General features: G+C 34.7%; 4 protein-coding genes and 1 long non-coding RNA gene across 11 annotated transcripts; 2 read left to right on the top strand and 3 right to left on the bottom strand.

Moving 5' to 3' along the window:
• Nucleotides 1-45431: 45431 nt before the first annotated feature.
• LOC121244239 lies at nt 45432-45857 on the bottom strand. The gene has a single exon (XM_041142258.1). The coding sequence runs from the start codon at nt 45855-45857 to the stop codon at nt 45432-45434; it is 426 nt and encodes a 141-aa protein (XP_040998192.1).
• Nucleotides 45858-75473: 29616 nt separating this feature from the next.
• LOC121245047 (WD repeat and HMG-box DNA-binding protein 1-like) lies at nt 75474-81293 on the bottom strand. The gene is given in 14 exon segments (XM_041143324.1): nt 75474-76330; nt 76409-76539; nt 76680-76806; nt 76992-77108; nt 77182-77281; nt 77385-77440; nt 77527-77612; nt 77615-77660; nt 77941-78045; nt 78774-78865; nt 78868-78886; nt 79036-79212; nt 79355-80460; nt 80902-81293. Coding segments are annotated over 14 exon segments (2883 nt in total). The 5' UTR covers nt 81185-81293; the 3' UTR covers nt 75474-75892.
• A 7432-nt stretch (nt 81294-88725) lies between these two features.
• LOC121245046 lies at nt 88726-112610 on the top strand. Its single transcript, XR_005936530.1, has 3 exons — nt 88726-88855; nt 104202-104212; nt 112599-112610. It is a non-coding gene; the product is annotated as an uncharacterized LOC121245046 (long non-coding RNA).
• A 4150-nt stretch (nt 112611-116760) lies between these two features.
• Nucleotides 116761-126396, top strand: LOC121245044 (transcription factor BIM1-like). 6 transcript variants are annotated; one of them, XM_041143321.1, is made up of 13 exons: nt 116761-116961; nt 117115-117510; nt 117646-117723; nt 119398-119784; nt 121489-121591; nt 121688-121830; nt 122015-122123; nt 123878-123947; nt 124074-124169; nt 124398-124445; nt 124581-124855; nt 125722-125839; nt 125975-126396. In XM_041143321.1, exons 2-13 carry the CDS (start codon nt 117474-117476, stop codon nt 126077-126079), a joined length of 1569 nt encoding a protein of 522 aa, XP_040999255.1. In that variant the 5' UTR covers nt 116761-116961; nt 117115-117473; the 3' UTR covers nt 126080-126396. The 6 variants fall into 6 exon arrangements, with proteins under 6 accessions (XP_040999255.1, XP_040999253.1, XP_040999254.1 ...); XM_041143322.1 differs by having other exon boundaries at nt 116762-116961; nt 124401-124445; XM_041143319.1 differs by having other exon boundaries at nt 117213-117510; nt 124398-124855.
• A 5814-nt stretch (nt 126397-132210) lies between these two features.
• LOC121245042 (rhamnogalacturonan I rhamnosyltransferase 1-like) lies at nt 132211-136129 on the bottom strand. 2 transcript variants are annotated; one of them, XM_041143317.1, is made up of 9 exons: nt 135678-136129; nt 135131-135571; nt 134700-134767; nt 134484-134572; nt 134229-134394; nt 133650-133939; nt 133340-133544; nt 133088-133245; nt 132211-132777 (listed from the first exon to the last, which is right to left on the bottom strand). In XM_041143317.1, the coding sequence occupies exons 2-9, from the start codon at nt 135474-135476 to the stop codon at nt 132531-132533; spliced, it is 1569 nt and encodes a 522-aa protein (XP_040999251.1). In that variant the 5' UTR covers nt 135477-135571; nt 135678-136129; the 3' UTR covers nt 132211-132530. The 2 variants fall into 2 exon arrangements, with proteins under 2 accessions (XP_040999251.1, XP_040999250.1); XM_041143316.1 differs by having other exon boundaries at nt 135683-136128.
• Nucleotides 136130-144179: the final 8050 nt, after the last annotated feature.

The following is a 144179-nucleotide window of genomic DNA, read 5'->3' as shown; positions in this document are numbered from 1 at the left end:
AGATGCACACCGTAATATTCTACTTGTTGCCCAAGTTGGGAAGCACAAGGCATTCAGGCCTAAGCGCAAGCAACATAGGAGATATGCTAGACCGGCAAATACTCTTGGGCCACGGGATGGAAAAGTAGCAAAGCACCATAGAGGCAAACGTTCTGGCAAGGACAAGTCCAAAATGAAGTGCTATAACTGTGAAAAAGTGAGACACTTTGCTCGTGAGTGAATTGAGGCAAACAAGGTATCATCTAAACACAACTCTCTCATTACTTATGTTTGTTCACATATTTTTGTTGCTCATTCAATCCCTGAATGGATTGTAGATACAGGAGCAACCAAACATGTAGCTCAAGATCGAGTTGGGTTCATAGATTATAGAAGAATACTAGTTGGCAGATAGTACATTATATTGGGTAACGGAACTCGGGAGGAAGTGCTTGGAGTTGGCACCTACCAACTCAAGATTCGTCTGGGGCGCTTATTACTTATTCATGATTTGCTACATGCACCTAGTGTTCAATGTAATCTATTTTCAGTTATTTCTATGTTGGAACTTGGTTTTACTTTTCATTTCGATGACCCTCAATTGGACTTTTATTTGGATAGGGCTTTGTATGGACATGGATTTCTTTCGAATGGTTTCTTTATGTTGAATTTAGATAATTCCTCATTTTCTTTTATGGCTTCAAATGATGATGATATTGTTTCTAATTCATTGAAATGGCATGCTAGACTAGGCCACATAGGAAAAGATAGAATGGCTAGATTAGCTAGAGAATGTCTATTGGGGTCTCTCACTAATGTCAGCCTACTTGTGTGTGAGCCTTGTTTAGCTGGTAAGGCTTGTAGGAAGCCTTTTGGAAAGGCTCCTAGAGCATCTTATCCTTTAGAGCTAGTCCATTCTGATATTTGTGGACCTATGAATGTGAAGGCACGCCATGGCGCCTCTTATTTTCTCACAGTTATAGATGACTACTTACATTTCAGTTATGTCTATTTGATCTCTCATCGCTTTAAAACATTAGATTGTTTTAAGCGCTTTGTGGCTATGGTTGAGAATAAAAAAGAAAGAAATTTAAAAATTCTACGAACTGATCATGGTCGAAAGCACTTGTCTAAAGAGTTTCAAGGACTATGTGAGTAAAAAGGGATGCGCAGGCAATTAACGATTCCTGGCACACTACAACAAAATGGTGTTGCAGAAAATTGAAATCGTACCTTATTAGACATGGTTCGATCAATGATGGCGCAAACTAACTTGCCAATATCTTTTTGGGGGGATGCCCTTCTAACTGCTGCCTACATTTTGAATCGTGTGCCTTCTAAATCCGTTCCTTCAACCCTATATGAATTATGGAGTGGCGCAAAACCAATTTTGGAACATTTGCGGCCTTGGTGTTCTGCAGGTTATGTTCACACCACTTCCTGTAAATATGGAAAACTTGGCCCTAGAGCAAATAAACATATCTTCATAAGATATTCAGAGACCTCGAAGGGCTATGTAATGTTTGGTGAACATCCTAATGGAGGGATGACAGAAATAGAGTCACGTGATGTCACATTTATCGATAATATTTTTTCAATATTGGTGAAGCAAAGAATGATCTTGAACTTTTTAAGTTGCAAGAACTTGAGAGAGTTACACAATCTTTAGGCGAGGGTGGAGAATTATCACATCCTTGAATCGCAAAAGATAGTGGGAGTGACTTGCCTCCTAGTGGGAGTATACCACTAAAATGTAACTCACAAGAGTCTTAGTTTCGTAGAAGTGAACGTGGAAACATTCCTCATCGTCGTTTTGAGATTAAAGGGGAATCTTTCATATGTGTTCTACGTGACTTTGATGAACCTTCTTCTTATGAGGAAGCACTAAGTTCACCTGCTTCAAATAAACGGCTGGCTGCTATGAGAGATGAGATGAGTTCTATGGCAAAGAATCAAGTTTGGGAGTTAGTTGATCTTCCACCTCGATGCAAATTTATTGGAAACAAATAGGTTTTAAAAATTAAGCATCAGGTAGATGGATCAATTGACAAGTATAATGCCTGACTCGTGGCAAATGGCTATACTCAAAGAGAGGGTATAGATTATGAAGAAACATTCTCCCCTGTGGTGAGATTTGCTTCCATTCGCCTTATTCTAACTATAGTTGCACATCTAGATTTAGAACTTTTTCAAATAGATGTGAAAACTACATTTCTCAATGGAGAACTAGACGAGGAGATCTATATGGATCAACCTGTTGGTTTTGAGGTTGAGGGACAAAAGCGCAAAGTATGCCAGCTAAAACGTTCTATTTATGGCCTTAAATAATCGTCTAGACAATGGTACTTCAAATTTCATGAGGCCATTACTTCAATTGACTTTGAAATGCTAGAAGAAGATCATTGTGTGTATGTCAAACGTACATGAAAATGTTTTTTAATTTTGTCTTTGTACGTAGATGACATCTTATTAGCTGGAAATGATATGGAGATAATTGTTGCCACAAAAGAGTGGTTGTCCTATACTTTTGAGATGAAGGACATGAGTGAAGCAAATTATGTGTTGGGAGTTAAAATTTCAAGGGATCGATCTAGGAAGTTTCTTAGTTTGTCTCAAGAGACTTACATTAAGAAAATTCTAGAACGATTTCGTACACACAACTCCAAACTCCAATTGAAAAGGGTTATACTTTGAGCCTAGAACATTGTCCTAAGAATAATGATGAAAAGAAAGGAATGACCAGAGTTCCTTATGCAAGTGCAATTGGAAGTCTGATGTATGTTATGTTGTGTACACGACCTGATATTTTCTTTACGGTTGGATTGGTTAGTCGTTATCAAAGTAACCCAGGACCTGTTCATTGGCAAGCAGTTAAGAGTATTTTTTGATATCTTCGTGGGACAAAAGACCTTGTTCTTTGTTACCAGGGTGGAGACATGAGATTGAAGGGTTATAGTGATGCTGATTGGGCTAGTAATAAAGATGGGCGAAAATCTACGACGGGTTACGCATTTATGCTTAGTGGAGGAGCTATTTCTTGGTGTAGCAAGAAACAATCATGCATTGCTTTGTCCACGATGGAGTCAGAGTACGGTGCTTGTTCAGCAGCTGTACAAGAGGCTGTTTGGTTGAGGAGATTTTTCCAGCGCCTAGAGGTTACGACTCTTGCAGGTGAAGCTATTAAGATATACAGTGATAGTATGGCAACTTTGGCATATGCCAAGGATCCCAAATACCATGGCAGAACCAAACACATAGATATTCGTTTTCATTACATTCGAGATGTTGTTGCACGTGGTGAGGTGATCCTACAACATATCTCTACTAGCAAAATGGTAGTTGATCCTCTTGCTAAGGCTACTAGTATAAATGTTTTCCAAACTCATGTTAGGAGTTTGAGACTTCATCGGATTTGATATATGTTGTATTAAAGATATCTTAGATTTTATTGTATATTTAACACTGTTAGTATCTATTGCAATGAGATTATGGTATTTATCTCATATTATTAATAATTGATACTAAGTGAAAAGCACACATTATAAAGAAGTCACCAGGCAAAGATCAATCCACTCACATGGATGATCACATTGGCGCTTGAGTAGCGAGAAAGATGAGACAAGTTGATTACTTTGGCGCTTGGAAAGCAAGCTAGTAAATATTTTAATGCTTTGGAGTATTTAAGATAAATTTAAAAAATGTTGCCTTAGCTTGGCTAATATGAGACTTACAAGAGTCGTATATGAAATATTTGCACAAATTCATTAAGCCTGATTAAAGCGGAATATGAGATCTTAGACAAGCGCTAGATGAGTGACTGTGCTAAAAAACTCAAATTAGAGCGCATTTGTAGCGATTAGACTAAGATCCCTACGGCGTTTGATGTGACAAGCCCAATTAAGTGGGAGTTTCATCGTAACATACATTTCATATTGTATGTGCTGTAGACGACCATATGAGGGAGTGATTAGATGGGTCCCTGCTCCATCACTATGTGAGCCCTAATGGATCATTAAATGATCTATTTATATGCCCTTGAATCTGGAACTATGTCATGAAATGAAAACTTGATGTTGCTACTTTAGCATGTTTTCTTAGGGCCACGAATAATACGGTCTCGCGGAACAGGTCTAGGAAAGCAATCAAGTCTAATTGAATTGACATGAGTGTCTAGGGAAGATTGTTTAGATTCTTACTTGTTATTTTATATCTCATAGCCCGGGCGATTGTGTCGTTTTGACTCGATATAATCATGAGCATATTATATATGTGAGATCAATAATTGCTTTGAGTTATAAACTTGTGAGGGATTAAGGACACTTGATCTAGTGGGATCAAATAATCTAGGACATAGACAAGATATAATGAGTGATGTACTATATTAGTATGATGGTGACTTAATATAGTACTCCTATCCTTTGTCTTCTCGTAAGGTCGCACGCTTCATTTTCTGTATGAGGGATAATTGATTGAGAGAACATGAGGAGATTGTTAATGGACATAGCATCCGTAGTGGACAAGTGGGATATGTTGGTAATGGGTAAATCACATGACCAAGTGGTGTCCACATGGGTGGGGAAATTATTTGTTAATTCCCCACCACTATCACAACTCAAGGGAAGTTATTTAACTTCCACATATTTAGGGAAGTTAATTTACTTCTACGCATGTCTCTTTTAAGATAAGAGGACGTACATCATTTGTGTAAGGTGTGAAAAAAAGAATCCTACAAGAAGACAAAAAACTCTTCTCCCTCTCTCTTCATTTTTTCTAGAAAAACCATCTAGATCTCTTGATCTTGAAGCGTGGAATTTTCTAGGAGACTCTAGTAGCCTCCTAAACGACGTAAAAGTGCAAACAATAAAGTGACGTGGGCTGTAAGATGAGCAAAAAATCAGACTTTGTGGAAATTCCGCTACTTGAGGTAATTCAATTTAACCTTATTTAACACCACTCTTATTAGAAATTTACAAGGGAGCCATTGCTTTTAATGCTTTAGTCTTAGGTTTTTTTATTTTTATAATGAATACGTTAGCCCCAACTAAACATATGTTGCCCCCTATTAAATCTGTGTTTGGATGTTGAGGTGATCTCAAATTATTTGAATTGATCTGTAAATAGTAATGTTTTTATGGGTCCTATTGAGACGTGTTTGAATGTAAATAGATTGAGATATGTGTTTAAATATATAAAATATGTTGAAATGAATTTAACTTTTTTATAGAAATTTAAAAATGTAGTAGGTCACATCAATAATTGGTTTGAGATTAATTGAATTGATTTCAACAACCAAACATACCATCTGCATAGCATAATTTGATTGGTAAAATTTAAATTTTAAAATTTATCTTCCAAATCAAATTATTATACGAGGCTAGTGTGTGGTGTAAATATTTTCAAATAGAATAATTTATTGCATTCAATACCGCGCATGTAATTAAAAGCAAATAAACAATTATTGGAGGAAAAAACATAAGTCTGGATCTATGTTTCTTAGTTTAATCGAGGAAATGACCACCAAAAGATAGGTTTTTTTTTTTTAATGTAAGACCACGAAGGGTTTGCAATTCTAAAATTGAGACTTGTAATGGATAATATTGCACTTTGATGGAGTCAAGTTTTTTAGAATAATGCTAGAAATACAGTCGTAGGTTATGGAAGCGTCGTGAACTTCTTTTGACAAAAAATGGGTCTTATTATTAAAAATTAATTTTTTCATGTGAATCTTATATTTATTCATTTTTTTTAAATGAGTGCGCAGTGCTTACACACTGTATGACTGCAAATATAATTTATCAGTTTTTTATTTGGCTTTATCTCTAACATCGTTTGGATAATAAAATGAAATGAGGTGAGATGGTATTTTTTTTTTATGCAAACAGACTCATTTCATTCAATGAACCAAAGTTACAGCCGTGACTTATCAATATAGGAAAAACTCATACTACAAGTCAAACTATACATCTGCTTTGGGGCACCTCCGCACACAAATTCCTTTGTAGCAGACATTGTCTTAACTTCTGTAAAACTATCTCCTAACAAAGAGAGCGCTCTGTAAAAACATAACTAAATGACCCCTCTTCCAAAGAAGAGAAGCACTGGCCCCCTCCGTCCTCCCAGAGAGGAGGAGTACGAGATTCTGCTGCTATAGACACCAAGTCCAATAACCTATTTTTTTTTTTTTATTAATAACTAAAAACAAAAACTGCAAATAGAAATAGAAAACACATTAAAAAAAATACAAAAAAGCACATAAAAAAGTGGGGACTTAGGGTTTCATCTCTTCCTAGCCTGCCGCCACCCCCACTTCTACTTTCTTTATTCTTTTTTTCTTTTTCTTTTTCTTTTACTTTCTTCTTCTTCTCCTTCATATCCTTCTTCGATGTCACCCTTTGCCACTCTCTCCCTAGCCCAACCCCCACTTCGCTACCGCCACCCGCCACGAGCATCGACATGAGCCCAGACGGCGCGCCGACCGCAAGCATTGGCTTCTCGAGCCAAACAACATGAGCACCCAACTCGCATGGACACCTACCTCCACTGCACAGAAGACCCTCTTACGCTCGAGCACTGTCGCAGTGACCACTGGCCATAACATCGCCTGCTCCTCTCGACCAGCTCTTGCCCCAGGTTGCATCCATTCTAGGCGGCTTGACACCTCACTTGGGGCAAAAAGAAAAAGATGAAAAATAGAGGTTTATTCAGAAAGTGAAGTACATAGACTTGAAGAGCTAGAGTAGTTGGCCAGAAACTTACCATTCTGCGCCGCAACCCCTCTTCTCTCTTCTCTCGTATTTTTTTCTTTTTTTTTTCTTCTTTCTTCTACCTTCTGTTCTTCCCGTGACCCCTCCCTTCTTCTGATTTTTCTTCGTCCGGTGAGATATTTTAGATGAGTTGAATAAAATATTGTTAGAATATTATTTTTTAATATTATTATTATTTTGATATTTGAAAAAATTGAATTATTTATTATATTTTGTATAGAAATTTAGAAAAGTTGTAATGATAAAATGAGATGGGTTAAGAGTATTTTTGTATCCAAACGGACCTGAATTGAATTTGAACTTTTTCTCTCTCTCTCTCTCTCTTTTTTTTTTTTAATTTTTTTTTTTTTTTTTTTTTTTTTTGGCAGCCAACTATGGACTTAACCTTTCAACAATAATCCAAGCTGAGAAAAGGGCCAAACCTATGGGCAAAAAGATGCTATTGATATTTGAACAAGGATAATGATATATACAAGTTGAAATGTACAAGGTTTGTGCAGACATTTTATAAAACAAAGTAGACTCCATTATGAAAAAATGTAGGCATTGGATTCACCTTTTACTTAAATCTGAAGCTTTTAGCTACAGTAAAGTCCCATTTATCTTCAAACTTGGTGAACTACTATTCAACATCTATCGGGTTATTTTATTACGAAAATACTCTTTCGCACGCAAAGCAGTTCTTTCTTCCCTCTCTTTCTCTGCTTTCTTCTCTACCCCAAAATCCATAAATCCATTTTTGATTCTTCCTCTCCCTTTCTTCCCAATTCCCAGATTTTTTTTCCTCTCCCATTTTTGTCTTTAGAATTATAAACTCTCTCCGAGTCTTCGTCGTCGTCTCTTCCTCACACGCATTCTGCATTCAGTCATGGTGGTTGCAAATGAAGAGCTGGTGGAGATATTCAAGGCGAGGACTGACAAGAGGGAGTATAGAAGGACCGTCCTCAAGAACTCCCTTGAGGTCCTACTCATCAGCGATCCTGATACCGATAAGGCAATCCGGTCTTTCTTTTTTTCTTCTTTTTTTTTTCTCGGTGTTGTTTACGATCATATTATATCATGTTTTAGATTTAATTCTCTTTCTGATTTTATAGTCTCAGTTATAATCTTTAAGGCTCATCTCTTGTGTTCGTCAGCTGGTTTTCATTTTCATCTTTCTTTAATAGTGTGCTGCTACCATGGATGTCAGGGTAGGCTACTTCAGCCACCCCGAAGGCATTCCTGGCCTCGCCCATTTTCTCGGTAAGTTTTTCTTTTTTTGAGATATTATTATATATAATTATAGTTTTATGCATTCTATATTCAATTGCATATATTTGTCTGTTTTACTGTTAGTTTCGGTGCTACTTGCTTTACTGTAAATTTGCAATGTGGCTCTATAAATTTTTTCCATGGCCTTGTTCTTTAAATAAATACCCACAGATATTTTTTGTATAGTTGAAAGCTGTTCAACGAATGCTCATAGCTTCTGATGTGAAATTGAAGATAATGAACTCGAACAACATGTGCACATTGCTCTGTTTTGGGTATATGTCACTTACTATAGAAGGATTTTGTTTATATACGGATTAACTTAGCAAACATTGAAATTTTGAAGTTGGGTTAGATGCAAATAAGCTTTTTTCTGTCTCTTTTTTTTTTTTTTTTTTTTATTTGCAGAGCATATGTTGTTTTATGCTAGTGAGAAATACCTATTGGAAGATAGTTACTCCAAGTACATTGCAGAGGTACTTACCACTCATAATTTGGAGGGATACCTATGCCTTCTTCAAACTTATTACTGCCATGACTCCTGATTTTCTTTCTTCTATTTTCCATTTTCGATTCAATGTCATTGTAGATTGCCAACTCATATGGGTTTTCACATTCTCTATTTGGTTGATTTTCTTTATGTATAGCATGGTGGCAACACAAATGCTTTTACATCTTTAGAGCAAACCAATTATCATTTTGACATTAACACTGATTGTTTTGAAGAAGCTTTGGACAGGTAGATGCTTTCCTTCCTTTTTTTGCTGGCTGTTATAATCATCAGTTTCCTCCGAATTGTGATCACCCCAGAACGTCTGTGTTTGTTGCTCAGGTTTGCTCAGTTCTTTATTAAACCTTTGATGTCATCTGATGCTACTACGAGGGAAATCAAAGCTGTTGATTCTGGTAAGTGTTATTTTCTGAATCTTGGCTAACACCTTTATACGGTTGTCTGTGTTTGTTGCTCAGGTTTGCTCAGTTCTTTATTAAACCTTTGATGTCATCTGATGCTACTACGAGGGAAATCAAAGCTGTTGATTCTGGTAAGTGTTATTTTCTGAATCTTGGCTAACACCTTTATGCGGTTCATCTTAGACTTTTATGTCTCTCTATCTCTGTCTCTGTCTCTTTCTCTTAGAGAATCAGAAGAACTTATTGTCAGATGTTTGGAGAATGAACCAGGTATTGGTTACTGTCCTTTCTATGCATCTTTTATAAGTGCAATACGCTCAATGTACTAATCTTACTTGCTCTCCTCGATCCGATTTGTTGTCTATTAAAGAATTGTTGTTTTTGTGCTTATTAGAGTGATTGAGGAAATGGTAGTAGATCCTAACTTAAGTGGGGCCTTCTATCTAATCTGATGAGCTATGTAAATTCATGCTTAATATATTGGCATAATATGTTTGTTGGATGAAAGAATTGTAAATGTATTTGTTAGTTTAATAATTCTATATATGATTGTTGGGTAGAAGAAGGATTGTCAAAATGTGTTTGTTGGATAATTAGGTTGAAGAAAAAAATTAATTGAGAAACAATCATTTAAGTATCAAATTAAATTATTAATTAATATATAGTTAGTGTAATTGCAAAATATGAAAGAAAAAAGAAAAAATATTATTATTAAAAAATAATATTATATTATTATTTTGATGAATCCAATGGTTAATCCAATGTGGAGTTATGGATAAAGAGGTTTTAGATATATGGAAAACATGTACTTTTCATCAAAATTTGAAGATGAATCTGATGAATCCAATGTTAGTGCTCTAATGGGCCTTTTGAAAATAGTAGGGCTAAAATTAGACCAAATTGGGTTGTAATGTGCCAACTATGGGCCAGAACTAAGCCTTTGAAAACAATAGGCCCAAAATAGATGGGTACTGAAACCGAAAGCTTGCAGTCACGCTTGTTGAGTCTAAATGAATCCATGACTATGAAGATTATTTTCCACTTCCAAATTTTAAGAAAGGAAGCTTGTTGACTATGCTTGTTTGATGTCAGGTAGAAGAAAACACAAACACACACACACACACACACATATACATACATGCATATATATATATATATATATATGCATAGGAGAGGAGAAAGCAGGAAGAACACACCGCAGATGCAGAAATCTGTCGAAGAGATAGATTTGGGCTTGTTACATCATTTTGGGTTATTTATTTGGGATGGTTCCCATTTTTCAAAAGCCATTCACTTGGAAGATTTAGACACACACAGTTTAGGTGATGGTTAGGCATATGACCAAGAGGGTATGGTTTTGGAGGTGATTTTGACAAAACGATGAAAGGAATGTTGTGTTGTGGATGGTGATGATGGATTATTGTCTAATTCAAGAGGATTAGGTTGATGGCGGGGCTAATAAAGGTGGTGGAAGGGCATATGGCGGTGATTGATTTCTATGTTTCGGATTATAATGTGGGTGTGTTTAGCCATGCAAAGGAGAGCGGCTACAGTGTCATTTGGATAGTGAACTGAGATGAGATAAGATAAGTTGAGATAAAAATTGAAAGTTGAATAAAATATTATTAGAATATGTTTTTTAATATTATTATTGTTTTGAAATTTGAAAAAGTTAAATTGTTTATTATATTTTATGTGAAAATTTAAAAAAACTATAATGATGAAATGAGATGAAACACTTTTACAGTCCAAACTTGATTTTTATTCAATTTTGGAATGCCAAAGCCCCAAGCTTGTTAGTTGTTCCGCCCTTGCCAACAATTCAGCAAAGCATTAGCCAAAATTAAATATCAAATAATAACTATCAATATATGACTTCCATATCAATATATTAAGATTAGGGTATTATAACTAGCATCATAGCATGTGAAAGTTGACAACAAATAAATCTTTTAATTGAAATATAGTGTCTAAAATTCATATACTAAAAACTATTTTAGCCGCAACACATTTTATAAAAATAAATTCATAAATTTACATAACTTGAAATGATACGTTAAATTGTAAAATTACTTTAATCATAAAATAGATCTAGCAAATTATATAAAATCATATCAATTTATAAATTTTATTTCATGTGATGCATCTATAACACTACTATTTCAGAGAGAGAGGGAGGATGCGCTAGACAAAAGCCGTTAAAATAGACGGAGACGACGTTAACATTGAAACGGAAGAAGATTGTAAAGTGTAAAGAAGAAAGAAGCGGAAAGCGTGAGGATAGGTGTGTCCACACCGCACGTGAGCCGGTAGGCAAGTAGGGCCCAGTGAGGGGTAGATCGTAGATGAACGGTAGGGGATGGATCATGGGAGGCAAAATGATCTGGAGTCAAGCAGATCATTCAACATATATACGCTTATAAAAATAAAATAATAATAAGCAGATTCAATACATGGAAGACAAAAGAGAATGTCCAAAGTCAAACAACTCCATTATTAAACTTTTAAGTACAAGAAAAAAGGAAATGACATCCTCCAACCGTACATGACATAATGACATAATGTAATTCCATGCATGGCGACGAACGGAAATCAACGTAAATAAAGGCAAGCATAACACAAACATTTTTTATAGAGTAATGATATAGACAACGGTCACAACACCGTCAATATCAGAGAGAGAGAGAGGACTGGTTCAGATCGATTCCCACGCCTCTTGAACCAGGCCTCTCGCTGGAGAAGAAGTGGAATCCTCAGCAGCCGAGGGCGCAGGCTCATCACCCTTAGTTCCATCCACGCCACCTGCAAACTCTTTTATAATCCATTTTGCAATCAACTAAAGCTAACACGTACGCCATTTCAATAAAAATAAAATTTAACTTTACAAAACTGTTCTTAATTTAATATGAGGTTGCAAGAGTTGTATGTTAACCATTTTCCATATAGAAAACTACCAAAACTTAACAACATGAGTCTGAGTTGCATTGGTCATAGTATTTACGAATAGAAAAGAAAATATAATCATATATAATATATACCACCAACGAGTTACTTCAACATTTTTTGGGAGATTCACGTGCGAACAAAAAATAAATGTAAATTCAAAGGTTTTTATTAGTGTGATCATACCGTATTTTCTTCTAATACATGGCGAACATCTTCATAAGACCACAATCTACTACGTTCGCCATCTTCTTTACGCGATTCTTGTCGAACAATTTCTTTGCCCGTATCTCGAAGCAAGTCATGCATCCCCACATAATGATAACCAATATTGACCAGACACTTTTCTTATAAATAAGTTTACCAACATTATTATAAGAAAATTACTTATTTATGATCAATTATTTCCAGTAGAAATGATTATTTCCTATCAAAATGAGTCTTTTTTTATTAAAAATAATCTGATACAAATACTTATTTTTCTTACAGTATATGCAAGTTTGGTGCAGTATTTTTCTTTTCCTTTTTCTTTTTTAAACAGTGGGACTTATTATAAAATAAATAAACTATTTTGGGTTGATCTCAACTTTTATAATGAGTTTCATTTAATTTATTTTTCAAAAGAGGTACAAATAATTTTCCTTTCCAATATGTCTCTATTTATTTTTGTTTTCTGATTGTTTTTCTGAAAGTAGAAAATTAAAGAGAATTAAATTATGGTAGCGTTCTAAATCTTGTTTTGTTGGCGTCAAATCAGTATGTAGATATTTAATTTAGGAGGATGCGCGTCGTTTGTTTTGAGATGAATTGAGTTGAGATAAAAGTTAAAAATTGAATAAAATATTGTTAAAATATATTTTTTTAATATTATTTTTATTTTGAGATTTGAAAATTTTGAATTATTTGTTTTATTTTATGTGAGAATTCAAAAAATTATAATTATTAGATAAAACAAGATGAGATGAGATAAAAATAATTGTGAAAACAAATAAAGCGAGTTTTGAGTTTTTGGTTCGATCGATCTCGTCATTACACTACAACAGAAAGGGTCTTTTGGGATGAAAATTTTCGTCCCAAAAGACCCCAATTTCGTCCCAAAAAAATTTTTGGGACGAAAAAAATTCGTCCCAAAGTCGTTCCAATATCACTGTGCCAAAAGGTATTTTGGGACGAAAATCACCATTTCGTCCCAAAAAATTTCTTTTGGGACGAAATTGAAGGAAACCGTTCGAACACGTTCGAACGAAAATTTTTTTTGTCACGGTTTAAATTCGTCCTAGAAAATGGTTCGAACGGAAAAAATTTTAAGTTCGAACAGTAGTGACGTGTTTGAACGATTTCGAAATATGTTCGAACACACATGAATTCGTTCGAACGTTATGAATTGTCTTTGTGTTCGAACGTTAAATGGTCAGGTCGAACGGTATATGGGTTCGAACGGTATAGGCTATGTTCGAACACGACTGAAATTATTTACGTTCGAACGTTGTGTGATCGTTCGAACTCTACGAACATAAATTTCGTTCGAACATTACGTTTACGTTCGAACGCTATTGTCATTACATAGAGTTCGAACGTTTTACGTTCGTTCGAACGATATCTCTTTAATTTAAATCAATAATAGAAAACCAAATAGACATTCATACTATTTGAAAAAATACATTAGAAACTGTTTAACACTCACAAAAGTGTTAAAATAAGCGCAAATTAAATAAATAACAGTCGAGACGGGCATTGTTCGTACATAAATAGATAATCCCAAAATCCATCAGTTGCTTAGAGGCCTGTACTGTTGCATAAGCTGCTGCATTTGGAGTTGCATCTGTCTTCTGAACTCTTCTTGTTGTTCTTCATGTTGTTTGAGGCGCATCTCCATATCTGCTTGTTTTGCCAATTGAACCTCTAACTCATGCTGTCTTGCAGTCAATTCTTCGATTCTGAAATTCGCATTCTCTAGCGCTATAGAAGTCATAGATGCATTCCCAGAAGAAGAGGAAGAGGGACTAGGCTTTACACAACGACCCAAACCCCTCAAATATCCTGAACGTTGACCCAGGACTTGTGTAAAAATCTCAATATCACTTGTTGAGGAATTTTGATCTGACGCAGATTCAGCACGTAGGGCAATCATTTTATCCTAGCCATATATATGATAAAGAATTAATATCGTCATAAATATTCTAATATATTTAATTAAAACAGGTTATAAAACTTACATAATTTTCATGGACATCAGGATGAGTCCACTCTCCATTACGATCAGTGTGCGATGCAGCATATAATTTTGTCAGATCATAATTAGTATCTGAATCTTACTACAATAAATGTGTTAAGATATAAAGTCATTATGATTCATCCAAATAATTAACTATATCTAATAAAAAAAATAGCAATACCAATTTCTTAGAAAGGCGATGAAAAGATCTTGAGCCTGCATGATGATTAATCTTCAATTTTGATCTATTTGTTTTGTTTATAGAACTTCACTCCTGCAAAGAAATTGAAAATATGATGAAGCGAAATGCCAGATAGGACAAGTAAAATAATTAAATTTCATTATACCTGATATGATGGATCCTCAAACATGTCACAAAGTTTTTCCCACTCAGAAGGTCGGACATCCTGGAAAGGATGTTGGCGTGCATCTTCCTTCTTCTCAAACTTATTATAATACTCATGACACCTCGCCTTATATTTATGGAATGCATTACCCATAAGCTCTTCCACAGTCTTACGCTCCTCTCTCCGACCAAAATTTAATTCGAAATCATCCTTAAAAAATTAGTCACAAACACATTATCATTTATAATATTCTAAATTTAAGTAAAATATAGAAATTTATTCTACTAAATCAATGTTTTAAACATTACCAAACAACGCCTCTTGATAAGCTCTTTAACATCTTGGGGGACTTTCTTCCATGAAGTCGTTGCCAAAGGTGCGTAAGTTCGTGTAAGAGCACCCACATGTGATGCAAGCCAAGCTGCTGGTTGTCCTTCGCCCCCAGTATGTTCGTCAGGAATGTTAACCTTGATCTTACCCACCTTCCGATATTTTTCCAACGTCACCCCTCTAGTGGTGCCTCGACCTTGACGAGCTTGTACTGTAGATTCTATAAAATATAACATTGTAATCAATTTCATTTATATCTCTATTATAGGACCTTAATTAATAACTTTTATGAGTATTAGATTTTTACCTTGTTCTGTAAAATCAATCTCTAATGGTGACAATGAAGGAGAGCTAGGAACAGGTGGAGATGGGTTGCGAACTTCCTTCCTCTTTGGCGGCATAATTTCAAACTACTGATACATTCAATAAGTAAAATATTTGTCATCAAGTGTAATGTTAACACATAATTGGTCAATCAGAATCTGTATCAGTTTCATTTGACAATTCGCTCTCATCATCTGTAGATACTTCAGATGATTCAACATTTTCCTCAACTGTCGCATCAACAATTTCAGCCTCAATATCTTCTCTATTTAATGGAATCATCTCATACTGGCTCAAATCCACAAACAAATTTAAGGCGGGTTGACTCTCTTGGTATGCTTCTTGAGTAGAAGAGTCATCTTCTTCTTCATCTTATCTTTCCGCCTGAGGGATAACATCATATATATTTCTTGGAGAATATTTTTGAACTACTCGCCATTGATTTCCTAACTTCGGGTCATCTAAGTAGAATACTTGAGATGCTTGAGAAGCCAAAATAAAAGGATCATCTTCATACCATTTTTTTGATGTATTAACACTCAAAAAATATTCATCATCACGGACTCCAGTACAAGGATTGCTTAAATCCCACCAATCACACTTAAACAGATACACCGCAAGCTCTCCCAAATATTTCATTCCAATTATATCGACAATAACCCCATAGAAATCAATATTTTCTCCATTATGACTTCCTTCGACTAGGACACCACTATTTTGGGTTTTCCTATAACAATCTCGATCCAGTATGTGATACCTACTTCCCCGAGAAATACATGCAAAAAATCGAGCAGCGCGTCTCGATGGGCCACGCGCCAATGCATACAGTTGATCAGATATATCATTTGGATTATTCGCATGCAATTGTACAACCTACATATTGAGTAAAGCGTATACTATATCAAAGTTGAAATTAATAATTTTTCATTTGTTATTGAGTAACGCATATGTAATTTCATTACCCGTTCTTCAAACCATCTTGGGAACTCCTCTTCATGTTTTTGGTTTATATCATTTACTCCTAGTTCCTTGAGCACGTTAATATGATCACTGAAATTGATGATTACCACAAATATTTTATATTTTGTATTTTTTTAAAATTAATGAGGCAATTTAAATTAAGAAAAAGTTATAACTTACTTCAAGTAGTTCTCTATCTCAGGGCAATTGTTCAGCACGTACCACTGAGCTTTCTCGAACTCTCTTCCACACAAGTCATAACCACGCACTGCACCAATTGGACGAACTTGTTGGGAAAACACAGAAAATATATTCTGTTGTCTTGCTCGGTCAACGTCAAAGTTTCTTTCTGGCCGATCAAACCGAGTGTCAACTCCATGGAAATATTTGGAACAGAAGGTATGCCACTCATCGTCAATATATGCTTCTGCAATTGATCCTTCTAGATGGGCCTTGTTACCCACTGTACGTTTCAACTTTCCAAGAAATCGTTCAATGGGATACATCCATCTATATTGAACTGGTCCTGCAAGTCAAGCCTCACGTGGCAAATGAACGGCTAGGTGAACCATGACATCGAAGAATGACAGTGGATAAATATTTTCTAGCTTACACAATATTATGACAATTTCTCGTTCCATTCGATCCAAAGCTTCTACATTCAACGTCCTAGCACATAAGTCTTTAAAAAATGCACCCAACTCAGTCAAAGCCACACGCACATCTCTGGTCAAGTACCCACGGATACCAATAGGCAAGATATGCTGTAAGAAAACATGACAATCATGACTTTTTAATCCAGTTATTTTCCAATCATTTGTTCTCACACACCTTGTTAGATTCGAGGCATAACCGTCCGGTAATTTGATCTTCATTAGCCACTCACAAAATGTAACCCTTTCATTCGTTGACAATGTATACCACCCAATCGGCATGTAGACAGACGAACCATTTTCTTGCAACTGCATTTCTCGTCTTATTCCCAACCGCTTCAAATCCTTCCTTGAGTTTATTGTATCCTTTGTTTTTCCTTCAATTGACATCAATGTTCCCAATACGGATTCGTAAATATTTTTTTCAATATACATAACATCAAGGCTATGTCGCAATTTTAACTTCGACCAGTACGGGAGTTCGAAAAATATACTCTTCTTTGTCCAATTCAACTCATTCGTAGCTCGTTTTCTCTTTCGTTGTTTTTTACCAAATTCATTACAATCAACATTTATAAATTGTGCAAGTACATCTTCGCCAGACAAATATGGTGGAGGTTGGCCCCATTCAACAGTTCCATCAAACATTCTAGAATTTTCATGCTATCTATGGTCACCAGGTAAAAATCGACGATGACCCATGAAACATAATTTCCTCCCGTACGTAAGCCATTCAGATTTGGTATATTTGTTACAAGTTGGACATGCCATTTTCCCCTTAGTACTCCAACCTGACAAATTCCCATAAGCTGAAAAATCATTTATTGTCCACAACACCGCAGCATGCATCTTGAACGACTTGCCTGTTGACGAATCAAATGTGACAACCCCATTCTCCCACAAATCTTTCAATTCTGCAATCAATGGCTGTAAGTGTATGTCTATATCATTTCCCGGTGACCTCGGACCTGGGATGAGCAAACTCATCATGAAATATGGATCTTTCATACACTTCCACGGTGATAGATTATACGGCATAAGTACAACTGGCCAAGTACTATGACTAGTGCTCATGTTCCCAAAAGGATTAAATCCATCTGTTGCCAACCCAAGTTTTACGTTACGCGGTTCTTCAGCAAACCATGGGTGTTCTTGATCAAATTCCTTCCACACCTGGGAGTCAGCAGGATGTGACAAAATATTATTGTTCCTTACTCTGTCTGATGAGTGCCATGTCATATCTACAGCCGTTGCGCGTGACATAAATAATCGTTGTAATCTAGGTATCAATAGAAAGTGGCGTATGACCTTGTGCGGAACATTTGCCTTGTCCGATGTCCATCTTGACTCGTGGCATATAGGACACTCGTTCAACTGCTCATTCTCTCGCCAAAATAATATGCAGTCATTCTTACATGCATGTATTACGTTGTAATCAAATCCGAGTCCTCGTTTCAACTTTTTTGCTTCATAGAAGTTACGAGGTAAAGTATTGTCTGTCGGCAGTGCCTCTTTAAACAGCTCAAGTAACATATTGACTGCCTTAATAGATAATCGACACATTGATTTTATGTGAAGCAATCTTACGGTAAACGACAACTTACTATGTCTTCTGCATCCTGGATATAGCTCACGCTGTGAATCATTCCACAAGCGTGCAAAAGTGTTATGGCCCCCATCATTTGAGCTTGATGTGTCCGTGTCACCTTCATTCATAAACATTCCCGCACCGATGTCACCTAACATTTCCTCCATATCCTCATCGTAATCATCTCCAACAATCTCTGGTTGTACATATTCATCGATCTCTTCTTCTTCATGTGGAGCTTCAAATGAAGTTGGATATGGTTCACCGTGTAAGACCCAATCAGTATAACCCTTATCAATACCTTTGACAAACAGATGCTCTCTCACCAAGTCTATCTTATGAGAACGCAAATTCCTGCATTCTCTGCATGGGCATCTGATACGCCCATCACTATCACATGTACCCAATGCAAACTCCAAGAATTTTTTAACACCTTCAGCATATACATTGTAATTCTGACCCAATCGATCGCTAACTCTCATCCAACTCTTATCCATGCCTAACTATATTCATTACAAACAATATTGTAATGCATCAGCAAACAACTATGTATCATGTACCAATTAATGAGTATGCCACCTTTTACCGGGTAGTTGGTCCTATCCCGTTCGGTATTGTAAGATCATAGTCGCCAACCTATGATCTATTATCTGTCACGTCCAACAAAATTTTGGCAGCATCTCCCCATAGTTCTCCAAATATGCTCGTTTGGTTGTGTGCACTGACGATTAACACGTCGTTGCACCATCACCGAAACTGCATATCCAGAGAACAATGGATGAATCTACCAAAATCATAATGTTGGACGACAACAGATATAAGTTTGCGAGAATGATCTTACAATCCCAAACTGTCCACTCTGGACAATTCAAGAGTTATCAATCAAGCATTCATCCGGATTGATAATTCTCGAACGGGTCTAAGGTTTATTTTGATGAACAAACAATGCAAAATATGCTAATATATGTCAAACAATAACAACATATTATTTATACAACAATACAACAAAAACTTAATTAGTAGGTATTATTAAATCTTAACTATTTATATTTTAATTTAAAGATTTAGTAGTATTTTAATTTGAATATTAATTTTATTAATTTATATTTAAGTATTTAAGTATTATTAAATCTTAATTATTTATATTTTAATTTAAAGATTTAGTAGTATTTTAATTTGAATATTAATTTTATTAATTTATCTTTAAGTATTTAAGTATTATTAAATCTTAACTATTTCTATTTTAATTTAAAGATTTAGTAGTATTTTAATTTGAATATTAATTTTATTAATTTATCTTTAAGTATTTAAGTATTATTAAATCTTAACTATTTCTATTTTAATTTAAAGATTTAGTAGTATTTTAATTTGAATATTAAACTTATTAATTTATCTTTAAGTATTTAAGTATTATTAAATCTTAACTATTTCTATTTTAATTTAAAGATTTAGTAGTATTTTAATTTGAATATTAATTTTATTAATTTATCTTTAAGTATTTAAGTATTATTAAATCTTAACTATTTCTATTTTAATTTAAAGATTTAGTAGTATTTTAATTTGAATATTAATTTTATTTATTTAGAATTAACAATATTAAATGGTAGTTGGTCCTAATTATTTGTGATTTAGTAGTACATATAATTTATAACCATACCAAACCTAACGTATTCTGTATACGTTATTGATGTAATGTCATTATCCGTTCGAACTATGAGAACCTATGTTCGAACAAAATGAATACGTTCGAACGGTAATCCGAACCCGTTCGAACGTATTCATTCCAGATTCCAGTCGTCTTCAACAACGCCGAAAACTCCATTAATCCCAAACTCTAACAAACACAAACAACAATCTCAAAGCATACAACTTTCTAACATTGCAAAATATAAAGTTCAAACCATACATTTATATTTTAAAAGAAATACCTGAATTTTTGAAGATGAAAAGGAAATAATCCGAGAATAATCCGAGAATAATCACAAACTATCCTACAAGTAATAATCCGAGAATAATGGAGTGAGATGAACAATTTTTTTGAGCTTAAGGGCTAGTTTGAGAAAGAATACCTCTGATATGCGAAGGGGTAATCTTCGGGCGACCACACGGAGCGACAGCAGGAGGAGAGAAACAGAATTGTGAGGTTCTGTCGTGTTTTTGAAGAACATTTCATGTTCGAACGGTTATTTACTAACCGTTCGAACGTGAAAATATTAAGCGGGAGAAAATTCCCTCCTAATTTTCACGTTCGAACGTTAACATATGTGTTCGAACGTTATTGATTTATTACCGCTCGAAAATTAACCGTTCGAACTTTAATTTCTAACTGTTCAAACGGTATTGTAAATGTTTATTTATATTTTTTTTTCATTACACCTTTTGAATAAAAGAACAACATTAATATATATAGACATATTAGATGATACTATAGTTTAATTGGCGGGATATTTTCCCACCACTGCAATAATCCGTTCGAACTATAACAAATTACGTTCGAACGGTAATCCAGCTGTCTTATTTTTTGGCGGGATGTTTTCCCGCCATTTGCCTTGTCCGTTCGAATGTTTTTTTACGTTCAAACGTTAACATATGTGTTCGAACGGTTTACGAGTACCGTTCGAACACATATCCTTTATGTTTAAATATAACTTTTTTCATCATTAAATGAAAAGTACTATAACATCATATGTATTAGTTATATATACTATCATATATAATGTAATATATACTATCATATATATAGTAATCTATACCAAATATATAGTATATATATATATAGTAATATATATTATCATATATGTAGTGACCTATACTATCATATATATTATTAAGATCATATGTATTAGTAATATATACTCACATATATATAGCCTCAAATATACTAAGGTCACATAATAAAGTGTAGAGAAATTTATAAGATGATAGTATATTAGTAAGCTATACTCTATATATATATATGTTGTATAATGTCATATATAACTTTAGTAGGTAAAGTATAATGGAATATATAATATGACATATATTAGTTAAGTATAAACTCATACCATATAGCACTACATGCTATTATGTGGTACTATATACATATTAATATCTCATATATAACACTTTGATAGTAAAGTATTATGATATATTACTATTATACTATAAAAAAATATTTTATAAGTTATTATGCTTTCATTTAAAGTATTCTACTATCATAATATATATTATAATATTACATATATATTACAGTATATATAATCTACTATAATAGTATATATATTATAACAATTTATAGGAATATAAATATAGTATACATTTAATATATTTTTTAATAAACTTACAAAACTTCTGTTCGAACGTGAAATAGTAACGGTCGAACGGTTTTATATTAACGTTCGAACGTTACATATTAACGTTCGAACGGTTATGCACGTATAAGTTATCGCAGGCAGCTCCTTCTCTCACGCCGCCGTCCCCACCGTTTGAAAAAACGAGAAAACGTTTGAACGCACTACATTCACCGCCGTCTGCCGTCGTGATCAGCACATACATCAATCACTTTTCCTCCCAAGTAAAGGTATGTATTTTCAAACTCGTTTTACCGTTTATTTTATAATTTTATGGTTTTATTTGTTTTTTTTTTAAATTGCATTTTTTCATCAATAATTACCGTAGAACATCATAAATCTATCGTAGGATGTTTAGAAATGAAGAGTACTTTGTTTTTAGTCGAAGAAACCACGGAATCGATTAATTTTTGAGTATTTTCATGGCCACTGAGTTGACTCAGCCATGGCCGAGTTAGATCTGTTTTACGTTCGAACGGTATTAACCAGTCCGTTCGAACGGTAAACCTGTACGTTCGAACTTGATCGACACGTTCGAACGTTATTAATTGTCCGTTCGACCATATATTTAGACGTTCAAACGCTAATTATTAAATTCATTCCATTAACATTTTATTAGCTTATTAAATTGTTTTCATCGTTTAATTGATTATATGTTCTATCAATTAATTTATTAAATTGCTATTAGTATATAATTTTGTAAATCTTTTAGTCGTAATTAGATTTTATCACTAATCTTGAATGTATATTTTATTTTTAAAATTTCAGGATCATAATAATGTCTTATCGGGGCCGTAAACGTGGTAGATCAGGAGAACCTTCCATCCAAACAGTTCGAGAGCGGACCGTTTTACTTGAGCGACAGGTAAAACTGTCTGATTTTGTCGCTCTTATATGGGAGGGTCATTCCCTCCCATCAATATTCAATGATCGTGGTTGGGCACCAATCTTAGATCAGCGAGAAGTAGGAATGGAGCTCGTTTCCTTCATTGAGATCGTTACTGAGTTCTATAAAGAGCTCGGTGCTGCTAGCCCAGACGATGGAGGGGCATATAGGATCTATGTCCGAGGAGCTCCTGTTATATTTTCAGCAGACGGACTCGCTGTATATCTGGGTATTCCTAGGCTTCTTGATGCCTATTCAAACCTGCCGCCTAGAGAGTCTGGTCCTTCAGGTGATGCAGCTATGTCTCAGGACGAGGGACTAGATTACACAGATGAGATCAATACACTTGCTGATCACGAGATCAGAGACTTGATTGTTGGTCCAGATGCTCCAGTGTACGATGGCTCCAAGAGTATTAGGCAGGCAGATTTATCTTCATTCTTCAAGATTATGAATTTGATCATTGCCAATAATATTGACCCACGGCAGCACAAGACGGAGGTCGGCATGGATCGAGCGAGATTTATGATACGGGTCGCTCGTGGCATCCCGATCGACCTCGTTGGTTATATATTTGAGAGAATCCGATCAGAGGCACGGTTCATTACGACAGATATACTTCCGTTTGGGATCCTCATCACTCGATTTTTGCTACATGCCGGGGTTGTGTCCGAACCTGCCGAGCGTTCCCGATTTCCGATGGCACCGATCAACAGCACCACCCTATCACGGAGCACGGGACACTCTAGATTTCGTTTTCGTGGGGCTGTTCCTGACAGGGCTGAGATTCAGAGAGATGCGCAGCCGGGAGATACTGGAGTATCGGCTGGTGAGACATCTACACAGGCTGAGACATCACGCACATATATTCGCGAGGAGATGGCTGACATATTGCGTGCTGAGATCAGCGTACACACATCAGCAGTGATTGATGCAGTGCATACTGCCATGTCTGAGTTGCGTACAGAGATTATGGCTACCGTCTCTGGGTTACGTACAGAGGTTAATGAGTTACGTACAGTGATTAATGCCAATAATGCAACTCAGGTCACAGTTAGTACTCGACTGACACAGGTAGAGACACAATTAGCTGCAGTCGAGGATGTGTGTAGAGACCTCGCATCACAATAGTTTTTATCTTTTATTTATATTTTCTTTTGTTGTAATTATGAACAATATATATGGCATTTTGATAATTTGCTTTATTTGGTTGATTAATATATATGTGGTTGATAATATTTATTTAACTAAAAATCTTATTTAACGTAAAAGAAATTATTAAAATATTTTAAAATTAATTACATAAAATTAATTAATGAATTTGTATATATGATATATATTTTTTATATTTTGAGTTTCGTACCGAGATTAATATTATACCTTCGAATGTATAAATGTGGTGCTTGAATATGTTCTAACTAAATATATTCCGTTCGAACGGTTTAGAAACCTTCCCGCCAGGATTTACCACCAAATATTTTCAGTTCGAACACAACAAATTGTCGTTCGAACGTTTTTGAACTTTTCCCGCCATAATAAAGTAATTATCCGCCAAATTTTACTGTTCGAACGTATTTTTTCACTTTCGAACGGTTATTTTGACGTTCGAACGATTTTCTAAATTCATCGATTTTTTGAGACGAAATTTAAATTTTGTCTCAAAAAATGACTTTTAGGGATAAAAAAATTTTGTCTGTAAATAATTTCGTCCCAAAATCTCAAATTTGTTGTAGTGTTAAAATGTTCACAAGCGAGAGTACGTGTTTGACTTTGAACAACAGGTTTGCTTGCTGCGTGATTCAAAAGGCATGATGATCAGGAAGATCACGTGCATGTAGATCAAATACTATTAATTATTCTCAATTCTGTTTAGAAACATAATTGTTATTGAAGGAATACTGGACCCATGCTGTCTTGCAGTATCGAAGGAATCCTCGAGTCTTGACAACGATTCCCTATTTCTACTACTTCAGCGTCAAAGCCGTGGTCAATGATTCTCTGGCTCTCTTCCCACCTGCTAGGACAGTACTGGGGCTGGTGCCCGCCCCGCCTCCCACATGCGGGTAATTTGTTTGATATCAATAGGGCTTATTTCATGTCATTTCAATATTTTTTATAATTTTATTTTTAAACATCCATCAAATAAAAAATATTTCTTAATTTTAAATATTTAATATTTTCATCTAATTATTATAATTTTTTTAAATTTTTAAACAAAAATTAAAAAAAATACAAATGTTTCAAATTTCAAGATAAAAATTGTATTCAAATAATTTTTTTAACTTTATAATTTTTTTATTTATATTTTTTTTTATTTCATTTCTCAAAACTCAATAAAACATGTTAATTCAAATTATTTAATTATTATTCACAAATTATTTTACTATTATTACAAAATTATAATCTCATCTTATTATTCAAACATGTCTTAATCTATGCTGGAAGAAAAGATCTCTTCGTAAGTAATTTATTTATTGAAAATACTCTAAAAAAATATTTATGTTTTGGTTTCTTTCATAATTAGAATGACCAGTCTCGTAATAAGAGGCGTTGAAGTTCGGGGACAACGGCTGGAGTCAAGCAGATCATTCAACATATATACGCTTATAAAAATAAAATAATAATAAGCAGATTCAATATATGGAAGACAAAAGAGAATGTCCAAAGTCAAACAACTCCATTATTAAACTTTTAAGTACAAGAAAAAAGGAAATGACATCCTCCAACCGTACATGACATAATGACATAATGTAATTCCATGCATGGCGACGCACGGAAATTAACGTAAATAAAGGCAAGCATAACACAAGCATTTTTTTATAGAGTAATGATATAGACTCGTCAATATCAGAGAGAGAGAGAGAGAGAGGACTTAAGAAGACGACGACGACGACGTCGCGCGATATTGAAGTGCCTCCCACAGACGACGCAGTATTGTAAATGATAAATTTCATTTTTAGTCTAAGTTGTAAATTCCTGTTTAGTCCTCCTATATAGTTTAGTTACTTTCTGTTATAGTTTAGGTACTTTCTGTTTTAGTCTTTTTTACTATGAGTTAGTTAACTCATTGTATATAAATAGATGGTAATCTGATGTACAGTGTTATATTGAATAAAATCAGAAGTATTCTGCTTCTTTCTTCTTCGATCTTTACCCTTTCTTAATTGAAGTTGCATCATGGTACCAGAGCAATAATCTTAGGATTTTGCTTCGGATTCACTACAAGATCCGTTTTTCCGCTGCAAGAATGGCTAGCTCTTCTAGTTCTTCCTCTGTTTCAGAGGATTCTTCCAGCCCATTTCATCTCCAAAATGGAGATTCTCCTGGCTCGATTTTGGTCTCGAATCTCCTTACGGGAGACAACTACAATAGTTGGTGTAGATCAATGGAAATGGCTTTAAAGGCCAAGAACAAGATAGGCTTCATCAATGGTGCGATTCCCCAACCAGTTGAAGCAAATTCTTCATATCCTAAATGGGATCGGTGTAACAGCATGGTTTTATCATGGATTCTCAATTCAGTGTCAAGAGATATTGGAGAAACCGTTATCTATGCGAAAACTGCTAAGGATATGTGGGATGAGTTGAAGCATCAGTTCTCTCAAGGCAATGGACCACGGATTTTCCAGTTGCAAAAAGAGCTGCCTTCTTTAACTCAAGATCAAATCTCGGTGAGTGTCTATTATCGAAAATTTAAGTGTTTGTGGATGAGCTTATGAATTATAATCAAATACCTAGTTGTACATGTGGGGCATATAAAAATTGTAGTTGTGGTGCTGCTCGTATATTTCTTGAATATCATCAACGCCAACATGTAATCATGTTTCTGATGGGGTTGAATGAGGAATTTGCTCATGTTAGGGGTCAGATTTTGTTGATAGAACCCTTACCATCAATTACCAAAGTTTTTTCTTTGGTAATCCAAGAAGAGAAACAAAGGGAGGTTGGTTCTATGGGAAGAGTAGGTTTTCAACCTAATGTAGCTTTCATGAACAAAAGAGTTGAAGCTCCAAAGAATAACACTGGAAAACAACAGTACAGAAGAGAAAAAGTATTGTGTACTCACTGTGGAATGACCAATCACACAGTAGACAAGTGTTACAAATTACATGGATACCCTCCAAGTTTCAAACAAAAGGGAAAAATTTCATCAGCAAACCAAGTTATGACTCAACCCTCGAGTACACCCTTTGATCAGCATTGTATGTCTTTCTCTCAAGAAGAGTATCAGCAACTATTGGCATTAATTCGACCACAATCAACTGAACCATCCAAAACCAGTCATCAGGCAGCTAATGTCCTATCCACATCAAATCCTTTGTCTTCCTTTTCAGGTAATACAGTTTCTCATTCAACTTTCTCATCTATGAAAAATGAGAATTTAACATCTGCTTCTAGCACTTGGATCATAGATACAGGTGCTACAGACCACATTATCCATTCTATTAATCTTTTTACCACAATCACACAAGTTCTTAATACTTTTGTTAAATTGCCAAATGGAGAAAATGTTACAGTAACACATCTTGGTACTGTCCATTTATCAGAAGGCTTAGTATTGAAAGATGTTTTATGTGTTTCTAGTTTTGCATATAATCTTCTTTCAGTAACTAAGCTTACATCTGATCAGAATTGTTGCTTTATTTTTATGCCTGAGATTTGCTATATACAGGGCCTTACCCCATGGAAGATGATTGGGAAGGGTAGAAAAGCAGCTGGTCTCTACTTCTTACAACAATCATCAGACAATATAACTGTTAATTCCATACTTTCATCTAATGTAAATTCCATTTCAGATTCTACTTACCATCTGTGGCATAGTAGACTAGGTCATCCATCATCTTCGAGATTGTTAGTTCTTTCAAGGTCAATTCCAAATTTTCCTTCAAATAAACTTGTACATGAGCATCATTGTACAATCTGCCCTTTGGCAAAACAGAAACGATTGTCATTTCCAGTTCATTCTTACAAACCTAGTTCATCCTTTCGTTTAATTCACTGTGATATATGGGGTCCTTTCTCAATACCTACCCATGATGGTTTCAAGTATTTCCTAACAATTGTTGATGATCATTCTAGATCAACTTGGGTGTACTTAATGAAATCTAAATGTGAGGTTAAACACATTCTTCCAATTTTTTACAATCTGGTTTATACACAGTTTCAGCAGAAAATAAAGTGTATAAGAACAGATAATGGTTTAGAATTTTTTATGAGAGATTTTTTCAATTCAAAAGGGATTATACATCAAACTTCTTGTGTTGAGACTCCTCAACAAAATTCAATTGTTGAGAGAAAACATCAACATCTTTTGAATGTTGCAAGAGCTTTAAAATTTCAATCAAATGTTCCATTAAATTTTTGGGGAGAATGCGTTTTAACAGCAACTCACATCATTAATCACATTCCATCTCATATTCTCAACAACAAATCACCACAATAGGTTCTTTATGGTGATATTCCTTCTTACAATCATTTTAAAGTTTTTGGTTGTCTATGCTATGCTTCTACTTTAAGCAATAACAGATCCAAATTTTCTCCTAGAGCTAGAAAATGTATATTTGTTGGCTATCCTTTTGGAACAAAAGGATACAAATTATATGATCTAGACTCTCACAGTTTTTTTGTTTCTTGAGATGTTGTTTTCCATGAGCATATATTTCCATTTCAGACCAAAGTTTATTCACAACAGACTTGCTTACCATCTGAGTTAGTATTGCCTCATCCAGTTACAGATCATATATCACATTCTTCCAACATTCCAAATAATAATTGCTTGTCAAATGATTCCAATATTAATTCAGATTCTGTTTCTATATCAGAATCCTTAAGTGATTCAAGTCAAAATCCACACATTCTTTCACTACAAGATATGATCCAATTCCCTCCTCTTAGAAAATCCACCAGACAGCACAAAACTCCTGCTTATTTGCAAAATTATCACTACAATTTAGCATCTTCAGTAGCTTCTACCTCTACCACATCATCTCCTGGCTCAATTGATATAACTTCAGGTAACAAATACAGCATTTCTGAATTTTTATCATATAAGCATTTATCTCCTTCTCATAGAGCTTTTAGCATCTCTATCTCATCTCAAAAAGAACCTGATTTTTATCATCAAGCTGTTAAGCATCCTCATTGGAGAGATGCCATGTCCATTGAGTTAGCTGCCTTAGAATCAAATAATACCTGGACTATCACTGACCTTCCACCAGATAAAAATTCCATTGGTTGTAAGTGGGTCTATAAAACTAAGTTTAATGCTGATGGCTCGATTGAGAGGTATAAGGCAAGATTAGTTGCCAAAGGTTATACTCAAAGGGAAGGGCTCGATTACTTAGAAACTTTTTCCCCAGTTGCAAAAATGGTGACAGTGAGGTGTTTTCTATCTTTGGCAGCAATTCATAACTGGCATCTAGTGCATTTGGATGTAAACAATGCATTTCTCTATGGTGATTTAGATGAAACAGTCTATATGAAACCACCACCTGGGTATCTTAAAAAGGGGGATACTCGAGTTTGCAAGCTGCAGAAATCCTTGTATGGATTGAAACAAGCGTCTAGGCAGTGGAACTCAAAGTTCACTGCAGCCTTGGTTGATTTGGGATTTGTACAATCCAAATCAGATTATTCGTTGTTTACTAAGCAAACAGATGATTGTTTTGTGGCTCTTTTGGTGTATGTAGATGACATACTATTGGCCAGTAGTAACATTTCTGTTGTTCAGACTATCAAAGAGTCTTTAAGTGCACACTTTAAACTAAAGGATTTAGGTCCTGTCAAATATTTCCTAGGGATGGAAATAGCTCGATCCAAAAAGGGCATTTCCATTTGTCAAAGAAAATATGCACTGGAATTGATATCTGATGCTGGTTTATTGGCTTCTAAGCCAGTAAATTTCCCCATGGATTCACACTGCAAACTTTCCAAGTCTGATGAAAAATTACTTGAAGACACAACTGCTTACAGAAGACTTATAGGCAGGTTGTTATATCTCACTCACACTAGGCCAAACATCACTTACTCAGTTCATTACTTGAGTCAATTTTTAGAATCTCCTAGAGTTCCTCACATACAAGCTGCTCTCAGAATACTCAGATATATAAAGATGGCACCAGGCCAAGGTATTTTTTTTCCAGCATCATCTAAAGTTCACTTGAAAGCCTTTGCTGATTCAGATTGGGGAAGTTGTCCTGATACAAGAAGGTCTATTTCTGGCTACTGTGTATTTCTTGGTGAATCACTGATTTCTTGGAAATCCAAGAAGCAAACTACTGTATCAAGATCCTCTGCAGAAGCAGAATATCGATCCATGGCTTATGCAGTTTGTGAATTAACATGGTTAAAGTCTTTGCTTAATGATTTTCATCAGTCTCATTCTCAGCCATCTCTGTTATTTTGTGACAACCAAGCTGCACTCCATATTGCAGCCAATCCCCTTTTTCATGAGAGAACAAAGCATATTGAAATGGATTGTCACCTTATTAGTGAAAAAATTCAAGCTGGACTGCTCAGAACATTGCATGTTTCATCTTCTCATCAGCTTGCAGATTTGTTAACTAAACCTCTTGGTTCCAATGTTTTTCATTCTTTGCTGTCCAAGATGAATGTTCATAATATATATCATTCATCTTGAGGGAGACTATTGTAAATGATAAATTTCATTTTTAGTCTAAGTTGGAAATTCCTGTTTAGTCCTCCTATATAGTTTAGTTACTTTCTGTTATAGTTTAGGTACTTTTTGTTTTAGTCTTTTTTACTATGAGTTAGTTAACTCATTGTATATAAATAGATGGTAACCTGATCTACAGTGATATATTGAATAAAATCAGAAGTATTCTGCTTCTTTCTTCTTCGATCTTTACCCTTTCTTGATTGAAGTTGCATCACAGTCGGCGCCGCGCGATGTTGGATCCAGTAACTCCAACTTCCTTTTAGGAGGAAGTTCCTCCCACAAACATTTTTGAACAGCGCTGTTGTCCGCTCGGTCTTACTGCACAGCGAGCGTATATATGAGGCGGAAGAATAGATTTTTCCATTTTTTTATAGTATTTTTTAAGGTTATTTGACTCGTAGATCCCCTCTGGTAAAGACGTCGCACGCGTGGTACCCATTGCTTCCCTCATTAACACGTGGGCAAAGTGGGAGGAGGAAATTTGTTTTAACTTGATATCCATGCGCGGGTTATATATAGGCTCGTGTGCATAATAATAAAAACAAGGATACATGTCTTAATTTGTTTTAACTTGATATACTCTAACCACTAGATTGTTTTCACAACTTATCTTATTTCATATAATCATTATAATTTTTTTAAAATTTTTACACAAAATAAAATAAACAATTCAACTTTTTCAAATCTTAAAATAAAAATAATATTAAAAATATATATATTTTAACAATATTTTATTCAACTTTTAACTTTTATTTCAACTCATCTCATCTCATCTGTGAAAACGAACAAGGCCTAAGAAATTATATAAGAGTAATGTTAGATACAGTCTTAAAGTTTGTAAGTTCTGCACACTCTCATTGAAAAAAAGTAGAGTCTATTATTAAAAAAAATGATTTTTTTATGTGGATCCTACATTTTTGCACATTTCTTAAAAACAAATACATAAAATTTACACATACTAAGGTTCCGTTTGGATACAGAAATGGTTTCATCTCATCTCACAAAATATAATAAACAATTACATTTTTTCAAATCTCAAAATAATAATAATATTATAATAATATTTTATTCAATTTTTATCTAAAACTATCTCACTTCATCTTATTATCCAAACGGTTCTAAAACTATAAATATGATTTCTCATTGAGAAAGTGTATTTGTAACCGGCCAAGGAAACCGTTGGAAAACCGCGTCCACGTGGTAAAATAGAAATGACGATGTTTCTTCTATCCTTCGTCTTCCCCTTTTTTCTCATTTCAGAATCACGACTGCCAAACTCATAGTTCTCACTCCTTCATTTGGATAAACCCCAAAATCATTGAAAGTTTTTGCAACGAACTGGGTGATTTGGACAAGAATGATAATTTTTTTACCACTGCCAACCTATCCATCAAAAGTAAACAAGAAGTTTCTTTCAGGATAGGAGCAAAATTCCAGACCCAAAATCGCAACTTTTCTTTCAGATGCAATACTTATTCTGAAAGCGGAGAATAGGAGTTCTAAAATCTGACTTTCTTAATCGCAGACCCAACATTTCAGACTTATCCTCTGCTTTTATACGTTTATTTTCTACTCTTTTTTTGCAGTGCTTAACGGTTCTTGTTTCCATTTTTAGACTTTTCGAGCTTCAGTTCCTTCCACTTTTCTTTTTTTGGGATTCTAAAATTTCCTTTTCCATGCTTTTATTTATTTTTGGTTGCGTTCTTTTCGGCCCCTTGTGTTAACTTTAATGCTATCAGACCTGTTTGGTGCCTTTCTCATCTGCACAAACTATCTGATTGCTGAGAAAACTCAAGTAAAGGAAAAGAAATAATACTTGAGATTTTTCTTTGTGTTGCAATGAAGTTTGATGGTGGAACCATGCTTTTAATTAGTAAAGGTGTTTGTTAACTTAGTGTGGAACAAAAATAATTTTGAGATTCAATTTCCGTTATTTTCTTTCTTCCTTCTACTCTTTCTTGACAATCACTCGGGACAAATATTAGATAGTTGGGAGTGAAGTATAAATCAAAGGGGATGAATTTGAGTTGGGAGTAAAGTTTAAGGCTGCGTTTGGCTGTTGAATTGAATTGAGTTAAGTTGAGATGATAAAATATTGTTAGAATATTATTTTTTAAGATTATTATTATTTCGATATTTGAAAAAGTTAAATTATTTATTATATTTTATGTTGAAATTTAAAAAAATTGTTTATTATAAATAATTGAATTGTTTTTTCAAATTCACACACAAATATAATAAATAATTCAACTTTTTCAAATCTAAAAAAAAAATAATAATATTATTAAAAAAAATATTTCAAAAATATTTTATTAAACTTTTAATTTTTATCTTAGCTCATATTATCTCAACTCAATATCCAAACGGCATGCAACCGTCATTTGAAGCTACCAACTTATATCGAGAATCTCAAACAACGAAACGTACGTGATATATATATTTTCTTCAACAACGTTCAAACAATTGACTGGCGTATTTTTTTCAGATAGCAAATTGCTATTTTAATGTCTTGTTTGTATTCACAATCTATCTCAATTAATCTCAATTCATCTCATTACTATTTAATAATTTTAACTCATAAATATCACTACTATTCACAACCCATCTCAACTCAAATATTGAGAATATGCCCACAGGAAAATATTATGCACGGAATTTATATACAACTTTTCCACAACTTACTATTAAAATATTATTTTGCTTGATACTATTTTGATTTTATTTTATTTTAATGAATATAAATTTAAAAAGTAATAAAAATTTAATATAAAGTTTTTTTTTTTTTTTTTTGAAAAAAGTCTTATCTCATTCATAAAAAGATTCAGAATACACCAATTTTTTTTTTTTTTTCTGATAAACAGAATACACCAATTTAATATAAAGTTGTGTAAAAACGATATTTATATAGAGATTTTGTGGTATCAATGGTCAGACCCAAATACATTAATTGAGAATGATAAAATTACTATACTATATACCAACTTATTTATAATTATATAATAAAATAATAATACAATTTGCATGACGACCAAATACAATTTATTGGGTCAATATGCTTTTTCGGCAGAGTCGTGGGATTCGGGATGCAAGTGGCATGGCGCACATGGATATCAACTTGCTCCTTAACTTTTTTAGTTAGTGCTTTGTTTTACGTACTGGAAGGGTCTTTGGTCCTTTAGCGGCTCTTTACGAAGCCACAGAATTGTGAGAAACGATACTTGCAGTTGAATGTATAAGTATTGTGTAATCTTTTTAAAAAAAATAAATAAATATAAGACTTATATGTAAAGAAATTAATTTTTTAATAGTAGATCCTACTCTTTTTCAGAACGACTGCACGACATTTACACATTTTACGACTGTATATAGCATTACTCCAGAATTATATATATCCTTTTTTTGGTTCTCTTTCTGTAATCAGAATACATCAATTTAATTAGATTAATCCTACATCTATAAAAGAATTATATAAAAATAATTATATAAATTAATATGTAATTTTATCTGATCTGTTAAATTTATTTTACAATAAAAATAATTTTATAATCTGACAAATAATATCAAATCACATCGATTTATCAGATTATTTTTATATAATTACTTTATTATTTTTCATTTAATTAACACCACCATAAAAACTCACTTTCTGAACAAATTGCTGAAGTCGGGGTTATGGATGTCAATATCATTTTTATAGCATGATCTTCTTTTGATTTGCGTAAAGAATAGTATAACCCAACATTTCAAATTATTAAATTGTTTTAGTAGTTACAAGAACATGAGTGATGGAAAAAAGTTTTAGATTATTAAAGCACCGGACTACACGTAGAGAGAGAGGGAGGGAGAGAGAGTGGATGGCATTATTTGACAGCGAAAAAACAAGATTCGATATTGAAAACTATTTCGAGACCAGACGCGATATTTTGTTTCGAATTTAAAATTATCTCAATTCATCTCAACTTAATATTATAATTTTTTTAAATTTTAATATAAAATATAATAAACAATTCAACTTTTTAAATTTTAAAATAATAATATTAGTAAAAAATAATATTCTAACAATATTTTATCATCTCAACTCAACTCAACTCATTTCAACATCTAAACACAAATTCTGAAAGCGATAGGCGAAATCTGACTTTCTTCGCAGAATCACAGACCGAACATTTCAGAATCAGGACTTTCTTGTTCTAAAATATGACTTTTAAGTTGTTTTAAGTTGAGTTGAGATAGTTTTAAGTTGTTTGAGAGAATTTTTTTTATTTTTTTTTTTATGGATTGTTTGAGAGAATATAGATGTGGATTCCACAAATGATTATATAATATTTATAATAATTTTTTTTTTATTTATAAATAAGTAACAATAATTTTTAAAATTACGAACCCAATTTTTTGTATAATACAATTCAGAATAATATTATAAGATGACAATATTTTTATAAAATCAAATTATATAAAAAAATATTATTAACTCAAAATTTTTATATCAAATTTTTATAAAACCTTGAGTTAATAATAAAAAATATTAATATTTTTATTTAACTTTAATTTGATTTTATAACAAATTTTTATTTAATGAAATCGGCACTATGATTACGCAAGGAGCCTTTCTCTTTCATCTAGAGATGATTTTTTTCTTTCATATACAAAAATAAAATCAGATTGAAAAGTAAAAAATATAACATATATAAAGAGTCATATGATTACGACGTGTCATTTTATCTATAAAAGTAGGCATTTTACCCATTAAATTTGAAATGTTATATTTATGAAGCGGTACACCTTTTAAAAGTAATATTTCATTATAAACTATTGTAACTTTTAAATTTCATTTCTTTTCTTTCATATAAAGATATAAACCGATTCAAGACTTTACCTAAAAGTATTAATTCAACATTTATATTATTTTGTATTTCAAGCAGAGTCATATGACTCCGTTTTGGTATTCTACCCATAAAAATAAGAATTCTACCTATTAAACTAGAAGTGTTATGTTTATAGAGCAGTAATCCTTTTAAAAGTAATGTTTAATCATGAGCTGTTGTAATTTTTAAGTTTCATTTCTTTTCTTACATATAAAGATATAAACTGATTCAAGTCTCCACTCAAAGACACTATTTCAACTTTTATATTGTTTCGTCAAATAAACAGCTCTATAAACCGTTTCGAATTTCTCCACTATAAAACCTTGGTCTCTCTCTAAATCTCTCTCTCTCATACACAACATACACAACAATCCGCGCATTACAGAAGTTATATATAGGCTCGTGTGCATAACAATAAAAACAATGATACATGTATGACTTTGTTTTAACTTTATATACTCTAACCCCTCGATTGTTTTCACAACTTATCTGATCTTATATAATCATTAAAATTTTTTAAAATTTTTACACAAAATAAAATAAACAATTCAACTTTTTCAAATCTCAAAATAAAAATAATATTAAAAACATATATTCTAACAATATTTTATTCAACTTTTATTTTAACTCATCTCATCTCATCTATGAAAATAAACGAGGCCTAGGAAATTATATAAGAGTAATGCTAGATACAGTCTTAAAGTTTGTAAGTTCTGCACACTCTCATTGAACAAAAATAGAGTCTATTATTAAAAAAATAATTTTTTTATACGGATCCTACATTTTTTACACATTTCTTAAAAACAAATACATAAAATTTACGCATACTAAAGTCCCGTTTGGATCTAAAAACGATTTTATCTCATCTCACAAAATATAATAAACAATTTCATTTTTTCAAATCTTAAAATAATAATAATATTCTAATAATATATTATCTAATTTTTATCTAAAAATATCTCATCTTATCTTACTATTCAAATGGTTCTACAAATATAAATATGATTTCTCATTGAGAAAGTCAATCTGTAACCAGCCAGGGAAACCGCATCCATGTGGAAAAATAAAAACGACCATGTTTCTTCCATCCTTCGTCTTCCCCTTCTTCCCCTTTTTTCTCATTTCAAAATCACGACTGCCAACCTCATAGTTCTCGCTCCTTCATTTGGATGAACCTCAAAATCATTGAAAGTTTTCGCAAAGAACTGGATGATTTTGACAAGAATGATCATTGCTTTACCACTACCAACCCGTCCATCAAAAGTAAACAACAAGTTTCTTCCAGGATAGGAGCAAAATCACAGATCCAAAATCGCGACTTTTCTTTTAGACCCAGACTGGACTACCAATTTTAACGGCACCTATCCCCAAAAAGGGCCTGTACAATACTAGGACATTAGAATTCTTCTGACAAGAAAATAAAAAAATATTATAAATATGAACATTTTTTTAAAAAAATTTCAAAACATTAAAAACATAAAATATATATACAATTTTTTTTAAAAAAATGAATCGTTTTTCAAAAAATAATAAAAAGAATTAAAATACCAATACATTTTTACACAAGTCGATGTGTCATATTTGTACATAAAATTGCATGTTTGGTATGTGAATAAAGAGACTTACAAATAAATTTAACCTTTTAAATTGTTATGCTACTCATCTTGCATTTTATCATCATCCTCGTACCATTCTACAATGTTCTATTAAACGACTAAAAACTATTTTTTATATTCTACTTGTAGGTAAATTATTTAGGTCAAAATATTGAGAAGATGATAATAAAAAAGATACTAAATAAAATTTTTCTAAAATTTATGCTCTCAACTCAGGTGAGGATGTCAAAATAACGAGGAAGCCAGACATTTTTTTCTATCACATGATGCGGTGCGCATTATGCGGATAGATTGGCACGTTTACATTTTGGATCAATAAAATTGTTTTTTAAATATTTTCAGATATTTTCAGTTATTTTTTTTTTCTAAACATGACTTACATATAAAGTATTTTTTAATTTTTAATTTTCAATTTTTTATCTAATTATTATCTAATCATTACATTTTTTTCAAACTCTTAAACAAAATACAAAAAATAAGAAAAATTCTACTCAACAACCCTACACCACACACTTGCTCAAATAAAAAAATAAAAATAAAAACAAGTATGTGGTGTAGGACTGCTGAGTGGAAGAACTCAAAAAATAATACTACTTTTTCTAATTTCAAAGAAATTATATTACAATATATATTCAAACAATTTTTTAATTTTATAATATTTTTATTCAACTTTTTTTCTTTTATTTTCCAAAATTCAATAAAATATTTTAACTCAAATCATTTCACTACTATTCATAGATATATTGAGATATTCTAAATATCCAAACGGATCCTTAATTACAAAAACATAACAATTAGTTAATAGAGTAATGCTAAATACAATTTTAAGATATACAAATTTCGTGCACTTCATTTAAAAAAATTGGGATCTACTATTAAAAAATAATTTTTTCAAATAAATTATAAATTTATCTACTTTTTTCAAACTAAGTATGTAAGACTTGTGCATTCTAACATTATAAATATTATTTCTCTAACTAATAATATATATTCAATTAAGTCTTTTATTGAATAATTTAAAAACTCACGCAACTGATCCCTAATGGCAACTATTTTTTTAATAAAAGACAAATAGAACTGATTCTCGACAATTTCTCTAAGATATAAGGGTGGGCAGCGGGGCCCCGCCCCGCCCCGCCCCCTGCCCCTTTCCACACATATATATTTTTTATTTATATATATATAAATAAATATATTGTATATAGATGTATACAATTTATTAAAGACTTAAAATTATATTCAAGTAATTGGATTGCCTTGGCCTCCTAGGCCAACTTTTATATAGGAGATTAAGGCAATACAATAGTCATTCTTAAGCAATGTAATACTTAATAGTAAGTCTCACATTACTTAAAAATGACTATTGTATTGTCTTGACCTTCTATATAAAGGTTGGCCTAGAAGGCCAATCCAAAATCTAACTCTAATGAGTTTAAGTTTTCTTTTATATTTATAAATTTTAATTTATTATTTAAACTATATTATAATTTAGGTCTAAAAAATTATTTTTAGACCAATATTTTTTTTTAAACATAATGGGGTGGCCTAAGCGGGGGCAGGGCGGATGGGATTTTTTCCCCCGCCCCCCAGCACCGAGGCTGGGGGCAGGGAAAAAACCCCCAACCCCCGCATGGTGCGGGCCGGGGTGCGAGGGAGGGTATCACCCGCCCCGCACCATGCGGGTATCACCCCTACTCAGATATATCCTCTCCATCCCTCTCTCTCCCCTCAGGAGTATTTTGGTCCCTCTCTATTTCTACCATATAGGAATTCTTCATTTAATCTTCTGAAAGTTTCATTTTGACATTATTTTATTTTATTTTTTTTTTTTGTAATTTTCGTTGTGAATTGATCTTGTTGTCCCAAGCATAATGTATATTTCTTCATCAATTAGTTGGCAATGCGTTTTTTAGTTCCCTTTCTTTTCTTTATTTATTGCAATTCACATGATAATAATATTTTTATTTAAATTTTTTTATTTCATTCTCCAAAACTCAATAAAACATATTAATTCAAATCATTTAATTATTATTTACAAATCATTTCACTATTATTAAGAAAATTCTAATCCCATCTTGTTACTCAAACATGTGTTAATCTATGCTAAAAGAAAAGATCTCTTCGTAAGTAATTTATTTATTGACAATACTCTAAAAAAATATTTATGTTTTGGTTTCTTTCATAATTAGAATGACCAGTCTCGTAACAAGAGGTGTTGAAGTTTGGGGACAAGGGCTGGACACAAAGTTGACCAAATATTCTTACAAGCTACAAATAGGGGTGGAGGCCCGCAGCCTGCAGGATCATTTGGTGTTTGAGTGGTGTCTGAGGTTGTGTTTAATTGTTGAATCAAACTTCACTCATCTCAAGTATAATGCTGTTGAGATTATAAGATCCACTACTTTTTTAATTTCTTATAGAAAAATTAAATTCATCTCAACCTACTTTATACATTTTAATCTAAATAGTTAAACTCATCTCAATCTAAAAATATTAAATCTATCTCAATGAGACCTACAAAATATTACTATTCACAACTCAACTCAACTCAACTCATCTAAACATCCAAACGTAACAGCTTAATGTTAAAGATGAGATAGTCTGAGACCAGGGGAGGACCTACGTTAGTAGACAGCCCCCCCAAAATTTTTCAAAAATATGTTTTAGTACATGGTTTTATCAAAGATATCCTAATATAAAGATAATTTGCCCCCCCAAAACATTTTCAAAAATCTCATTTAGTACTTAGTTGTCTAGGTTTCTTTTAGTTTTTTAATAATTTTTTCATAATTACACCTATTTTTTGTCATTAATAAAATCTCACATTCTCAAATTTTTTTTTTTTTACATCTCATAAGACGCAATAAAATATCTTGGTCTTTTTTTTATAAGCTATTTGGTAAATTTACAACCACATTTTTCCTATTTATTTACACTTTTCCTTTTAAGTCTTCTACTAGCTAGCTTGTTTGGATTAGTTTTGCTAGTAAGTACATATATACTATCATCAAGTTAATAATTAAGAGTGAATGCAACAAATCTCACATAATTATTTCTATCTATATTATAGAGACTTTACAATATTCAATCTCAGATTCAACAAAAAAATTTATCTTTGTTTACTTAATTTTTATCATTTGCTTCAAAAAATCTTACATAGCTATTTCTATATTAATTTTTATCTTTCACTTGAGTCCGATGAAACTCAAGTGAGAGGTTTAGATGGGTGGCTTTAATAATTTAGTTTATCCCTAAATAACAACCTTAAATGGTTAATATTAAATGTCGGTGACACACTTTGCTACCCTAAATGCCGGTTGTTGTTCACCCCTACATACGACACACTTTGCTAATAGCCCCCCCACGCACCAAATCCTAGTTCCGCCCCTGTCTGAGACCATCTAAACATCCAAACGGGATCGGGGCATTCTGGTTTCAAAAAGAATCGGTTGACAAAAATCGAAAATAGAAACCCAGCAAAGCAATCAGATGTCAATAATAAACCGATAAGGTACACAACAATAGGCAAAACATCTTGATGAAAAGGCAGACCAGAGAAGATTAATGAAAAATACACATAGAGGACTAAAATGCGAAAATGTACCCTCCACCGGCAGAGACGCTCAATTAGGGCATTCTTAGTGCTGGTAGAATCTATTTGAGATAACACGACTCCTCGTCGCGGTTTTGGTGGCCTCTGGAACGGCTTCCCCTGGCCTCCAAATTGTTGTTAGGTGGGCTGGGAGACGAGTTCCTGTGAGAACTCATTTCTGTTGCAGGAGAGATGGTACAGTCAGTCTCATCTGTCTATAATCAGTACGCATAAAAAATCAACAAACAATCCTTCTCTTTCTCAATCTCAACAGTCTCTTCAGTACGCTCTAGCACTGTTTTAAATACCGGACCGTACTGGCCAGTATGACTGAAATATGCCGTACCGGCCATTGGTCCGTTACAGATATTGCATTTATTTCATACCGGTCCAAATACTAGCTGTACCGGCATGTATGTACGCCTTTATTTTATTTTTTTTTCATTTTTTCAAGGTCGAGTAGTACCTTTGTCCGTAGTTGAAAGAGCGATGTACCAAAGTATTTAATTAAGAGAAAATCTATTCATAGTCTTGTTTAACTCTTCACACGCCACACGAATCTTAAATGGCAAACCGAATCAACTTAGGTCCTTTCCAACTAGCTCTATAAATCTGAAAATTTGAAACCTCAAGTCCCTCTCTCCTGAAGCCTCTCCCTCCCTGAATAAATCCCTCCCCCTGAAACCTATCACCAGAAATCCCTCTCTCATGGGTAAACCAAATAAAAACCAAAGAGAAGCTTAACCAGATCAATGAAAATCACAAGCAAACGCAAAACCAAACACCCCAGATGAAGCACAAACTGTCTCATCTTGATCCCAAGGGAATCGTAGCCGTTGAAAGCACAAAAACAATATTCTTTGTTATGAGAAGCCGGCTCAGATCAACGCACTTGTCATAATAAAAAGGGAAATGGCTGCGAGCTGTGAGGTTGAACGGAAATGGCTGTGAGCTGTGAGATTACAGGGCATAAGAAAATAAATCAAAACCCATGGATGATTTGGGTATTTTATCTAAACGCACGTTTAACTCAACCAAAAAAAGGTCATATCACGCTTTTCGTGTGTTGTATGAGGGAAGAGGCAGGTGAAATAAAATATATATAAAATATTCTTTAATTTTTTATTTTTTATTTTTTATTCAATTATTATCTAATCATTACAATTTTTTTAAACTCTTAAACAAAACACAACAATTAAGAAAAATTTTACTCAAGAGCCTTATACCACACACATGCTTAAAGAAAAAAATTAAAAAATAAAAATAAATGTGTGGTATAGGATTGTTGAGTGGAAGAACTTAAAAAATAATACTACGTTTTCTAATTTCAAATAAATTATATTAAAATATATATTCAAATAATTTTTAATTTTATACTACTTTTTCTACTACTTCAGCATCAAAGCCGAATCTTTCGCCACATATGCCGTTGGTGTATATAACCTCTTTGGATGGATGAGAGTAATATTATATACAAATCATAAATATACAAATTTTATACAAATTTTTTATAAAATAATAAATTTTATTAATAAAAAATAATTTTTTTACATTTTTTTAAGGTAGAATTGATCACTTTTTTATAAAAATTTGTATAAAATTTATCTGTTTAAAGTTTGTCCAAATCAATTCTGGGATGGGTATATAACCCTAAGTCACTTTTCGAATTAATAAGTAATAATAAGCCCTTGGAAAGTAGAAAAAGTACGTGGACCGTGGTCAATGATTGTCTGGCTCTCTTCCCGCCTGCTAGGACAGTACTGGGGCTGGGGCCCGCCCCGCCCCGCCCCGCCTTCCACATGCGGGTAATTTGTTTGATATCAATAGGGCTTATTTCATGTCATTTCAATATTTTTTATAATTTTATTTTTAAACGTCCATCAAATAAAAAATATTTCTTAATTTTAAACATTTAATATTTTTATCTGATTATTATAATTTTTTTAAATTTTTAAATAAAAATAAAAAAATACAAATGTTTCAAATTTCAAGATAAAAATTGTATTCAAATAATTTTTTTAATTTTATAATTTTTTTATTCAAATTTTTTTATTTTATTTCTCAAAACTGAATAAAACATGATAATTCAAATTATTTAATTATTATTCACAAATTATTTTACTATTACTATAAAATTATAATCTCATCTTATTATCCAAACACGTCTTAATCTATGCTAGAAGAAAAGATCTCTTCGTAAGTAATTTATTTATTGACAATACTCTAAAAAAATATTTATGTTTTGGTTTCTTTCATAATTAGAATGACCAGTCTCGTAATAAGAGGCGTTGAAGTTCGGGGACAAGGGCTGGAGTCAAGCAGATCATTCAACATATATACGCTTATAAAAATAAAATAATAATAAGCAGATTCAATATATGGAAGACAAAAGAAAATGTCCAAAGTCAAACAACTCCATTATTAAACTTTTAAGTACAAGAAAAAAGGAAATGACATCCTCCAACCGTACATGACGTCATTACGTGACATAATGTAATTCCATGCATGGCGACGCACGGAAATCAACGTAAATAAAGGCAAGCATAACACAAACATTTTTTATAGAGTTGAAGTGCCTGCCACAGACGACGCAGTCGGTGACGCCCGATGGTGGATCCTCGTTTCGGCCTCTCCGCTTCCAATTAGGACCCTCCAGGGGGCCTCCAACAACATTAACAGCATCAGTACCACCCTCAGCCCTAACGTTGTTTCCTCCAATATTACCCCCAGTCTGTTGAGCCCTAGTTGGGGAAATCTTCTGATCAGTTCCTTGCATGGGGGCATCCTCTCCGACAGCATAATCATTAATCTGAGGCGGCGTCTCACGCCCAAGTTGTTGTTGATCATTGGAGGAGGAGAAGGAATCTCCTGGCTTGACCATGATGAATGACTGGAAATCACGAAAGTAGTACTTGTGACTGAGACGACGGTAGTCGACAGTCGATATTCTTGTTCTAGAGATGTACCGTGTACGTGTTTCTCTGGAGCACTACTATATATAGGGAAATACTGGCTAACATTTTTTATTTATTATTCATTTCTCCACCCACATTTCCTATTTGTTATTTATGTAAATTTGGAGATCCATTATTTCTCTCTCCTCTTTCATTTTTTTATTTTATTATACATGGAATTGTAAATTTCGATGCATGAAATTGTATTAATATACATGTACTAGATGCTATGAAATTGTGTTTAGGCAAAAAGTTAATAATATTTTATTATTATTTTATTTTAAATATGCATAAACCAATTTGAGATTTTTGCTTGAATAGTAAAGTGGATATGTAAAAAATATGATTTTGCATATAATGTATATGCATAGACCAATACTGATGCTCTCGAAATCTTCTACCATATGGCAAATGTTTTTGTTTTAATTTTTTTTATGCTTTTCTTCAATCATTTTTTAAACACTTTAAAAAATTTTAAAAAATATAAAAAACCACAAATTCATTAAAAAACACTTCTTTAATAATTTATTAAGTAAAACAAAATTAAAAACAAATAAAATGCAATTCGGTAGAAGATTTGGGTGACAATTTTACGTGGAAATAATATTTTCCCAACAGTTATGTGATTACGACGTGTACGTTTATCTTTTTCTCCGTTATCATATGCAGAAGAGTCATATCATTACGACTGATTACTAAGGGTACGTTTAGTTACTAAACTACTTTCAATTCATCTCAACTCATCATTATAATTTTTTCAAATTTCAATATAAAATATAATAAATAATTCAACTTTCTAAATTTTAAAATAATAATAATATTAAAAAATAATATTCTAACAATATTTTATCATCTCAACTCAACTCAACTCCAACACACTCTAAGTCATTTTTCCGAGAGTCGCGCAAAGCCTTCAACTTGGCCCACTTTAATTTTTGGTTTTTTTTTTATTGTTCCTATTTATATTTTTTTAATATATTTACACATTTTAAAAAAATATTCTTATATACTTAAAATCACTTTTTTAATCACAAAATAAATACAAAGATACATGTATTAATTTGTTTTAACTTTATATACTCTAACCTCTTGATTGTTTTCACAACTCAATTTATCGATCTTCGTATTATTAAAATTTAACATAATCATCATGATATCATAATATATATCAGTCCGAAGATTAAACAATGATCTATTCTATATAATATTTCATTTGAATTAAATATTTTATATGTTGTGTATTAAGATAAGATATGATCTATCAAGATATTAATTAAATACACCTATCTTCGTTCACTAAATTTTGATGTAATTGTTGATGTGACATTCTTTTTTTTCTTTTTTTTTTATTGGCCGCCGAGAAAGTGACTTTGGTATAGACTCAAAAGTCAAAACTGTGAACCAATTGTAATTTTTTATAGTATTTTTTAATACTTTCAGGACAAAGTGGAAGGAGAAAAGTCATATGGAAATACATTCAAACAGATGTCGGTAACAATTTATGTGATGAATGAATATAGATAGCAATTACTGTTGAAAGTAATTATTTTGTATATATAATATAGTATTATATAGATTATATATCTTTCAAGTCTTAAAAAAAATAGAAAATTAAAAATAGTTATATAGTGAATATAAAGTGTATACTACTACAATGACTTTTATCTAATATTACTCTTTATATAATCTCTTTAAAGATACAGCACTACTATTTCAGAGAGAGAGAGAGAGGATGCACTAGACAAAAGCCGTTAAAATAGACGGAGACGACGTTAACATAGAAACGGAAGAAGATTGGAAAGTGTAAAGAAGAAGGAAGCGAAAAGCGCGAGCATAGGGGTGTCCTCACCGCCCGTGAGCCGGTAGGCAAGTAGGGCCCAGTGAGGGGTAGATCATAGATGAACGGTAGGGGATGGGAGGCAAAATGATCTGGAGTCAAGCAGATCATTCAACATATATACGCTTATAAAAATAAAATAATAATAAGCAGATTCAATATATGGAAGACAAAAGACAATCTCCAAAGTCAAACAACCCCATTATTAAACTTTTAAGTACAAGAAAAAAAGGAAATGACATCTTCCAACCGTACATGACGTCATTACATGACATAATGTAATTCCATGCATGGCGACGCACGGAAATCAACGTAAATAAAGGCAAGCATAACACAAGCATTTTTTATAGAGTAATGATATAGACAACAGTCACAACACTGGTCAATATCAGAGAGAGAGAGAGAGGACTTAAGAAGAAACAGTGTCTTCATCATCGTCCTCCGGAGGAGGCATATTCAGATCAAATCTCGGAGATTTTGGGCCTTTGTCTTGGTGCTGGTTCAGATCGATTCCCAGGCCTCTCGCAGGAGAAGAAGTGGAATCCTTAGCAGCCGAGGGCGCAGGCGCATCACCCTTAGTTCCATCCACGCCACCTGCACCGATCACTGCAGGAGTCATTCTCCACATCACGCCCAGAGCCCGAGGGCCTATGCGGCTAGTGCCAGTTCCAGTCGGGGGAGGAAGCAACCCCCGCCATGGACGCTCAGGATGGGACCTCAGATGCCCATGCAAAGCCTTCGGCGAGTTGAAGTGCCTACCACAGACGACGCAGTCGGCGTCGCGCGATGGTGGATCCAGTAACTCCACCTTCCTTTTAGGTTTTCGCTTACCCATGCTCGATGTTTCTATGGAGCGCGTACTTATGGGTTTATATATAGGAAAGGAAAATGCGGAAAGGCCAGAACTCAAAAGTTGCCTTTCGGTCCTTTTTTTTTTTTTTTTTTTTTTTGCCTTTTTCTTCTTTTTTTCTTTCTTCGACCCCGTCCCGGATAACGGGGTGCAGGTGGAGGGGGTCCTCTACTCACCCCCCGCACCCCTATTAAGCCAGAGGCCCATAAGCGGTTTCTAGGCAAAAAATAACCTAGAAACCGCTGAAATGAGCCCAAAATGGCTCAGAAGCAGCTTCTGGGCCATTTTGGGCCCATAAAAATAGAATTTTTTTTTTCAAAAAAAAAAAAGAGTTGAAAAGAAAAAAAGTTACATGAATAAAAATAATATATACATACACAATTTATATAATTAAGACTAATGAAGTACTACTATAGACTACAAGTCTATTACCTAATAAACTAATAAATAATAATAATAACTAAGCTATTACAAAAATAAAATAGAAAGTCTAAACAATTACAAAGAAAAAAGTGTTCAAGGGACATTGTATCAACATTACAAAATTACAAATCAAATACATAATACATACATCTGATTCAAAATTCAATATTCTAAGAAATTAATAATCTAAAAAAAGAGGCAAGCTGTTTGGGTCTTTGACTGTGACATTTGGGGCGGCCGGATGGGTAGCCTTTAACTCTTTTGAGACTTGAGCACATATTCATATTACAGTGGAGGTAGATATCGTATGAGTCGTCTCATGTGTTTTTACAACAATCAATACTAAAATTAATACTGATGAAATTGAAATGAATATAAATCAATCAAAATAATAAAATAAAAACAATAATTACCAGATGGTCCAGATCCAGACTGATCACCACCCTCTTCGTCGGTCTCTTTAAAATCTAAAACATCCGGAACATAAATATCATTTCCCATCGTCCAACTCTGTGTGCATATCAATGCCTCCACAGTTGTGGGAGACAATGAACTATGGAAATGATCTAATATGCGCCCTCCGATACTAAAGGCAGACTCCGAGGTAACGGTGCTAATAGGAATGGCCAACATACAACGGGCAATCTCAGAAAGGATGAGATATTTCTTTGATGCTGCCTTCCACCATCCTAATATGTCAAAATCATCATCTTAAATAAGATCCGTTGACAAATAGTTGTCTAACTCTGAAACCACCTCCGTAGATTGATGGACTAGTGTGGGATTATATGCGAGGGTCTTAGTCCATGCCAATCTACGCTTTTTTGTTGCCCCGGTGTCTGAAGGAGGTGTTGGGGTAGGTGTAGGTGTAGGTGTAGTAGATGCAGTACCACCCTTAATTGCATTAAACTCATCATAAAATCTATAAAGGGTATCTCGGGCCATCTCACCAATAAGATCAGTCCATGCCTGATCATACGCAAGTCTCAAACCATATAACATGCCTGAAATTTTTAGACGGGGATCAAGAATAGTAGCCACATATAACAAAATATTTAGTCTAGTCAAATCTCCCCAATACTTGTCATATTTGACCCTCATGGTCAATGTCATCCCCATCATCCTTAAATTGGAACCCCTACACATGTCGTCTAATTATTCTTTCACCCTACATATTTGTTGACAAAATTTATGGGATGTAGGGTGCAAAGAAACATATAACTTCAACGTGACATTGTAAAAAAACTCGAGAAAATCAACAAATGTAGCAACTACCTCCCAACCATCATCATTAGGCAATCCTAAACCCCCGTGCTCATCAAAGTATTTCACATATTGAATGTCTTCATCACCCAATAATTGAAAGGCTTTTTTATATTCTTGGGCCTCCTCCAACATCAAGAAGGTTGAGTTCCATCTGGTAGGAACATCAGTACAAAGACCCTTATTTGATGTTATGCCCACAGTCTTCGAAGCAAACTTGAATTTCTCCAATCTAGAAGGAGAAGACCTCACAAATTTCACAACCAGTCTAACTCGTGCAACCGAGTTATCAACATCTTTTAACCCCTCAGTCACAATTAGATTCAAAATACGTGCAGAACATCTAACTTGCAAATATTCACCATCCAAGAATATCTTATTTGCCTCTCTAAGATAAGTTTTCAAATATCCCAATGCGACATCATTAGACGAGGCATTGTCAACCGAAACTGTCAAAACCCGTGTCAACCCCCACTCCTTTATTGAGGCCTCTAAGGCCTTCCCAATCGTTTCACCCTTGTGATAAGTTATTTGACAAAACTTAATATTTTTATGAAGAATCCAATCAGAATCAATGAAATGGACAGTCAAAGACATATAATTATAATTTTGGATAGAAGTCCAAGTATCGGTAGTGAGGCAAACTACCAAATCCGCTAATTGGCCCCTCAAAACATCTTTATCTTTCCAATACATCTTTTTAATATCCTTTGCCATAGTGTGGCAAGAAGGAAGCATAAATCTAGGTTCCAATTCTTGGACAAATTCTTGGAACCCTCTCCCATCCACAAACTGAAAAGGTAACTCGTCTATGATAACCATACGAGCTAACTTCCTTATACACTCATCAGCATTATACTTTGTAAACCCCTTCAACGTTAGACCCCCACTACTCCCATCCGTCATTTTTTTAGTCAAATTTCTAGTCTTGATTGACTCTTCTTCAGTAAGGATCTTAATATTGGACTCTTCTTGCATTGTTCCTCTAAATGGACCTTTAACTGGATATACCATGTTTCCTATAGTGACATCCATATATTTTTCCACAATAATTACATTTAGCTTGGGGTTATTGGGGTCACCACCCTCTAGTTTGGTAAAATGAGACCAAACTACGGAAACAATTTTCTTGTTTTGTGTGGGCTTGGGGGCGGGGCAAGGTGTATTCCCACTCCCAGGGGTTGGAGTAGGGTTAGGTTCTGGGGCAGGGGTACTGGTAGGGGTAGGAGAGCTATCAGTGAAATCCCTTTGAGAAGACATTCTTGATTCCACAACACAATAAAAAATTATAAAATCAATCAACACACGACATAAGAAAATCATAATAATACACCACACAAAGCAAAGTGGAACATAAAGTGTATGGTATCGTACTATGGGATGATGAGTAGCATCATTGTTATTAAACACCATGTGTCATAGGTTGGGAACCCAGGAACACGTGGTGTGCACTAATTAAATGGAATGAAATCAATTGAGCATATTTAGGGCTTGTTTGGAGTTGTGTTATGACTCTTAAAAAATAGTTACATAATGTAACCCCCGCTCCTTTTTTCTTACGTAAGTTTCTCTCTTTCTTACATAAGGCTCTTCCTTTCTGACGTAAGCAAATTCCGATGACGAAATTATGCAACAGTCTGCCATTCTTTCTGGCGATTGCGAGCATCGTCATGTGTACTGAACCATGATGACGTGCCTCTCGAGATATTAGGTGACTTCTAAGGTACGCCCAGTGTTTTAAATGTACTGAAAATATTTATATGAGGTATTTCCAATATCGTTGAGTTAAACTTGTTTTTAATTGAGACAATTATAATATTTTGAAGAGCTCCAAAATATTATAATTGTCGGAGATCATTTTAATATTAATTATTAAAATGATTCGAGTTATTTAAAATATTATGGGATTTAAATTATGTTGAAAGCTTTAATTAATTTAATGGTTTTATTCTTTTAAATATATTAAATAAGACTTCATTATTTTATTAATGATGAAGAAATATTATTTTATAAACTAAAGTTAGTTTAAAATAATATTTACCTTAATTCATCTAAGTATTTTTAATTAAGTTAACGTTTACGCATTTTCAAATCATTATTTTAATATCTCAACGTTAGATCGTTTTGAGGATCCTCAGACGAAGGGACTGGGTTAAATACCCGGACCCCCCTCTCTCTTTCCCTCACTTTTCCCTCCCTTCTCTCTCTCCTCCCTCTCCCTTTCGGCGTACGCAACACGTAGCTCCTCCCACGCCGAAGCTTCCATCACTCAGCCCGGCGCCGCCGTGCTTCGACAGCTCTCACCGCCGGCACCGTTGCACTCCTCTCACTCCGGCGAGCTCCCCCATCCCGGTATCTCTCCCTGCTCTCTTCCTCTCCCTTGGAAGTGCAAAGCCCGAATGGGCTTGATGCACGTAGCGTCGCCGTGTGCCGCCCAATGGCTCCATCGCTCCCACGGCGACCTCCCCTTCCACCGGCCATCATCCTCCACCGAAGCCACCCACAGCCACCCAACACCACCATGGACCTCCTCTTACCTCCCCCTTCCTCCTCCATGTGACCCGAGGCCAGTAGCCCTCCTCCACCGCACGAGCTTCCCTTTCTCTCACGCACGGTGTGCGGGTTTCACACCGTGCATCGCCACCCACGGCATGTAACCCCACCTTCAGCCTCCTCAGGCCACCACCAAGCCAAGTCAACCACCCACGGCCCCGATCTGTCACCCATGCACGCACACTCTCTCCCACTCTCCCACGGCTTCTCCTCCACTTCATGGCCTTGAACCGCCGCCGTGAGCCACCGTGGCGCCACATCGACGCCACCACGAGTTCCACTGCATTTCCCTTAGCCAAGTTCAAGGTCCCAAACCACCACTTTATGTGGTGGGTAACCACTGCACGTGATGGACAGTCACTGCGTGTGACTGACCGCTACTGTACACGGTAAGGTACGCTGTGTACCGCCCTTCATAGCCACCAACACAAGGCCTTCACGAGCCCTTCCAAGACTACACTTAGCTATCCAAACGCCTAAACAGTCAACATACGTGAGTTAGCCGCCACGTACGACCTCTCCGACGTCATCGACTGTGACGATCAGCAAGCAACGCACGGGTTATCCCGTCGATGGTATAACTCTTTATCCCTTATTTATATGTTAGATGTTAATTAGTGGACTAGGTTGTGGACTGTGCTGTTAGTATTAGGGGAATGACTGTGTAGTATTGAGATGCGTTGTGTAGTGCGCTGTGAAGTGTTGGGCATATCTGTGTAATGTGGTGATGTGATGTGCCATGTATGTGAAGTGTTGGGCATCTTGTGTAGTGCGCTATGAAGTGTTGGGCTTAATTGTGAAATGTTGTGGACTGTGCTGTGTAATGTAGTTGTGGAGTTTGTGTTGTAATGATGGCGTGGTTGTGTTGTGCAGTGTAGTTGTGGGGCATGTGCTGTATTGGTGTCGTGGTATTGTGGAATGGGAACAGTACACGCTGAGTGTACTTTGTGTGTGGCGTAGTGTGACATAAAGAGAGTGTATGTAGAAATATACTCTCCTGGCATATTGTGGATTGGGAAGAGTACATGTAAAGTGTACTCTGTATGGCGTGGTGTGTGAATGGAGTACATGTAAAGTGTACTCCATGTGGTGGAATGACGCACCATATGGCGGATATACCATAATGGTGATGTGGCGTGGTGTGTATGAAGGGAGTACATGTGGAATGTACTCCATATGATGGAGTAATGCACCATGTGGCGAGTATGCCATAATGGTGATGTGGCGTGATGGGTATGAAGGGAGTACATGTGAAATGTACTCCATATGGTGGAGTAATGTACCATATGGCGAGTATGTCATAATGGTGATGTGGCGTAATGTGTGTAAATAGAGTACATGTGGAGTGTACTCTATGTGTTGGAGTGATGTACCATATAGCTTGTACGCCATAATGGTGATGTGGCGTGGCGTGGTGTGTATGAAGGGAGTACATGTGGAATGTACTCTATATGGTGGAGTGATGCACCATATGGCGGATATGCCATAATGGTGATGTGGCGTGGTGTGTATGAAGGGAGTACATGTGGAATGTACTCCATATGGTGGAGTAATGCACCATGTGGCAGATATGCCATAATGGTGATGTGGCGTGATGGGTATGAAGGGAGTACTTGTGGAATGTACTCAATATGGTGGATTGATGCACCATATGGCGAGTATGTCATAAGGGTGATGTGGTGTAGTGCATGTAAATGGAGGATGTGAAGGGAGTTGTACTCCATGTGGTAGAGTGATGCACCATAAGGCAGGTATGCCATAGTGGTGATGTGGCGTAGTGCATGTAAATGGAGTATGTGAAGGGAGTTGTACTCCATGTGGTAGAGTGAGCAGGTATGCCATAGTGGTGATGTGGCATATGTGAAGAGAGTATACGTGGAGTGTACTCCATGAAGCAGCAACACTCCGTGTGGCGTGTCGCAGAGATAAGGATAGTTGTGCAGTTGATGGGCGTAGAACGTGGTGAATAGTGTCGAGAATTGTGGAACAATGTCCCAAAGTAGTTATGGTGCAGCCTGTAGTCTGAGGTGACAAGTGTCACCGTGATTGACTTACGGCTGGAAGTATGCATGAAGTAGCAGAATAAGTGTAAGAGTACGCAACGGAAGCATGATTGGGTAACGTCACGAAGTGACGTGGTTATTGACAGTCATGCTTATGATGGATAAGGAGTTAGCTTTGGAATGGCGTAACGAGAATGTGACGAGATGTCACGATGTGACGGGAGTACGTGAGGAACCGTACACGTGATGAGTAAGAAGTTGGCGTAGAAGTGACGTAACAGGATGTCAGGTGACGTGACAAGGTCACGGTGTAGCTTGAGAGTAGTCTCGAGCTATGTGACGTGACGCAAGGCATAGTTGTGAACGGAGTCTTGTCGCGTTAAGTATTGGGATGAACTGTAAGAAGGGACGGATAGCGTAAAGAGTCATGCTAGCCGAGTTAAGAGAATGTTGGTATCGAAATATGGCCCTCATCCCTACGAGCAGGTGATCAACATGTTATCTGTTGATCTTAGGTGATAAAGGGGTAAGGTACATATGTAGTCTGGTGAGACACGTGTACCAGATGGATTCACCATATGTAATGGGTAATCTATCCCCAATAGAGTTGTGCGGTGCTTAAGCCTCAGAGTTGGCTTAGAACCGTGTGGCTTGTATGGATGGGAATGAGGATTAGTATGGGCTAAGATGCATGAAGATAGTGATGAGTGTACTGTCTAAGGAAGGGATGCGTGACTTAGTTGGTCTGAGTCATGCGTCAGAACGTCGTTAATAAGGAGAATAAGACGAATGTCTTAGTGTCTTAATCCTAAGGTGAATCATGGGTTCACTTTAGTGAATGAGCACTTGAGGCAAGACCTGAGTTGGAAGATGCAGTGACCGCAATGGGTCCCCGAAGGTTTTAACGTAGTAAAAGGCACGTAAGTGCACGTGATAGGATGAGAGTGTTCTAAGTATAGTGTAGTCCTACTTATAGTTAAGTTGCTTATGCACTAGATAGAGAATGACGTTAAGGTTATGTATGCATGTAGGTTGCCAACTGACATGCGCATGAATGGACTGTATGGTATGAAAGTAGCATGGAGTCCAGGTTAGTATTACGTTCATGCCCTTCTAGAGTTTTCTAGAAATTACGAAATGAAAATGAAAAGCTCTTCTCGTTAAGAAAATGTTTACGAAAGAAGATGCCATACTTTCAAACGTATGAGTACGTACGACCCCTCCATGAAAGCCCCTTTTTACGCACCCAAAGTTATTAATTGTACGCATGCGAATGGATGACTATAAGATGTATCTATTGTATGTATTTTCATAGAAACGAACTGATGAAAATGCACAAAAGACGAGCTTGAGCTGACGCCTTCACGGATCCGATGGACCGACGCTGTCGTGAGCGCCGCAAGATGATGCTCGTGGACGCCGCGAAGGCCGACGTTCAAGGTGATGCTTACAGATGCCGTGAAAGGCGAAGTTTGAGCCCGTGCTTTATGTTTTATGGACGGTACGAACTGACACTTTTATGAATGCCGCGAGGTGATGCTCGTGGATGTCATGAAAGAGGATGTTCAAGCCCATGCTCACGAAATGATGTTTTCTCACGAAAAGAAATGTTTTCTCATGTTAAATGAAATAAAGAACTGAATGAAAACTCCAGCTCTTTAGAGCTGACATGAATGAATGAAATGAAAGAATGAATGAAAGCATGAAATGTATGAAAATACGTAACGACCACATGAATGAATGGAAAGGGGTACCCAATGAATGAATGGGCAGATTGCAATGCCGGGCAGTAGTACTGGTAGTGCACCCAGTGCTACACCCTAACGGAATGGGATTCCAACCCGTGACCACGGGTGAATCCAATGGCCATAGGGCCGCTAACCCTAACACACGGGGCGTAACAGTGTGTACCGGCCAATGAAAGTGAAAAGAAAGAATGTATGTATGTACGTATGGACGCATGAATGCACGAAAACACTTTAAGAAATGAAGGCACTGACAGGTGACACATTTTACGAAAAGAAAGGAAAACTCCGTCCAGTTACGTTTTCAAATGAACGCACGTATGCACGCATGCATGTAAGTATAGTATGTACGAATGATGAATGCATGAATGAAAACCTACGTTATTATATTTTAACTGCATGAAGTAATGCTTACGAGTTTTCGACTCATTTTAGTTTTTATGTATGTCCCTCCTCCCACAGGGAAGGAAATGAAGTACGCGTCGGGAAGGACACGGCCCATGGGGAAGAGCACGGAAGTCTAGGCACGAGGCTTAAATGTAAGAGAGACCTTTTTATTATTAAAATTGATGTTTTCCGCTGTAAACCTCTTTTATTGTAAAATCACATTTTTATTTTATAAACGTAGAGTCTTGCACCCTGGGAAGAAGCAAAACGTTTTAAATCGGACGGTAATTCCCGCCGTCCTTTCTCAAAATATTTTATAAAAAGACTCACCACAAGGACGAGCGTTACCCATAATCTTAAAAAACTTTTAATAGAACAAATGTAACATGTTTTTTAAAGGTGAAATCAATTGACCATATTTGAAAGTGTTTTAAACATATAATTACTAAACAATAAATAATTTTTTAATAAGTTATAAGCCTCAAAGTTATAAGTTATATTTTCCACTGCCTTCCAAACATGCACTTAATCACATTATTATTTCCATTAACATTGGTTTCTAAATAAACTTAATAGTTAATAGACTTATCTTTCTTCACGTAAACAAGCCATATTCATATATAACTGTTTTATAATATGCATTTTTTGGACCATTAAAGATAAACCTACAACTAGTTTACAACTATTTTGTAGTTCTATTTAAAATAAAGAGTAATTATGTAAGATTGAAAATACTTTTTAATGAAGTGGTACAATCATATTAGTTTATGGACCTTTAAAAACTATTTTTTTTAATGTGAATTTCAAATTTATCTATTCATATATAACTATTTTTTTTGGGCCAAAGTAGTGCTAGCCACATTAGTACAACTCCCCCCATCAATGATCATACTACATACTTTATTGTTGACAGGCATCTAGTATGGAAAATGTTCTCTCTCTGTTGCTCTGCATCATCCACCTTAATGTGTGCATTGAGAGCACGCCTGGCAACAAGAGACTCACCTGTCACGGGGTATACCACTCCATCATCATCACTAGCATCAACCAACTCGGGCACCTCATCACTATCATCCTCACTCTCAGTCATCACCTCCCCATTGTCACGCATAATCATCACCCTCCTATTTGGACATTGAGAAGCAATGTACCCTGAACTCAAACACTTAAAACATTTAATATCTCTATTCCGTGAAGGTTGGGATTCTACCTTAGGTCTGTTGCTAGTTCCCTCATCTTTTCCCTTAGGTGGTTCGGTCTTTCTCTTTGCTTAAGCTTGATCATTCTTATCCCACTTTGATTTCCAAGTAGTGCTAGAAACCGAAGTGTACCTTACTGTCCCTTTTCTCTTTAACTGCCTCTCCACCTTCATAGCCATGTGCACCATGTCCTCTATCTCCACATAATGCTGCAATTCAATTATATTGGCTATGTTCCTATTCAAACCACTCAAAAATCTAGCCATGGTGGCCTCCCGGTCCTCCTCTACATTAGCCCGAATCATCGCCACCTCTATCTCCTTATGGTAATCCTCCACACTCCTAGACTCCTGTGTAAGATTTTGTAATTTCTGGTAAAGGTCTCTATAGTAATGGCTAGGTACAAATCTCCTCCTCATGAGAGCTTTCAACTCTCCCCATGTCTCTACTGGCCTCTCATAATTCCTTCTCCTATTGGTCACTAATTGATCCCACCAAATAATAGCATAATCAGTAAACTCAATTACCGTCAACTTCACTTTCTTCTCCTCAGAGTAATTATGGCAATCAAACACCAACTCTATTTTTTTCTTCCACTCTAGATAAACCTCAGTGTCAGCTCTACCTTGGAAAGATGGTATTTTCATTTTGATGCTCCCAAGGTCTCTATCTACACCATCCCTACCCCTGGGATTCCCCTCAAGTCATCTTTCACGCCTAACTCTTCCATGTCTACCCGACCCAACTTCAGATGCTAAGTCTTCCTCATCCTCACCATCTCCCTCATTCTCATACTCATTTTCAACTCTATGCTCACGTCGCCTCCTATCTCTCCCACCTTGCAAATTTCTAATCGCTACTTCTTGATGATCAATCCTATCTCTCACTTCACCCAACACAAAGTTCAACCACTTAAACTGTTGTTGCATGGCTTGTAACACATAGGATGAGTTATCTGCTCTCCCCCTTGGTGATGATGCGCTACTCCGCTGAGACATTATAAGGTGCTGCACAAAAGAATGTTAGTGGCAAAAAGAAAACCTCACACACTCCCTTACGTGTTTACAATTGAATAATGGCACTCCACTCGTATTTCACTCTTAATTTGACTTTTTTTCGATAATAGCCTCGCACTCTCTTGCCTTTTACCTCAAGAGTTTTTCCACTCAAGTTCTTTAAGAAATAATTGAACTCAATCAAGACAAAACAACCTTGTTTTATCCCAACTAGTAATTAGGTCTAAGAAACAAGAACAAGAAAAACACAGAAGGAATAAAAAAAATGGCACCTGAATCAAGGAAATACGAATAAAACAGTAACTATAAGACAAGATACGAACTAGAATATTGTATGTAGCCCCTTTGATGATAAGGCTCAAGAAAAAAAAATTCAGATTTTTTTTTTCCTTTCTTTTATTTTATTTTATATTCTTTTCTTTTCACCAACTGATTTGATCACAATTAAGAATAAGCAATTGAGAAAACCCTAACAATAACTCAAAAACCCTTAGACAAGTGATATGCGACAGCCCCTAGAACAAGAGATTTTAACCAACACAAACCCTAGAACAATGAGATTCGGAAACCCTAACAGTAGTGAAGAAATACAGCAGCCACCTCTATTTTTTTTTTGTTAATCAATCCTAGAACAATGAAACCCTAGAATTAAATATGCAAGAAAAAAAAAAGATAGAATCAGAGACTTGGCAGCACTACCTATGGCCAAGGGAATTTGTGATCCACACCGATAATGAATCATTGAAGCATCTCAAGGGTCAAGGTAAGTTGAATAAAAGGCATGCTAGATGGATGGAATACATTAAGGCCTTTCCCTATGTCATCTGTTACAAGCAAGGTAAGGAGAACATTATTGCTGATACTCTATCCCGGAGGTATGTACTTCTTATTTCTATGAGTGCTAAAATGCTTGGGTTTGAATATGTGAAAGAAATGTATGACGATGACGCTGACTTTTCTGATGTGTATATGGCATGTGATAAAGCGGCATTTGGTAAGTTTTACAAACATGATGGTTCTTTATTTAAGGAAAGCAAACTTTGTATGCCAAGTTGTTCTATGCGTGAGTTATTGGTGCGTAAGGCACATGGTGGGGGATTAATGGAACACTTTGGTGTCAAGAAAACTTTAGACATTTTGCATGAACATTTCTTTTAGCCTAAGATGAAGATAGATGTTAATCGTATTTGTGGAAGGTGCATTACATGTAGAAAGGCCAAATCTAAAGTTTTGCCACATGGGTTGTATACACCCTTACCCGCTCCTAGTGAGCCATAGGTAGACATATCTATGGACTTTGTTTTGGGGCTGCCTAGGACAAAAAGGGGTAGAGATTCTATTTTTGTGATTGTGGATAGATTTAGTGAGATGGCACATTTCATTCTATGCCATAAAACAAATGATGCCACAAACATAACTGACTTGTTTTTTAGAGAGATAGTGCGACTCCATGGTGTACCTAGGAGTATTGTTTCTGTTAGGGATGTTAAATTCTTTAGCTACTTTTGGAAGGTGTTGTTGGAGAAATTGGGTACTAAGCTCTTATTTTCCACTACTTGTCATCCACAGACTGATGGTCAGACTAAAGTAGTTAATAGGACTTTTACTCAGCTTTTACACACTGTTGTTCAGAAGAATTTAAAAACTTGGGAGGATTGTTTGCCATTTATAGAGTTTGCATATAATAGGACCATGCATACTACTACTTCATATTCTCCTTTTGAAATTGTTTATGGATTTATTCCGCTTACTCCTTTGGATTTGATGCCTTTACCTGTTGATGGCAGGAGTAGCTTGGATGGACAAAAGAAGGCGGAGTCGGAGAAGTCATTTCATGAGAGGGTACGATTTCAAATTGCCCAAAAGAATGAAAGGGTTGCTTTCCAAGCCAATAAAGGGCGAAGGCGTGTCATCTTTGAACTGGGAGATTGGGTTTGGGTTCACATGCGCAAAGAAAGATTCCCAGCCCAAAGAATGACAAAGTTGCATCCTCGAGGAGATGGACCTTTCTAAGTTCTTGAGAAAATTAATGACAACGCATATAAAATGGATCTTTCAGGTGAGTATAATGTTTCTGCTATTTTCCATGTTTCTAATCTTTCTCATTTTGATGTAGGTGAAGATTCGAGGTCAAATCCTTTTGAGGAGAGAGGGAATGATGGAAACCAAGGTGGGCTTACTCTTAAAGATTATTTGCAAATTCCAGATGGGCCAATTACAAGATCAAGGGTCAAGAAGATCAAGGAAGCAATCCACGGATTGATGCAATCCACTTGGGATGAAGCCAGCAAGAGCCCAACACTCAGGATGGGCTTGAAAGAAGGAGAACCAGCTTTGATCAACTTGATTCAAGCTGTGGAAGACATAACTTAGAGATAGGGCCTATTGTTATTAGAGACTTCCAATTTGGTTAAATGATTGATTTTATTAGTTGAGAATAAGTGGGCTTGAAGATGCCTGGCCCACACGTCTTATTTTTAATGAACTAGGGTTTTCGAGAAGGCCTTGTACTTTGGCCAAGGGCATATTTGGAAAGTTACTTTTTAGGAATTAGGGTTTCAAGAGGTACTGTAGCGTTACTGTAGCCATACAGTAGCCACGGGTACTGTAGCGCGACACTGTTCATCAGGGCAATTTGGGTAAAAATGGGCTTTATTTTGGCTAGGGTTTTAATTAGGTTTAGTTTAAATACTCCTTGTAGCCTCATTTGAAGGTTAGAAAATATTGAATTTTATTTGTGAGTTGAGTTTTCTCCTCTTATCTTGATTGAACTCTTGAACTTATTAAAGGTAAATCACAACCTTTGTGACGTTCCTCATTTGTAATCTAGGTTCTTGAAACGGGTTCTTCAACAGGTCTAGATTTTGATATAATCTAGGTTTTTGAAACGAGTTCTCATCGGGTCTAGCCACATTAGTACAACTCCCTCCATCAATGATCATACTACATACCTTATTGTTGATATGACATCTAGTATGGAAACCCTAAATCTATTTAGGGGTTTCAATTGACAAAACGGCGCCGTTTTACTTTACCTATGGGTTTTATATATATATATATATATATATATATATATATATATATATTAAGCGAGGCTGGAGAAAAGTAGAGCGGGGCTTCGCCCCCCACACCCCGCTTGAGCAGGCCGAAACCCCCGCCCCGCATGGGCGGAGGCTGGGCGAAAGGGCGGGTCAGCGGGTTGTGGGGCCTCGCTACCCACCCTTACTTTTTTCTTTGTCTTTTTCCCTCCCTCACCCAAACTCCCCCTGCCCAGTGAACTCATTGCCAACTCCTCTCGTCGTGGTCGTGTTTTGAACTTTTGTACTTAGCCTTTCGTTCGTGTTGATCAGTCTTAATTCAGTTGGACAATCTGTTCATTTTCATCTTCCATTTTTTTTTAATTACAGTTGGCGTGGCAGTTGTGCGCAATCCCTTCACGAACTTCCCTGCCCGTAGCGAAACTCATAATTCAGTCGGACAGTCTGTTCACTTTCATCTTCCATTTTTTATTTATTTTTAATTACAGTTGACGTGGCAGGTGTGCGCAATCCTTTCACGAAATTCCCTGCTTGTAGCGAAAGTCATTACCCCTTCACGAACTTCCCTGCCCGTAGCGAAACTCGTAATTCAGTCAGACAGTCTGTTCACTTTCCTCTTCCATTTTTTATTTTTTTAATACAGTTGACGTGGCAGGTGTGCGCAATCCCTTCACCAACTTCCTTGCCCGTAGTGAAACTCATACCCCTTCACGAACTTCCCTGCCCGTAGCGAAACTCGTAATTCAATCGGACAGTCTGTTCACTTTCATCTTCCATTTTTTATTTTATTTTTAATCACAATTGACGTGGCAGGTGTGCGCAATCCCTTCACCAATTTCCCTACCCGTAGCGAAACTCATTACCCCTTCACGAACTTCCCTGCCCGTAGCGAAACTCGTAATTGAGTCGGACAATCTGTTCACTTTCATCTTCCATTTTTATTTTTTTTTAATTACAGTTGACATGGCAGGTGTGCACAATCCTTTCACCAACTTCCCTGCCCGTAGCGAAACTCTTATCGTTAATGAACCCATGTTAAAACATCTCTGAAAAGGAAATAATTAGTGTTTGGATTGAAGATGAAGGGTCACCCTGTGCCAACTGGACGGGACAAGCATGAAAATGAATGTACGTTTCAGTTTTTGCACTTTACAACTACCTCTTTTTCTTTCCAACACAAATACACAAAGGACACCTCTTCGTTGTCCAAAATCCTTTCAAGTGCTCGGCCATTCCAACTTTTCAGGTCAGGTGATTGTGTGCAACGTTAAGCAGGCAGTTCTCACTTCTCTTCCCCCACCTACTTTGAGATTTATTTTTTCAGAAATAAAAATTTTATTTTCAGTCATTTTTACATACTCTTTATATACTCTGTTAATACAATTGGTTGCATCATTTTTTTAATATAAAATAATTATTTTAACCAATCACATTAGTAAAGTGCATAAAGAATACGTAAAAATGATTGTATAAAACATAACTCATTAAAAAATGATATGTACAAACTTCAAATAGATAAACCACATACAAACATGAATTAAAATAATGTAAAAAAAATAATTTTTATTAGTGGGATCCATTTTTTTACAAAAGACTTGTATAAGACTTGTCTATTTGAGATTTTTACGTAGCATTACTCTTATTTATTTGTGAAAAATGAAGCTCTCCAAATATGTTCCTAAAAGTACCTTTTACTGTTTTATTATTTATTATTTTTTACTTTAATATTAAGAAAAAATACATACACAAATTCACCAGTGGTAAATTTTTTAAACATTTAAAAAAAATACACCAAAGAGGCACTTTTTTTTTTTTTTTTTTTGAAATAAACCTCTTGTATTCAATTTGAATGATCATTCCTTACAAAGTTTGTTTTTCTCCAGACAACTACTTACAAATTCTGGTGCTTCTTCTATCCACACTCTCTCAGAGTCTAATTGTAATGCTGCTTTTGCTAAGGTGTGTGCAACTGTGTTTTTCTCTCTATGTACAAAACTCACATTCCACTCAGTTTTGTCATGAAGATATTTCTTTATTTCTTGTGTAATATTCCCATAGCAGGAATAGTCTTCATTTTCATTGTTCATTGCATTGATAATAACAATATGTGCATCACCTTCTAAAATCACTTTGGTGAAACTCTACTCTCTACATAATTCTGATGTTCTCCATAAGGTTAAACTTTCTGCTATAGCTGGTTGGTATATATATCTTCTTTGATCACACGTTGTTGCCAAAACTTCCCATTTCTCATCTCTGATAACGATTCCAATTCTCATTTTCCTGTTATTTTGATCAACTGCTGCTTCACAGTTGGCTTTCATAAAGTTCCCCATAGGTTTTTCCCATTGTTGATCCTTCCTCTTTGAGTTTGTTGTACTTTTGGAACTCTTCATCAACTGTTTGGCTGACTAATATTCTTGGGGTCCTTCCTTTGCTGATCTAATCACTCTAATGAGACTTTTAAACTTTTGGTTAAAAATGAACTCATTCCTTGTCATCCACAAATCCCTCATTGTTGTTGTTGTCTCTTCCATTTCTGCATTTGTTAATTTTACCCTTAGTTTCTCCCACATACTGAGAAATTCATCTTTTGCAGTTTTCCATTTCTGTATTAGATTCATCATCACTGCCCATACATCACTTGCAGCTGAACATAGACCTTTTAGGTAATGAGGCCTTGTGGCTTGCTAGTTTTATAAATCCTTGGTGAAACATGGCAGGATAGTAGTCTGCTGTACAAAGCATTCATGTTCACGTTAAAAGCTGAATGTCTTCTGCCTAATAGGTATTGTGACGCCCCGACTCCCATGTACAAAAAATACGGGAATCGTGACGTCAGGATGATGACAACACGGTCACGCATCCCAACGAAATGTGCTCAAGTGTGTGCAACATGCAAAAAAGTACAATAAAAGTCGCAGAGGATATTATAAATAAGTCAATTAAGTACCAGAATTTTAATACAAATATTCAAAACAAAGCATCTTTGAAAAGATATACAGTCATCCCAAATAAAATATATACAAGTCTCGAACCAAAACGAGTGATCCTGGATCACTCCTCGGGCGGAGCCGAATCCTCAGGCTCACTCTCATCCTCCTCTGTATCAAAATCTGTGTTACCATAGAACGATACCGCAGGTAAGTATAAACCAAACAACCATGAGATAAAAACATATTGATGCAACCAACATGCATGCATATGATGAAATATGCATCAAATCCAAAATATCATTTTCCCCGAAAATGGATATTTTTCCAACACACGCCAAAATCCCATTTTGGCCCAAAAATAGTAATCCGTCATTTTTCCAGAAAATGAATCACATAAGATCTTTTTATTCAACACACGCTATTTTCCTAGAAAATAGCCCATTAATCCACTAACCAATGCAACATGATCTCCCCTAGAGATCATCCGCACGTCCTGACTTCGTAGCGATGCTCAGTTCCGCGCCCAGCGCGTTCGTGGCCAAGCACCCATTACGCAACGAGCGATGCCCAGTTCCGCGCCCAGCGCGTTCGTGGTTAAGCATCCTCTAGCTCCCGCCAGCAAAGGGGCCACGGAGTCGGCACGAGACCATCTCGTCCGATCCGGTTGTCTCCCAGCGACAACCTAGGGGACGTCACTCAGTATATTCCGCTCCCGAGTGACCAGAGGAGCTCCACAGAGATAATACCCCATCTCGGCTTGGGGTCGTGATACACACGCACCCAAAATCGTTTAACACATGAAAATCCAGTGTTCATGAAACACATGAACATGAATGCATATACACGAAAATCCAGTTTCCTTTACAAACATGATCATGCGTGCAATATGCCATGTACATGAACAACACCATACCAACAACCAACATTTCACAATACCAACCAAACACATAACTCCGTCCACAATCCATCCGACCCCCGAACTCCTCGGACTCAGTCCGGCATGTCCAATTAGATCACAATAATATGAGTTAGTGTAAAAATATATTTAAATCACGATAGTTCTTTGGAAAAATACTTACAATGCTATATAATAATTTATGAAGGATCACGGAGGTGCAAAAGATGGCGACAAAACAACGTAACAGTGTAAAATACACTGTGGCCGTGGGTCTCAAAAACCCATTTTTGAATGGGGACAAACTAAGATCCGAAATTGATAGGGTAGGGCTTAGGGATGTCGGTGAAGTTAATGGTGGTGGTGGTTGGCTGTGGGTGGCGGCGCAAAGGGTGGTTGATGACCAAAAATACCCAAATCAAAAATGGGGTTGGTTGTGCTTCACCGGTGACGGATCAAAGCTGGGGTTGAGTGCATTGGGTTGCTAGGAGGTCGAGGATGAAGTGGTAAAGAAATGGCGGCCGAAGGTGACGCGACGGCGGCGCGCGGGCTCAAGGAACGCCGCGGCTTCAAGCCGTGCGTGGAGGAGAACGCCGGCGAGATAGGGGCCAAGCTTGGTGGGGGATGATGGCCGGTGGAAGGGGAACTTGTGGCAGTGGGCGGTGTCGGTCACGGGCGGCTCACGGCGGCGGGCTGGGAAAAACGCACCGGAAGAGAGAGGGAGAGGGACGTGCGTGCACGGGAAGCAGGGGAAGAAAGAAAAAAAGAAAGGAAAAGAAAAAAGAGAGGAAAGAGAAATGGAGGAAAAGAAATGAGGTCCAGTCCTCACATCTTGGGTCACAAAAATGATCCAACGGAAGTGATTTCAAAACAACAAGTACAATAAAATAATTAAATCCAACAATCAATTAATTTAAAATAAAGAACAATTTAAATGCATCACAATAATAAATATTAAGAAAACATAACAAATTAATTTTCACAATTTATAGATCATAAAAATATACCATTTAAAAATATCCGATAATTTTAAAACAAGAGAATTAATTTTTGAATTAATAAAAATAATCTTTCAATAAAAATACACTAAAATACGGGGTGTTACAAGTATGTTGATGGTCTATAAATTGTCGGGATGCTATTTCTGGACACCCGGTGACAATAAAAAAAAATTGTTACTCACTTTAATCAGTTATCCGGACTCTGCATTCACTGTGTTGTAGCTGTTGTGCGGTATGACTGCCTGAATCTTGATGTCTTTGAGGCCACCTTTAATGTTTCCTTATTTGCAGGAAATTGCTTCATTCTGTTGCTTTAGCTTGGAGTTTACCTCTATGATCCAAGTAACTAGTTATCAACTTTTTATACAGGCCAGATAAAGTTGAACTCTTTGCAAAGGCTGCAGAGAAGGCATATAAGCAATTTTGGGACAAGGCAACCTTTTCCAGATCAATGCCAGTAAGCTTATCATTTTGATGTTCATCAAGAATTCTAGCTGCTTCATTCTTTTTTCATGTTCAAAGTCCAAAGTCTTTCCAATGTCCCATCATTGTTTTTGCCAGGTAGATAAGATGGAGGAGGTTGCATAGGGAAGGGTTTGGACAGGTAAAGATGCAGCTTCAATAGGATTGGTAGATGCCATTGGTGGGCTTTCTCGGGCTATTGCTATAGCAAAAATGAAGGCTAATATGCCACAAGACGGACAGGTTTGTTGTTTACTATTTCACCAGTTTTTGGTCATGAATTTGCTTAGGGAATGAAATCTACTGCTGATTATTGATTCTGTCAAAATCACAAGCCTGCTCATACATATTGTTATGGCATGTAATTGGCTTAGGATTCACAATCACCTTGTGTAGATTATGTGCATATTAAAAATGAAAAATATTGTATGGTTTTGCTTTCCATTATCCTGAGAGATTGTTTTCTAATGGATTTGGTTTGATGGAGCTACGTTACTGTAGTAGATCTTTCGAGACCCTCCCCAACACTACCAGAAATCTTAAGTGGCATAGGGAATACCCTAGTTGGAGTTGACAGAACACAAAAAGAACTACTGGAAGAGTTCAAATTTTCTGAAGGAGTTCAAGCCCAGATGGATGGAATTCTGTTTCAAAGATTGGAGGAATATTCTTATGTGAATCCCATCTTCACTCTGATGAAGGATTACCTGAGTTCCCTCTAACCTTTATGGGTTCTCAGTTGTCTTGCGTCTCTTTCTTCTTATAAAATCTTATCTTGGTTGGTATGATTTTGGTGTCATGGAGGGGGTTGTTTGATTATTGAAAAATTATAAACATAAGCCCCACACTCCTGCACACCACTTAAAAATATGTGATTTTATCATTTTATCATCATATTTCATAAGGATAAAAAAGTAAAAATTACATGTTTTTAAGTGGTGTGCAAAGTGTGAGATTTCTGTGTAGCATGACTCTTGATTATTAGGTTGGAAAAAATAGTCTAGAAATATGAAGGTGAAAAGAAAGTAAGCTGCATTAAGTTTAATTAATTTAAGAGTTAATTACGCTTTGCCCCTTCGAACTTTTACTCAATTCACAATGTGCATCCGAAACTAATAATTGCATCAAAGTGAATCCTCGAACTTTCAAAACTTCCTAATCCCCCATTCCGTCTACCAGCAGCGTTAAATCTAATGAAAATTTTCTGCAAAGTTATAATTTTAATCTAATTTATTATCATTGACCATATAAAATATAAAATAATATATGTTATCAATTAATAATAAATCATTAATCATTAATCATATATAAAATTATTTTATACCTAGGTTGCAAGTAAGTATGAATAATCTATGTACACAATGAAATTATTTGATATTCATTAACCATATATAAATTAATAAAAAAATTATTTAATGATTTATGATTTATTATTAATTGATAGCATATATTATTTTATATTTTATATGATCAATGATAATAAATTATATGAATATTACATCTTTACAGTGAATGTTATGCATTGAGCAGAACGTACAGTGAATTTTCGTTAGATTTAACGTTACTGGTAGATAGAAGGGGGAATTGAGAAGTTTTGAAAGTTCGAGAGTTCATTTTGATGCAATTATTAGTTTCAGAGGCACATTATGAATTGAATGAAAGTTCAAGAGACAAAGTATAACTAACCCTTAACAATTATGCTAAATACAACCGGTCATGCGGAACTAGGGGTGTAACCGGTCCAATCCGGTCCGGTTTTGGACAAAATCTAGGACTGAACTGGTATGTACCGGTTTTGCATTTTTCAAAACCGATTACGCCCCAGTTACCCTCCTAAACCAGTACTTCCGGTTTTACTGGTTTCCGGTCCGGTCCAATTTTTCAGTTTTTTTTAAATGTAAAAAACATATAATAAAATGTTACTTCTTATGATATAATGTTATTAATAATTTAATATATATATATTATGTTTAAAGCATATGATCAATTAAATTTTCATCTTTAAGATTAAACTTTTATTTTATAAATTATAATAACATTATCTTATATATAATTGTATTAATAACATATGATCAAATAAATTATAAATGTTCATATTTAAGATTAACATTTTGTGTTATAATTTATAAATTATAATATGAAATTATTTTATATATGATATATAATTATATATATTATATATAAAAATTTAATATATAATTATATATTATATATAAAACTTATATATATAAATATTTTGTATAATATATCAAATTAATTTATATATATTTTTTTTTTTTTCAACCGGTCCGATCCGGTCCCGAAAACTATGGAACCGAAACTGGACCGGATCCAGCCGGGTTTTATAATATAGGAACCGGTTCCAGACCGGACCAGTTCAAAACCAGACCAACCGGTCCGGTCCGGACTAGTTTTTCGGTTTAAATTTACACCCCTATGCGGAACCGAGATACAACCTGCTAACACATCAGCATCTATCTCAAAAGCACTCATATGGCTTGCCATCCTGTGGATCAAAAACAATCTTGAATTTCAGTGATCCATGTTTTCAGAAGTCCTCCCATCGTCTCCATCTCCATCTATTTGGCCCCCTCCCTCCCTCCATCTCCGTCGGACCTCTCTCTCTCCCTCACCCTCTCCATTTTGTTTTCTTCTCCTTCTTCCTCTCCATATCGTATCCTAAATCCATCCCTCTCCATCTCCATATCACCTGCTTTTTCTGCTTTTGGGTGTCCATGGAAAAGCTTTTGGACTTTGTTTTCTCCGTTTTTTATGTTGGCATTTAACTCTGATTTTGGCCTATTGAACATGAGAACTTGGAATCTGGGAGAAGATTTTAACAGAGGAATCGGAGGCTTGGAGTTGGGCTTAATTGGGAGGATTTTTCTTCTGGAAATACTTCGTTGTTGAATGAGATTTTGGTACTTCTTAATGCTATGGTTACAATAATTAAAAAAAAAAAAACAAAGCAGATATTTTGGGCGAGTAGCAGAGATTTTTTTACAACCCTAGCAAGTGATTTCCAACATTGGAGCAGATTTTCTGGTGGGTGTTTGTTTATAAGGAGAGAGAAATGAAATGGAGAGGGAGAGAGAGAGATCGGTTGGAGGAGTTGATTTTTTTTGTTTTTGTTTTGTTTGAGTGCATCCCATTTATTTTTGCATAAGAGTTGCTTGTCGTAAAAATAAATCTAGCTAGGATTTCCTTGGAATGCCATCGTTTCGGTTCATCACCATTTTATGTGTCCTGCTACATTTATGCAATGGCATCGTAAATGACGAGGCATTTGTTCATGGCCCGAATTACAGAACAAAATTAGCTAATTCTAGATTTAATGGATGATATTTTCTGGCTACATTTAGAAGAAGAAGATGTGAAGACGAAGCTGCGAAGATGAGGACTCTATTTGGGAGGGAGGCTCGAAGGACGCTGAAGAAACAGCATAGGGAAGTTCGTGTGGGTCTGTGGCTGGGGGAAAGAGAAAAATGAGAGAGTGGGGAGAAGAAAAAAAAATAATGAAGGGGAGAGAGAGAGAGAGAGAGTGTGTGTGTGTGTGTGTGTGTGTGTGTGTGAAACTAGAAAGAATTGAGAAGGAAGAGGGCTCTCTGTCGATGGCTGGGGGAAAGAGAAAATGAGAGAGTGGGGAAAAGAAAAAAAAAATCAGAAGGGGAGAATGAGTGAACGAAATAATTGAGAGAGAGAGAGAGAGAGAGAGAGAGAGAGAGGAACGAAATGAGAGACTAGGAAAAAAATAATATTTTTTATGGAACCGGTTACGCAGGGTTATCCCAGTCGCCGATTGCAAGTAGAGCTTTTGAATTAATATATATACACATTTATTTAAACAGTAAAAAATTGTAAAAGATGCTTGGAAGGTACCTACAACATTTCTACCTGCTTCGAACCCCACCTAGAGAGAAGTAAGTAAAATTAATATTTGTACATACATTTCATTTTTATACACTTCAATAAATTTATATCAATAACTTTTACTTAATTGTGGAAAGATTATATCGAATTGTTTCATTAAAGTAAACTATAAACATGAAGAGCTCAACTCATAAATCTTGTATTTGTAATAACTATCGTATATATTTTTTTTTATCTCAAAATCAATTATTTTATGAAAATTTATATTCTCAAGTTAAATTGGTGTGTAGAGCATATTTAGTAAAGTACTTACATGACATAATTTATAGTTTAATTTGAACTCAAATTATAAATTAAGATCTACATACCGGCTTAACTTCCAATATAATCTTTCCACAATTTTAGCTTCAACACCTACATCTTCAACTTCTCAACTAGTGGTGAATTCAGTCCGGTCCAGTCGGTCCATAGGGGATTTTTGGGACTGGACCGAACCAGTTTTGTCCACCATTTTTCCACCCCGGACTGGACCGAATACTCCTATGAACCGTATCAGATCGTTAACTATCGGTCCATTTGATCCGACCCAATACCAAATGGGCTAATTTTTTGACATTCGGCCCAATAGACATTTCTAGTCAGGTTTCGGCTCAAGTCCTAACATTTTATCCCATTTTTTGCCTAAATTATTATTAACATACAAAAAATAGAAAAAAAAAATTTTTGAAAAAGATGCAATATGTCAATAACATCCAAACTCTAAATAAAAGAAAAACATAGAAAAAAGGAAAAAACAAAAATTATCCATATCCATCCAAAAAAGTTATCAATCATACTAATAAAATTAAAAACTTAAAATAGAGAAAAAGAAATTAAAAAAAAAATCCCTAATAATCCAAACTCCAAATAAAAGAAAAAGAAAGTTAAAAAACCAAAAAAAGTAAAGAAAATGACACATAAAAATTATTACAATTTTCAATCCATGCATCTAGTCATAACCTACCTACTTATAAAGTGATATTTCAAATATTACAATTGACTGAATAATTAAAAAAAAATAAATAAATAAATGCCACAACTCAAACTCCAAGTCTTCACAACTTTATTGCAAAAACATAGCAAACAAATAATAAATATCTTAGTTTTAATTTTTTTTAATGCAAATGAAAAGTACTAGTATAGTAGTATATTCTTCTTATCTCATTCATATTAATTGAGTGTAGACATTGTATTCAACGCCTCTATAGAATTTTCAACATCTCCAATAAGTTCTACACATAAAAGATAAAATAAAACAAATTATATAAATTTACATAACATATAAGTCAATGAATCATTAAAAGATAATAAAAGGAAATAAATTTGTTATATACCCATATCCAGCTGCTTCTCAAAATCATCAATCTCATCCATTAAAGTCCTAAGACTAATTGGAGTAGAAGAAAAACAAAGCCAATTATTTGCACAAATGAGGCCATCTACCATCATTGGAGATAAATTACTTTGAAAATGATCAAGTACACGACCCGCGTTGCTAAATGTAGATTCAAAGGCCTTTGTAGATACCGGTATTGCAAGAACATCGTGTGCAACTTTTGAAAGTATGCGATATCTAACAGAATTAACCTTCCACTGCTGTAGAATGTCAAAATTCGCACTAGGTTCTTCACAACTTTCAAGTAACTATCTATCAACATCTGACTTGCTTTCTAAAGAGTTTTTTGACTGTAACCGTTGCTTAAATAGGGCCAACCTCTATCCCTTCCTATCCTTAAGTCTACTAATTGAAATATTTACACCTTCATGTGAGGGACTTGTGCACTGCTGTTGTTGATCAGAATTGTTTCCTTCTTCATTTTCGGCATATGCATCATACATGTGGGTTAAAGCATTTTTCACCTTCAAACTCAAATCAACCGCTTTTGTTAGATAATGGACATACATTGATTCCAATGAAAACTCAAGATATCGCATCTTGTACCGAGGATCAACAATAAGCCTAACATATAACAACATATTCATATTATCAAAGTTGCCCCAATATTTGTCAAATTTCTTCATTATATTTGTTGCCATTAATCCTATTACAGGGTTTCCTCCTTCACACTCAATGTCAATTGCATATTAAATTGTAACTAACTCTGTAAAAAAAGAGTTGCAAGTTACATATTCACCTCTCAAGAAACGTAAAGTTGCATCTTGAAATATTTAAAGAAACCTCACAAACGACCTTACATTCTCTCAATCATCATTGTTGGGAGGCCCTAACTTCTTTGAGGTTCGCCTCCTCACCACATCATCATTGTCATTATCGTCATCATCATCACCTCCAATACTAGTAAGGAACCTCGAATCTTCTTCCTCTAAACGTTCAAATACTTTTCGAAATTTTCCAACCCTCTCCAACATACGACAGGTGGAGCTCTGCCTAGTTGGTACATATAGGCAAACATAACTTTTGCATGTAATCTCTTCTAGTTGTATACACGACTTAAATGCACTCTACCTCTGAGGGGAGGATTTAACGTATTTCAAAACATCTCTCACATTGACAATAGACTCATCATATTTTTTAACCTTCCATGGAAAATTAGTTTTTAAGATGTGGGCACAACATCGAACATGCAAGAATTCATGTTCCAAAATAGAGTCCCTCATATGCTTAGTTTTCTTTTTTAAAAAAGAAACTACTTCGTTATTAGAACTTGTATTATCAAGAGTGATTGCAAATATTTTTAGTCACCCAAATTAAACAAGCACATCTTTATAGCCTTACCAAGTGTATCACCTTTGTGATTTTCAACTAAAGAAAAAGAAAGAATCATCTTGTGTAGATTCTAATCATCATCAATAAAGTGTGCAGCGAGACACATATAATTAAGGTTTTGCACGAATATCCATGTATCCATGGTAAGGGAAATCCATTGCCCTTGAGAGCACTTCTCAACTTATTTTTTTCCCTCATAAGCACACTAAAACAATCCTTAGCAACCATAACACAAGATGAGATCCCTACCCACTTAAGCTGAACAACAAGCATAATTAAGACCCTCCCCTTCAACAAACCTAAAGGGCAATTTATTAAGAATAAGCATATCTGCTAAGACTTGTCTGCAAGCTTCAACGCTAAATATTATTGGAACAAGTCTCCCAATACTGTTTCTTCCATCCTAGGCCTTCCAACCTAAAGTAGTTTGGGACTTATCCTTTTTATTAAACTGACATCTCTTACATTATTTTCCAATGTGATACTTCATGGATTTTGTACCGTTGGTCTTCGTATCACATGCATACGAAGCACCACAGTAATTACATGCAGCCCTGATTTAGTTGGATCACTTTTTAGTATTTTTGTGAAGTGATCACAAACTATTGACCTAATTCTATTACCACTATCACTAGCACTCGATTTAGTACTTATATTGGGTGGGAGTGGAGGAATGCCTTGCAAATTTTTCGGTCTTTCCATTATAAAATTTTTGGTTTTTAGTCCGGTCTCGAGGTCGGGTTTTTCCACCCCGGACTAGACCGGACCGACCGAATATAAATATACATATTTTAAAATATTATATATATATTATTTTATATAATAATTGTATAATTAATTATGTAATTTTCGTCTAATCTATCACCATTAACAATATAAAATGTTAAATATGCTATCAATTAACTAATGTATTATATCAATTAACTAACCCATCACCATTAACTAATTACTAATATCTACAAGACTACATCTAATTAAAGTTATTAGACAAAATTTTTGTAAAATACCTCACTTGCAAGAAAGTATAAAGCATGTATATATGGTCAATGAAAATTATTCATTAGTCATATACAAAATGTTAAAATTTTAATTTAGCCCATTATGCATTAACAATCATAATACATTTACATACTCTAAGTTAGTAACAAATGAGCAATTAACATCATAAAGATAATTATAATTAATTATTTTTTTAATGATTTAATTATATAATCCACATTAAATAGTTTACTTAATTTTAATTTTACTAATTTAAATAATTTTTTTATTAATTTATGTGCCAAAAAGAGAAGAATAAAAAAAAAGGGCTCTAACTCATTAAACAAATGTCTTTGTTTAGGGTAAAATTGGACCTAAACGGCGCAATTCAGTGGCAATGAAAATATAAACTGAGTTGCTTGAAACAATGTCGTTTCACGCAACTCAGGTTTTTTTTTTTTTTAAATAACTCGTATGTTGAAACAACGCCATTTCAACACACCCCCTCTGATTTCTATGAGACCCCCCCCCCCCCCAGGGGCACGAATCCCTCCCATTCTCTCACTCCCTCTCAATCAAAACCCTAGCAGATGTCACCCGTTATCCCTCCCCTTTTCGCAACCATCACAACCCCTAAGGAACAGTCTTGCGTTTTCTAACACAGTATCCATTGGACCATTGTGTTTTCTCATTTCTGGGTTCTAGTCATGGGTTGTTGGATTTTTCAATCGGAATAGATTATATAGGCTATAAATCAAACTTGATTTGAGAGAGTGCATCTTATTAACCTAAATTATTAATTGAACTAGATTTGAGAAGTTGCATCCGATTCTCAGTGAGTCGTATGTTCAAAACAATTTATAATAAATCGAACTAGACTGGGTTCTGTCACTCTGTTTTTGTCTATTGTTTGATTACTTCCATGTTTGAATTTTGATGGAATAGGCAATCTGATTTTTGTTGGAACTTGGAAGAAAAAAATGAGGAGAAGATGGAAGATGGACAAATAAGAAGGCAAGGCAAAGGTCTGAGATTAGAGAGACAAGAGGAAGGGAGGAGCTCGTCTCTCATGAGAAGCTTGTTCGTGTTACCTTGACAGTCCAATTAGAGGATTGTCGAGAGCTGCTATAGCAACCACTATGACATGACATGACATGACATGATATGTGGAATCTTTTGAGACATTTGAGTTTAATTATAGTGCACTTGGATGTGAAGGACTTGGAAATAAATAAACTAATGTGTTTGATGCCACTTGTATACTCATGCAAATTCAGCACAAAATTAAATAATTGGATTAGTTTAGTATTATTAGATTCAGGTTAAAATGGTTTGCTCAAATAACTAGATTAACAAATGAGTTAATTGTGCATCAATCTACCAAATCTACAATTGACCCATAAGTGACTAATTGTAATAGTTTTTAATATGATTTTAATCAGATTTATTCATCTCATTCAACTAACCATACATCTCTTTTATTCGTCCTCGCTATTGCCGCTCTGCTTTCTCTCTCTTTTTGGCTGCCTCTACTTCTTTGTTCTCTCTATGAGCTTCTTTGAGTCTCTCATTCTTGACTTTCTCACCTTGATTTGTGCTCTTGTTGTTATCTACGCATGGAATGCATATGCGAACCATTTCAACTTCTCATCAAAGATTCAGATGATATAAAAAGCAAAGATTATCGATCTTCGATTCAAAGGATCAAAACAACAAAGGAGAGACTGAGAGACAAGCTAGTTGAAAGTGACAACGTCCAGATTTTCATTTCTGCATTTTAATTATTGTCTTGGATCTATTGTTGCATTTGGAATCTATGAGACTCTTGTTGTTTTTGGTAGTGTAAATTTTTTTTAATTTTTGTTTGGATGCTGGGAAGATGCGAGTGGGTAAGAAAATGGGAAATAAAGTGTGAGTCGGAGTAAACAAGAAAATGGAAAAAAACCTTATTCCGAATGGGAACTTTGACTCCATTATGATACCAATCAAGCGAAACGGAACAGAAGTTAACTCCTTGGAGTCAGAATCGGAGTTATTTTTAGACTCCGACTCTTATTGTAGTCAGGGCCCACCCCTAAGCATAGACACAAGTTGTGGGGCACAACATTAAATACCATAGGTGTCACAAGTTTTTATATCTTTCCAAATTGTAAAAAATATTTGGGTCATAAAATTATAGAGAATCCTTAACTATTCATCTACTAATTTATTTTAATGGCTGGCTGAGTTACATTCGTAATCTCTCGAGGTTGTAAAGTTTAACCCCTTCGCTTTCTTAATGGGTTTTGAGTTTGTAATTCTCAGGGAAAAATCTCATGGAAAAAGAATAAAAGAGAGTGTAAAGTTGTTTGTTTCATATGTATTTGTTGTCCTAAGAATAGCAAATCTTCAATAAATAAAAAACCAAAAGTGTACAAAATACAACTAGCAACAACCAGGATATATATGCAGACTCGGAAGCTAAAGAAAACTGCAAGCCAAAAGGGCAAGCAAGGATGAGGCATTGATGGCCCAGCTAGCAATTTTGCTCACTTATTAATCGAGAAATCTTATCAATCTCTCTAATCTTCTAGCATGTAATCAATAAAGGTGTCACCATTTCTAATATAAACATGTATCTGTTAAGACTAATCATTTGCATGGAGGATATTGAGAAATTGAGATGGACTTAAATTGCAAATGCAGCATGAGTGATCGAATTCAAGTGAAAGCTGCCACAAGATAATGCTCCTACCAAGGCTTAAGATAAAGAAGATCCATTGAGTTCTTCACCACCAATCTTTTCACTCCATCCAAATATGGAGGTTAGTACTTATCAGCACATACTTATGCCTTGTTTTGATAGACAGATGAGATGAGATAAAAGTTGAAAGTTGAATAAAATATTGTTAGTATATAATTTTTTAATATTATTTTTGTTTTAAAATTAAAAAAAATTGAGTTGTTTATTGTATTTTGTTTAAAAATTTAAAAAAATTCTAATGATTAGATGAGATCAGATGATTTCTAAAAACAAACCAGACCTTAGTCCCATGTCAGAGGGATTGGCTAAACAAACAAGCATCTTCATCCCATCTAACTACTTAATTGGCACCAATTTTCCGGGTTTTGATAAGATCAGTTGCTACTGAAATAACAATTGGAAAGAGAATGGCATTTACAACAAAGTAGATATACAATATATTTCATTGCTTTCTACAATATAATGAAATCATGAACTGTGAGGGCACCAAGTGCACAAGACAAGAATGAAGCCCCTGTTATCTCTCAAATACATAACCACATGAACAAGACATCCATAGTTCTACATATTGTAGTGTGCCTCTATATAGTGAGCCAGACCAGAAACAGGATGGAAGACAAACCTGCAGGTGTATAGACCATTTCAGCTCAGGTTACGCCGGATAACATGGATTGATCTTTATCTTTTCTTGAGACTGCAGTCTTCACATTACAAAATTGGAAGGATCAAACTGAAGGGGCTTCACTTGATAGATGACTTCAGAAAAGGATTAGATGGGCGATGAGATTGTACTGGATTTTCCACTAATTTATTCGACTCCTTGTTTGATGACTCTACAAATGTTTTAGATGAGCGATTTGTTTGTATTCCAGACATTTCCCCAAACTTCTTTACCTCCCCACGGCTTTTTACCTCCTCTATCTCCTTTTCCTTTCCAATGTCATCCAACACTGGAATTTGGTTTTGTTCCGTTTTCTGTATTCCAACTCTAGCAACCTCCTGTGATTTGGCCTTCTTGGTAAACAGAGGAGCAGTCAATTTTGGTGATGACAAGGGAATAGCACTTTCCGTTGTTTTGATTTTTTCAGCAGAAGTTGAGGTCTTGTTGACTGCAACGTGAGCCACTGAGTTTGGGAGAGGTTTTTGCTTCGTCTCTTTGGCTTCATTAAGCAACCTTTCCTGTTATACGCAGAGAAGATGAAAATTTTCAACTTCTTGACCAATAAAGAGCTGCGCACCCTTCAGAAAAAGGCTTACCTCCAATACGCTACTGAACCGTTCGGCCAAGTTAGGAAGCTTCAGTGCAGTAACAAGCTTGATTGCACCCTTCACAGATTTTTCCATTGTTAACAGTTTCACAAGTTCAGTAGCCCTCACAAGCTTATCACCTGATATAACCACCGCAAGTAAGCAAGGCAATGATATTTGATTTTATTTGTCAGAATCTAAATTATAGAAAAAGGAAAAGAGGCTAGGAGTCAAAAACATGAATCCTCTTTTTATGTTACCACAAATCGTAAATACTCACCATTGCAGCAGGATGCAATAAGCCTCAAGATGCATCTATCTTGAGCTACTTCCATACTAAAAGCCTCATCATCAAGTGAAGTAGTGTCCAAACCAGCACCAGCCATTTCTTCCATTCTCTTTTGAATCTGCAAGGTATATACATCTAAAAGTTTCAGCAGCTGGACAGCAGTTGTAAAAATATAAAGCACGTAGTTCTTTCTCAAAAACCACACATTAACATAAAATGAGGATTACAACTAGAAAAACAACAGATGGGTGAGACAATAATAAGAAAATAAGCTGAGAATTATAAGGGGAAGTAAGGTCAAACCTGTAAGAGATGCATGTTGTTCAGTATAAACTCATTTTCAAGGGCTTCTGCTCCAAGGTCCGAGGATGCAAGAGGAAATGAAAGATTTAGTAGAGTGAGAACTGGCTTGGGCATCACCTGAAGAGAGGGAGAAAGTCAAGAAATAGTTGACAAAAGATGAAGCAGAATGAGAAGTCATGAGCTATTATACCTGGGGGAATAAGTCTGGATATTTGCAAACAATACAAAATAGCTTGTTTGCATTCAACCCAACCACCCAATAGTTTTCGTCCGACTTTTCTTTACTAGCACTGCATAGCAAATCATTACTAAATAAAGTAAAGGGCTAGGAGGTAATTACGGAAAATTTTTTAACCCGCAGAATAATTTCTTTTTCTTAGGAGAATCTTTAACCTGAAGAGTGGGAGCCAACTGCCACCATATTGGTTAGTAAAAACTCTCAACACGCCCTACAGATTTTAAAATCAAGATCTAAAATTAAGAAAAGCAGTCTTCAGCATCAAAAAGTCACATGAGAAAAGAATTGAGATTACACCTTAGAATCATTAGAGCTTAAAAGGCCTTCTTCACTAAACCCAAACCATGTTAGACGTGAACCAGGAGTTAGTGGCAGACGTCCCTGAGAGGCTGGGTTCCATTAGATATGTTGAATACTCTGAACTCCAACATCTGCATGTTACAGAAGGGCTTACATTTAATTTTCAGCAAGTATAATGTATTAAGTGATCACAAGTTCCGATCAACAATGCCGACTGTCTGACACAGTCTTCACCAGGCAGACAGTTAACCATTCTGTCAACAAATTTACACTAGTATTAACTTAGACTTCAGGACTATTCGTTGTGGCCTTTGTAAATGTTCTTGTCCTAAGTTGTATGAAGACGAGTCAAGATTGAGCCTTGGACTAATCAGTACCCTCAAAACAGAGTATGGTAGATTGAAGCAAGACCTGATCATTTGAGGGAAGACAGTCAGAAGCATGAGTCACAACTGCAAGTTCATCCTTGAAGCCTGCTGCAGTTACCACTGGCCCATCAAGTGAAAGAACATGTTTCTGCAATGAATCGAATGAATCAAACCGTTTGTGCACAGAAAGAGCTCGTTATTATTGTCATTTCACAAAAGTCTAAATACAGGACTGATACATTAGAACTTATGCGAAATCATATTTTCAGGAACCACAGAACCCATTAATTGAAAGGGAACATGCCCATTCGTTTTTCAGCTGAATGAAGCCAAAAATGCATAATTTTGAATTTTCCACCAGAAATGGAACACTCCTATTTCCTACAGGCAATCTTTCTATCATTGCTTTTTACAATGCAACTGTTCAGCTATTGTTTTACTTTCTAGAATTGCAAAACCTAAAAATGTATCCATGAAGTTTTCCGTGCATGATAAGAGTTCTTTAACAGAAAGAAACCCACAGATATCTGAAGAACTACTTTACATTTTACAAATGTATCACTAGAAGATAAATTAGATGAATAACGAAAGAATACATATTTCTCTATCTCCATTACTCTCATTCAAGTTAGGTCACTACATCAGCTTATAAGTTTTTCTCCCTCTTCCTACTTGGTGCTGCTTATACATGCTATCCCCCGTCCTTGGGAAATTACACCATTTTATCATTGTGGAAAATACCCAAGGATGAGAGCAAAAAATTGATAGCATAAATCCCTATATCATGATTGAGAAGACCTGGCAACTCAACCCATTAGGAAGAACCAAACAAAACAAAAGGTCGATTAATATATTTATGATGTTTATTTGACAAACCTGCAAACCACCCTCAGTAAAGATGCGAAGAAAATTAGAACTTGTAATTGCAGCTACCCAGGCAGTACCAAGTGCAACGACCTTCACTTCGTCCCTTCTAATCGCATAGACCACTGGGTTGGCAATACACATACAAAGTCAGAACACTGAAAACTTCACATTCATTGTGGAGTCTGGACGGATAGTAATAACATAGGCCATGTGCATTTCTTAACTAACACAAATTTTAGCATGAACATGCTCGAAAGGTAAATGATCATACCTCACTGTTATTTGCCCAGGTACTAAACGGGCGATACATAAGAGTACTCATGTTCTTCTCACCCTTGCAAGAGTTCGCAAAAACACTTGCATTCTCACTTAATGCAGCCACTGTAAAGCCAAAATGATCTGTCATTGACGGAACTCTTGGGCCTTTACCAGTATCATGAAAGTCTATCTGTATCGAGATCACTGAACTATTAGTCCAAAACTCAGTCACTCCAAACTACATACAAGCTCTGAATAAAAAGTGAGTGCGAAAAAAGAACTAGTATGGAAAGACTAGAAACTGAGACTAACTAACCAAAGGCATGGATTACCTCTATATGGGAGTATCCATCATGTTCAATAGTGGTTATACTTCCAGCCATATTATAGCACAAAAAGCGCCTTTTTCCAGGCTGCGCTGGAGTAGCACCTGGCTGAAATGCCTCCTGCATTTTCATCCTAGCAGATGTCATTATGCTTCTTAGCCCCTCGTTCCTATTCAAGCTTTCTTTGTTTCTACAATTCATTTTCTTACGGGAATCAACCTTAGGAGGCAAGCTCCATTCCTCGCTACCACCCTCACTGAAATTTTCCTCATATGCAGACTGCTTGCGTAGCCTTTTCCTGCAAGGAGCTTCAATTTCACCATGACTATCTTCACCAAGATCACTTAGGTTACCAGATACATTAACATCTTGCTCATCTTCATCAAACAAAAGGAGACCGTTACTATTCTTTGATTGCAAATTCGGAACATCGTCAGTAGGAGATTTCATTGACGAAGGAACAACTGATTCCCATACACCATACTTTCCCATAACATCAATAATAGCCAGTGCGTTGCCAATGGGCTTCCATGCCATGCAACATATATTATCATCAAATTTATGCCTGTCAATATCCTGCTTCCGAGCCACATCCCAAATCAGAACCTGCCTATCTAGACCAGAAGTGGCCAAGTACTTACCATTGGGTGACCAAGAAAAGAAACAAATAGGTTGTATGTGATCGCCTCTCAATGAAAACAGCTTTTCAGCCGTATCTCTATCGTACATCACCAGATCATTTCTCAAACCTGGGACAGCCAAGGTCTCCCCATCGGGACTCCAGCTAACTACATTCATGACAGAAAGGTCTGAACCAGTGTCAGGAGCTATGCCGTTTAAAGTGTGCAATGTTCTTCCAGAATGGAGCTCCCAATAAATGACACTCCCAGTTGAATCAATCGATGCTAAGTATTCACTAATAGGGTCAAAAGCTAAGCTAGTTACAGGTCCTTTATGTCCTTTAAGAACCCTGGCGATTGAACCGTCAATTGTGTTGATTAGCTTAATCCCTTCATCATCTCCCGCGGCTGCCAACATACTCCCTGATCTATTAAATGCAAGGGCTCGTATTGGCAGCGTGAATCTAGTGATATTAGTCTCAAACTCTCCACCTGAAAAAAACAAAGGTCTCGTGCAATCAATCAGACTAAAATAAAACAAGCTAAATGAAGCTTTAAGATTATTATACTTGACTGAGGCCTCCAAGATTTAAACTAACAAGAATTCAATGAGTTAAACTGAAAAATAGTGGGAATTCACAATTGATATTAGTGTCTTACCAAAGACTTCTAGAATTGACAATTGATCTTATCAACTATTTTTGAAAACCAGCCAGTTACGGAATCTAAATAAAGAAGTAACACAATAAAGAGAGGAATAAAGAACAGAATTCGAATTAGACCTAATTTTTCCCTAAACCCAAAATCAAACCTAGTTTCCAAATCATCCAATTCTAAGAAACAGAGTCAATATTTAGAAATATAAGTTTTCTGTCCAAAGTCCCAAAATGAACCACCCCCCCCGGCAAAAAAAAAAGAAAACATCTCGGATACCTGGAAACTTGTACAGCTTGACGGAGTGATCCACGGATCCAGAAGCGAGGCAGGTGGAGTTGGGGCTAATCGCGAGGGCGGTGACGCCATCACGGTGGTGGCGGAGGATCTTGGGAGCAGTTGAGGGAAGAAGAGGGTCGTGGATGGAGATGGAGGGATCGGAAGAGGAGGCCGTGACGAGGTGAAGGGCTTGCTGGTCCCACAGGACGGAGCAGAATGAGCCGCGGCCATTGTTTGCGGTCACCTTGTGGCCCTCCCTGAGCTTCACTGACCGAACTTTCATGGCGGCTCTGGGGATATGTTTGGCTTGGGTTGGTGGAATTTTGTGGTTTCATTTTCTTCGGTACAGGGTTTTGACTTTTGAGGGGCTGTAGATTTGGCGGGTAAATTGATTTGGCGGGAGAGAATTCATACCTAGATTTTTGAATTAATTAAAGCAGAACGACATATTATTAGAAATTTACAAGCGAGCCATTGCTTTTCCTGTTTGGATTCATAAATAAGTTGAAATAAATTAAAATAAATTTAAATGAGTTGAATAAAATATTAATAGAATATTATTTTTAATATTATTATTATTTTAAGATTTGAAAAAGTTAAATTATTTATTATATTTTATGTAAAAATTTAAAAAAATTGTAATAGTGAGATGTGAGATGAAATGAGATGAGTTGAAGTAAATTTTCAATTCAAACCGGAGCTTAGTCTTATATAAATATATATATATATATATATATATTTTTAATGAATACGTTAGCCCAGCTAACCATATATTGCCCTTACTAAAATTGTATTTGGATGTTAAGATGATTTGAATTAATCTATAAATAATAATGTTTGTAGGTCTCATTGATATGTGTTTGAATGTAAATAAATTAATATATATGTTTGAATGTATGAAATAAGTTGAGATAACTTTAATTTTTTTATATATATTTGAAAAGGTAGTGAATCCCATCAATAATTGGATTGAAATTAGTTGAGTTAATTTTAACAACTAAACATACCATCTACATGGTATAATTTAATTAATAAAATTTAAATTTTAAAATTTATCTTCCAAATCAAATTATAACTCGTGGCTGGTATGTGATGTAAAGATTTTTTAATAGAATTATTTATTACATTTAATTTCCACGCTTATAATTTTTTTTTTTATAAGAAAAACCAATTCTTCATTCAAAATAAGCAGAATTACACAGAAGAATCATGCCAAAGAAAATTAGCAATTACATCCGGGTAAGAACCCCACCATAAACCAATTTCCAGGACACTCAAACCGAGCTTGGCAAGAGTATGGCTACTGTATTGCAGCTTCTATTTACATGTTTTAGAACACATGTTTGAAAACGATGCATTAACTTCCTGACTTCTCTAATCACGTTCCCCATCGTGGCCATTGATTGTCCATCCCGTTCGAACTCATCTACAACTAGAAGAGAATCTGATTCAATAGACAAATGAGAGATGCCAAGCTGAAGACACAATTGTAACCCCCTGAGAACTGCTAGACCTTCAAGCTCATAAACATTCAAACTTGCCCTTTCTCTTATAGTTGTCGCCATTAACACCTCGCCCTTTGAATCTCGCAACACAGCCCCTATACCTGCCACAAATCCATCTTGAGAGAAAGCTCCATCTACATTCAATTTGAAAGTGCCAGGTGGTGGAGCTTCCCATCTGCAGTGCTTCCTAATTATAGCCAGTGGTTTATTTCTCAATTCACGGAATCATTTTTGCATAGCTAAGGCACTTCCCAATAAATCTTCAGCATGAACTTCTTTTCCTTCAAATATCTTCCAGTTTCTTCTATTCCAACAGCTCCAGCATATTAAAAAGAAACACTCCAGCAGCTCAGCATAGGTGTAGAGTTGTAGTTTTAGAGCAGCATCAATAAAGGAGCTAAAGTCATCCACCTGCATCTGCTTTGGGAAGTTTCGAATCCAGAGTTCTCTTGTGGATGGGCAGGAGAGTAGTACATGCAAAATATCTTCTCTACTATCATTACAGAAAACACAATTTTCTGCAATATTTACATATTTTTGCCGAAGATTATGCTTAGTAGGTAAAATTCCTTTTACAGCTTTCCATGCAAAAACTCTTATCTTTGGAGGGAGTTTCATGTTCCAGATAGCCTTCCACAATTTCCTGATAAGACTTGTATTTGATGCTTCCCCTCTTAGTGTCTCCCTTGTTTCTGATCTAAAGAATCTATATCCACTCTTAACTGTGTATCTCCCATGAGCTTCATTCGTCCAGCAAGTCTCGTCTGAGTTGCCTTGACTCAGCACTATCTTCATGATCTGTAGAGCCACTACAAGGGGAACATGGAGGTAATTTTGTTGACATCCCAAGATGTCTGTCCAGGGAGGAATAAAGTATTCACCGTGGCTTCCTCTGCACCTATAACCGACACTGAGTTCATTTCAGCAATCCTTTTAAAACCTGGCACCCACACATCTTTCCATATTTTCACTGTATTCTCCGAACCTATTCTCCATCTGCACCCTCCCTCAGCTGTGAAATTGTTCCCCAAATTCCTCTCCAAGCAAATGAAGGATTGCTTCCCAAACTAGCATCTAGAAAGTGGTTTTTTGGAAAATATTTTGCCTTAAACACCCTATGTAACGACGAGTCTGTATTTGTCATTATGCGCCATCCTTGCTTGGCCAAAAGGGCATCATTAAAAATCCTCAAGTCCTTGAATCCCATTGCACCCTCCTTTTTTGTTTCACTCATCTTCTTCCAACTAATCCAATGAATTTTCTTCTCTTCATTTTTCTGCCCCCACCAGAATTTAGCCATCATTTGTTCAAGCTCATTACACAAGGATGATGGTAACTTAAAGCAACTCATGGAAAGGTAGGAATAGCTTGTGCAACAGCTTTGATCAACACTTCCTTTCCTCCAGCCGAGAGTACATTTTCTTTCCATCCTTGCAACTTCCTCCACACTCGATGCTTTACCTCGGAAAATGCTCTAGTCTTTGACCTCCCCACAAAAGATGGGAGTCCCAAATATTTTTCATACTCCTGGCTTTGTTCCACTCCCCAAAAGTCCAAAACTGCTTCCTTAGTAGATTGTTGCACATTTGAACTGAACACAAGACCCGTTTTGTTTCTGTTGATCACTTGACCAGAAGATGCTTCATAAAAGTTGAGAAGTGATTGAATTCTCTGATTTTCTTGCATATTTGACTTACAAAATAAGAGGCTATCATCTGCAAAAAGTAAATGAGAAATCCTTGGAGCACCCCTACAAATCTTCACAGCTGACAAATCCCCTCTTCTCTCAGCATATTTGATCAAAGAGACTAAACCTTCAGTACATAATAAGAATAGGTAAGGGGAAAGAGGGTCACATTGTCTCAAGCCTCTAGATGGGATAAATGGACCTTTTGGCACGCCATTAACTAAAACTGAAAAAAAAAAAAGTTTTGACCCACATCATAATGAGATGGATCCATCGAGCATTAAAACCCATTACTTTCATAACCCCTTGTAAATATGGCCATTCAACACAGTCATAAGTTTTGCTAATATCCAACTTAATGGACATAGATTCATCCTTTCCTTGTCTCTTATTTCTCAAAAAATGCATCATCCCATATGCCACTAAAATATTATCAGTAATGATCCTACCCGGTAGAAAAGCACTTTGAGTTTTTGAGATAATTACATCAAGAACACTCTTAAGCCTATTAGCAAGAACTTTAGCCACTAATTTATACAAAACATTACATAAACTAATGGGCCTAAACTCAAAAATTTTCTCAGGCTTGTTTTGCTTTGGAATCAGAGCTATGAATATATGATTAAGAAAGGAAGGAATAGTACCAGTTCTGAGAGAGGACAACACCCCATTTGTTACCTCATCACCCACAATATGCCAATATTGTTGAAAGAACACAGGTGCCATTCCATCAGGTCCTGGAGATTTCGTTGGTGCCATTTGAACCAGAGCTAGCTTGACCTCATCTCGATGAAAATCTTTCAGTAACTCAGCATTCATTTCTTCAGTCACCCGACCACTTAAGCCCTCCAAAAACTCCCAATCATTATTTCTAATATCAGACTTGAACAAATTCTGGAAAAAGGTAACAATCAACTGGTCTCTCTCCTCCTCAAAGTGCCAACTACCCTGCTCATCCTTTAGTCCATTAATAAAGTTTTTTTTCTTCCTTTGTGAAGCCTTATGGTGGAAAAATTTTGAGTTCATATCACCACCCTTAAGCCATAGAACTTTAGCTCTTTGGTGCCATAGGATTTCCTCCCTCTCTAGCCAAATTTGCACATTATTTCTTGTTGTTACCAGTTCCTCTTTTGTGACTCGTTTTGGATCTGACATTTGCAATTTGTGAAGAGTATCTCGTGCTTTCCTCAAATTCTTGTGCACTTTGCCAAACTTCTTCTCATTCCAGACTTCTAGACCTCTACTACAAATCTGGATCTTTTTGGTTATTGCCATTAAACCATTACCGCCAGTAGCTTCTTTCCAATGTCGTGCAACAACTTCTTCACACTCATCATCTTCTACCCACATTGTTTCAAATCTAAATAGCTTAGTTCTGCTTCTAGCCAATCCCTCACTTAGAGAAAGTGATATCGGCAGATGATCAGAATATGCAGCAGAACAGTGGAATACTCGAGCTTGTGGAAAACATTCCTGCCATTTCAAGTAGCCACAAAACGATCTAGTCTTTCACTTATCACCTGTTGGTTTTGTCTCCTACTAGACCACGTATATTTAGTACCTTGAAACCCCAAGTCTTGCAGATGGCAGTCATCAAGAGCACCTCTAAAAGCTTGCATCAACCTCTATTGCCTTGGTCTTCCACCTAGCTTTTCATTATTACTCAACACCTCATTAAAATCGCCACATACCAACCATGGTATATCTTGATCTTCCCTTAACCGTCGAATTAAATCCCACGACTCTCCTCTTCTTTCTGTTTCTGAATGTCCATATAATCCTGTAAACTTCTACTGAATTCTCTTACTCGGATCCTCTAGCTTTGCATCAATATGGAAGAAAGAGTAGCTTTTGATGCACAAGCTAATCTCATTCTTCCACATAAGAGCCAGACCTCCACCTCTCCCTTCACTCGGTACAACAAAACAGCCGTAGAAACCCACCCTTATTCGAATTCTTTCCATAGCCTTAGTATCCAATTTTGTTTCCAACATAAACACAACCTGTAAACTTCCACTGAATTCTCTTACTCGGATCCTCTAGCTTTGCATCAATATGGAAGAAAGAGTAGCTTTTGATGCACAAGCTAATCTCATTCTTCCACATAAGAGCCAAACCTCCACTTCTCCCTTCATTCGGTACAACAAAACAGTCTTCGAAACCCACCCTTATTCGAATTCTTTCCATAGCCTTAGTATCCAATTTTGTTTCCAACAGAAACACAACCGTAGGAGCTTCCTTCATGATAAGGTCATGAAGAGCTCGAACTCCTCGTGGGTTCCCAAGCCCACAGGAGTTCCAACTTACGAGTTCCATTGTTTTTGGTGGGGCTGCTTTGTAGCCTCCACCATTCTTCTTTCATCTGACTCCACCTTATGTCCTTGTGTTCTCTCAATCTTCAGGCGCTTTGTTTCAGACGAGATCAGTACTAAGGCCTTCCTCTTTCCTTTAGTGTCTTGTGGCAAAGGAGCTATTGTTGGACTCCCAATTGAAGATGGACTTTTACGAGTCCATTTCCTCCCTGGTCTCCCTCGTTTGGGCCTGAAAATTGGATTCTCAAGGCCCAATTCATCTATTAGTTTTGGCTCACCACCAGACTGATAAAGGGACCCTTCAGTCTGGACCATAGTTGAATTTTTTAGGGCCTCACCTTTCAAATTGTTGTTCAAGTCAATATCAGTCAGAGTCGTTGTTTGTACACCCATGATTACCTCCTCTCTTCTTGACTGTTCTTCCTGCAGGTTTCCCATTTCCCCATCTAGTCCAGTTTCCGTATGAGGTAAGGCCTCTTTTCCCCTCATTAATCCAGCATGGGGGTCTGTACTAATAGCCTTGGTAGAGTTGACTTTGTGTGCTCCAGTGCTGTGATTCACACTCCCACCTGCACTTCCCGAGATTTCTTCTGTTTCTTCCAGATTTGTTTGTTTCCTTTCAAGCTTGTACCAGGTGACGGAACAGGAACCTCATTGCCTTGCTCGGCATGGTAGTTTCGGTAGTTTACAGAAGTGACCCCTGCTCTCAGCCATGGCCCATATGGATAATTTTCTTCCTTCTGTATTTTACTAGTTTTCATCTTCTCATCACAATCTTTATGACTATGACTCAATATCCCACAAATATAACAAAACGTGGGTAATCTTTCATATGTAAAACGAACCCAGCACACCCCTTTAGAAGGTATGATAATGCATTTACCTCGTAGCAGTGGTTTTGTAACATCCACTCTGACTCTGATTCTGATGAACTCGCCCCATGCAACTTCATTTTTCTCCATATTGATCTCCTCTACCGAACCTATATTGTCACCAATCTTCCTCACCACCCCTCATTCATGGCTCCGAGTGGTAGATCATATAGTCTTATCCAGAAGGAATACAAGACTATCTTTATTCTATTTGCCTGTAAGCCCCCTGCGAAGTGTTCCATCAAAACTAGATGCCTATCAAAAGACCAAGGGCCTTCACGCTGCACCCTAGCCTTTTCCTTCTGGTCTTCGAACTCCACCAGAAGTAGTTTAGAGCCCAGCTCATTGAACCAAATTCTCTTTACTGGTCTCCATAGCTTCCGCAAAGTTTGTTTAAAAGCTTCGAGGTTGTAATGTTTCTCCATAAGTAAAGACACTAGGAGACAGTGCTCAGTGCTCCCCTCTTTGGTTCGTTTCTTCGAGCAGCTCCTCATCCACTATAAGCTCCTCCTTTTCTTGTTCCGACAGAGACATTCGTCTACATAAATCTTCTAAAGACTCTTCCATGAGGGTAGAGTTTTGGGCCTGTACTTGAGACAGGGAGGAAAACCTCCACGATCGCAGGAGCTCTCGAGAGGGAATAGAAGAAAATTAATATCGCGCTTATAATTAAAAGCAAATAAACAGTTAATGGAGCTAAAAACATAAGTCTTGATCTATGTTTCTCAATTTAATCGAAGAAATGACCACCAAAAGATAGCTTTTTACATAAGACCACAAAGGGTTTGCAATACTAAAATTGAGACTTGTAAAATGGATAATATTGCACTTTGATGGACCGTTTCTAAACTTTCGATAGAGCATCCGAAAGCGAATAGAATTACTGTTTGAATCATAAAGTATATAATGAAAGCGAGTTAGATTGCATGAATTTTTCACAAAATTAGTTGGGTATTAATGCTTTCAGAAAAAGCTTAGACAAACAACAATAAGCTGCATTTGAATGTTGAGTTGAGTTGAGTTGAGTTGAGATGATAAAATATTATTATTATTTTGAGATTTGGAAAAGTTAAATTATTTATTATATTTTATATTGAGATTTGAAAAAGTTATAATGATGAGTTGAGATAGGTTTAACTTCCAAACGAAGCCTTCTTATCAGTCACTATTCACCATTTCACACCTCATATCCTACGAAAAGAGTAATTCTTATTGCAGTCCATATAGGCCTAAATGAAATGCAGTGTTTCATTAATAATAAAAGACAGTGTTTCATTTTCGGTCTCCTTTCTGAAGAGAGAAAAATCCTTCCTTCCTTCCTCAGGTCATAGAGAGTCTTTATGCCGGAAGCATCCCCCGCCGTTCAATCTCAACTTCCCACCACTGTTGGATGACGTTGACTTTTCGGGTGATGATCTCTGGTGCACTACCTTGTGTCTCTAATTATTGCGATGATAATGATGATTATGATGGTTATTATCAATGATTTTTCCTCTATTTTTTCTTAATTTATTTTTTTCACATTCCCTCTCTTATTTTTCTTTTTACTTTTTTTTTTTTCCTTTCTAAATGCTATAGGTGTGGGATGTGAAAATAAATAGTAACTGATGCATAATAAATTTCTATTGTATTTGTGAATATGCAATGCCCAATAGCAAAGGAGAAAGATGTGCAATAAATAAAATAACAATCAAGCAAATCATTGGTGCTAAATTAATTATTAGTGAGATTCTTTTCTTATCAAGACAAAACTATGTAGATTAAATAAATGGGTATGGGATGACTATCAATAGAGGAAATAAGCCTAACAAAATAATTGTACAACTTATGTGTTGAACATTTTTATTCAATTCATTTTGACTGGTTGACTACCCTTGCCAGGTGAGTTTGCAACTTTTGACAAAGAAAACTTCAAAAAAATATATATTTTCTTGGATTGTTGTTGGGTTCTCCTTCATCCACGTTTGTAAATTTTGATGTTACTTTTCCTTTTTGCAAGAGGTGACCAAAATCTAAAGAGCCATAACCTCTCGCATTTTGTTCAAAAACTTTAACTTTAGGATGATATGTTTAAAAATCATGCTCAGGAAGTATTAATATATGCATATGTGCATGTAAGATTTTGAAAAAGAGAAATAATTTATACAAACTTCAAATAGACAAATCGTGTGTATGTATTTGTAAAAAAGTGGACACTACCTTAAAAAAATGTAAAAAAAAAAAAAAAAAAAAAAAAAAAAAAAAAAAAAAAACTATTCTATATTAGTGAGACCTACTTTTTTACAAATGACTTGTATAGGACTTGTCTATTTAGAGTTTGTACATAACATTACTCATTTCAGCATCAAATTCACATGAAATGTAAAACTAGAATGGTTGACCGAAATATTCAGAATGGAGATGCTCCTTAATTTCCTTCCTCCAAGTTCCTACTCAATGTTCCTAAGGGCTTGAGATGCAAGCAATCTATGGTGTTTGGGAGGTGAGAAAGTGTGTACAATGAAGGCAAGTTTAGGTCTCTCAAATCTCTTAGAGTTCGTCTCATCTGGATCTTCTTGTATATGAAAAAGGTAGCTCGTCTAGGTCTTCTTCGTGCTTGTGCATGATGGAGTCATGTCCAAGCCAAGGTGGGAGGTTGGTTTCACACAATAGCAACAACAACAGGTGGAATTCAATGCCACTACTTTGCAGGCTGAGATAGCCCTACAAAGAGATCAGACGAGTGAAAAAAAAAAAAGAAAAAAAAAACAAAAGCAAAGGATGGGGAAAAGAAAAACTGCTAGGCTCTTTGTTTCTACATTTATTTTGAGTCATATACCAATCCATACCATGGTAGTATGGTAAAGTTGTTTGATTGACTAAGGGGAGATGGAAATTAGAACCCAACCCGTAAGGGAAAATGTAACACCCCGTATTTTAGTGTATTTTTACTGAATAATTATTTTTTATTGTTCAAAAATTTATCCTCTTATTTTAAAATTGGTTGGATTTTTAGTAAGTTTATTTCTATGATTTTAATTTGGTGAAAATTATTTTTATGTGCTTTCCAAATATTTATTTATTGTTATGCATTTAAATTGCTTTTAATATTTAAATTAATTACTGTGGGATTTAATTATTTTAATTTGACTTTACCATTGCGTTTGAATTATTTTATTGAACTTATGGTTTTAAAATCATCTCCGTTGGATCATTTTTGTGACCCAAGTTATGAGGATTGGACCTCATTTCTTTTCCCTCCATTTTTCTTTCCTCTCCTTTTCTTTTCTTTCTTTTCTTTTTTCTTCCTTATTTTCCTTCTCTCCCGCGCACGACCCAACCTCTCCCTCTCTCCCGTGCGTCCGTCGGCTTCAACGCTAGCGCCGCCGTGAGCCAGCGGTGGCCTTCACCGCCCACCCCATTGTGTTCCCCTGCCGCCGGCGACCTTACCCCACCAACCTCATCTCCATCCGCGCCGCCGTTAACCACCACCAGCCCTTCAAGCCGCGGCATCACTTTCGCTCCAGCGCCGCCGTCGCGCCACCTCCGGCCACCATCTTCACACCACTTCATCCCCAACCTCTTGGCAACCCATTGGACCCAACCCCAGCTCCAATCCGCCACCGGTGAAGCTCCACCATCTACATTTCTGATTTGGGTATTTTGGTCTTCTACCGCCCATTCCGCCGCCACCCACTGCAAACTACCACCACCATTGGCTTCACCGACCTCCCTAGGCCCTACCCTATCAATCTTGGGTCTTCGTTTGCCTCCATTTGAAAGTTGCTATTTGTGACCCACGGCCACAGTGTATTTTACACTGTGGTGTTGCTCAAACGTCGCTTTTTTCAACTTCGTGATCCTTCGGAAATTGTTATATTGCACTGTAAGTATTTCTCCAACGAACTTTCGTAATTGAAATGTATTTTTGCACTAACATATTACACTTTATTGTTTGACATGTCGGACTGAGTCCGAGGAGTTCGGGGGTCGGATGGAATTGTGATTGGAGTTGTTTGGTTGCTTGATTGAATTGGTTATTAGTTGTTGATTGTTATGGATCAGTGTTGGTGCATGATCATGTTTGTAAAGAAAACTGAGTTTTCGTGTATTGCATTCATGTGCATGTGTGATTTGGAAAAGTTATGATTTCATGTGTGAGAAATTGGATTTGTTTGGATTGACTGATTTGAGAAAAAAGGGAAAGGAACTGTAGGGATGGTGGTAAGCAGGGACGGTGGTAGAGTCCCGCCTGTGATTCCCACCTACGGTGCACGCGGTAGGGATGGTGGTAAGCAGGGATGGTGGTTGTGTCCCGCCTGTGATTCCCGCCTACGGTGCACGCGGTAGGGATGGTGGTAAACAGGGATGGTGGTAGAGTCTCGCCTGTGAGTCCCGCCTACAGTGTCCGATAAATGGTTGGGTTCTGCGTAAACCATTTTCTGGAAAAGTATTTTACGGATATTTTGGGCCAAAATTGGATTTTGGCGTGTGTTGAAATTAATCGTTTTCGGGAAAAATGATGTTTTGAGAGAAATGTATATTCTTTTTATGCATGCATGTTGGTCGCATTTAATACATTTATATTACGTGGTTATTTGGGTTATACTTACCTGCGGTACCGTTTTATGGTATCGCAGATTTTGATGCAGATGAGGATGATGAGTCTTAGGCTTTGGCTTCGTTGGGAGAGCGATCTGGGATTGCTCTCGTGCATCGATATTTATTATCCTAGTCTTTTATGTATTTACCTTTTGTATTATATTTGGGATGACTATATAACTTTTTAAAGATAAATTATTTTGGACCTGTATTTAAATTTCTAGTACTTAGTTGACTTATTTATATTATCCGCTACGATTTTTATTGTGCACCTTTGCAGGTTGCACACACACTTGAGCACATTTCGTTGGGATGCGTGACCGTGTTGTCATCATCCTGACGTCATGATTCCCTTGTTTTTATACGTGGAAGTCGGGACGTCACAGAAAAAACAGAGAGAGAGGAGTTGAGAGGAAACTTTGACAAAAAAGTTGGGTATTTTTGTATGTGAAGTGACTTGATTTCAATTTGCTTCATTCTGTGTGGGTTCGTCAAGTGATTCTTCATGTGTATTTGCTCCATTCTGCAAGAAGATGTGAACTGATTTCCCTTCATGTATGTATTTGCTATACTTTGAAAGAAGATTTGTCTCCAGTCCTGCTTCTAACACTAGCCTGTAAGCTGCAAAGGGTTAGAAACCAATGATGGCAGTGATGTTGAGCTGGCAATCTTGCCAATTCTCTGGGTTTCTAAGGCCCTAATTCTATACCTCATGTAGAGTTCATTCTCTTCGAAGTGAGGAGGATTTTGTGGGGAAGACGAATGTGGGAAGGCAGAACAACTGATAGGAAGACGAAGGTGGGAAGAAAAGGAAGAGGCAGAGCTTCGTGGCTCGGAAGACTAAGGAAGGTAGAATTCATAGTCTTCAAAGTGAGGAGGATTTTGTGGGGAAGATGAAGGGAAGGAGGTCAAAGCTGAAACGATTCATTTCATCACTAAAATGAAACGCAATGTTTCATTTTTCACAGGGGCACTGATTCCCCCGCGGTTACGTAGGTCGACTGCATTAAGCATTTTTCTTGCATCTATTATGCTGACTCTACGAAGTCAGCCATCTGCTTATTATTATTATTGTCATCATCGTAACAAACAATATGTGTTTTCTAAAAAAACAAGTCTCCTCTATATTTCTTTCATAGTTTCATCTTGTGTTTTGACTCATTATGCGTGCAATCAAATGTTTTCTCTTAAGCAAAATATTACACTTTGTTGTTTAGGCGGGCGAAGATAGTCCAAAGAATAGAAAGCTTTGTTTTTTTTAATTTTATTTGTAATCCTAAAACTTTTCAATAGGACTGTAAATGAACTAGTTTGTTCGATAGCCCGCTCAATACTCGCTCGATTAAATTTGAATTAAACTTGACTCGAGAAAAAAAAAAAAAAAAAAAAGCTCACTAGTGATAGCAAATACCCGCTCGATTAGTAAATGACACATACCCGACGTTTAAACTTAACTCAAATCGATTAAGGCTCGTTAAGACCTGCTCGTTTATGCTCGAGTCGACTCGTTAGCTCGACTATATTAAAACTCATTCATATATTAATAAATTTGTGTGTATATATATATATATGTTAATAATATAAGGATAGCACATTTTATAATTAAATATATAGTATGTAACCTAATTACTCATGCATATATATTGAATATACTTTATAACTATTTCATAATTTGTACAATAGTTAGTCGTAATTTCATATACTAGTATATATGAACTTTGTATTAAATGTTGATATATACTATCATATTATCTATATATATTGGTAATTTATGTATGCATATATAATATATGGTTATTATGGATAAATATCAACTAATTACATATTAATTATTTATAAATTTTTGTAATTTTCTAATTCAATAAAGGGTCTATTTGTTAGTTGTAAAAATTTCATTGAATTTATATTTTTTATTTATCTAATTTCTTAATTATTAATTACTTTTATTTAAAATAAATAAATAACTTCGGCTCGGCTCGACTCGACTTGAACTCCTTTTTGGATCAAGTTCGAGTTCGAATTGAAAACGTAGCTTACCGAATCCAGCTCAAACAAAGATTAAATAAAAACTTTAAATTCAAACACAGCAATCCAAAAACTAGCTTACTCAATTACATCCATACTTTTCAAATAGTTAAAAGTTATATTTTATCCACTAAAAGACAAACTTAAGCACCATTTGGTTTTATAGATGGTCTCAATCTATCTCATCTAATCTCAACATCCAAACATCATTCAAATATAAACACTTTTTAATTTCTAATTTTTAATTTTTTCATCTAATTATTACCTAATCATAACAATTTCTCCAAACTTCCAATTAAAATACAAAAAATAATTCAACTTTTTAAAATCTCAAAACAACAATTATATTAAAAAATTATATTATAATAATATTTTAACTTTATAATATTTATATTTAACTTTTTTTCTCTTATTTCTCAAAACCCATAAAATATCTTAACTTAAATAATTTTATTACTATTTACAAACTATCTCACTACTATTCAAAGATTTTTCATCTCATCTGTATAACCAATTTAGTTGTCTCTTATTATTTTAGTATTTAATTTCTATTTTCTCTTGCCAAAGTTTTATTACCAAGTGACCATAGCTTGGAAGAAGCTTAGGGAGTAGATAGTTTAGCCTCTATCACTTCATTTCTATGTTTTTTATACAATTTCATGATGCCAACACCACCATTCCATGCCTCCGCTTCTACAAGAAAATCAAACAGAACTTGGCTAAGGAGTTTCAGCCAGTGTTTTAAGTTGTGTATTGTACCGGCCGGTATGGCTGAAATTTTTTATACCGGTCGTCCGGCCGGTACAGGTACTATATATGTTTCGTATCGATCAAAATACCGGCCCGTACCGGTCATATTGGTCTCAATTTCAACCTGTATTTTTTTTTCGTTTTTTCAAACTACAAACTTATTTTTTAACCCTCAATTCAGACTAGACTATTTATAATTTATATATATATATATGTATTTATATATAGACTACCAAGCAGACTATTGAACAAACTGATTCATTTACAGCCTAGTTGCTCACCTACCCTTGTTCCTATTCACTTGCACTTTCAAATGAACAAAACAAAGATTTATAGGATCTTCGTGGGATCATCAACATTATATTCTACATGTTATTACAATTAACTTTAAAACTATAGGATTATATTAAGATGAAATGCATCATTTGTCTCAAAAAAAGACTTAATTATGTGATTTGGTCACTGAATAACTTTTTTTTTTTAGTTAAAGCGAAGATAAGAGAAATATAGATGGAAATCCTTTCTTCTTTTCTTTAAAACCTTGATAGTAAAATATAAACCTAAGATAAACATAAATAAAATTATAAATTTAAGATTTCCTGATTTATTTTTAGATTCTAAACTGTTAAGAGATAAAAATAAAACCTCCTCTTGATTAAGACAATAATCAAGTCAAGTGTTTTATTTGGCTTCATCTCTAAACATGATCTCCCGTGAAAATCCTACAACCTTGAGTTTGAATTTTGAATTTGAACTTTTTCTCCTTTTTTTTTTTTTTTTTTTCTTCTTCTTCTTCTTCTTCTTCTTCTTTTTTTCGGCAGCCAACTATAGGCCTAAAATAAGAATAATGATATATACAAATTCCAAATGTACAAAGTCTGTGTAGATATTTTATATAAAAAAAAATAAATAAAAAATAAAAAGGAGTTGACTCCATTATAAAAAAAAATGTAAATATTAACTTTTTTTTTTGTGAGATTCACTTTTTTATAAAATATTTGCACAAAATTTGTGCATTTGGAGTTTGTTTCTAATATTACTTTTGAACAATGGACCGAAGCAAAGAGGTCTGGAAATAGACCAGATAATGGGCCTTTCAAAAACAATAGGGCTAAAATTAGAACAACTTGGGTTGTAATGTGCCAACTATGGGCCAGAACTAAGCCTTTGAAAACAATAGGCCCAAGACGGAAAGCATGCAGTCCCGCTTGTTGAGTACTGAATGTTATTTTCCACTTCCAAATTTCAAGAAAGGAAGATCTTCCAAGTGAATGGCTTTTGAAAAGGAAAATGATTTACATATAATATTTTTTATAATACTTTACATAATTATATTTTAAATGAAAGATATTTTTATAAAATATCTTATAAATGTAACATCATTTTACAAAAATACCCTCATCTTACAACATTGTTATGAAATGTATTGTGAAAATGTGTTGTGTGTATATCATTACTCGAAAATAGGAACCATTCCAAATAAACCCAAAATGATGCAACAAGCCTAGATTATATCCAATAAGTCTTGAATGGATGAGTTAGAATAAGTTTTAAGCACCTCTAAAACGTAAATTTCATTCCATGCTCCTACATCTCCCTATTAATTTGGCTTTTACTAGACCTCCAACTCCATTTTGACCTCGCCCAAATCTATCTCTTCGACGGATTTCTGCATCTGCGTCAACCAAGCAACTGGTTGCGTTTGGATAGTGAGATATTTTTAAATATTTTGTGAATAATACTGAAAAAGTATGAAAAAGTAATGATAGAATATTGAATAATAGTAAAAAGTATGTGAAAAGTAATAATAAAATAATAAATATTAGTGTGGTATTATGAAAATACCTCAATACCCAAACTACGCCGACACACAAAGTTTAGGTGATGGTTAGGGATATGACCAAGAGGGGTATGGTTTTGGAGGTGATTTTGACAAAATGATGAAAGGAATGTTGTGCTGTGGATGGTGATGATGGGTTATTGTCTAATTCAATGGGATTAGGTTGATGGGGCTCATCAAGGTGGTGGAAAGGCATATCGTGGTGATTGATTTCTATGTTTGGCGTTGTAATGTGGGTGGCTGCATGTAAAGTGTTTGACAGAAGGATGCAAAGAAGTATGAAGTTAGTCACTTTGGAACGTGATTGAACTTGACGTTGGCCAAAAGCTATACATGAAAAAGTAGGAGTGAGACTCTGGGATTACATTTTTTTTTATTCTTAATGAATTGTATAGGTCTCGGAAAATTATATAAACATCAGATGAGATAAAAATCTCTTTAATTGTTATGAAAATCAATTTTTTTAATAAGATATACCTCTAGACCAAATCTCATCATTTTGATAATAATCATATTAAATACGTGATTTGGTTTTATAAACTACATAAATTCATGTATAAAGAATTTTTATAATCTACCTCCAAAGCCCATCATATGCAAATTAGATTTAGAATTTCAGAGTTGAGAATTGGAGAGATAAATTTTAGGGGATGCTTGGGGAATGAATTGATATGAGAATTTTGTGAATAGTAATAAGATGGTTTGTAAACCGTAGGAATATAGTTTGAGTTAAGTATTTATCTAATTTTGGAAAATGTGAGAAAAAAAGTTGAGTAAAAAATATTATAATGTTAAAATATTATTTTTTTAATATTATTTTTGTTTTAGCATTTAAAGATTTTGAATTATTTTTTATTTTTTGTTTGAAAGTTTGAAAAAGTTGTAATGATTAGTTTGAAAGTGTTTATATTTGAATGATGTTTGGAAAGGAAATGAGATGAGATAGAAATTGTTTCCAAATATCCCCAAATCTACAGTTCTAAATGCTCAAAAAATTGTATTTTTTTTTTCGAGCAAGTATATTATAGATATATCTAACAGTTACAGGATACAATAGTTAACAGGGTGGAAGGCCCCAACATTGATACAACACAAGAAATAAAAAATAAAAAAAAATAAAAAATATGGGGCCAATGACTTGACCGCCACCCATTCCCACAAGGGGTATCCGCTTAAATCGGTTTTGATACAGTCCGATAAACAAATTGTAATACTACGACTAGAAGTCGCAGGGAAGTGATTTGTGCTGCATTTTGCTAGTCTAAATTGGCTACATGAGACTTTCACTACCTCTTTCCCACGATCCTTGATTAGGAAAAGCGAAAACATAGGAAAGTAACAAATAGAAAATGCGTCGAATTGTCGGCAGACAACTGTCAGGGACTGTGCCGGCGGGTGGAGGCCACGTGCCACTTTAGGAGAGTGGAGGTTGGTCGAAACTAAAGGATCCGAGGTCACTAGCCCCGAAAATGTCGCACATGGTAGCAACAAGCACTCTTAGGTGCAACGGTGCGTAAATCTCATGCGCGGTTTGAGCTGCGTTTGTGACTCACGCTCTGCTCCGTTCAACATGTTGCTTCTGTCATCTATAGGATCGGCAGCTATGGAGTCTTGCGGTGGAGCGTGTGACGGTCGTGAGAGCCGACAAGTAGTAGATTGGTGCTTCTCCTTGCTATGGATGGAAAACAAAATAACAATAAAAAATGGACTGGACAATTTCTGGGCAAACCAGATGGGGAGGAGGGAGGGAGGAGCCGAAGCTCCACCCCCTCTAGTCGGAGAAGATGAGATGTTTGGATTTTTGGTTGAGAGTAAAATCGCATGGAGAGAGAAAATAAAAACCGAGAAAATTAACGAGCTCAACAAAAGGTATATTAGTGTGTACTTATTATACACTAACAATGGCGAACTTGAAATATAGTTTTGGGGACGAATTTACCAAAAAATAATTAGGGGGGCCAAAATTAAATTTTATATAATCTACCCTCTTGAAAACTTCTTCCTTTTAAAAACTTCTTAAAGGCCAATTTTTATTCAATTTTTGAAGGCCAAGTCTCGAGCTTCTTAGTTGTTCCGCCCTTCCCAACAATTCAGCAAAGCATTAGCCAAAATTAAATATCAAATAATAACTATCAATATATGTCGTCCATATCAATATATTAAGATTAGGATATTATAACTAGCATCATAGCATGTGAATGTTGACAACAAATCAATCTTTTAATTGAAATATATTGTCTAAAATTTATATAGTAAAAATTATTTTAGCTGTAAAATATTTTATAAAAATAATTTTACAAATTTACGTAATTTGATATAGCACATTAAATTATAAAATTATTTTATTATAAAATAAATTTAACGTATCATATAAAGTCATATAAATTTATATTTATTTTATATAATTTTTTTACAGCTGCATGCAGCCTGCAACACGTCTATTTTAGAGAGGGGATGCATCAGACAAAAGCCGTTAAAATAGACGGAGACGACGTTAACATAGAAACGGAAGAAGATTGGAAAGTGTAAAGAGGAAAGAAGCGGAAAGCGTGGGGATGGGGGTGTCCACACCGCACGTGAGCCGGTAGGCAATTAGGGCCCAGTGAGGGGTAGATGAACGGTAGGGAATGGGCGCACCTGAACACTGGCTGCCGCTCACGTGCGCTACGTACTAACAAAAAGGCAAAACGAACGGACGGACCTAATCCCCCACTTCTCTCTCTGAGTATGCATTCATGGGAAGTGGGGTATTGTCACATCAGTTATCACATGCGTGCTTCTTCTCATTTCTCACGAACTCGCTTTTTCCTAATTATTTTTGTATTGAGATTTTAACGTGTTTATTAATTGATACCATAATTTTTAATTTTTATGATATTGATACATGAATTCTCTTTTTTTTTTTTTAGATGGTAATATTGATACATGAATTCTAAAAGGGAAATGAATTATAGTACAAGACTACATTATTTTTTAAAAAAATATATAAATTTTAAAATTACATAAAAAAAATATTTTTTAATAGTGTATTCTATTAAATATTTTCACATGAAACAATAAATATTTAGATTTTTTATTTTCTATAATCTACGACATTAAATAATTACAATTAGAAAACTTCTCTCTTTTTATTGCAGTTCGATAGAGAATCTGATCTGACTATGAGAGAATGATCACGTTAACAACTTTATTTTTGAGTGTCTCCCACTAACTAGATGTACAATTATATTGTAGCTAAGAATCCTTAATTCTCTTTGTGCTTAAATAGACTTTTGATCGTCATGAAATCTATAAGTATTTGAGTCTCGAGTTCCTCTTTAGAACGGTTCAACTGTTTTTGGGCGTTTAACCGTCCTCAATAAAAACAAGCCATGTATGAAATTCTATACTAATGTAATAAATTTGATCTCATATGATAAAACCATCTGGTAAAACCACGCTAGTGTAGTCTCTTTTTGCAAGTTCTCTCTCCCCTCATTCTCAGCAAACACTCTCTCTCTACAAGCTCTCTCTCTCTCCTCATTCTCAATAAAATCTCTCTCTCTTCATTCTCAGCAAACTGCTTCTCTTGATGATGTTAATAAAAGCTTACAATGTTGATTTACATTTTTTTCTTAACCTTGGACTTGTAGAAAATTATTGGGCAGATTTGCAGAAAACACGAAGAATCGAACCCATCAAGAAGCTGTCCAAAATACTCCACAACCTCCATTAATGATTTTCTCTATATAAAAAAAAAAAAAAAGTAAAAAAATGAAAATCGACATACAAATTGTGTCATTGATTTCCAAACAGTTGACAAACTTATTTGCCAAGAAGCTTATAGTTTAGAGAGAGAGAGAGAGAGGACTTGAGGACAGTGGAGATGGGCTTGCATGGGAGAGGGGTGAGGGTCAACGGAAGAGGGAGAGGGAGAGGGTAGGGGGGCTTCAAGGGGAAGGGTGTAGAGATGGAGGGCTGAGGGAAATTTTGTTTTTTTAAGTGTGTGATCAACTGTTATGCAGATATATAAGTTGAGAAGTGGGAGCCTTACTTGACAAATATTTATTGGAAGATTGTTATCTGAGAGAGATCAGACCGACCGATGGGAAGGTTTTCTTTTGTGTCTCACTATAACTTATTCACTAAGTGATATAATTTAAATTAGTATAAACTCATAGAGATATGGGCGTGTAAGACATTGAATTTTAATAAACTTTATACATGTTTTTTCAAAGGCAATGCACAGATCCAATACATCTTAAGACTGTATCTAACATTATTCATTCTAAAATACTCGCAGTAAAACATCTATTTCAATATCTTACTAGAATACTAACAAAAGAATAACCTTTTGGTATGTATCAGTTTTTAATTAGCTGACAATTTCTTTCAACCATTTTAGGAATGATATATCATGTATCATAAATCAATTAATCTTTTGTAATTTGCTAGTTTAACTTTTTAATATTTACAGAATTAATCTTAAATCTTAGCAAACTTCCCCCTAGACTTTATTATGTTCTAGTTAATTTTTTAAAATTTTTAAGATTTTTAGGTACATTTTCTAATTTTTATTATTTATATGGTGGGGGACACAAAGATCGCCTAGTGAGTTGGCCACGTGATTCGTGAGGTGAGGATGACAAAATCACGTGGTAGCCAGACATTTTTTCCTATCACGTGATGCGGTGCGCATTATGCGGAGAGATTGGCACGTTTACAATCATGCATGAGTGGAGTTGTTTGGACATTCTCTTCTGTCTTCCCTATGAATCTGCTTTGGGATCAATTACGTGAGTTTTAAATTATTCAATAAAAGTCTTAATTGAATATATATTATTAATTAGACAAATAATATTTGTAATTTTAAAGTGCAAAAGTCTTACCACTTCATTTGAAAAAATTAGATAAATTTATAATTCAAGTGAAAAAATATTTTTTAATAGTATATCTCATTTTTTTAAGATAAAATATACGAAACTTGCACATCTTAAAATTGTATTTAGTATTACTCTATTAACTAATTATTATATTTTTGTAATTAAGGGTCCGTTTGGATATTTAGAATCTCAGTATATCTACGAATAGTAGTGAAATGAGTTGAGTTAAGATATTCTATTGGATTTTAGGAAATGAAAGAGAAAAAGTTGAATAAAATTAAAAATTGTTTGAATATAAATATTAATATAATTTCTTTGAAATTAGAAAAAAGTAGTATTATTTTTTGAGCTATTCCACTAAGAGCACTCTCATTGGATTAGCCAAAGTTAATGGGCATTTTTTATGAATGTAAGAGAAATTTGATTTTTTACTATTCTATTCACATAAATCTCTACATTGGAATAGCTATTTTTTCATTATATAATAATAAAATAATATAAAATGAATTTAGTTTTGGTTATTCACATCAAATCTCTACATTGGATTATATATTTATTTATTATATAGTAATGAATAACTAATAATTTTAAAATATTTAATTTTTTAATTATTAATTTATTTTATTTTATCATATTTTACTATTCTACCTATTATATATTAATTAATAATCATATTCTTATTAAATTAATATATCACTAACTCAAATTAATATACCAATTGTGATAAAATATGTGATAGAAAGAAAGGGAGAGAGAAATAATTAATAAAATATGTATTTGATATATATACAGTAACTTTCAAATTTGGAAAAATTTTTGAAAGTCACTGTAGTTAAATTCTAAATATTTAGAATTTGGATAATCCATTACGAGCATATTTTGTTTTCTAATAGCTAAATACTCATTGAATTTAGTTTTTAGCTAATTCAATGGGAGTGCTATAAGTAATACTACACCACATACTTGTTTTTATTTTTATTTTTTCTTTAAGCAGGTGTGTTGCTGAGTAGAATTTTTTTTTTTTTTTTTTTTTTTTTGTGTTTTGTTTAAAAGTTTGAAAAAGTTGTAATGATTATGTAATAATTAGATGAAAAAGTTAAAGATTTAAAATTAAAAAATATTTTATATGTAAGTGATGTTTAAAAAAAATATAAAAAAAAATCTGAAAATACTTAAAAAAATAAAAATAAAAATTGTATTGCCAAACACATCCATGGGATTAGAACATGCTCTAAGTTCTTCGTTTTCCTTTTTGTTTTTTGGAAATTATAATATTCTGTTTGCCTAGCAAACCAATTATAAAAAATGGACTTTAGGTAGCTCCCCTCGGTGGGTGTAGCAGCACCCTTGAAAATTAAATTACAACTTTCTCATTCCATGTTTAGATATTATCATTAATATAGAAAAAATATATATAAACGACCAATCTTAATGGAAAATATTTTAATTTATATTTAAGTTAGAGAATAAGCAACAACTTTGATAATTTAGGAATGATATCGGTCAGATCAAAGTATAATTTGCTCTTTGGAAAATAAGTGAAATTGTGAAAAATAGAGACATGGATTTTGACTTTCTTCATGGATAATAACAAACTTCTGTTTGGATGTGTCATTTTTTTATTGGTAATCGGTGTCCAAAACAAAGTCTCACCTAGTGTCCCGGAAATATGTTTGGTTCTTAAGATAACTTCAATACATCTCAAACCAAATATTTACGGAATTTATTATTTTTTCAAATTTCAATAAAAAATTTAAATGCACCTCAATATATTTTATACAGACAAACGTATATCTTGATCTATTTATATTTAAATATATTTTAATAAAATTTATAAAATATTATTATTCACATATCAATTCAAATCATCTAAGATCACCTCGTCATCTAAATGTAACCTTAACTAATTTTGAGATGCAAATATAGGCTTTCGACAAGGAGTTTCTTGCAAGATTTTTACCACTTTAGTCAATCCTCTTGAACTGACCGTTTGGTTGTGTCATATTGTAAGATTTAATTGAATCCAAATCTAATTGAACCCAAATCTAGGTGACGAAGGATTTTGAATTATTATTGGAATACTAAAATTTAGAATAAAATAGAGACAGATACATAAATGAGTGGTGCTATTCTACTGCCTGAGTAGCACCGTTTTATTTGACCGCTAGGCCATTTTGGTCTTTTCTTTTCCTTTTTTTTAACATATTTAAATATTTTTAAAAAATACATCCATATATTAAAAATTATTTTTTTTAATCATTAAGTTAAAAAATTAAAAAAATTTGAATATACAACAGTCAAAATGAGTGGATAAAGTGAGAGGACAAACTAACATTTTCCTACATAAATTAGGTTATTTAAGTATTTATTATTGTGTGTGAGTTTCTCGATAATGCTATATGCTTGAAGGAAATATTTATGGCTCATTTTATATAATTTCTACTGCTTTCTCATTTTAGATCATTATATTATTGGGTAGTGCTAAGGCCACTGAGAGGTGGTCCCGACTCCGAGAGTCTTGAGAAGTGTATTTTGTGTATTTATTTATTGAATTTTTTTTCGTAAGCATTTTTTTAAATCACTTTAAACATTTAAAAAAATTATAAATTCATTTAAAATACTTATTTAACAATTAAATAAAAAAAAATATCGGTGACTTTTATCGAGATGGAGATGCATCATTTTCCTTATATTATAGATCGTACATGATCATGACTTTGAGAGATCTCGATCTGATGCCAAATTCTAAATCACAAAGCGTGCATATATTCTATAAGATTAATTTCTTCTTGTAAAAAATAAAGCTACGCAATCGGTAGTGATTTGTAAATTACAACTCCACACTAACCTTGTTTATTTGAAAAAGAAAAAGATTTTGTATCTTATTTGTTAGAAAGACGTAAACAATCCAATACAGAATTTTTGGCATTTGTCCACTCTATCATTATATATGATAAAACTCTTAAAATTAGGAGTGTTACCCGCATCATACGGTGTGGGATAGCCCCCTCCCCACCCACCGCCCCCGCGTCTCGAGAGCGGGGTACCTTGCCCCTAAACCGGGGGTAGGGGCGGACTCCCAATTTGCCCCGCCTCCCACCCACTTCAATAATGGACTATAGTCCATTATGCCCAAAACCAGCTCCAAAATCAATCTCCAATCTCCACCAGCAATTAATAATTATGCATACTAAAGAGTAAAATCTAAGTTAGTAAGTAGTAACTATCAACGTCATAAATATAATAATTGTAAAATATTTTTTCAAATTCAATATAATTAATTGTGTTGGAATAGAACCACAGCTTTTTCAAACTCAATATAATATTTTATACTAATTTCTAACTTATAAGTTATTCCTATAGTCATTAATAGGCTATTAGTATTATAGACTTACACTATAGTATTTAATTGTATGTTATTCTACTAAAGTATTACATATTATTATATTAGTTTCTAACTTAATTATATACTAGACCTAGTATTCTATGTTTAATGTTATTATATTAGTGATTATACGTTAGTCTACATGTTATTATACACTAGTTATTATATATTAGTATTACATGTTATTATAAATTTATATATTAGTGTTTCTCGATTAGTATTATATGTTATTATATTTATACATTAATAATTCAGTGTTACATGGTAGTAATATTGTAATAGTATGATATTTACATATACTAAACTATTATGAGTTAATTTAGTCTCTATATATTATAGTATACTTATATTATTTTATAATAATTAGCATATGCTAGTATATTATTGAATTTAACTAACAGTCTAACTATATAAGATATTGTTATATAAAATTTATATGATTAATACTTTAGTTATTATAAATTAGTATTGTATGTTATTATAAATTTATAAATTAATGTTTATCTATTGGTATTACATGTTATTATATTTATACATTAGTAATTTAGTGTTACATGATAGCAATATTGTAATAGTATGATATTTAAATATACTCAACTATTATTAGTCAATTTAGTCTATATATATTATAGTATAAATATATTATTTTATAATAATTAGCGCATGCTAGTATATTATTGAATTTAACTAACTATATAAGATATTGTTATATAAAATTTATATGATAATATTTTAGTTATTATACATTAGTATTATATGTTACTATAAATTTATAGATTAGTGTTTATCTATTAGTATTACATGTTATTATGCATTTTAGTGTTTATACATTAGTATTACATCTTATTATATTTATACATTAGTAATTTAGTGTTGTTATATGGTAGTAATATTGTAATAGTATGATATTTACATATACTAAACTATTATTTGTCAATTTAGTCTAAATATATATATATTATTTTATAATAATTAGCTTATGCTAGTATATTATTGAGTTTAATTTACTATATAAGATATAGTTATATAAAATTTATATGATTAATATATAGAAAACACATATTTTTATCAAATATGTAAAATATCGGAGTTGGAGTTGGAAGACAAAGTCGGAGTCAGAATCGGATCGGAACGGAGTCAAAGTTGGTCCACCAACACCTATGACTCCGACTTCCTAGGGGAAAAGAACTCCAACTCTAATTCCAACAAGTCGCAGTCAGAGCGGAGCCAGAGCGAAGTCGGATTTTCTGATTTTTGCTCAGCCCTAGCCTATACAATATTAGGACATTATAATTCTTTTGATTAGAAGATAAAAAATATTAAAAATATGAACATTTTTTAAAAAACTGTTCAAAACATTAAAAACATTAAAATATATATAATTTTTTAAACGAAAAAAGTATAAAAAACCTAAAATGTAAAAAGAAATTAAATTATTGGATCAAACTAAGACTTGAAAGATTATTATAAGACGAGAATTATGACACAAAGTGGATATTGGAAATCTAGATCTACGGTACACATGGCATGGAAGTTGAATGGAGTTATGTTATTTGCGTAATGTGTGACTCATTATATTAATAAAAAGAATTAAAATATCAATACTTTTTTACACAAGTCGATGTGTCATATTTGTACATAAATTGTATGTCTCGTTTGTTAATAAAGAGACTTACAAATAAATTTAACCAGCTTTTTAATTGTAATGTTACTCACTGTGCATTTTACCATCATCTTTGTACCGTTTTACAATGTGTTATTAAATGATTAGAAATTATTTTTTATATTTTACATGTAAACAAATCATTTAAGTCAAAATATTGAGAAGATGATAATAAAAATGATATCAAATAAAATTTTCTTAAATTTATGCTCTCACTTTTCATCGAGTAATGCTAGATAAATTATGGAATGTGCAATTACCGAAAACTCCCTTTAAAAAAAGAGATCGACTATTAAAAAAATAATTTTTTTACGTAGATTCCAAATTTATTTATGTTCTTTTAAAAAAAAATGCCAAACTTATTCTAATAATTTGTTTTCACAACTCCTCTTAACTCGGTTCAACTGAGTTGAGATGATAAAATATTATTAGAATATTATTTTTTAATATTATTATTATTTTAAAATTTGAAAGTTGAAAAAATTGAATTGGTTATTATATTTTGTATTGAAATTTAAAAAAATTGTAATGATGAGTTGAGATAGGTTTGGTAATCAAACATACCAATCTAATAATTACAATTTTATCAAATTTCTACACAAAATAAAATAAAAAATTTAATTTTTTTAAATCTTAAAATAAAAAAATATATTTTAATAATAATTTTTGAGTTATGCTAGACCAACTGAAAAAGTATCTTGAATTAATCTATCGAATAATGTATTTTACTTTTTTATTTTTCTTTTTTTTTTCATGTATATTTTTAATCATCATAAATATTTTTTTAAAAAATAAAAAATTCACAATATCATTAAAAAATAATTTCTTAATCACCAACTAAAAAAAAAAAAACAGTCACTCGGAATTATTTTTGGGTTCCGAATTGCATTTCTCATAGTTTTTTAACTTTAATTTTATATCATCTCCTCGTAAAAACAAACGACGCCCCATCGATATAATCCACCTTTCACCGGAGTGGGTGGAATTGGGCCATCTTGATTCTTATGGTGACAATGACGTAGAATTTGGTTTGCACGTGAGTTAGGCGTTGTTTCAGGTCACGTGGGCCACCCTGTGCCGACGTGACGAGACAAGCATGAAAATGAATGTACAGTTTCAGTCTTTACAAGTCCCTCTTTCTCTCTCTCTTCCACAAAGACAGAGTACACACCTCTTCATTGTACAAAATCCGGAAAAATCCTTCCGAATTTCGTTTGAAATTATAATTCATCTTAATTTATTATTATAATTTTTTTAAATTTTAATATAAAAATAAAAAATAATTTAACTTTTTTAAATTTTAAAATAATAATAATATTAAAAAATAATATTCTAATAATATTTTATCATCTCAACTCAACTCACTCCAACATCCAAACGTAATCTCAAGCAGTAGCTTTAGAGCACTCTCAACGAAGAGCCAATGCCAAACCAAATTTGAGCTAATATCACGTTAACTTGCGTTTGTCTATTCTAATCATGTCAAATTTTCATATTAATTAATTAATAATTTATTATATAATAATAAAATAATAATAATTTTTTTAAAAACTTTAAATTATTTAATTTTATCATATTTTACTATTCTACAATTATATATTAATTAATAATCATATTCTAATTAAATTATTAGTTAAAAAATCATATTTTCAATAGTTATTTAATGCTAATAACCACAAAAGTCTAATTAAACCCATTTATAATTAGAGGGAAAGCTATTGAGATAGTTTTATGAGAAAATATCAAGAGAGAGAGTATTCCAGAAAAATGATAAACCAAAGATTTGCTCCATCTATATTCACAAGCAAATTTGACTTTAATTTTGGATATACTGTAGCTAAAACTTGGTTTAGATCACTGCGCCTAATTCAATGCAGCCGATTTTTCATCTGTAATTTCTATTTGAAGGATTTTATTTATCTTTAGCTATTCCAATGAGAGTACTCTTAAGCGCCCTGGCCATTCCAATTTTAGGTCTCGTGATTGTGTGCAACGTCAAGTAGGGCAGTCCTGTTATGGACTTTGGTCAAGTCCCTAAACACTAAGTCCTTCACGCCAATGGTGGTCTTATGATGACCGAACCTTTGTTCCTCTCTTGCTTGGTTCTCGAGCAATAGTAGTCAAGATAACCACTTGGGTAGGGTGAGGTTAGGTATTTAGGCTAAGATGGGTGTATGGAGTGGTGGTAAGAGTCAATGAATAGTATGGGGTACAATGGATGGTGGGCGCACGGCACTAGAGTGGCTAGGGTTGGCGCCACTTGAAAGATAGGGTTTAGGGTTTGGAAGGTGTGTGATTAATGGCTAGGGTTTAGGTTTATTGTTTGGAAGATGGGAAGGTATGTGGTCGGCTAGGATTGGCCGAACAAGGCTAGGGAAAGTGGTTGGCCAAGTATGGTGAAGTGTTTGGATCAACTAGGGTTCCTAAATTATAGGAACCTAGTTTGGTAAGTAGAATGGGCGGCTAGATCAAGTTCCAATAAGGTAAGTAGTAACCGAGTAGGACTTTGCACCAAGGGGAAAAGCGTATTTCGGCTAGGCTAGGGTTTGATGAGGGAAATCAATTATGGAAAGTTGACAACCAATGTGTTGTTCGACTTTAATAGATTGAATGGATTTGGAAGAGCAACTTATGAAGAACACCAAAATCAAAATGAAGAACACTCAAGAACACAAGCAAATACTTATGAACTTAAATGAACAAAAGCATAAACAATAATAATTCAAGACTTGATTCACGAATTGCACAAGAATTGAATAAACCTCATATATTGATAAACTCAATTTGGATTCACGAATTGCACCAAGTTGCAAATAACAAGATAAATGAATCACACTTATTCAAAGAATTGCATAGTGTGATTCTCTTTTTGGGATTCACGAATTTTACTCAAAAAGCCCAAGTGCAATGGCACCGGTTTGTGATCTCTCAAACAATAATCTTCCCTCTAGGAGTTTACCAAAAGATTCTAAAGCAAATGAAAGATGTCCTATTTATAAGCAATACAAATTGGAAACTCTCAATAGGTTCCTTGAAAATAAATAATTGAATCAAATTAATTAAATAAAATAAATAACAAGATAATGGTCATGGATCAAGGCTAGCCGTGGCATGCATGGCCCATGATGGGCTAAGTTGGTGCATAGTGGTCTTCAGGTTGGTCCATGGTCAGGTGGTGCGGTATGGCTTGCTGATGGTGAGCCAAGGTAGTGCACGGCATGGCCCAGGCTGGTGGCCTTGGCGCTGAGTCTGCAGGGCATGGGCTGGATGGCATGCCTGGTGGGCATGCCACTAGCCTGCTCTGCAAGGCACAAGCTGGAGCCGTGCGCTGGATGGCATGCCATGAGGCATGCCACTAACCTCGCTGGAGTGCGGCAGGGTTGGACAGGTGCGAGCGCGTGCTGGGTGGACTGCAGTGCCGCACAAGGCCGCATGGGCGCGCGCAAGGGCCACGCGGCCCATCAAGGAGCACATGGGCCTGCGCACAATGACTCCAGAGTTGCACGCATGAGCGTGCGGTGCATGCCTGCACGCCTTGCTGCGCGCATGGGCGCGCAGCGCATGGCTGTGCATGTTGCCGCGCGTGGCTCATGGCTGCGCTTGCAGGCAGGCCCTCACTAGCCTTGCTAGCCCGCATGCTGGACGCCCCGTATTTGCTAGCGCACTGGCCAAGGCATGCATGCATGCTGGGCGCCCCGTGCGCATCACCCCACGAGCTAAGGCATGGTTGTGGGCTAGCCAAGGTGTTTGTCCCCACCATGACTAGGGCATGTGCAGCATCTCTATTGACAATTCGACGTGGGGGTCTAACAAGTCCTTACTTCTCTTCCCCTGCCTACTTTGAGATTTATTTATTCAGAAACAAAAAAAATTTATGTAATACTCATTTTTGCACTCTTTTTATGCACTCCACTGATGTGATTGACTGCATCATTTTTTTAATATAAAATAACTGTTTTAGTCAATCACATCAGTAGAGTTCATAAAGAGTACACAAAAATGATTGTATGTAATAGAACTCATTGAGAAATGATATGTATAAACTTTAAATAGATAAGCCACGTACAAGCTCTTGTAAAAAAGTGGACACCACTTAAAAAAAATGTAAAAAAAAAAAAAAAACTATTATTTATTAGTGAGATCTACTTTTTTACAAATGGTCTGTATGAAGCTTGTATATTTGAAACTTGTACCTAACATTACTCTTATTTATTTATGGAAAATGATGCTCTCTAAATATGTTCCTAAAAGTGCCTTTTAGTGTTTTTTTTATTTTTTTAATTCTTTAATATTAAGAAAAAATACATACACAAATTCACTAGTGCTAAATTTGTAAACATTTAAAAAAAATAAAATACACTAAAGAGGCACTTTTGAAAACATATTTAAAAGGGCATCCAAACATTTTCTTTTATTTATTACACAAGCTGGAAATTCTGATACGAAACGCAATACAAACTTAGTTAATTAATATTAAAGACTATGTTCAATGTACTAGACTCGATTAAATGATTCACAAGATTCAAATTTATAAATCCGGTACGTAGTTAATAGATTATATTTTAAGAAATCTTATCCTTTTAATTAAATATGTTAAATCAAAATCGATCAAATCCCATCAATCCCTATTTGTGATCGGAAAACCCATCAAAATCGACCAAAACCCCATCAATCGGCGGAAACCCTATCTATTTGTGTCTGAGAATATGACTTCTGCATTAACAAAATGAAAAATTCTACTCATAGTTACTATACCACGCACATGCTTAAAATAATAAAAAATAGAAAATACTGTTTTGCCCACTTGGTTTGACCGTTTTATTTGACCGCTAGTCATATTTTTTAATTGGAGAAGTAATTTTAAGTGTATTAATGTATTTTTTTATTTTTTAAAAATATTTAAATGTATTAAAAAAATGTGAACAAAAGGAAAAAAAAAAAAACACATGGACGATACGCCCAACGATAAAGGTGGGGTGGCATAGTAGCCCCACTCATAAAAAATAAAATCAAGTATGTAGTATAAAAATGATGCGTAGAAGAAATCTAACGAAATACTTGTTTGCTCTTGCGATAAATTAGTGTCGCCATTTTGTTTCTCAGAGAAAAAATGTACTTATCATTCTCTATATCAGTATATTTTAATTTGTAATTTATCATTTTTATCATTCTATTTAAATACATATTAATGTGTAAATATATATGTTTAAATAAAAAGATAAAACTAAAAAATCACATGTTAATGTGTGCGGGAATGATAGGTAACATTTTTGTTTAACAAATGGATCCTTCTATCAACTTTATTAGATCTCTAATGGGATTATAAGACATGTGACATTTCTGCCACGTCACAACCAATTCTATTTGTACACGTGTTTGAAATGTAATGTATAGTGCCACATCAAATAATAACAATAAACTGCAGACAATGGAGTTTAAAACTAAAATATTTTTTTTCTAATAAAACTAACAATATATATATTTTTGATAAAACAAGAGGGTTGGAGAAACCCAAGTTAATAGTGGCAGGGTGGCGCGTGACCATCTAGTGTACGTGGGAGTTGAGGTTCCTCTCCCTTCACGGGTGGCTACCCGATTGGGAGAGGGGCCTCACTCATTTCCAACGGTGGAGGCGAATTATGAACCTAATACGAACATTAAATCACATAAATCATAAATGATTCCTTTGCTCGGCCGCATTCGATATTTTCTTTTGACATATAAACCACATTGTAAGTTCTAAATACCATTGTAAATTAAGGAGTTATTGATATATTACAATTATTTGAGGGTTATGAGGAAGAACCTTCTAACAAACACAATAACAAGGAAGTGAAGTTCACAAGAAAAAAAAAAAAAAAGCACATAATGAGAAATGATATTTTCATCTTTAGGGTGTGTAAGTCTCATGTATTTCATTTGAAAAAGTAGATAAGTCTGTGATTGACATGATAAATTTATTTTTTTAATGGTGGATTTTTTTTTTTTAATTAGAGTACACGTGACTTGCACACATAATAGCTACTTGATATAGATTACACCTAGTCAAGTGAGATGGCATTAGATTTAAGAAATATGTGGAACTACCTTAAGGAATAATTCTCTAATAGTCAATTCGTAGGGTCTTTCGTTTTAATTATATTATTTCATTTTTTGTTATGACTTAAAAATTTGAATATTTTATCTTATAAGATCATTTCATACCAATTAATAAGATGAGAGTAGATATAGGAAATAAATGAAGCTAAAATCTTGTACTTTGGGTCACTATAAATAGAGCTAGCTAGCTCATGGCATTTTTAAAAGAGAAACAAATTATCGAGAAACTTCCTATGTTTTAGCGACGTATGTGATATTAGATGATCAGAGAGTATTTATTATATTTCACTTGCGAACTTATTATTTAATATCACATTATGAAATGATGAGAGGATAATGATAAAATATCAGATGATGAGTAGATTTTTTCTTTAAGAGATTGAAAGTATTATGACGACGACGACGATACAACTTAATTTTGAATTGAGTGCCATGTTCTCCAAATTTTATCTATGTATGGAGTTTATATATGACACCGCTATATACGTGAATGCTTGTCATCTTCTCATCACTAAATGTACACCAAATCATGGTTTTGATTTTGTTATTTTTTTTTATCTTACCGCACCTTACTATATAATAATATATATGATGAGCTGCCTTGAAATTATCTCATGAAGTACTTCCTCTAAGACCTACTTACATATTCGAGATTTTACTCAATATTGTATTTTGAAAAGAAAAAAGCCCCAACGCCTGCTATTTTCATATATAAAACTAAAATAAATATTTGTTCTAATTAGAAATTTAGCATAAAAAAAGTTAATTCAGATTTATATAGTTTTAGAATTTGTAAGTTTCATACATTCTATTGAAAAAAAGTAAAGAAAATATAGGATTCATGTAAAAAAAACTAAAATTTTCATGGTGGACCTCAATTTTTTTAAAAAAGAAATAATATTTACAGTCTTAAAGTATGCGTGCAAGTCTCATATATTCCATTTGAAAAAATTGAATAAATCTAAAATTTATATGAAAAAATTATTTTTTAATGATGAATCATACTTTTTTTTTTAAAAAAAAATACAAATTTATCTATTTTAAAATTATATATAACATTACTTTTTTAATGGAAGTGGCCCGACATGCATATCCCAAGACCGGATACAACATTAACAACAAAAACTTTACACAGAGAGAGAGAGAGAGAGAGATTGGACTCTGGAGGGGCACATGGAGAAGGCCTCGATGCTGCAAGATAGATAATGATAGATGAAAGATCGAAATGAGGACTCCGGTTTTTGCGGCACAATCTGCAAAAGATAGAAGCGCCACAGCACGTGACTCCTCTGTGTCTTTCAGGATCCCATCATCCTCCAAACCAACTGTAACGGCCACCATTTTGGTAGGGATATGTGCCCTAACGTAAATCTCCAAGGCCCTTTTCTATGCTCACCATCTCTCATCTCTTGTGTTGTCAATCTTAAATGAACTTTACTATTTATCATCTTTATATATCATACATCATATTTTTTAAAATTTTTTTTAATTTTATTCTTCTTAAATTAATTGAATTTTTCTACTCAACATTCATATACTACATATTTGATAAGAAAAAAAGTGTTGTGTGATAGATTTTTCATCTAAAAATAATATGTTTTTTTAAATTTTAGTTTGACTATTATCTTAAATTAATACTATATACAGTCGTAGAGTATGCAAAGACTATGCAGTCTTTTTAAAAAATAGTGAAGTATGCAAGGACCGTATTTATTCATTTTTTTTAAAAAAATTGTGCAACTCTTACCCACTCCACGACTGTAAATATCATTTCTCTTTTTTTTGATATGTTGTTTTTAAATATTTAAAAATTTTATTTTATTAAGAATTATAAATAAAGTGCGATTTTAGTTGTAAGCCTACTACTAATTCATCTTATATTTCTTTTCTTTTGGACCAGAAGGATGAAGTCAACCCTTACTGTCCCATATGTCAAAGACTCAAATCCCTTCTTTCTCTTGCCTCTCATTTTTTGGAAATTATTTTTATTTTATGAATAACTCTATTTTAAGATTTCTACATTACACATCATTCATATTATAAATTGAATACTACGAATCAAATTATGCCATATAGATGGTGTAGAGGCTTCAGAATATCATTCTCACATCATCCCGAAACAAATTACAAAAAAAAATTATTTAGAGAAGTGATAGATAAGCAACTAATTTAAAAAAATATAGATCTTATTATATAATTGTGTAAAGATTATTAATAGTTGAATGTTTATGATTTTTAAGTTATTTGATATTATATAAGGATGGTATATGTCACTATATAATATAATATTTTATTATTATTATTATTATTATTTATTCTTTATTGAAATCTCATTAATTAATTAAAAGTGATAAATTTAAAATAAAAAAAATATTATTACTCTAACCCCCATAAAACTAACTATGTTTCACTCCAAATTCACGTGACTAGATATCTGCTGTTCAGAATCTTTACTCTCGTGGTTTCGTTATCCACTAATGACAAAGTCGGCAGAGAGGATTTTGTCATGGGACCGCTGAAACATTAAATAAATAAATAAATAATCGGGATTGCCGAACAAACATTGAGAACCAATCAAGTATCAACCACGTAGAAAACATCGAACATCATTGAGTTCCGTGATCCCATAATGTTTCTGTTTTTGTACAAACATTGGACCACACTTTATTACGTGAATTATTTTCCTTTATTTATATAAATATATTTTATAAAATTAAATCTATAAATTAAATTGATTCAACGTGATACATGAAATTTACTTTATATTATAAAGTTTATAATCTAAGATTATGTATCAAATGAAATCAATTCAAATTTTTTTATAAGACTTATAGGCCAAGTTTGGATTTAGAAGTGATATAAATTTATCTTATCTTATCTCATCATTACAACTTTCTTCAATTTTCACATAAAATATAATAGACAATTCAACATTTTCAAATCTCAAAACAATAATAATATTAAAAAATAATATTCTAATAATATTTTATTCAACTCATTTAAAACCATCTCATCTCAACTCACTATCTAGACGGGACCATAGATGAGACAGTTTGGTTTCACAAACCTTTAAAACCATTTCATCACATCCTATCTCATCTCATCTGAATATCCAAACAACATTTAAATAAATAAAAAATTTAATTTCAAAATTTTGACTTTTCATCCAATAATTATCTAATCATTACAACTTTTTCAAACTTCTAAATAAAATAAAAAAATAATTCAACATTTTCAAATCTTAAAAAACTTCCTAACCCTCTTTTAATTTTATAATTTTTTTATTCAATTGTTTCTCTTTTATTTTCTAAAAGCCCATAAAATCTTAACTCAAATAATTTTAATAATATACATAAATTATATCATTATTATTCACATATTTTTTATCTCATTTTATTTATGTAAGCAAACGAGATCTAAATATTTCTTTTTTATTAGTTCAGCTGCTCATCAAACGCTATTCTTCTTAGATCGTACGCTAAAGTGGTTCATTTTATAGTTATTATTTCTAATCATACTAATTAATGTGATGTAGTAAATAACTTATTCTATAAAGTATTTAATAAAAAATTATTTAAAAATATATTACATAAGATAAATAAAAAATAATGTTAGTTACAATTTTAAAATGTCTAAATCCCGTACAATCTATTTGATAAAAAATGGAGCTTACCATGTTTTTTCATGTAAGTCTTGGTTGTGTCCTAATTTTTTTCAAAAGAGATTGTGCTGATACAACATACTCTAAGATTATAAAAAATAATTTTCTTTTATTAATAATATGAATAATGTTAAATATAAATCTAAAATACATAAGTTTCGTGTAAACTTTTTATAAAATATCAACCTCACGAAAAAAAAAAAAATTTATGGTAAGATTTTTTTTTAAGGATATGTTATAAGAAATGCTACGTGCCTACTCAATTTGTTCATTCATTTTGACACTTAATATATTTTAATTTTTTTCTTTATTTAATAGTTAAAAAAATGATTATTAGTGTATTGATATTTTTTTATATTTTTTAAAATGATAAAAAAATATAAATAAAAAAATTAAACAAAAATAAAAATACTAAATTAGCCTAACGGTCAAATTGAGCGGAGTTAGCAACGCTCGTTATAGACCGTGATAAAAAAGCTAGCACCGTCTCCCCACGAAAACGACGTTAATCTGACGGCATTGTAACCTAACGGAGCACAGCTGCACAAGCCAACTGATTTTATTTAATTTTATTAATTTGTTTTTTAAAAGAGCGAAAACGCAGAAAGGAAGAAACTGTATAAAAGATGGAGACAAACAGACAGAGAGAGAGAGTCCAGACCCGAGGCCCAGCCTTTCGCCGCACTGCTCGTTTTAGAGAGAGAGAGAGAGAGAGAGAGAGAGAGAGAGAGTTAAGTAAAAGGATTCAAATCCAGTTCGTTTTGCTGAGCGCTTGGAGGCTGAAAATGCACTTCAATTCTTATGATTCAGATAAAAAAGTAAGCAATCATTTTCCTTTTATCTTATGGATCTTTCTTTCCATAGCTTTTCCACTTTGAATTTCTCGTATTTCTTACTAGTTTTCTTTTTCTTCTTTCTGAAATTCATTTTTGAGGATTTTAATGTGATTTAAACGGTTATTCCGATTGCAGATTCACTGAATTCTGTGATTCGATTTTCCGTTTCCCGGCTTTGCTTCAGAGCAATTACATCCTTTTCATCTTCCAAATCATAATCCGATTACTTCCAGGAAATGAATGCGCCTCTCTGATCTCGTAGCGGAGGCGTAAATTGTCCGAGAAGATTCTGTTGTTCTAAACTACAAGGATCTGAGAAGAGCCGATAAGGATATGGCTTTTGAGTTCCGAAATTTTGAAAGGATTCATCTATCATTTGACGGAGAATTCACTCAATCACCGTGAGAATTTCATTTCGGAAGGACATATGTTTTCTTAATTCGGTCGAATTACCGGAAAAAGAATCACATCGGGAAAATCCTTTTGCGCCGTGGATGGAGCATCCTCAACCACGTCCCAGTAAAACCGAGGGTATTTTCGGAACAGAAGTTTTCGTTTTCCAATTTTTGTTTCGTCGATATAACTGGATAACATTTCGGAAAAGTAACACGGAAAATGTTTTCTGTTCTTCCTTTTTGTAAAAAAATAAAAAAATATGGGGTACAGGACGAAAACCAACACAAGACTTTCTGTCACTTTACAGTCGTTCTGATGTCCAACAAGATCCAAGCCCACCTTCCCAAGGTACTCTCTCACCTCTTGCTACGGCACACACTTATCTGTTTTTATTTATTTTTTATTTATGCTAAACTAATCAAATTCTTTTCATCAATTTCTTCTGCTGATCTCTACATTACATATTTAATAAAAAAATAAAAAGTAAAAAATAACTATTATGTATAACTATATTTTCAAATTAAAATGTTTTTATAAAATGATATTATTTTATAAATTAATTTATTAAAATATTTTTTATTTAAAATATGGTTGGTAAAAGATTAAAAAAAATTGTGCACCTTTATGAAATTTGATAATGGGTTGTGTTGGGTCGGGTGGGGGTTGTAATGGGACCCATGTGGATTTTTAGACGATATGATTTATTATATTCAATTGGGTCATATCATGCATCCGGACTTCAGGTGCATGTTTGCTAGAGGGGTTAACTGTCGATAGTGAGATAAGATAATAAATGAATAGTAATTAAATATTTAGTAAATAATAGTGAAATGATTTAAGTTTATGCTTATAGAATTTTGGAAAAGGAGAAAAAAAAGTTGAATAAAATATTATAAAATTATAATATAATTTTTGTTTTGATATTTAAAAAAATTAAATTATTTTTTATATTTTATTTAAAAGTTTAAGAAAATTGTAATGATTAAGTAATAATTAGATAAAAAATTTCAAATTTCAAATTAAAAAGTGTTTGTGGCGTTTGGAATTAAGATGAGATGAAAGAAAATAAGATGAGACGAAAGTATTTTTCTATCCAAACCAGGCCGACTGATCACGCCACTGATAATGATCATTCATGAAAAAGCTAAATTGAGTATTCAATCTAGTTTTTCTTATTTTTATGGTTCCAGGATCTCTCTCAGTAGTTTCAGTCTAACAATGTAGATGGCGTGCAAAAGCTAAATTGAGTATTTAATGAGGCTTTTTTTTTTTTTTTTTTTTATTATATCCCATAAATTTTGTAGGTTTTTTGGGGACAAAATTTCTGAATTAATATATGTATATATAGTTGATTTCTTCCACTGATTATTCTCTATTCTTTTTCTTGGATTTTTATTTTCGAAGACGAGTACCTTTTTCTTGGATTAGCAGTCTTGTTTTCAAGCCAATCCATCAACTATAACGGGCATAAGGCATTGTTTGGATTAAAAAATCATCTCAACTCAACTCATTTCATTTAATCATTATAATTTTTCTAAACTTTCAAATGAAATATAATAAATAATTTAACTTTTTCAAATCTTAAAATAAAAATAATATTAAAAAATAATATTCTAACAATTTTTGTTCAATTTTTAACCTTCATTTCAACTCAACTCACTATCATCTCATATCAACTCAACTCATTATTTCACCTTCACAAAAAAAATTTACTTTCTTGTTCATGATCTCTTATGTTTCCCCATGCAGATATCATCATAATTTAACATGAGAATTACTTCTATCTAAAATTATATTTGATTTATAGTTTTTTGGGCAGCTAAGTTCATATAGTTTTTAATGATCGATTCTGTGCGCAAAATATAATTTCATATATTATTCACCATCTACAAATCACGCCATTACATGTCAGTGAAGTCCCTGATGACCTTCTTGTGGCCAAAAACATGTTATTTACAGCCTTTAGATTTTAGTGTCACCTGAATCTAAATAGGAGCTTTTTGTTTATTCATTCATGAACAGGAGGGTACCTCAAAACTCATGATTTTCTACAACCACTAGAGCGGATAGGAAAGTCGACCGGTGCGAAGGAAGAATCCGTGGTTGAGATATCAGCTGTGGAAAGGCCGCCACCGCCAGCTCCGCGTCCTTTGGACGAGCATATTCTCCCAGGAGGAATTGGGACTTACAGTATAAGTCACATTTCTGGTTTTAATCAAACGTTGGTTCCTAAGCCAGATGGGTCAATATTTACGGTGGCACGAGCAGGGAGTTCGGATAGGAATGATGAGAATTCCAACTGCAGTACTTCTTATACAGCCGGTGGTTTCACGTTGTGGGAAGAATCTCATGCGTTGAAAAAGGGAAAGACAAGGAAGGAGAACATGGGAGAAAAGCCCGCTGTAAGAGGTATGGTCGTGGTTATTCACGGTTTTGTTTTCACGTTAGACATTCATGCATGCAATTCGTATAAAAAAACAGTCAATTTGCCACTCTTCACTTGTTCGAATTTCCGCTCTTCTTTTCCAGCTTGTGGCTAGCTATCCACTCACCCCATAATTTTAGCTGGCTTTGTATGGACATGCAACCATGCATGCACCACGGAGAAAAATGAAAAGAACGGATTAAAAATGTTTCTCACATGGAAAAATCTTTGGTCTAACCTCAAAATTCTTTGGCTGCTATATATATATTATTATAATTTTTGTCACAATCACTACTACTAATGCTAGCTATGAGTCGCGATCTACATATACTACTTCGTTTTTACTTTAAACTTGGGGAGCATTCACATATTAAAATAAAGTAATACTTTCGTACTATAATGATCATATGAATATAGATTTTCAATCAGACATTTTCATTCTCATTAATATTCACTCGCTTTCTTTACTGAACAAATCATCTTTTTATAAAAGAGAGTTTAATTCTGTAACATTCATTTATATGTACACTTTATTATTCTCTTTTTTATTTGGCCAGTACCCACTATCATGCTTTGTGTGTTAGGATTAGTAGTCCTTAATACCACGGTTTCACCTGGTATTAACAGATAGAACCTAGTCCATTGAGATGGTCATCACCCGGTGCACCTTGTGAGCCACCCAGCGTTGCAAATTCATCTCTCATCATTTGGTTTTGCTTCCTTGTTCCCCTGCATGTCTCTACAACCATTCCATGAAGAGCAATGATTTGTTTAATCCGTGTACCTTAGAATGCGATGGTAAAGACATTAATTAGGTGTGAGGCATGGCTGATAGTGTGCAATACCTTCAGGTGGACAGAATATTAATTGGTGCCTCTTATGAATCCTGAAAGATGCATAGATCATCCGGGGGGAGAATAAATTCTTACAGACCCGCATTCATATGAAATGCTAAAGTTAGAACTCTAATAAAGGTTATAGGCTTGTAGCTTTTAACTTTGAGAAACCAGGTCCTTCTAGTAGTAGTAATCATGATTTTTTTCTCATTTTTTCGCCCTCTCTATATGCGTAGCATCATACTGAGCTGTGTAATGGGAAGGGGGTAGGTAAAAGTTTCAAATTAGACAAATTTTGTGTAGGTCTTTTATAAAGTAGATTCTATTAATAAAAAATAAATTTTTTTTTTGGTTTTCATACTTTTCCGGTGGGATCCACCTTTTAAAAAAAAATAAATGTAATAATACATATATTATAGGATTATGCTAGTCGGCCGCCCCAGCATTTATCATACCGTTAGTGTAAAGTTTTTTGTTTTAAATATTTTTTTAACATTTTGACCTATTAAAAAAATATATAATTTCATTAATAATCTTTTTTTTAATTATTAAATAAAAAAAATACATAGCGATATGATTGAAAGGATAAAATCACGAGGTAATTTAGTATATTAAAATAATATTACTGTATTACGCTAGTTGTAAAAAAGTTATTATAGAATAGTAATTATCATTTCTCCTCCGGTAACCGGTCTTGCCAGTCCAAATTAAAAAAAATCTGATGAAGAACGTTAATCCACGTCGGTCTATGGATTATTTTTACGTAATTCTTTATAGCTATGGTATTTTTCGTATAATAATGATAAAGTTTGACTGATTGTCTGTCACGTCGTCACACTTCGGCATTGACAGAGGCAGGGCCGAAGTTGCGGCAACGGACAAAGGTGGAGGGGCCGTCACAGTCGTCTACGAACAACCACCACTGCAACAGCTTCAGCTCTCTCTCTTCCTCCGAGTCAGTCATTTTCTCCTGCTTTATCTCTTCATTTTATTCGCTGCTTTTTGGTTTAACGAACTAAGGGGTGACATACTTCTATGGGAATGTAAACAGGGCAATGGAGCAGAGCAACAAGAGCTTCGTAGACGTGATAAAATCCGCCAAGGGTATTACCCTGGAAGATGATTTGGACGATGAAGAAGAGACGTTTGTCCCAAAGAAAGAGCCCTCTGCTATAGTCGCTACTACCCACAAAGGTATTGTCAAATAAACCTGCTCGGGTTCCATCAATTCTTAAACTTGTTCGCGTACTACTACTTCAGGAATCATAGCCAGTGTAACATGCCATACAAAAGATTGCTGCTCTTTTTTCCCACGAAAAAAGATTGCTTCTTGGTTCCCTCCTTTTCATTTGATTTGAAGAAGTGTGAGTTTATACAGGGGAATTAAAGGTAAAGGTGGACGGGAAAATCTCTGATCAGAAGGCTAACACGCCACGGTCGAAGCATTCTGCCACGGAACAGCGTAGAAGGAGCAAAATCAATGACAGGCATGTTTTCCTCCCTCACATTGGAAGCCTCTTTCCCGTTTGTAGCTTTATCTTTGTATTTGTTGCATGTTTCTGAGAGTTTGCATTTTGAATTTATTTTAAACTTGTATAGTGATTAAGCATTGCTGATCCCTGCTTGTTTAATGTTCTTTCACTTGTATTTTTCTTATACTTTTCCTCATCTTCGTGCATATTATTTGTGATGTATCGCTATACAAAGATCAGTTCAACCAATTCCTGCATCAAAGGTGTAATCAACGTATTTTTTTTTTTTTTTCACTTTTCCAATAAACACAGTACCGTGTTTCACAATGAATAGAATGCCTGGGAGTTTGAATTATCTGCTTCATGAACTTTCTTTTGGTTCATTGTACTTGGGGGTGGATTGATAGTGTGCAAGACCCCCTTCCGGGTCAGATATGCTACTTTCATTTCCAATCCATAAGCCAAGTTATAAGAGATCCATAAAGAACTCAAATATAACTGAAAATCTCATTAATAAAACTTAAACAATAGCAAGTATAACAAAACCCATGAGCTGAAAAGTAGATAAAGTTTCTCAATTTCATAAAAGCCATCATAAATAAAGCTCTCTAATAATAAGATAACACTCTGGCTTGCTGACCCATCTTCAATCTCCCCGATACCTGAGATGTTTAAAACATAAAAACAAAATGAGTCGAATACTCAAAGATTATAACTAAGTTTTCACTTTTGAAGGAACATATATGTAGTTTAATAGCATTCACACATTATAAATCATTTTCCTCTAATCTCTGGGTGGCCAACACACATTTACGCACTGTGTGTAAGGGTTGGCGGTCTCAAAGATTATGATTTCATACTTGCGGCCGCAGGTGGAACCTAGTCAAGGAGATGGACATCACTCGATAAACTAGGTGCACTCGAGTGAGCCATTCTTGGCGGACCATAGAAGATAGCTTGCCATCTGCCCATCATCCTCTGGTACCATTACTCCTCAACAGTCAAAAGCCAAGGAAAACATTAAAATCCGTTGACATTCATTCATACATCATGTTAGAGGGCATGGTTGTAATTAGTGTAACCTGTGAGGGTATAATTGTCAATTGTATTAGTGTATATATATGATGGTACATCAATGAATAAAGTATTTTCTCCATGTGTTTCTACACATCATATCAGTTTCCTTCGCTTTCTTCCCCTTTTGGTTCCTTTGCTTCTTTTCCTCTCTTTCACTCATCATTTAACACACGTATGTACTATAAGTACACCACATAGAGGAAGCAGACACACAAATCATTTATACACATTCTTTTATTGTATTGAATGCATAAACAGGGCTACCAAAGAAAAAGCTTTAATTCGTTGTGATATTTTGAACAGAATCTCAGAAAAGAACATTTCAGTGATATGAAAGAAACAAAGGCATGATTGTATCTACTTGCCTTGCTCAACTTCCAGACTTCCTTAGAAACATAGTAAAAACATCCATAGCTATTACTATCTGATATTTTCATTTAAGCTAAATTTCACAAATCCTTTTTTGCATACTTGGACAGATCTGATTTCCTTGTTTTCTATTTGTGTTTTCAAAGAAACTTCTTGTTTCATCCATAAATAATCACATCATTCGCTCAAGTTAAACAAAAAATACAAAGGTTTTTTTGGAGCATAGTTTATTGACACGAACCTTGTTATTGGAGGCAATTAGTTGATTTACCGACCAATGGGGTTGTTGCTGACGTCTTATATTATTTATGGTAACAATGCAGATTTCAGATGCTGCGAGAACTCATTCCTCTTAGCGACCAAAAGAGAGATAAGGCATCCTTTTTATTTGAGGTAAACCAATCTCTTGAAGTAATCCATTCTTTTACTCTTCTTTTGTAGTAATTTGTTCTTTGATTTCTTTCCTTCACCTTGCAATGTCCTAACAGTTGGATATGGGGGTTCTCAATCTTTTTGCAGGTTATTGAGTACATTCAGTTCTTACAGGAGAAAGTGGAGAAGTATGAGGGGGCATACCAAGGATGGAATCATGAGCCAGCTAAATTGATGCCATGGGTAAATTTCTTTGCTTCTTATATGTATTTAGTTATTTATTTTGTGTGTGTCCAAATATACCTGGTGAAATATGTCTTTCGGAAGTGAGTTGGGCCTCCAAATATAAGTACACCTATGCATGCACACATAATGATCATATATTTTGGGAATTTATATTTCAATTTAAGCCCGATCATATTAATTCATATTAGTGCTAAAAATTATATGATGGTGTCTGCTTGTTTCTAGCAGAGAAACAATCACAGGCCGGCTGAAAGTCATGTTGATCAATCTCGAGTAAGTGGGTCTGCTCCTGCATTAATGTTTTCTGGGAGGTTTGATAAGAAAACTATCTCCGTCTCTCCAACTTTTGCTGGAAGTGAACAGAAACCAATTGAACCTGACATTAGTGCTGCCACTACCTTTAAACAGATGGATCACCATCCTGGAATAACCAATCAAGCAGTGACCCTTCCTATGTCACCAGAACCAAGCTTCTTCACTACAGTCAAGAGTGGTGCTGCAGTACATGAAATCCTTTCTAAATTGGCATCGGATGCAGACAACATTCTGTCTCAGCCTCAACCACGGTTATGTGAGACGAGATCAGGCACTAATGGGGGCATTGCTACTAGTGATAAGCTGAAAGAACAAGAGTTGACTGTTGAAGATGGTACCATTAGCATCTCAAGTGTGTACTCCCAAAGGTAAGTGTATGTTTAATTTACATAATCATTAGACATATGCATCTTGCATTTTTTCATAATCATTAGGCCTGTGCATCTTGCATTTTTTTTAAAGGCAAGTCTATTTAGTTTGCACATGTACTTTGAACTCTGAATCTCGCTTTGCTTCCTAATATTTCAGATTCATGTCAGATAAATATTAGTAGACACCATGAAAAGTTGAAAAACTTTATTGAATCACAGATTTGGTCTTTGGGTAATGAAAAAGTCTAAAAGTAAGGCATGATTTCTAGGGTACAATTATTCTTGTAGCATGCAATCAGACTCCTAGCATTTGAGGTCAGATGTTACAGATGGCGATTGCACAGTTGCACCAAACCACATCCTTTGATCTTGGTTTTAGGCTATCTTGCCTTTAGCTTAATGAGCAGTTCTGCAATCTGCATATTAGGGAGAAGATGCAACTCATGCCGTCATGTGTTGATTAGCACCTTTTTTAAAATTTGAATATATAGACTGTTGTAGTTGCAATCATGTTTTCAACATGGTTGTAAGATGCTATCACAACTTACAAGTGCTAGTAGTATTGCATAATCGTAGGCCTTTATTTTTATTTTTATTCATTAGAAGGTGGAGATTATTGGATTAAACCTTTTTGTCGTGTGTGCAATGAAATATTGCTGAACTCTAGTTTACCAAAAATGTCATTCTGCCACTTTTTTACTGTAAGCATCTGCTTAAGTTCTGCTGATCTATATGGGGATTGTCTTATAGTAATTTTTCAATGCTAACAACTGTTATAGGTTAAAACCAATTTGAGATCCATATTTTGTAACAGCATGTTGATTATGAATCAAGATAATGAAGGCATCTTTGGTATTGAACAGATTGTTGAGTACTCTGACACAAGCACTCCAGAACTCCGGAGTGGATCTATCGCGGGCCAGTATCTCAGTGCAAATTGAGCTTGGGAAGCAATCTAACAGCAGAGTATCCGCCATTAAGGTATATTGATCCCGCAATTCTTGTATTGGAAGTCTATTTTCAAGTGGAATTTTTCTACAATTACTGCAAAATTTAATTTCTATCTTCATGGAACTATGTAAATGTGCCTAAAATTTGTCAACCATTTTCCCCTAGGATATTGGTGTTCCCTCTGGCAAACAAGGAACAACATGCACTAGAGTTGCGAATGACGAAGACTCTGATCGAGATTTTAAGAAGCTCAAAACAGGCAAAACCTAATTTGACAATGCCATCTTTATCTTTCTTCTTATTATTTATATATCATATAATTTTTTTGGGGTAGCCTATATCATCTTGGAGGAGGGTTTATTCACATCTTCCGGTGGGATTTAAAATACGGTTAGATGATCGGATCCACAGATTTCGTGGCAAAATAATGTATGATCTGTTCATCTATTTGTTGTCATCATCACAGGGGTTTCCATATTGAAGTTGAGAAGCTGCTCTTTTTTCATGTAAGGCTTCTTCTATTCATGTAAAGTTTCTTTCAAGACTACTTTTCTTGACTTCTGAAATATTACAAGATAATTTATATATATCGAAAAGGTGTCTGCTATAACCTTTTTGTTATTTCATTAAATTCCATAAATATGCCTATAATTTATTATTATTATTTTTTTATTTTTATTTTTAAATCCAGTGTTTTAGACACGCATTCAATCTGGGCTGATCTCTATCTTCTGAAGTTTTAAATTTTCGGTCTTTTTTTTTTTTTTTTTTTTTTTTTTTTTTGAGTCTTGGGTATTCCTCATCCCAAAACAAGCCAGCATGACATGTTCGAATACCTGATAAAACGAGCATTTACGGATCGAATCGCATAATTTCCTAGGTAGATTGTATAATATTTATGAAATTAATGACAACCACCTACTTTTTGTTCTCCTTTTGACACTTGGACCCCAGCTTTTTATTGTGCATATTTAAGACCCAAGGTTTTTAAAATTCGTTTTCGGTGAAAATCATTCACTTACAACTATTTTTATAATTTTTTTTTTGCATAATTCTGTTTTTAATGGGGGACATTTTTGTAAAATAATTTATAAAAATAGAAAAATTTTTCTCATCAGTTACTATTCACTACCCTATACTATATGAAAAATACCTCACACCTTATAAAAAAAAAAAACTATAGATGTAAATTGTGAGAGAATAGTAACTGATGAATAATATTTCTTGTAAAAGTAATATTGTTTTATAGAAATAATCTTAATTTAAAATATACTCTTCACTTAAATCCTTGATGGAAATTGTTGATGTGACCATCTCGCATCGTGTGCCCAATCATCAATAAGCGAACTAAGATTATTAAAATAAAAAAGGAAAAATAATAAAAATAATAAATTAAAAAGTCTCACCACAAAGTTGGTGGGATATAACTTCAGCTTCAGCTTCATGTAAGCAAGAGACATCCACCACATGCAAATACTTGCAACTCCATTATGGTTGTAGTAGGTGTGAGATCCCCTGCGGAAGAGTGTGGTGGAGGTAAGACCTTTCCAGGTCCCCCCACTGCACATGTGGTATTCTTCTCCCTCCTTACTACAAAGTTGAGGTAAGGGATGAATCTCCTTCCAATACGCATACAATGGACAGGAAAAAATCCATCTTCGCCCATACCCAAAGCTGCGCATGTGGAGATAAAAAAAAGTCTATTTGCAGCTCTTATGAGGATTTCCAGCTCAATATATCCACTTGCAAACCTCCAATCCATGTCACAGTTCAGTACATCACAGTGGTGGACCAAGGCATTGTGGGCTTGGGTTTGAGTAATAAAGGGTGTAGTCAGGCTCAGTCCCTTAGCTGTGTAGAGACCTGTGATTGGCTACGTCAATGTATAAACTGTTTGCATAAATTAATGTCCCTTAGTTCAGTTATTTTATATTAAACAAAAAATGACGTAATCAATCACATTAATAGAGTGTACAAAAAATACGTAAAAATAATTGTATATAAAGTTTTTAATTAAAAAATGCTCGAACTTTGGATATTAGTTAGTCGTGGAATTAGAGAAGAGTCAGGCTGCCTAGAGTAGCCTGCTCGGTTTGATTGCACAACATTTTTTGAGTTTTTATTTTTTCTTCATTTTTTAAATATATTTAAATATTTTTAAAAAATAAAAAATGTATACCAATCCACTTAAAATCATTTCCTTAATTACTAAGTAAAAAAAAAAAAAGAAAAAAAATTTTCCAAACGGTACACTTAAACTGTAATATGGAGGCGGCATAATAGACTTTCTCATTAGATAAACACATGGCCTAATTAATTAATTTTAAGATTTAAATGTACACTAACCAAGGAGCCCCCATAAATGGTGATATCTTGAACTACATTGGATCAGGTGCTGCATCAAAATTTGGAAAACGTTGGATCAAGTGAAAATTGGGTGTATTCTTCTCCAAATTGACCATTTTTTGCTCAAAACACTTGCGATGTTCCCCAATTTAATGGACACCAACTCTCATCAGCTACAGACTACTAGAATGAAGTCATAATGCTTAGTTTTATCACAGCCCTTCACAATCTCTTGCTTTCCTTTCCTCTTTGATGGGCTATTGTTTATTATTAGTGATGTCAATCAAGGATTTGGGTTCAAATTTTAGTTGAAGATAGATTCATATTTTAATGGGAATAAATATTCATCTCAAACATAAATAAAATATTACTCTGTTCACGCCATTCCCATTAACATAATAATTTGTTTTATTGGATCTCTAACTCATTAAAAAAAAAAAGTAATTCTATTTTTAAGTCTGCGTGTAGAACACACAATCCATATCACTTATATAATAGGACTTGATCTGTAATATTCAAATTTTAAAATCTATATTTTAAAACAAATTATGTTATGTAAACATTTTTCTAAATGTGTTATTCATTATGGAATTTTAAAAAACTCTAAATTAATTAGAAAAAAGATTTTGTAATTTCACTAAATTAGTGGCTATAATTGAATCTCATTTCTACCTTTTTTTTTCATATATATATATATAGTAATGTTAAATACAGTTATAGGGTATGCAAGTATTGCACACTCCTTCTAAGAGAAGATAAATTTGTGACTCATATAAAACAATTATTTTTTTAATAGTAAATCCTGTTTTCTTTTTTAAAAAAATGAGCGTGATTTACATACTTTAAAATTTAAATATTATTTCATATATATATATATATATATATATATATATATATATATATAACATCTTTATTTGTGTACTCTAGTACCCGGCCAATTCTTATTCGTTTGTGTGATAATTGAACATATTAAAAGTAGTGGCCCTCCATCCTCCTAGGTGGTTCTTGGATCATTCAATGAAAGCCTATGAACAAAAAAATAATTTATTTTTGAGAGAGGACTATATATATTAATGTTTCTCAAGTCTCCCACTTCTAGACATTGGTACTCTCGTGACAAAAAACAATGTTTAGAGACGTTATTTTATTTTTAAGATTTGATTTTTTAGAGACGTGACAAAAAAAATATTTGATTTTTTATTTTTTAAGGACAGTTATTTTATTCTGAAATTTGTATGTAAAATATATCTAATAAAATATTTATATGACATAATTTAATTTAGAAGATAAATTTTAAAATTTAAATCTTAATAATTTTATTCCCAAGCTAGTGTGTAAAATACAGATAGTAAAGTACTTACATGATATAATTTGATTTGAAAGATAAATTTTAAAATTTGAATTTTACAAATTAAATTTATCATTTAAGTTATTGGATGATGTGCTCTCCATATCAGCTTATAATATAATAACTCATTTCAAGAAATTATAACCACCTTTTTGTTTTTTGTTCTCATTTTTTCACTTCTTATAATTATCTCAACTTTCATCATCTTATGACGTGGCATCAGGTGATTGAAAATTATTTATTATATTTTACTTGTAAACCTATCATTTAATGTTATATTATGGAATGATGGGAGGATGATAGAAGTTGAAATGATGAATATATTTTTTCATTTTTTATTTCATTTCTTTTTCTTTTTTTTTTCTTCGCTTAGGAAAAGACTGATATAATTATTGGTCAATTTTTTATGTTATTAAAACCTGCAAATTCCAGGAAGCATTCCAATGAAGACAAACTCTCTTTTGTCCCTGGCTATAAAACAATTTAAATTGCAATAAATATTAATAATTAATTACGATTAAGTTTATTATTACAAATGCATTAATTTTTTTTATTAAACAAATTCATTAATTAGAAAAAGTGTAATATGTTGCATCTTTTCGAGAAATGTTACTCATCATTTCATTATATACCATTAGTTGATTGGAGACTATTATTATGTTTCACTTGTGAATCTATCATTTAATGCCACATAGCTGATATGAACAATATCATTGTTTGCCTTTTTGGCCTGCTCATATTAAATTCACACCCTTTTTTCCTTTTTTCAGTTTTTTTTTTTTGACAAAAATGCTTAGGGTCCCAAGACTGGAGAGTGCCTACCGACATTTTTTTTATTTAGTAATTAAGTAAATGTTTTTTAATAATATTGTGATTTCTTTTTAAAAAACTGTTTAAGGATATAAAAAAAATGCATGAAAAAAGGCATTTGGCCTTCTCGGGAGAATATGTCGGGTGTAGCACAACTCTTTTTTTAATTGAAAAACTACCATTTAAATGGAAGTCTGGAGTTCAAAATCCCCCTCCCCCAAATGTATATAAAAAGAATCCTCCCCATCACCTTTTTTATATTATATATCTTAATGAAAATTATTTATACAGTCTTAAGGTGGATAAATCACAAGTACTCCATTTAAAAATAGTTGACAAATTTAGGACTAACATAAAAAAATCTATTTTTTCAATATGGATTCTACTTTTTTTTTTTTCAAGTATGCGAGATTTACGCACCTTAAAATTGTATAACATTACTCAATCATAAAGTTAAAACTATGGATGGATTAATGGGTTTCTTCAACTAAAATCTATTAGATTGACAACCTTTTATAACTATGAAAAATTCTACGTACTGAACTATAATTTTACTAATATTCTACTGTAATAACGTGATATTACTCATCAATTTTTTAATTTTTTAAAAATTAAAAATAACAAGAATCCAAAAGTGATGATATACCAAAAGTAATATGAAATGGAGTTTTTAAAAATAAAAAATAAAAAACGTCTTAAAGTGAATGGAAAATATCAAATGAATATAAATAAGATCAAATGAAAAATGAATAAAAGTAAGATCAAATGATAAATATATTCCATTACTCAACTTACAACAGGCTTCACAAATTTATTGATTTGTTTTTTTAGTCTTTCGGAGAAATTAATTTGGTCAACTTCTACATAAATAATGAGCAATAAAAGCTAATTGTCTGAATGGATCATCTTCTCTTCTCCCTGTCAATACCCTTGGGTAAAGAAAAAGAAAAAGGGAAAGAGAAAGGGAAAGTATCTTTTATCATCAATCACCGATATTAAGTTGGTGGTACCCATTGACAGCATCTTTATTATCAATCACCGATAATGTAGTCTCCACATATTTCACGCGTCTTCCAACAAAGTAGAAAAGTTCCACCTGATCTCTCTCTCTCTCTCAAGAGGAAAAATCATTAAAAGCAAACACATGCCACCTAATCAAGAAAAGGACCATATGCAATCATTTAAGATTACATTCAATCCCAAAAAAATAGTCTGAAAAGGATCTCAATATAGTTGTTTATACAACTTATCACTTCACATATGATCTGTGTCTGCAAATTTGCATATTCTACCAACAATTTATGCACAAAATCTCCAGGTTGACCAGAAATTTAGCAAAGCTTGTTACACCCACAAAAGGATCACAATCAAACACATCTTCCCCAGACTCCCCCACTGACCCACCAAATGGCCCTGAAGAACATATATTATTTGAATGGCTACATCGGCTGGCTTGTCATTATCACGTGCTAGGCTTGTGAGTTGTGACACTTACCTAAACCTAGTTTTTTTTTTTTTTTTCATGCTTTGTCTGCAAGTTAACACAGTTCCACGAATTACAATCACCCTAGTGTTTGAAAAGGGGGCATTATTTTAACTGGAAGAGCCAGCCAGCCCTTTTTGATGACTTAAAACCCAAAAGGTAATATTGAACACAACATATTAAACAATGCAGTGGTTTGCGAAAACTGCATACATACCTCACCTTATCATTCCATGGTGTACTAGTGCACCCAAGCAGTAGGGCAGTGACAATGATATGTTTAGAGGATAAGATTATAATGTAATTTATGCTAGAGAAAATCAGAAGACCGTGGCCAATCCGAGAGGGTAAAAAAAAAGAAAAAAGAAAGAAAATGGAGGGGAAGAGGTATATTAACCTTCCATGAATCCACAGTTTGCATAAACCAAATCTATATTTGCATCCCTCCAGTGTACAATGCAGATCCTTCTGCTCTCACCCTGTAATGGCAGGGTAGCTTCTATACATGAATTGGATCAATTATTGGCAAAATAAAAAAGGATAATGCTGTCCTCTAGCTGCTTCCATAGATCCTCCCCAGGCTTTCTTTAAAGTTTAAAATCCATGTAATCTTCTCTTTGGAACAAGTTTCTTCATTATCATTGTACCTCCGTGTGGAGAACTATCTAAAGATCTATGCTGAAAAAGCACTGTAGAAGAACACTAACGAATATCACAATCTCCTGACATAATGCTTACGCACTACTGAACGATTCGTCCGATGGTGGCAAACACTCTTCTGGGTTGGCATAGAAATAGTCCTCTTCTTTGGGTCTGTCTGGGATCACCGACCTTTTAGTTGGGTTACCCATACGATATGCATGAGTTTCCTTCACTGCAGATGAGAACTCATCCCAACTAAGTGTTCCCATATTGTACTGGTCTATCAAATTTACCAGCATTCCTCTATCCAATAAAATTGTCTTCTTAAATCCAAGAAATCTGAAAAGGAAAACAGATGTCTCAATTGAAACGAAATGTTTCAGCACAATTAAAATGGACTAGCATTCAAAGCATATAATATAAAGTAAATCCAGAAACATAGAGAGACCACATCACAAGCCTCCCTTGTTGCCCAAAATTGGAAATCTTTTCAGTCAAAAGAACATATAGCTTTAAGTGTCATGCACAAACTACAAGTCTCCGGTGAAAAATACAGAAAACTGGGATGGCACTTGTAGTGATTTAAGTTAGCAAAATTCATTTTTCCTAATTAAAAGAAACAACTGAACTGGTTAAGTAATTACAATACCTGCGGTGGCCTTCAACAACCTTGGCCATGTTTCCATCAAATGTAGGGACAAAAATATCACTCTCCAGTGAGACTAGATAATCCAATGCGGCCATCTGGGATGAGTGATTTTGGAAAAACCGAAGGTCAGACGGTTCCAATAGTGTCTCCTTTCTGACCTGTATTAAGAAACCCAGGACAAGCTGTAAAGAGGAGGAAGAACAATAACCAAGCACCAAAGTCTAGGATTTTGCCTCAAAATTATCTACTCACCAATTTTGGATAAGCCCTCGCAAGACTTGCCATTCTCCTTTCTCCGCCATAAATCTCACCAGCTGCTATATAAATCTGGAAACTAGGATCGATGTCCAATGCGCTGAGTGTCAGAGCAGTTTCCTCAGGTGTCAAAGGGCACAGACCATCTTTCCTTTTCAATTCAGAGTTTATTATTTTCTCTTTCCACCAGGGATAAGCATACCTGTAAAATTATGCAAATGATGAGATGGACCGAGGATGAAATGTAATTTTGAGAGTTCAGACAGCCCTGTCTGATTGCTCATTAGAGAAATAGACAAAGCTTCACCTCATTCTTGTCAACTCCTCCACCTCCTCATTGTTGCAACCTTGAGTGCAGCCAGAAAATGCCAACATGTCCATTTCATACCTAAGATGAAGTACCAGGAATGGACCATTTTGCCTTAAAAGTTTGATAACCCTTCTACCCAACTCTTCTATCTGAGAAGTGAATCTCAGAGCACTAAAATTTACTCTGCAGCGCAGCTTCTGGAGCATCAAAGGTTGGCCATTATTGGCCAGTCGAGCATCCGTCCTATTTAGATGTACAACTTTGTACTTCTGTATTAGAGGAAGAATCTGTATGACAAAAACAAATACAGTAACCATTACTTTTGACAGAAATCTCGACAAATGAAAAGGATCATAACTGGTCAAGTATAATGCTAAATATCGAATAATTGTTGCGAATGGTTGAGGTAAATCCTACATTCCAAAGAAAAAGATATAGAAGTTCCCAAGAAAAAAATCCAAGTCAGAAATAGTAGGGGCATTTTCAATGATGTTTAGGTTTTGTGACATGCAATCTGATGTTCTTGCCAAACAGAAGGGGCTACCGTTAGGCCCAGAACAACAATATAAAACAAACCTGATTATGATAGTAAGATATGTCAGACCAGCTGATCGGAGGCATTGAATAAACCCTTCCTAGTTCCACTCTCTTCTTGAGCCTGGGAGGCAATTCTTTCAATACTCGAACCTCATCTCTCAAGGAAGTAATGAAATGATCCACATCAAATATGTCTTGGAATTCACTGCAACATTTATACATAAATATTCATTTGACACAAAGAAAGAGAACCATGCTTCATAACTAGAGAGTGGAGAGAAAAGTTAAACACACCTGGGATCAGCCCAAAAGGATGTTTTATCCAGCTCAGGGACTATAAGTGTGACATTTAAATATCTTGCAATAGCAACCATGTCACAGATCTGTAAACAGATAAACATAAGACTGATCACCATACGGATGGATACATTACCATATTTAAAATATCAGAAGTTAGATCACTCAATACAAGGTCATCTGCAAATGGAGGCATGATAGTTAAACACTCACCGCTGCTCTCATTTGATTGAGTCCTCCATTGCATGAGACCATAAGGTAACCGTTGTTCTTATAAACCCCTATAAAACACACACCAAAACTTAGATCGATGTACTACTGATCATCAACAAATAATAATGATAATGATAATGATAATGTGGCCTTAGAATCCTATCACATGGAAGAACGGAGAATCAAATATTTCTTCCAAAATGAGAATTTCCCAACATCCCAAATACAAAGATGAAATTTACACAAAAGCTTTCAAAAGCCCCATTTAACTAGTGAAAATGAAAATGCAAAAAACTACATTTCCAGGTTTCAAGAAAGTCGCCTCTGATTAGATCACCACTCCAACGTATAAACCGCTAAACCCAAACAAAAGCAACAAAGAAGATCATATTTCTAGTAAAATACCCAATCAATTAGGGAAAGAAGCTCACTTTTGGGCGGAAGAACAAGGGGCGGAACAAGGGGCACACTGACAGCGTTGTTGACGGAGGACTCCTGGGAGAAACAAGAGGGCCAGCCCTTCAAAACCCTAGGCCCCCACATATCCCCCAATGCCGTCAACTGTACGACGCAGGTCCAGAGCAAAACGGAAGTCGTGGCGCGTATCATCCATAGCTTCATCCTTGACCTCGACATCGAGCCCTTCAGCTTATCAACCCTAGCCTCTCCCCCACCACCCATTGCCTTCAAACCCATCTCTATTCTCCTCTCTCTCTTCTCCTCCTCCTCCTCCTCCTCCTCCTTATATTCACAGCTCTTCCTCTCTATCCTGCACATCTCGCTCGTCTTCCCCCCATGCAAAGCGATTTGTTGTCATTCAGCTGTATCAGCTCATGATCAGGAAGTGGAAACCGAGAATGAAAACCAAAACCCTAAATTCAGAAAGAAAAAAAAAAACCGAATTTCTCATTACGGCTCCGTAACCGTGATAATTTCCAAAACGAGAAAGATCCAAATCCTTCCTAAAGCTCACCGAACCTTACCACAAATAGCACGATTTCCAGCCCCCGGAAAAGAACACTGATCTCCACGCGCATTACCCAACAAAAAGCTTCGATCTTCACCAATGCCGAACTCGGAAGCACCAAGCAATGAAAACGATAAGATCTTGGACTTCAAAGGGATCGAATTCAAAATCGGTAATACCAGTTAATACAAAGGACTTGGGAGATCAGGAGGAATTCTGGCGACAGATCGTTACAAGTCTCCCGCGAGCCCGGCCCGGCGAGTGAATAAGCGCGAGTACAGACACAGAGAGGGAGCTTCTAATCGGTGGGTTGGGTCGAAAGCGAGAGAGAGGGAGGGAGAGAGATGGGTCAAGTCAGCCAATAAATAGGGGCCAGCTGGGAGGGGATACAGGTGGGTCCAAGGGAATTAAGTGTGGAAGATCCGGCGGTGGATATTAAGCTACGTGGCGTCGGCGATCGGACTGTCCGTAAAGGGGTTGGTGGTTGCTTTCTTTCTTTCTTTCTACAGTCCGGCTCCATGGTTTACTACGAGAGGGCCGAGTCTGCATTCCATTTTTTGCTGTCCTCTCCCTTCATACGCCGCCGACAAAATCTCGCGATATTTTACTATATATATACACATAGTGTAATATTATATACTACATTCTCATTCTATTTTGATCATACTGAATAGTATGTTACACATTCATTACTATTAAATAATAAAGAAGCATGTAATAAATGATTATTAATAGTGATAAATATATCACATCATATTTAGTGGGATGAAAGTAAGATGATAGTATAATGTATAGAATTTTTCATATATATAATATATAAATATATTTTTTTAATGAGTAATGATATACATCACATTCTTATCCTACTATTATCTTATAAATGTAAGATATGACACATTTATTATCATTAGATGATAAAAAATATCTAATAAATAATTATTTAATGATGATAAACGCGTCACATTTTATATGATGAGATAAAGTGAGATACTAATTTGGTGTATATAATTTTCATTTTTTTATGCACATAAATAACATAACATAAATGTTTTTCTTCAATTTCAAACTACTTCGAGTCTTGTTATTAACCTATTTTAAATAGATTTTAAAATGTGTTACATATGGTGTGACTATTGTTGATGCAATTTTTAAGACGTGTCTTAGCAACTTGCAATCGGAAAGAACTTGGTGCCTAATAGGAGATGCCTCCAATATTTAAGTCGACGAAGTGTTATATACTCCTGCCATAACTAAAGGATCTAGGAATCAATGGTATGTGCCTAGTGGGTTATCTATAAAGGTTGATGTTGTTATGATTCTTGATAATTGATGAAATTAATTATGTAAATGTCTTTGGCTATTCGAGGTGCCTCCTTAAACTCAAAATTTGAGATTGAAAAAGATATCATATCTTTTTTCATCCGGCAGGCTTACAAACATTAAATAAGACTACAAACAAAACAATCCACTTCCTACACGTTGGCTCAGCCTAAAAGCAGTACCCACGTTTTTATTAACTGACTACTAAAACAGAAACTGGACTTAATCAAGACTATAACACGCGACTCTAATCCAACGGAAACCAACAATAATAAACAGACTATAATATCTGACTTAATAAAGAAAATTACATTTTAGACACTTCCCGATTCCTACGAAACCCTAGCTGCCATACATAATAGATGTGACCTAATATGACAAAACTTCTCCATAGATTCGACTCTCAATGCCTATTTTGGTATGTTACCTTATCTAACATCAATCGTTAATAGCGCTTATCTGGCGTGGATATCTTACTTTGGTTTACATTGAGAGATTCATGTATCATTGAGATACGATTAGCAAGGTTTCCATATGACATATGTTTTTCTAGGATTTATCTTTACAGACTCATCCTGACATTAGATAGATACGGGTGGTTGACTTTATCCTTTAACTCATATGGTGTGTTTAATGTAGTTTGATCCTTTACTCGTCTTTTACCACATGAATCTCTCATGATTTTGGTCTTTAGTCACTTGAAAATCTTTTCCCGCCCACTGAACATTTATATCCAACAACTATGATTAAAAATGCATAATACATACTAGCATTACTCTCTATATGAGATTTTATGCTATTGGTCACCTTCGCATTCCCTCTAGTATCAAGTATAGTCATTTTTGTGTTTTTCTACATGCTTTGGTTATTTTTTTTGTTCGATTTCATAGGACATTCAAAGCTTTGATTTACTATCGTATACCATCGACCGCCGCGTAGGTGCCATCCTGGAGTCACTTGGTGTCCAGGTCTAACCGGTCAAAATATTGTTTTGATCGGCATGCAGCTCCTTCGGTGGGTGAGCTCCCTACTCGATGTCAAGCTCGACCATAATTTTGCTGGCTTTCGCGTCTTGGTTGTCCAAGAGCTTTGTGCTCTCCCTTTCGACAACGTAAATTTGGTGTTCAACAAGAAAAATTATTCTCATCAGTCACTATTCACTATTTCACACCACATATCTTATAAAAAATATCCCTATACCTTATGAAAAACATCCCTACACCTTATAAAAACACCTTACATCTTATGAAAAAACTATAGGTGTGGGATATGTGATGTAAACAATGGCTGATTTGTAGCAAAACTTGTTCAACAATATCTATTTCATCGATCTAAGATTTTACAGAATGCTTTTCAAGGCAGTATATCCAACTTTAAGTTGCACTAAAGATCACCCAAGTTGTGACATTTTCTTCACTTTATGCTATGAAGTATGAGACCAATTTTATATAGAGTCGGGCTACTTTGGGCTCAAGCTTACCGCTCTTCAGTTCTTGGTTTTTTCTTTTATTTTTTTTCACATTTTTTAATATATTTAAATATTTTAAAAAATAAAAAAAAAATATCTCAATACACTTAAAATAACTTCTTTAATTATTAAGTACAAAAAAAAAAAATTTGCATGCGGTCAAATTGAGTGGTAAATTTGGGAGGGCAAAGTAGCTTTTTTCCTTTTATATATATAGCCATTTTCCTTTTTTTTTTTTTTGGCTTTATGTCAATCCGTTTAGGGCTCATTTGAATAGTGAGATGAGACGAGATGAGATGATTTTAGATGAGTTGAATAAAATATTATTTTTTTAATATTATTATTATTTTAAAAATTTGAAAAAGCTGAATTATTTATTATATTTTGTATGGAAATTTGAAAAAGTTGTAATGATGAGATGAGGTAGGTTGAGAGCGTTTCTATATCCAAACGAAACCCACTATCCCAACATTTGTTGGGTCCCCTTCCCAACATTTGCATTATCGTTTTAATATATTGTTTATCTTTCTCATAAAAAAATTTAAGAAAACAAGCATTAGTCATCAAGAGAAAGGTTGTTCAATTTTGATGTTAATAATAAAACATTGTCAAATTTATTTCGGATACCCCTTCTTTAATGTAATCGTGATTTCTTTTTTTTTTTTTTTTTCCTTAAAAGAAAAATCATGCACAAAAAATATGTAAAAGGCTCTTAATAATACAAGTTTATGTACTAAAACAATTCATAAGTTTTACACAGATTGAGTTTATGCCCTCCAACACGAAGTTAATACATGAGGTTTTTATTAAATAATTAAAATACACGTATGTCCACATTAGAATAAACACATTAAAAATTAAGAAAATTAAAATTAAAATTTGAAAAACAAAATAAGAGTGGTTGTCCATCGCATTTGGGGTAGATTTGCCCACCCGGCCGGCATCGTGGTGGCCCTCGCAACCCAAGTGCGGGTGGTCGGAGGCTACCCCGGCCACAATGGATCTTGCTGCATGGGACTGGCCACCAGGGGGTGATTGCCACATCTAAAGGTTTATAAGGCTTTATGTGTTAGCGTTATAGTCTAAGATTTTCAAAAAAATTAGAATCGTTTGTCTAAAGGTGCAATGCTACGAAAACAGACCATAGAGGTGCCGACATGGTGAGATGAATGGTCAAAAAAATTTGATTTTCAAGGCTCTGAGTCTTTCTCATATCTTTCCATCTTTCCTTTCCAAACATGTTCTTGTTCCCTTCCGAACAAACTCATGGAATACGACAAGAGTTTGATCATTTTCCCTCAAAAGCTCTGAGTCAGCTGCTATGAATATTGTAGGAAAGAGAAATCATAGGAGACTAGAGTGAGAGGAAAATGCAGATCAGTTTTAAAGCTAATTTGTAAGTGTCAACTCTCTCTCTCTCTCTCTCACGTGCTCATATGTTTCAAGTTTGAAAAGAGCTAAATGAAAAACTATCATTCTCAACATATCACTTCTCTGATCATTTCAATGAGTTTTTTTTATTTTTCTTGGGTTACATTTTTCCATTTTCCATCACTTTCTCCATAACCATTCGATAAAATCGTGAGTTGGAGTTCTATTTTCTTTTTCTTTTATAATTTATATAAAAAGAGTTATGCCAGATATAATTTTAACGTATTCTTATGCGTCTTTTTCTCTTAAAAAATTGAGATTCATCATAAAAAAAAGTCAATTTTTTCAAATAAATTCTACTTTGATGCATGGCTCATAAGTAGAATACCTCGTTTTCCTTTTTAATTTAGGGACCCGATGTAATAGTTGGACTTAACTCAACTCATAGAGAATGACTCTCAACTCAAATAAACCGGATTTTTTTTTTCCATCTTCCGCTTTGGAGTGTTGACATATAACAAAATTTGAGATTTCCCGACTAAAAAATCTATGTTTTGTATAAAAGAGAAATGATATTTGTAGTTAAGGCGTATAAGTTCCGTTTACTTCCTTTAAAAATATTGGATAAATTTAGGACTCATGTGAAAAAATTGTTTTTTTAATAGTAGACTTCACTTTTATTCAAAAGAAATACGAAACTTGCACACCTTAAAATTGGAATCTGAATTACAAATGTGATAATTAAGGAATTTGATATTTATAACCATATGAGATATAGTTCAATTAATTAGAGTTACGTGACATTACTTATCAGCCTTGAGATGAAATTTTGTTTCAAAAACATAATTGTTAATGCCTTAATTTGCACAATAAACCGGAATTGTGGAAATAATTATCTCCGGCCCACGAGATGATTCGGGCTTTGAAACGATACTCTTTGTATTCATCCATATAATAAATAATAAATAAGTGAATAATACTAATGAAGAGAGAAATAAGGATTTACGTGGTTTGTCATAATGTCTATGTTCATGGGTTGTTTGGGGGTGAAATCTACTATAATGAGTGATTTTAAAATCTCTCTTGGCTCACAAATCGCTTAATATAATAGAGGAATTTGTGGGAGATCCTTTGGAGTCTCTATGTGTGGTGAAGTTTGAAGTAGGATGCTTCTATGGAGAGAGCTTGTGGAGAGTCTGTTCGTTTTAAGGTCAATTTACTAGACAATAAGGCCTTGAGAATCTTCAAGTCAATAATTTACAGAATAAATTTTGAAAATTGATCCTTGGTTTCCAGTTTGGTCCATGGTTTTCTGTTTGTTTTGTGCTAAGCGATGAAGAGCTCAACTTGGGGAGATAAGCGGGACGTGTACTCGATCGCATTAGATGTGAGCATGGAGCTCTACTTTGGCGGGATTTGTACTCGACCATATTAGGTATGAGCATGGAGCTCGATTTTGAGTTTGTTTATTTGTATAGATGTTTGCCATGATAAATTTTTTATTGTCGGCGAATAGTGCATATTTCCATGATTGGTTTTTTGTGTGTATTCTAGTGATCATTTTTACTTTTGTTGGTAGTAGTGGATTTTTTGTCCCTTTGGTGTAAATTATTGTTGGTGTTCTCGATTTATTGTTTGTTGGTAGTAACCCGCGCTTAAGTGGTCAGGAAGCCCGTTGACTCCTCGGGTCCACATTAGGTGGTTGCCAAGCCCGTCGACTAGTTCCCGAAGGAAACTCGTGCGAGGCGGTTGTAGAATTTGGTGGCTCGTTCCTGAAGGTAATCCGCTGGCAGCAATTGTGGCACGAGCATAAAATAAACACTCGGCGTTTGCTGGAGAAGATGATGTGCTTCCATGCCAATTGGTTGCACCACGAGTCTTTGACTCGACACTAGTGGCTAACTATTGGGGCCGTGGGATCTTGTGACCTCCACATCCATTGATTGCACCGCGAGTTTTTGACTCGATACTGGTGGCTAACTGTAGAGGTCGTGGGGTCTTGTGCCCTCACCGCCCGTTGGTTGCACTGCGAGTCTTTGGACTCGACACTAGTGGCTAACTATAGGTCTTATGACCTCCACACCCGTTGGTTGCACTATGAAGCTTTGGACTCAACACTGGTGGCTAACTGTTGGGATCATGGGGTCTTGTGACTTCTATGCCTGTTGGTTGCATTGCAAGTTTTTGGACTTGACACTGGTGGCTAACTGTTGGGGCTGTGGGATCTTGTAACCTCCACGCCCATTAGTTGCATTGCGAGTTTTTGACTCGACGTTGGTGGCTAATTGTTGGGGTCGTGGGGTCTTGTGACCTCTGAGCCTATTGGTTGTACTGCAAGTTTTTGACTCGACACAGGTGGTTAACTGTTGGGGTCGTGGGGTCTTATGACCTCCACGCCTATTGGTTGCACCACGAGTCTTTGACTAGATACTGGTGGCTAACTGCTAAGGTCGTGGGGTCTTTGACCTCCATACCCATTGGTTACACCGCAAGTCTTTGACTAGATACTGGTGGCTAACTGTATGGGTTGTGGGGTCTTGTACCCTTCCTGTTGGTTGCACTACGAGTTTTTAGACTCAACACTGGTGTTTGAGGGCTGTTGTTCACCACGAGTTTAGGGACTCGACTTTGGTGGGCTGTTGCTCACTGCGAGTCTAGGAACTCAACTTTGGTGTTTGAGTGGATGCTGGACCGCATTGTTGTGGTAGGAGGTTTAGTTCGACTGTCTTGAGAGGTTTCACCTAAAACCAAATAGGTTAGAATGATAAAAATTATAAGTTTGAGATTTGTAAATCTGAGCCATTCTGCTCGAGTGTGGTGAAGGCCGGTGACACACAGGCAATACCCGTGGGCAGCCATGTTTTGGCATTGATGAAGGCCCAGGATGCCCGCAATACCAAACTGTCTTTTCTGATGAAGACATATTAAGATGCCTGAGAGGGGCTTTGTAAGCGGTGTTCTACCCGCGCGAGTGATTTCCAGCAAAGAGAAATTTTGCTGCCGCTTTCCATTTTTCCTGATTGGATTGTTTGCTACTAGAGGAGTTGGTCTGGTTACTTGCCCAAGGCGTTGGTCTTGCACGGTGGACTGTTGAATTTTTGCTCGTCGAGAGGCGTTGGTCTTGTTGCTAGTCTAGAGGAGTTGGTCTGGTTTCTCACCCAAGGTGTTGGTCTTGTACGGTGGGCTGCTAAATTTTTTCTCTCTGAGAGGCATTATTTGGGTTGCTCGCCCAGAGGAATTGGACTGGTACCTACAGAATTTATGCTTGCCAAGAGGTGTTGGTCTAGTTGCTTGCCTGGAGGCGTTGGCGATCCACATCCCTTAGCGAACAACCAAGGGGCGTTGGCCTAGTTGCTCGTCGAGGGGCGTGGGTCTGGTTGCTCGCCAAGGGACATTGCTCACCACAGGGGTGGCGAGGAATGGTGGGCGTGGGCCGTGTTCATCGTCTCTGTGGTTGCACCATGGCTCACAAATGGCAATGGTGGTGAAGAACTTATTGGCGAACATTGGAACTTCGGTGGCGAGCACCGGTGGGAGGAACTTCCGTGGCGAGAAGCTCTGTTGCGGGTCTACAACAGGAGTTCCATGGTCGAGGGTTATCAGAAAACTCCAGTGGGTCAGGTAGTATCTGCTGGTGACTTCACCGACCCACTTTTGTCATTGGAGGTGTAGAACCATGAATACTTCATTCTGGCGTCTAGGTCCTCCGGCAACGAGGAATTGGTCAGCAACCCTTATGTGGTCTAGGATCTCCTTTGACGGTGACAAGAAATGCTGGCGAGGCAGGTGGTAGCTGTCGTTTACCTTGCCGATGTATTTGCTTAATTTTGGGCCTTCGACAGCATGTGTGGTGCAGTTGAGCTCACCGGCTGCTTGCATAGTGCCACAGCGAGCAGAGCTACGATGGCGAGGCTCACTGTGCTGGTGACAGAAAAATTTGGTGGGCATGGTTGTGATAGGTGGTGGTCTTTCAAGTTGCCCAGCAACACTCATCGATCCTCTGCTCGCGACGTTGTGCCCGACGTGATCGGCTTTCGTGGTAGAGGAACTACCTTGCTGGCAATAGAAAAAGATTGCGTTCTGGTGGCTGTCGGTGGTTCCCCCGCAAACTCACAAACGCCTATGCATGGGCCTCCGATAGGTTGTTGCTCTCTGCCCACACTGTGCATGGTGTGCACAACGCTTCAATCTGATGAGTTTTTGGCAAAAGCCTTCCTATGTACGTTGTATCACCAATGAGTCACCAGTGGCTTCAGGTTCCACATGATGAAGGAAGTGGGTGCACCCTTCCTGTGTACACTGTTCATGGCACATGCGTAGTGCATGGTGCATGTGTGTTCGTTTCTTGTGTTCT

Source organism: Juglans microcarpa x Juglans regia, chromosome 8S (genome assembly GCF_004785595.1).
Source record: "Juglans microcarpa x Juglans regia isolate MS1-56 chromosome 8S, Jm3101_v1.0, whole genome shotgun sequence".
Classification (NCBI taxonomy): Eukaryota; Viridiplantae; Streptophyta; class Magnoliopsida; order Fagales; family Juglandaceae; genus Juglans; species Juglans microcarpa x Juglans regia.
This window is presented reverse-complemented; position numbering and strand designations above follow the sequence as displayed.

What these genes read in the sequence shown, in the direction of transcription:
- LOC121244239 (XM_041142258.1), bottom strand. Translation starts at nt 45,857, where the DNA reads ATGGGTAAGCGAAAACCTAAAAGGAAGGTGGAGTTACTGGATCCACCA.
- LOC121245044 (XM_041143319.1), top strand. Translation starts at nt 117,474, where the DNA reads ATGGAGCATCCTCAACCACGTCCCAGTAAAACCGAGG. An exon ending in TCCAAGCCCACCTTCCCAAG is followed by an intron (nt 117,724 to 119,397) that starts GTACTCTCTCAC and finishes ATTCATGAACAG; the next exon opens with GAGGGTACCTCAAAACTCAT. An exon ending in CAGCTAAATTGATGCCATGG is followed by an intron (nt 124,170 to 124,397) that starts GTAAATTTCTTT and finishes GCTTGTTTCTAG; the next exon opens with CAGAGAAACAATCACAGGCC.
- LOC121245042 (XM_041143317.1), bottom strand. Translation starts at nt 135,476, where the DNA reads ATGTGCAGGATAGAGAGGAAGAGCTGTGAATATAAGGAGGAGGAGGAG. An exon ending in CCTTGTTCTTCCGCCCAAAA is followed by an intron (nt 134,768 to 135,130) that starts GTGAGCTTCTTT and finishes TGTGTTTTATAG; the next exon opens with GGGTTTATAAGAACAACGGT. An exon ending in CGAGGGCTTATCCAAAATTG is followed by an intron (nt 133,246 to 133,339) that starts GTGAGTAGATAA and finishes TTCTTAATACAG; the next exon opens with GTCAGAAAGGAGACACTATT.